This window comes from Pelodiscus sinensis, chromosome 1 (assembly GCF_049634645.1).
Source record: "Pelodiscus sinensis isolate JC-2024 chromosome 1, ASM4963464v1, whole genome shotgun sequence".
NCBI classification, from domain to species: Eukaryota; Metazoa; Chordata; order Testudines; family Trionychidae; genus Pelodiscus; species Pelodiscus sinensis.
Genome location: NC_134711.1, coordinates 34900215 through 35044393, shown reverse-complemented (window position 1 = coordinate 35044393; position 144179 = coordinate 34900215). Strand labels below are relative to the sequence as shown.

Below are 144179 nucleotides of genomic sequence, written 5' to 3'. Positions count from 1 at the left end.
GGGCTAGGGAGGGGTAAGTGGATGGAGGTGAGGGAGGAATGGGTTACGAGCCCCCAATGGGGAGGACTGGGGTGGCTCTGTGTGCTCCTCGGGGTGGAAGCTCTCCTGCTGCCCCCCCCCCCGATTGGCCCCTCCCCAATGGCAGCCTGCGACAAGTGCAGCCGGGCTGATGGCCAAGTGCTGTGATGTGCCGAGTTTGGGCACTCAGGGCACTCAAAGCCAGGACTGCTTTGCAAGCGGGGAACCCCTGAGAACTGTCTGTCTGGGGTGGGGGTCGGGTCCCTTTAAGCACAGCCCTCAGCTAGCCTGAGACAGCAGCTCCACGCTCTAAATCCTAATCTGATGCCCTGCCGGCACTGCTTCCGGTCATCCTTAACCTCAGTTCAGGGTCCACTCAATGTGGACATCCTAGTTCAAATTAGCAAAATGCGAATTCGAACTAGTTTTTAGGTCTAGATGCACTAGTTCGAATTAGCTTAGTTCAAATTAACTAATTCTAATTAAGTTAGTTCGAATTAGCGCTGTAGTGTAGACATACCCAAGTATATTTACCAAAAGGATTACAGAAATGTGAAGGAGAAGATTCACTGGCAGTCGTTGAATAAGGGAGGTGATGAAGTAATTAGTAACATTTCCAAAGCTCTCGCAGTACATTTATTTCTGTAATTGTGAGACACTGGGAAATTTAATGTTCAATTGCCCTGCAACTCATAGCAGCTACCAAGGGAGGAGAAAAAGTAATTCTTGTAGATTCACAATGACAGATAACATTTTAAACCTTCATTTCCATATTAACCATGTAATGTTTCCATACTATTCAGAGGAAAGCTCTATTTGCTGTGCAGTGTCAATCTCTCCATCCCTCAAAAGCAAACCCTATGTACTGAGAGCTGCTCAGAAGTGAAGACCACATATAAATGAACTCTCTGCCTCTCATCCCTCCTGTTTCCACCATAACACGTCAAATTAGGTGTCAAATACATCCCAAGAGTTTCTAGAAGGTGAAGGTACTATACAGCCACAGACTTTTGTTCAGGATGGAAAAGAAAGAAAATTGACTTCCGAGCCATGCCCTTGTTTTATTTTCATCATTGCAGCCAGAGGGAAAGCTCATAACCCTGATCACTAAAATTAAGGGAACTGCCTACTGTGGAGACCTCCTCTTGATCTTCAGTTGAATAGAAGTTTCTAGTCCATTTTCTCTTCTTCCTGAATGGGCTCTGTTTTTGAGCTGTCATCCATGAAACATTCATCTCTGGGCTGCCCTCCACCCTGAAGTGTGTCCCTTACTGAGCAATAGTCAGTTAGGAAAAAACCTATTTGTTCCTATGGATTGTGTTATGCAGTGAATTAATCCACAATTTTATTCATACAACCTGAGCTAGGCAGTGACTCCATTCCTTGGGAAAAGGACATGTTTAGGCGCCTATTCGGACACCCCGCAGCTTTATATGGAAGATGCACTCGGCAGGTAGACTCAACTTCTGGTTTTGCATAGCCTGAGCTTTGGCTGATCAAAGGCTGTTTTAGTCTGGATAATGTCTTTGGGTATGTCTACACTACAGCACTAATTCGAACGAACTTAATTCGAATTAGTTAATTCGAACTAAGCTAATTCGAATTAGCGCATCTAGACCCAAAAACTAATTCGAATTAGCGTTTTGCTAATTCGAACTAGCGCGTCCACACTGATTGGATGCTGGGTCGCATTTAAGGGCAGCTGAAACTGGTTCCGGCAGGTCCTCAGGTCAGTAGCTGCTTTGTGTGGCTGCTGTCTGAGGCTATCTGAGGCTCGTGCTTCAAGGGACCACCCCGGACAGCCAGTTCTCAGCTTTTCCGCTTGCTTGCCTAACTTGCCGAGGGACAGCAAAGCGTTTTTCTCTCCGCCTGCCTGTGTTGGTGGTTTCCATTGGGGACATTGCCGCAGTTGGCACCATGGAACCAGAGCTCGCCCTATTCATGCTGCTCCAGGCTTTGGATTTGCTGCTGCAAGCCTTCCAGGAATGGCTGGAGTCTGCCTTGCACCATCTGGTGCCCCCTACCTCTCCTCCTTGGGGGTCGTGGAGGAGTGGCAGCAGTGCCCAGATGCCAGCATGCCCCGCTGCATCTGGCGTCTGGACACCAGCAGCAACTGGTGGGACCGCATCGTCCTGGAGCACTGGGGAAACCAACAGTGGACACAGAACTTCAGGATGAAGAAGGACACCTTCCTGGATCTCTGCGAGTGGCTCGCCCCTGCTCTGCAGCAACAGGACACTCGCATGAGGCCCCCATCCCCCTCGAGAAGCGTGTGGCCATCGCCCTGTAGAAGATCTCCGTGCCGGACAGCTACCAATCCATCAGGAACCACTTCGGCATGGGGAAATCCACCGTTGGAGCAGTGCTCATGCAGGTACGGCACCCACCGGCCACTGGGCCGTGGGAGAGGGGGGCTGCAAGGATGGGATGGGCCGCCCCAGGGAAAACGGGGGGGAGGCGAAAGTGCCCCACATGGGAGGGTTCGGTCTGTCCCGGCCGTACTACACGCCACCCACGGGGGTTGCTTCTGGGAGTGGGGCACGGGGCAGTGCCAGGGAACGAACGCTCCCAGCCACCCGGGCGCCCCAGTGATTTGCGGTTTGCTGTGTCTCTCTGCAGGTGATCAAGGCCATCAACCAGGTGCTGCTCCGCACGATGGTCCGCCACGCCGACCCGGACGTGGTCATCCAGGGGTTCGGCACCCTCAGCTTCCCCAACTGCAGGGGGGGGCCATCGACAGGACGCACATCCCCATCCGTGCCCCGGAAGACCAGGCCTCCCAGTACATCAACCGCAAGGGGTACTTCTCCGTCCTCCTGTAGGCCGTGTGTGACCACCAAGGCCAGTTCACGGACATTAATACAGGCTGGTCCAGCAAGGCACATGACGCCAGGGTGTTCCGGAACTCCTCCGTGTGTCAGAGGCTGCATGCCGGGACCTTCTTCCCCGACCGCCACATCAGGGCCAGGGATGTGGACATGCCCGTCTGCCTGGTGGGGGATGCAGCCTACCCCTACAGCCCTGGCTGATGAAGCCATACACGGGGAACCTCAACCCCTCCTGGCAGGCCTTCGATGCCAGGCTCACCAGGGCCCGCATCATGGTCGAGGGGGCCTTCGGACACCTGAAAGCCCAATTTAGATGCCTCCCCACTTGCCTTAACCTCGCCGAGCACAATATCCCTCCCGTGGTGGCAGCATGTTGTTTGCTGCACAATTTATGTGAACGGAAGGGGGAGGCTTTCCTGCCAGCCTGGATGGCTGAGGCTGAGCGCATGGCTGTCCAGTATGTGCAGCCCTGCACCGCTGCCATCTGGGAGGCCCAGCGGGGGGGCCGTCCAGATCCAGGAAGCTCTGCGGGAGTGCTTCCAGGTGGAGGAGGACTGAACTCTCCCTGCATGACCCACTGGGGCCTTCTTCCACCCTCCCCTCCTTCCCTTTTCCCCTCCCTAACCTCCCTTCCTAATGTCAAATAAACACACCTGTTTTGCCAACAAAAATCTCTCTTTATTGTACATAACTGGGGTGGGGGGAGGGAGGAGTGAGGGTGGGAAAGGGGAGGAGGAAACCTGGGAGGAGGGAGCTGGAAGGGGGAGGGAGGGAAGGAAGGGAAGGGAAAGCTCAGGGTTGGGGGTCCTGCTGGCTCTCCCATCTCTCAGCACTGCAGGTGCGGGTTTGTCGGGGGGGGAGTGGATGTGGAGGGTGGGGCAGGAGGGACAGGTGGTGTGGAGGAAGTGGGATGAGGAGCAGGGGTGGGAGGAGGAGTGAGAGCTGGGGCGGCTGCAGGGGCTGGAGCAGGAGGAGGCAGGAACCTGTCTACCAGGGTCTGGAGGTGACCTCTGAGGACACGGCTCTGCTCCTCCAGCACCTCCAAGCTCCTCTGCCACAGCCGCAGGTCTTCCCGGACCCAGTGGTCCTGGATACGGAGCTGGTGCTCCAGTAGCTGCTGGTGCCGCCCCTGGTAGTCCTCCAGGTTGCGGGTGCACCTGCTGGCCTGGGTGCGGGTGGCTGTTGCAGGCGGGGTGTTGCACCTTGCAGTCCCAGGTGCTGTGGCTGTGGTGAAACAAGAGCAGTGGTCAGTTCTCCTTGGGGACAAGGTGGGTGAAACCCAGCCCCCCTCTGCAGGGCGAGGTCGGCGTGTTGGGAATGGTCCAGGGCCCCTGCATGACACCCAGCTGCTGCTCCATGGTGGGCAAGGCCCAGGCACATGGTCCCTGGGCTCCCTCTCCCCCCACACCCTCCATACCCATAAGGGGAGCATGATGGGACTCACATGTGGAGTCCTCCCCAGCCTCGGACGACACAGCCGATGTGCTCTGTGGGATGCCTTGGGGGTCCTGGGTCCTGGGCAGGCTACCTGCAGGCTCCTGGCTCTCGGTGTCCTCCTCCTCCTCTGTGTCAGGGACTGGTCCCTCTGCCCCGGGGTCAATCACCACCCAGGGGGCATGGACTGCGTGAGCCCCCAGGATGCGGTCCAGGGCCTCAAAGTGAGGGCAGGCCTCCGGGTCGGCCCCTGGCTGGGATGCCCTGGAGTAGGACTGCCACAGGTCCTTTATTTTGCAGCGGATCTGCTCGCAGGTCCGCATGTGGCCTCTGGTGGCCAGGCTGTCAGCCATGCGGTTGTAGACGGCCGCGTTCCTGTGGCTAGTGTGGTGATTGTGGACGTTGGAGGCTTCCCCCCAAATCTCGATGAGGTCCACAGTCTCCGCACTAGACCATGCGGGTGCCTGCCTCTTGCGGCCCCGGGCAGGGTCCTGGGAGCCGCCAGCCTGGTCCTGGGAAGAGGCGGAGGGCTGGGTGGCAGCGGGTGGCTGGCTCGTGCCGTGCCAGGTGTAGGGTCTGCTGGCTGGGTGCTGGCAGGCTTGCAACTGGCACAGGCACCGTAGCCAGACCATGGCCCTTTAAGGGCTCTAGGGCTGGGAGGGGGGCAGACGAGTTTCCCTGGTTTGGCCCAGAGTGGCCACCAGGACAAGCTGGGAAGGGCTAGCTTCCTCCTAGTTCGAATTAAGTGGCTACACAGCCCTTAATTCGAACTACTTAATTCAAACTTGGCGTTAGTCCTCGTAGAATGAGGTTTACCTAGTTCGAATTAAGTGCTCCGCTAGTTCGAATGAAATTTGAACTAGCGGTTTGCATGTATAGCCGCTATTAAAGTTAATTTGAACTAACAGCTGTTAGTTCGAATTAACTTTGTAGTGTAGACATACCCTTCTATATTAAATTCCTGTTTTGCTTTTAATACAGCTATTCCTTTAACTCAACAATTCCCAGATTGTGACCCAAGAAGCTCTTCAAGGTGGCAATGGAGCTGTTCCTATCAATGTGGTGAACAGCCATCTTCTTTCATGTTGTGATGCGTGGAACGAACTGCAGCCTATTCCAAGATTTTTCTAGAGACTTTCTGATCAATTAAAGAACACGACTTGTCATCAACTACAACCCCCAACTTAAACCTGTCCAACACATTATCAATAAACTACAGCCTATACTGGAACAGGATACCATACTCCAAGAGGCTCTGGGAGACAGACCCATAGTCTCCTATAGACAACCACCTAACCTCAAGATGATTCTTACCAGCAACCACAGGACATACCACACTAATACCAACCCTGGTACCTTCCCCTGCAACAAATGCCGTTACCAGCTTTGTCCACATATTCATTCTGCTGATACCATTATTGGACCTAACCAAGTGAGTTATAAGATCAAGAACACATATTCCTGCGCATCCAGAAATATAAGTTATACTATCATGTGCCGAAAGTGTCCGTCTGCTATGTACATTGGACAAACGTCTCAGACACTTCGCCAAAGGATTAATGCCCACAAAACAGATATCAGACAGGATCACAAAGAAAAAACAATTTCTTTCCATTTCAACCAGAAAGGACACTGTCTCAATGACTTAACTACCTGCATTCTGCTACAAAGACCTTTTACATCTGCACTTGAAAGAGAATCCTCTGAACTGTCATTCATGCTAAAATTCGATACTCTCCGGGGGGGATTGAACAAAGACCCCAACTACCTTACCCATTACAAAGATAGCTTCCCCAATTATCACCTCTAATACCATTAGCTCACAGACATCTACCTTTCCCCACCTCTAATATCATTAACTCACAGACTCTTACCTTCCTCTCCTCCCCCTCGCCCCCCGCATCCCCCTTCTGTTCTGAAATGTGATTTGTCCTATTCATATGTGTTCATTTTTTTTAATTGTATCCTTTGGTATATATGGTTGTGACTATTTTCTTCCACTATTTGATCTGAGGAAGTGGGTCTGGCCCACGAAAGCTCATCATCTAATAAACCATCTTGTTAGTCTTTAAAGTGCTACATAGTCCTGCATTTTGCTTGATCAATTAAACACAGCGTGAAAAAAAGAAACATGCAAGCAATCTAGCATGTCTCTGTAATTCTTATTATTTGTATTACCATAGAATCTAGACCCCCCTCCTCATGGATCCAGACCCCTTTGTGTGAGATGTTATACCAATAATCAAAAGCTGCTTCTGCTGAGAGTTCCTTTAGTGCAAAGTCAACTGCAAACTAACTTGTGAACATCATCACATCTAGTAAGGAAGCAATCACATAGGGGGATGGAACCAAACCTCAGGATGTCCAGGGAGTCAAAAAAGCAGTGAGTGCTGCAGGAAAGTATAGAAAAATAATATGCACAGAAGAACAAATCCTGCTTTTAGTAATATCACTTCAAACCAACTGAAATCAATGGTTGTATTACTCTAACCGAACAGAATTTGGCCCTTGGTGATTTAGCTCTTGCCACAGTATGTAGTATATCAATGCGTGTTCCATTACCCTACCCAGACACTTACCAGGAAGTTGGATGAATTTCTGAAGTTAAAGCCTAGTAGACTGTTAGTAACCCTCCCTGAGGCCTGTTTCCTTTCCAATAAGAATGCCTACTTTTGTAAACTATACTCCAAACCACAATGAGTGTTTCTTCTCTAAACAGTTCCCAGAGAGAGGAACAGAGATTATTTCATTGACATAACCAAGCATGACACTCTAGTCGCTACAAGCACACTATGTAATTAGAATGGGCAGGTTAGTAGAGGAAGTAGAACCTCTTTACATTGGTTTAAATCAGGACTAGCTCAGCTGAAGTCGATGTCCTGACTTCAAGTTACAAAGTGTAAGAGAGGAGACTACGACCCTAGATCTACTTTAACATGTGGTCTTCCCAAAATGATGCACTTCGGGATTCTTTGCTCTAACTCCCTTGTCCATAATTAATTGTTAATACTAAAAATGTACATTACATTAAGGATTCTTGTATATGCAATTATAAAATTTTAAAGAGTTTTGTTAGCAGCTGTTGCAAATAGGTATCAGCTACTCTGGGCAATTACATTTCAAAGCTCAAACATGATAGAAGAAGCATTATCCATTAACAAAAGCAGTAGGGAATCAGATACCATCTGAGCTAGGAAATTATTCTCTATAAAGTGAAAATGGAAAGGCCATTGCCACTTATCGAATGAAATTATTAGTCTTAAAATGAATGCTAATTCATATTATATATTAAAGGGAAGGGGCAAAAGCCTGAGTTGCTGGTTATATGATGCATTATGTATGTGTTATTTGCACGGGGCTACTGCACAGAAACCCTAATCAGTATTGTGTCCCCATTGTATTAGGAGCTATACCAACTCATAGGAAATGTCATTCCTACCCAAGTTATAGCAGTGTTAAATTACAAACTAATCAGTTTGAGAATTTAAGAAACATTATAGCACAAACACAGTCGAACACAATCCTCCTATGCCCTCACCTATTTCATCTACCTGTTGGATCATATCATAAATCTAGACTGAACTTCCTTGAGCAAAGACTGTCTTGTTCTTTGTTTGTACAGTGGGCCTTGACTTGGGCCTCCAGGCCTTACTATAATATAGACAGCTACTGCTGCCTATATAATAAGTATAAGGTAAGTGAAACTACTACATCTCTTCTTTCTAGAGTTTTCACAGCAAAACTGGGAGTTTTACTAAGCTAGACCCTTGCAACCTTTTACCTAGAATCTCAGGTTGTTATAGTAAGTTAAGTATCATTGAAAAAAATCTTAAAATTTGGTTGATCAGGAAAAAAGCACATTTTCAACATCCTGATCTTCAGCAGATAAGAGATACACCACTATTACAGTGGACAGAATTCTCCAGACATCCATGTGAGGATTTTATTGTAATTAACAACAAAGCAAGAGAGAGACTGTTGGAAATGTTAAAGCATTCATTTCTCCATGAAAAGACATACTGGTTAAAAAAAATAAAATAAAAAAGTCACTCTACAATTGCAGATAAACTAATAGTACCAACTCATGCCTCAGAACAGTGTAATCACGCTAAGCAAAAGGTGCTAGATAGATACATTAGGCGATAGAAGATCCTATAACAAAAGCAAAAGCCAACTGAAAAAACTGTACTGAGAAAGGTAGAGCCACATCATGGAGATATAAGAGGCAGAACAGCGCTACAACAGAGCAACTCAAACTAGGTGACTCTGTTAACAGGTAGCTCATTAAATGGGGGAAGCAGTAACACAGAACAAATGAGTGAAGAGATATTAGAAGCACATGTTGGCACAGATACAGAATGCTCCAACAAATACATCCTCACACAGACAGTTCACAAGAATGTTGTCTGATGGGACCAGGGATGCAAAAAATATTGTCTTTATCCCTCTGGATGTTTGTAATATGCCCATCAGTCGTGTCTTTACACTAAAATATTTCCTGCTGTACCTAGAATGGAATATAGACCAGATGATGTTCTTCATCTCTCAACTTCCTTGTTATTGTGCATGGTTCCTTGGCTCCCAGAAGTCTGGTGTATAATTTAAAGATCCTTATGAGTGTTTTAGTTTGTTCTTCCCTGGGTTACATGTGAGTAGCTGAGAGCAATGCAGCCTACAGATAAAATGGCTATGTACTCATTGTTTCCACTCTTCCTAGTTCAACACCCCCATGTTCTATCACATCTTCACTACACTTCTAGCACATCTTCACTACATCTTCACTACAGTCCAACAAGTGCTATCTGTCTGGACCTGACAGCAGCATAGAGACAATCACTCTCTTGTGCATTGTTCTGCATCATGGTATGGGGTTTTTTTCAGCTGCAATGCTCTGGGCAGGAAGCTCCATCCAAGGATGTTCTATTTCATATGCAAGAGGCTAATGTTTCTGTTTAACTCTATATCTAATAGTGATTTTGAAAATTTACAAGTGTAGTCTCCTCTAGATATCTGAAGATTTATACACAACTCTTATCATCGCTAATGGGGCCTACGAAGGATGTGCCTAAATCCCTGCATAAAAGAGAGGAAGTAATAGCAGTCTAAGCAGGGGCGGCCCTAGACTTCTGCCAGCAACTGGTACCCTAGGTGAACCATGCAATCAGCGCCCCCACCTCCAAACCCCTCAATGATATTGCGCCACCATTTGGTGCCCCATTTAACTTGACGCCCTAGGCAACCGCCTAGTTCACTTATATGGGCGGGCCGCCCCTGAGTCTAAGATGTATTTATTCCAGACTGGAAATCATGTAAATTGCATTGCAATAATTATTACAATTCTGATTTAGTATGTGCAAAAAACAGGTGACCCAGAGGTTGCCTGGTAACTGCTTTTCATGAGTACTGTAAAAGTCTAGACAATTCCCATTGTCTACATTTTATCACTTGTTTCAAATACCGGTACTTCTAATACACAATAAGAAGTACTTTCTCTGACCATAAACACTCCCCTTTCTATATACATATAGCATTTCTCTTTTGTATTAATTTTAAATTGAGGCTAGATACAGTATGTACCATTTTAAGTTAATAAAATTAAACTTTTGCAATTATTCATCGCAGAAGCCAGTAATAGTATTAATCATTCCTTCAAATTGTTCTTCACACAATGGAATGTTCTCTCAGTAAAATGTACAAAGTGTTCTTATTGAACATTACATCAATTCACCTTGTGCTTTTGGGAGAATGTATACTATGACAACTGTGTATATGTACAATGTTTAGTGGTTCATTTGAAATTCTTTATAACCTGACCTGGTTATATAGCTTGTTTCTCCTTCTCCCCTGTTGTAATAGTTTATGTATGTAAAAGGTCATTCTGTGGGCATATAACCCATTTTCATGTTCATACTCTGCAGCTGTACTTCCCTTTATGGGTGAGGAGCTGAAAAATGTGGGTCAAAGGTAAATCGTAGCAGAGTGTCAGGCAACAGCGAATACTGAACCTAGCTGATTTTGTAGATGTTAAATCATGTGAGCACAAAGTGCTATGGATCAGGTGTCAGCTCTGCTTGACTATTTGGAGGATCAGCAAAGAGAACTAGTGGGTGGCTGATAAGCATCTTACTAACTAGAGTGGCTACTTTTTAACTTGAGGGGAGAAAAGTCAGAGCAAGTAATTAAAACGTTTTTTGAAGCAGAACTCTTTTCAAGTTAGCAGTTGATGACTATAAATCAATACCTTGGGGTATGTCTATATATTCATGGGTTCTCCAAATACATGGTCTTTAATTTTAGCTTAACTTTATTTAATAGGGTTAAAATATCAAAGATGGCTATTAATTTTACACTCATAATTTACTTGTGTTTTTCCTTAAAATTTTTATTTCAACTAATATATTCAGTGTGTGAAAAGTTTCATACGTCTATTTTTCTACTATAAAATAAATTGTCAGAAATAAAGTGTTCCACTTCTGTGGCTAAAGAACACTATCTTGAAACATTAAAACTGACTACTGCATTATACAAAAATCACACATAAATCAAATCTCAGCATTTTTTAAAAAAATAAGAACTTACAAATATTCCACATTCTATCAATGTAATTATTAAAGTTTTGGGCAAATAGTGAAGCAATATACCTAGTGAAGTAGAATGTACTGTAGATGACTTTTCACTAATCCCTGAAGTCACTGAAGTCAATAGCAAATTCTTATCAACTTTAGTGATGCACGAGCTGACCTTTAGTGAGCACAGTTTGCAGTGCTAATGTGCATTGATGCATCACTTTGGTAAATCTTCACTGAGAGATTTAGATTTGACACAGGAGTTCAGTCTACTTTGATTGATCCTGGTTCTTGTTTAACTGAGATCCACTGGAACAGACAAGGCCCAAGATTTTCAAATGTTAAGCATCTAAAAAAGTGGCCTAATATTTGGAGGCAGTGAGCACCTACAATGCCTTTGGACATCAGTATTTTGTTTGTGAACTTCTGTGCATCATCAGACCATTGACTCAAATATACAGAATTTACACCCATTCTCTATCTTCTTTGCTATAATACACAGAAACATACACAGCAAGAACCACTTCCATAGAAACCTCCTGAAACCTCTATCTTAATTTCAAAGGCCTGATCTTGAGAGTTTGTTAAGAGTCTTCTACTCTTATTGCCTTCCAAAATATCTACTTTACTAGAAGTCACAGAATGCTATTTCTCACCATGTATTTGGAGTGGGGGGGGGGGGGAGGAGGAGAAGAGATTGGTTTGAACATAGAAGAAATAAATACAGTAAACTTCTGATAATCTGGCACCTTTAGGACCCAGGGGGTGCCAGATTATCAGATATACCGGACTATCAGAAGGGGAAGCTATGAGGGGTCTGAGGTGGGGGGAAGGAGAGCAGCGCAGTGGGACCAACCCAGCAGCACCCCAGCTGCTCTGCCCCAGACTTCCCCAAGTCAGCTGCTGTTCCAATTGTCCGGCTGCCTGGAGCACTTCTGGGTTCCAAGTGGTGCTGGCTAGCAGGAGTGCCGGACCACTGGATGCCGGACAACTGGAGTTTTACTGTATGTGACACAAAGACCCCTTGGCAAAGGGCCCCATGTGCTTTGCAAAAAGCTCTCATCTCAGCCCAAACAAACCTACTGTACCAAACATGTCTTACAGGCTATATATTTCTATAGACTACAGCAGGGGTCGGCAACCTTTTCAAACCAAAGAGCCAAACTACTGTACATCAAAATTCAGAACAAGTGGTCAACAGAGAGCCAGTGTAAGTATTTGCATGACTGAAAATACACAGATTAATGTAATTGATAATTGACATGATGATTAATAATAGCATAAATGAAACGTACTTTCAGACTTTATTTAATGGGACTTCTGCTGCTGCATTATTTCACACATTTATTTGAAGTTTACATCATAACTGGTCAAATTCAGTTTCATGCACACATTCAAGCTGTCGTTTGTCAGTCTTGAGCACAAGTGATTTTTGACGTGATTCAAATGAGAGAAAGCCTGCTTATTCCTATAGGTGGAGCCAAACGTGGAAAGTAAAGCCAAGCTGACATTCTGCATAGTGCTGTATGTGACAGAAAGCTTTTTCCAAGTTTTCAGAATCAGATTATCATTGTGCTCCAATTTCTTCATGTCAGCCCATTTGTGCAGATTCGCCAATTCTGCACATTGTGGGGCAAAGTTTTCTAAATCAGAATTCAGCTTGATGAATTTTTCCACCCAGATATCCAATGCCTTGAAATCTGCTATTTCCATTTCCAAATCAATGACTGGAATAACTGTCAAATCTTGTTCTTCAATGGACGCTTTAGGTGGATGAATCATAAACTTAAACAGAGCACTGTGTTTTCAAAAGTCAAGAAAACAAGACTTGAATGCCATCAAGAGCTCAGAAACAAACCTGGCAAGCTGCTGCAAATCAAGGCTTATTTGGATTATCTGATACGAATCACAAAACATTTGTAATCTTTCAAAATGTGCCAGTCTGTCCATCACAGTATCTTTGAAGACAGTCAATTTTTAAGCAAATCCAAACACTGCCTGCAGCAGAGTCAGGACTGTATTTCCTTGCCCTTGTAGCTTAAGGTTCAACTCATTCAAATGATCAGTAATGTTGACAAGATAGTAAAACTTGAGCAACCAGTCAGTCTGAAAGCTCGGTGTTTTTGACACCCTTCATGACCAAAAATGACTTACTCTCATTAATGCAGGTGGCAAAATGAGACAAAACTTTGCCACGAGATAACCAGTGAACATTGCCGTGCATTCATCAGGGTATTTGGAATCTATGTCTTCAAGCAGGGACTGAAATTGACAGTGATCACGAGCTCAGGCAAGAATCCAACTGACAATGCGAATGACCAGTCCCATTACATTTCTGAGCTTGGTTATACAAGATTGTGCACAAAGTGCCTCCTGATGCACAATGCAATAAAAGTTCAAAAGTGGGCAGTTCAACTGTTCTGAAAAGAGTAAAGAATCCCCTGTATTTGCCGACCATGCTAGGTGCATTGTCCATACACACAGACACAAGATTTTCCAACTGTATTTCTTTCTTGTTTACAAAATTCACCACATTTTTAAGGATTCCTTCACCCCTTGTTTGATTTTTCATTAGTAATATCTCAGAATCATTTCTTTGGGCACAGCATTTCCACAAATATATCATCCCAGAATACACAACTGATTAACGTGACATATGTGAGTTGTCTCATCCAAAGCAAACGAAAAATTAGTAGTTGTACTCAAATTTTGCATTTGTTCTTTGTTGATTTGATGGACCATTTTCATAGCTCTGTCATGAACTGTTTTTGCTGATAATGGCATATCTTGAATTTTCTGTAAGATTTTGTCCTTATTGTGAAACTCGTCATGTAGCTCATGATCAATTTTTAGCATGCATCTCTTACATAATCCCCATCACGACAGGCTTCCTCTCTAGAATAATTCTGTATGAGACCACAAAACTTACAGAGTTTCAGCTCCCACCTTTTTTTGCCCGTGCCAGCAGGCTATTTTGTCCAATGTTGATTTTTCACTGCAGCTCCTCATGTTACCCTCAGGGTATTTTGTAGTAAACGCTGCATGTTTTGTCATGAAATGATGTTCTAAATTCCATTTTTTTTTGTTTGAGGACAGTCTCTCAATACAAATGAGAGACTATGGAGGTCCAGACCTATCCACAAATGCATACAAATCTGTCCACTCCTTCTGAAAATTTCAGTACTTGTCATCTCTCTTTCCCATTTTTACTATTAGGGAGTCACAGATTTCACCATCACATATGATGATGGAAAGATTTCTCGACCAATCAAATAAAAAGAGAATATGCATGACCCGCAATAAATGGAGAGGATGGATGGTTGTTAAAATGATCAGCTAAAGGTGAAATAGACAAAAGAGACCATCTTGATATGAGTAATTACTTGTTTTTAAAATTTTGAATTAATTTTTCATTTTAATTTAAAAAGTCGTGTGTTTTGGGAATAACAAAAGAGCCATGTTTGGTTCCATACTGAGCCATATTTGGCCCTAGAGACATAGGTTGCAGACCCCTAGACTACAGTAATGTATCTATAAAAATCTCAGAACTTGTCAAGGCTCAAATCCATGTGATACATATATATGGATCAAATATAAGGAATATTACATTTATATTGAAAGGAGGCTTTATGTACTTGGAGTAGAAATTAGTCACCAGGTAATGTGTCTCAGGCCAGGTCTATGCTAAGGGGTGAGTTCAAATTAAGATATGCAACTCCATCTACATTAATTGTGTAGCTGGAATCAAGTTACATTAATTTCAACTTTGGTGTCATTCCCATAGCAGGTCAACAGGAAAAATGCTCCCTTCAACTTGCAAGGAGTAGAAGTACCAGCGTTAATGGGAGCACCCTCAACATTTGATTTAGTTGATCCTTACTAGATCTGCTAAATCGAATGCCAGAAGATCGACTTCTGGAACATCGATCAGTGGGGTATTGTAGATGTGGTGTCGGTAATGACCCACTCAAGCATGAGGGTATCAGCTGGTAAGGTTGTACAAGATTCTATTATCTACCTTTACACATCCTATAACAGTGAATGGAAAACTATCAGAGACAATATAAAGCAATCAGAACCACTTAAAAGTAGCAAAGAAATGCTACAATAACTCTTGGGTTTGCCCTAACTGTGAGCAAAACCAAAAGACTGTTTTCAATATAACAGAATGGAGGGGAATGTATTCTGTATCCATATACTGTTTCCGTTCACTTTCATGAATGTTTAGATCCTGATTCTCGAGGAGCCAGCCAGCTCTAGAATCATAGAATCATAGAATACTAGAATACTAGGACTGGAAGGGACCTCGAGAGGTCATCGAGTCCAGTCCCCTGCCCTCATGGCAGGACCAAATACTGTCTAGACCATCCCTGATAGACATTTATCTAACCTACTCTTAAATATTTCCAGAGATGGAGATTCTACAACCACCCTAGGCAATTTATTCCAGTGTTTAACCACCCTGACAGTTATGAACTTTTTCCTAATGTCCAGCCTAAACCTCCCTTGCTGCAGTTTAAGCCCATTGCTTCTTGTTCTATCCCCAGAAGCCAAGATGAACAAGTTTTCTCCCTCCTCCTTATGACACCCCTTTAGATATCTGAAAACTACTATCATGTCTCCCCTCAATCTTCTCTTTCCTAAACTAAACAAATCCAATTCCTTCAGCCTTCCCTCATAGGTCATGTTCTCTAGACCAGTGGTCCCCAACCATTTGACGTTTCCGGGCGCCAGGGGGTGTGGCCGTTCGCCTGCCGGGCACCAGAGGGCGGGGCCGCGCATATGCCACACCCCCATGAGCCACGTGCCTGGGGCCGGCGCCCCCCATAGCCGCACACCAGGGGCCGGCGCTCCCCGTCCTGCCACACGCCCGGAGCACGGACGGCCGCTTCGCCGCGTGCCCAGGGACGGCGCCTCTCCCCCCACATAGCCACGCGTCCAGGGCCGGCGCTCCCCATGCACTGCGTGCCCGGAGCGTGGGCAGATACTTCGCCGCATGCCTGGGGCTGGTGCCCCACCTTCCATAGCCACACACCCGGGGCCAGTGTGCCCCCCCTCCCCCAAAGCCACGCATACAGAGCGCGGGCGGCCACTTTGCCATGCTCCCAGGGCCGGTGCTCACCGTGCACCATCTGCCCGAGGCCGGCTCCGGCACAGTGCATGCTCCACTTGTCCGGGGCCAGGCCAGCCCCGAGCACTTGGTGGGCCTCCGCGGGAGCCATGGTGCCTGCGGGCACCGTGTTGGGGACCACTGCTCTAGACCTTTAATCATTCTTGTTGCTCTTCTCTGGACCCTCTCCAATTTTTCCACATCTTTCTTGAAATGCGGTACCCAGAACTGAACACAATACTCCAGTTGAGGCCTAACCAGCGCAGAGTAGAGCGGAAGAATGACTTCTCAGCTGTGTCTAGATTGCACCCCTTTTCCGTAAAAGGGATGCAAATTAGACACATTGCAAGTGCAAATGAAGAGGGGATTTAAATCTTCCCTGCTTCATTTGCATAAACGTGGCTGACGCTTTTTTCCAGCTCGGGGCTTTTCTGTCAAAAAGCGCCAGTCTAGACGGGGATCTTTCAGAAAATAAAGCCTTTTCCGAAAGATCCCTTATTCCTCTTAAAATCAGGAATAAGGGATCTTTCGGAAAAGGCTTTATTTTCCGAAAGATCCCCGTCTAGACTGGCGCTTTTTGCCGGAAAAGCCCCGAGCCGGAAAAAAGCTGCAGCCATGTTTATGCAAATGAAGCAGGGAAGATTTAAATCCCTGCTTCATTTGCAATTGCAATGTGTCTAATTTGCATCCCTTTTATGGAAAAGGGGTGCAATCTAGACACAGCCCTTGTGTCTTGCTCACAACACACCTGTTAATGCATCCCAAAATCATGTTTGCTTTCTTTGCAACAGCATCACACTGCTGACTCATATTTAGCTTGTGGTCCACTTTAACCCCTAGATCCCTTTCTGCCACACTCCTTCCCAGACAGTCGCTTCCCATTCTGTATGTATGAAACTGATTGTTCTTTCCTAAGTGGAGCACTTTGCATTTGTCTTTATTAAACTTCATCCTATTTATCTCAGACCATTTCTCCAATTTGTCCAGGTCATTTTGAATTATGGCCCTATCCTCCAGATTAGTCGCAACCCCTCCCAGCTTGGTATCATCTGCAAACTTAATAAGTGTACTTTCTATACCAATATCTAAATTGTTGATGAAGATATTGAACAGAGCCGATCCCAGAACAGACCCCTGCGGAACCCCACATGTTATGCCTTTCCAGCAGGATTGTGAACCATTAATAACTTCTCTCTGAATACGGTTATGCACCCACCTTATAGTATCCCCATCTAAGTTGTATTTACCTAGTTTATTGATATCATGTGAGACCGTATCAAATGCTTTACTAAAGACTAGGTATACCACATCCACCACTTCTCCCTTATCCACAAGACTCGTTATCCTATTAAAGAAAGCTATCAGATTGGTTTGACATGATTTGTTCTTTACAAATCCATGCTGGCTGTTCCCTATCACCTTGCCACTTTCCAAGTGTGTACAGATGATTTCCTTAATTACTTGCTCCATTATCTTCCCTGGCACAGAAGTTAAATAGACTGAACAGACAACAGACTGAACTCTTGAAAAAAAATCTATGTTATTAGATAGGAAAGGAAACTATTGAGAAGTGTAGACCTAGGTTCACATTTTATTATTTGTTATTGTAAGCACTTCTTTCTACCTCTCTTAGGTGCTCAAACATACTATGTGGTTTATAAGAGTGGTGGCTTAAGGTAAATCTGGCAAATAGGTGTATGCTGCACCATTGGATGCATTTGTGTGACTAGACAGAGTCTGGGCCTGGATATGACAGGGGAGTGACTCAAAGGGTTTTTGGTTCAGAGTACACATATTTCCAATCTACAATGCTTGAGTGGCTGAAGGAGTGTGAGGGAACTGACACAAGCAAGGTTCTCAGTTCTGGCTGCCCCGAGAACCGATTTATACTCATTATGGCTACATCTAGACTACATCCCTTTTTCATAAAAGGGATCTAAATTAGATGTATCGCAATTGCTAATGAAGTGGGGATTTAAATAGATTTTATAGAGGGATAAGGGATCTTTTGGAAAAGGCTTTATTTTCCACAAGGTCAGTGTCTAGACTGGCGCTTTTTTCCAACAAAGCTCCGTGCGGAAAAAAAGCAGCAGCCATTTTTATGCTAATGAAGCGGGGGAGATTTAAATACCCGCTTCATTAGCAATTGCGATACGTCTAATTTACATCCCTTTTATGAAAAAGGGATGTAGTCTAGACGTACCCTATATGTTTTAGTTAAACAGAATATGTAAGTCCATTTACTGGCACACACACACCCAGGTGGATCCAGATTTCCATCAGATCTTCTGAATTTCTTGCTCCTAATAAACACATACTGCCCTACCAACACAAATTTCTGGCTATTGCTGTTTCAGTTCTAGGGTCTTAGCAATTGCAATCCTGGCTAAACCCAAAATTAGGCAGTCAGATCACATCACTTTTCTCTATCTTTACACAGGAGTCAGCTAAACAAAAGCTCTCCATAAGCTCTATGTGTAAAAGAGCACTCAAATATCAATAGTATATAACAAGCTATTTTAAACCATCTGGTGAGTAAATAGAATTCTGTTCAAGTCTGTGTTATGGGATCTTTTCTTGGTTGTGGGAAAAAAACATTTCATTCAAGTCCATTGTGTATCTGCATTTATTGTTTAAGTGTTTATATTCATTAGAAATCTGCAGGGATTTCATGGGAACTAGGTAATATAATATAGGGTGTAGTAGAGGGTCCCATCCTGTGAGGCATTAAGAGACTACTGTAAAGTGCTGAACACCCTCAATTCTCACTGGCTGAAGTGCAAGCTTGTTGGCATGCACTATCTTACAATATCATGGCTTTAAATGGTTATGAAACACCTACGCATGGATTACATTTACATGAGAACTGCCTGGGAGCTTTTGAGGGAGTATTTGCTACTCTAGGGCTTTGGCAGAACAGTGAGACAAAGCTTTTATTTCTTCTAATTTTCACATCCCGGTTCAGGAGGTTGCATTTTATCACATTGTGTTACACCTGCTATGACATACAACACCATGTGACCAAAATAACCTAAAGAAATATGATGCCTCTTATTGTAAATTATAACAAAAAATTACAGCAGCCATGAATAATTTTCTTAACCAATCCACTGCCCAATCCTTTATACCAATACAAAAATGCATATACTATCCTTGAACTTGTGAGCAGATAAGAGCATTTTTAATGTATCCCTTCATTTCCCTTTCACATATTTTCTTCAGCCTATAAATATAAGGGTCATCTTAAGGTCACATTCAGGCACCTGGAGTTAAGGTGGACTGTCCTGTTATCCAATACAAAGGCTTTCACAATATTTCCAGACTGTGCTCACTCATTACTCTAATGAGATGCCACTCTCAATAGATTTTCCACCCCCTCATAATCTGATCCTTTTCCATTCTGGTCAGCAGTGAAACAGTTGCCAATTTAAATGTTAACATTGTTATTCATTAGGCATCTTAAAAGAACTCCCTGGAGAGGAAAGATCATTTCACACCCTTCAGAACTATTGTCACAGTTTGTCTGCAGACTCAGGAAAATGTCACTGCATCAGTGATACTCAATTCATGTTTGGAAGGCTTTCTTTGCAAACACACACATGCATACACATGTGGCAAGATTTTTTAAAGTATCAATGTTGGTTGTCTTAATGCCAAGCTTAAAAAGGCCTGTTTTCCAACAGTAATGAGCACCTACCTTTTTTTAAGACCTTTTAAAGATGTCTTAGACACTTTTGAAAGTCTTAGCCTATGGCTTGTAATTTATTAATAGAACTATTCCCTCTTGGGTTAATAAAAATTACCTCGTATGGGTAATAATGCCCTCTACTAGTAGCTTCAGGCCTCATCTCCCACAGACAGCCACTCTTTCAATTCAAAGGACAAGAGTTTTTCATAATTACCCTCTACTCCAGTTAATATATAACATGACATATGTATAATGAGAGGCTGATGTATGAAGGGGAAGAGGTTAGTTTTACTTGGGAAAAGCTTTGACAGTGCCGTTCTTATTATCAATTCTATTGCCTCGGATGTACGCACACAAATTTAATTTTAGACACCAATTCCAATAATGCTTTATTAGAAGTGACTATGAATAAGTTTTAATTACCAAGGTCAAAAGGGAAGCATCAGCCTTAGTGGTTTGTCTAGACAGAAGAATGTTTTATATACAGCATTAAATCCCTGAGGAGATCTCCAATTGTATCAAAAACACTGTCACATGATTAAAAATAATCTTTTGTTAAGGCTTGCATTTAGTTGTCGGACCAAGCCAAAAGCTATTTAATATCTGTTCAAAGATGGATTTACAATAGCTGAAAATCACAATCTATTTTCGCTAGAGAAATACCTATAATAAGCTGATCCTGCGTGATGCTTATCCCATACTCCTGCCTTGACTCAGATCTAGAGATCATGGAAATCAGTGGTAGTTATAGGCAATTTTTCATAGGTGTACCCACTGCAATACACCAGATGAGTAGATTTTTTCATTGTTCCCATCTATTTGTTGTATCCCCCTGTTGTCTCTAGTCTTATATTTAAACTACAGGCAGTCCCCGGGTTACGTACAAGATAGGGACTGTAGGTTTGTTCTTAAGTTGAATTTGTATGTAAGTCAGAACTGGTACATATTGTAGGGGAAACTCTAGCCAAACATTTCTCCAGAGCTCAGTTTTATTCTCCCACACCTCACTTCCCTCAGTCCTTTATTCACAAGCTGAGGTGTCTGCTGAGAAAAGCCGCTCCACGTCTCCCTGATCTGCTGGGGGGGGTGCTAGCTTCGCGTCTCCCTGGTCTGCTGGGGGGAAGCAGCTAGTGCGGGGTTGCCTCACCCCGTTTGTAAGTAGGGATCCAATGTAAGTCGGATCCATGTAACCCGGGGACTGCCTGTATAAGCTCTTTAAGGCAGAAACCATCTGATCATTATGTCTATCTAGTACCTAGCACAATGAGGCTCTGGCTGGTAAGTGCTACCACAAAACAATAATATATAATTGTTCATAGGTTAAAAAATGTGACACGGATACATTTTAGAGTATTAAATCCCACTATTATAGGACATTTTAAGAACAACTATCTCATAAGGTTCACAAGGGAGAAGATCTTTAGACTGCTTACTGCTCCTCAAATTACTATAGTAAACTCATTGATATTAGCCCTCACACTAGTATTTCTTTTTTGAAAAGTCTTTCCTGAAACAGTTCTGGTGAACTGTTTGTTGGATGTTTCCAATATTAGTCAGAGTGCTGATCTCAGATTATGAGAACTTTAACCAGGAGCACAGGTGACCTTCTGTATGAGCACTCGGACCATGACTAACACGGGAAGAGCTGCAACATGCATGGCTTGTGCCTGGAGTGGCAAGGTGACCCAACACTACCAGGTCACACTAGAATCAGGTGACAGTATGCTCATGTCACTTCCTTTTTATAAGCAGCCTGACACCTTCACTCTGCACTACAGCAAGTGAGTTCTGGCTTTTTGCCAGTACAGTTTTGCAAGTTTCTACTGTAAGCTCAAAAGCAGTTTCCACCAGCAAAAACTGCCTTTTACTTAGAAAGAAAGAAACCTGTGTCTCACAGAGAAGCGGAATGAAGGTGAAAGGGTAAATTCCACTGGTTGCAATTTGTTTTTATATTTTGAAAATCCTACGATCAACAAAAACCAGACTCACAACAGAGTCTGGAGGGTCCCAGCTACTACATGAGGAAACCACAGAGAAATCCCCACTCAAAGACAATTTTCTGTTAATTTGAAAAATATCTTGAGGGAACAAACTAGATAAAACAAATTGACAACCTAACAATCATGAATACTACAAATAGCAGGACTATTTGACAACCCTGCATAACTCTCTTAAATATTTCCAGACAGATAAAACATTTGTGATTTCTTTTAAGTGAAGAAGAAGAAAAAGAAGAAGAAAGAAGAAGAATGGAAACATTGAACAAGGTTCAATCAGTAGCAGGCTGTATGGGCAACCTTAATTCTAGTATTTACTAGCTTCTAAGTGCTTCACTTTGCGACTTCAACTCTCAATAGATTTTTGGACACAATATATTTATGGTGAGAGAATTCACTGAAGGCCAAATAAATGATAGGCATAAGTCTAGCATCAAGATTTGAGTGCCAGAACTGTATTAATAGTTAATGCATCTATGCGTCATCTGTAGAACAGAGATGCCTCAAGCCCTTTCTGATGCTAACATAATTACAGAGCCACAGAATCCAAGGACTGAAAGGAACGTTGAGAGGTCATTAAGACCAGACCACTGCACTCATAGCAGGACCAAGCATAGCTGTGGGCAAATAGCAGCGTGTGGGCAGGATCCAGTTCACCAGGGTTAGCTCCTGGTGGGCGGCCACCACCAAGTTGAAAAGAGAAGATTTTAGATCCTAACAACTACAAAATTCAAGCATTCTCAGATCTAGAATGCCTGTTTGATACCCACTTCTGATATACCTGGAGTACAAGATGAGTGATTTAATGCCAGTAGCTTTCCATCTAAGTGCACTTTCAGTTATGTCTACACTAGAAGATTCACCTGGTGCATCTAGCACCCGTTGCTAGTTGGGTCCTTTACTCAAATAAGTTTTGTTTTTCTTCATTTAAATAATTGTTCTGGGGTGGGGCTGGAGATGAGGGGTTTCACTGTGCAGACTGCCCTGAGGAGAGAGGACAATCCTAGCCCTCTCTCACTTCAGTAGCTCAGAGCCAGGTAAGAAGCCAGGGGAAGTGTGCAGGTGGGAAACAGACAGACACACAGACAAAGAGACACACCAGCAGACAAACTCTCTGAGACCTATAGGAGATAGCTGTCCCTTTTGCCACCTCTATCCCCTGCTGGCCCAATGGGGTTATAGCTGTCCTGATCCCCCCTATGGTCATTCTACAGTATAACTGTCCCTCCCACCAGACCTTTTCTTTTCCATTTTATGAGAAATAATTGAATTCTCGGCACATCCCATTGTCCTGGCACAACCAAACCATTACCTTGCTTAAAGTTATGATAAGAGGAAGTTGCGTAGCAAATTAGGTGCTCCTAGCTCAGACTGTTTAGGAGAAGTTCTTGAATAAATGGACTCACAGACAGACAGAAGGACACACAGGCAGACACACATTTCTAAAATGCATAGTAAGATGAGAAAACCAAAATCTCCAGATTAAAACGTGAAAGATAATTATGACAAAACCCTAGCAGAGTTTCTGAAGAGCAGCGATATTTCCTCAAGTGTTGTTGATGAGTCTAGAAACAGCAATATAGTGTCATTCCCCGTCTTTAAGCTTACATTCTCTCTCGATGCATGAGTCTTTAAAAACATGGTGCTCCAAACCAGGGCAGAGAATGTAGAGTGAAGGGAACTAGTCCCACTTCCTCCACTGTGATACCATGGGAACATCTCCTGATTTAATCACAAACAGTTGAGAGTTGATTTCTGAGCAGCGGCTGAAGCACTTAATTATAGAGATGCATGATGGAGCAATAAGCGCCCACCACATTTATTATAAATCTCAAAACCATGCAAATATTAAAAGCTATCCATACAACTGTTTGACAATCTATCTGAAAATGAAAAGCTCAGATATCTGCAGGCAATCCAGCAATTAGATTGAGCGAACAAAATAAAAAGCACATATTCTTTCCCTATTAGCTTGCCATTTCAAAGTGACTCCACTGATGCCAAAAAAAAAATGTTTTGGGGGGCAGTCAGACAATTAGCCATTTTGATTTTCAGAAAGTTCACTACATGAGAACAAAGCTGATCTGAAATAGCCTTAATGATGCCGTAGCAGTGCTGAGATAATGACATACTATGATTAATTGAATGAAATGCAGAGCAGAGATACCCCAAAAAACCACACAGAGTTGAAAGTGCTCTGAGCCATAAGGTGGCATTTCTAACACATCTCCAGATTCATTTTAAAAATGGAGACTTCATAGCAGGGGTGGACCATACGTGGCTCATGGGCCAGATGTGGTTTACCGGAGTAAGCCCCAATGAGCTGCCAGGTGCTTTATTTACTTGAGTGTCCACAGGTAGAGCTTCTTGCAGCTCCCGTTAACCATTTGCCATTCCTGGCCAATGGGAGCTATGGAAAGTAGGAAGTTCCAGGCCACTGCTTCCTGCAGCTTCCAATTGGCCAGGAACGGTGAATTGTAACCAATGGGAGTTGCAAGCTGCTGTACCTGTGGATGCTCAGGTAAACAAACTGTCAGGAGCTAACTATCGCAAATCATTTCCAGCTTGCAGGCTGCTTTTTACCTACCCTTGCTTGGGATATACCCAGTTTTAATGCAAACTGTTCCCATGTAAAACCACAGCATTTCGAGGTGCTTTCTTCCTACTATTTAAATGATGTGAGCATTGTATCTTTTTAGATTTAAAAAAAAATTCCCTCCTTACTTCCTATGTTCTTAGCATAAGCAATCTACTAATTATGCAATAGGTCAATCTGCTTCTAAGACATTTGAACCTAACACATCAAGTGACACCTCTCTGATCATAAGATTAAACCAAATCACAGGATGTGTGCCTTAAGGATATGTGTTGAACTATTCTAGAGCTGAGTGAATTAGACTGGCACCCTGCATTTCTCTTTGAAGTGTACTAAGCCAAAAAGGTCAACAGCATTTCAAGGCGATTGTTAATAAAAGACACCCAAATGAGACAACTCTGCTCCTGAAAACTTTGCCCCACACTAGTTCACACTTGCAGTGATACATTGCAGGACTGACATTTTGCCATTTTCACTCATCTTGTGCTCCTGTTCAGTTTGTTTGGCAAAGCACCAGATATTATAGGACAGATATTATAGGACCAGATCTTCATTTGATATAAATCAACAAACCTCCATTGACTTCAGTGGAACTATGCCAATTTACAGTCACTAAAGATCTAGCCCTGAATGGCCTCATTCTTACTCAGGAAAAAAAAGTGAATTTCCTTACAATGTAAAAATCCTTCCTTAAATTAAAATCCAAGTTTGCAACAATGTCAAATTGTGTTTTGATCCTGTCATTTCTCATAAACTAAGCTGGATTGGGGTGGATCAATAGTTGGATTGGCACTTCCCAAGGAGTAACTAGCTATTACTAGTTTTTTCAGTTTGTGGTCTTTATGGTGAAGGAGAAACAGAAGAGGTATTTTTCAGCTGACCTATAAAATGGAGGTCCTAGCCACTTGTGGTCTATAAATCTCCCATGGCACAGTTTTATAAGAAGGAAGATGTTAACCCACATTTCCTGGAAAAATGCCAGCTCAGAAAGTTTCAATCTGTTGACCTGGATTTCGCTGGCAGAATCAGTTGGATATAAGAGTCTTCTACACTTCTGAAATGGCTGTGTGGCATTTCTGAGCCCTCTTGATACCTGGGCCTGCTTTGGTATGAAGTCAGTGGCAACAGTCCCATTGTCGTCACTGGAGCAGGATTCAGCGTTTTCCCAGTTGCCACATTCCATCATAGCAGTGGCTACATTTCAGACTTGGGTGAAGTGATCTTTCCCTTACCGAATGACAGTGCTATTGAGTGTCTTAGTCCATTAATTTTTATAAAGTGCTTTGAAAATCATTGAATGAAAGTTTCATAGTAGCCCCGTTTGCATGTTCTTTAATCTGGATATTTAAATGGCTAATTATTTTCCCATGAGGACCACATTAGTCAAAACAATATAAAGCCAACCGAAACCATTCAGCAAATGCACACTTGACCATTGTGCATGCAATAGAATTACAGCCCCTTTTATTTGCAGGACTTTCATTACAGACCAACACAAGGAAAAAGAAGCAGGATTTCCTTATATCAGTTACTCGGCCCTTAGATTTGGGTGCACAGGATCAAGAGGGCTTTGCTCTTCTGTTTATACTTCTGAGGATAGAGGCAGTGAATAAGATGCATCCCCTTTTGCCCCACCATACACATGCACGCTCATTAGCTTTCACACCCAAAGTGTGCATGCGCTGTCATCATTTCATGCTGATTTCTCAAGTTACCGCTACTAGTTCAGAGCTGTGCCAAATGCCCTAATCTGGCCCCATGAGTTTTTGGGGAGCAAATGAAGAAGCAATTCAAAACTGGGAATTAAGAATTAAAGATCTGCTAGAATCAAAATTATTTGTTATAAATACACTGTGCAATTTAATCACAAACTCATACAATACATGCAGAGCTTTTCAGTTTTAATTTGGCCATTTTCTTGACCAATCTGTTTTTTACTAGATACCACTTTATTACTTTGTTTGGACAAATACCTGAAATATGTTTATTGTGATGGGGAGTCGACCCCACACTGACCCTTTAAGGCTAAAACCCAGCCCTGGGAGAGGTCTGAGAGCAAAGCCCGCAGCTGAGGCAGACAGCCAATTAGGTCCCAACTGGGGGCTGTATAAATAAGGGATCCTGGAGGGAGGAAGAGAGACACCCTTGCTCTAGCTGGAGAGCAAGAGGGACCTGGCTGCTAAGGAATCTGGAGGCTTCCCAAGACAGAGCAGTGCTGGGGAAAGGCAGGCAGGACTGGGGAGCTCTGGCCTGCCCTCACTCCCAGGCTGCAAGGCTTGAGAGTACTCGGGCTGCAGGGGAGCAGCTAGGATAGGAAAAGGCAGCAGGTCCACACCCCCTTGCCAATGATCAGTGGCCACCTCAGACTGCAGTTTTTCCCCTGTGGCAGAGGCTAGATGAAGACTGTCCATGGGTCACTGAGGCAAGGTAGATACAGGGGAATTGGGGGTTCCCGGGGAGGGGAGAAAACCAGAGTGCAGAGACCGATAACTATCCCCTGACCCTGCCAGAAGTGGGATGAGAGATAACAATTGTGGACACCAGCCAGAGGGAGGAGTCCGGCGGGCAGATACGAGCCTATTCCCAGTGCTACCAGCAGGAGGTGTCATGGTGGTGAGTCTGCCCCATGACACTTATCCATTCAAATTAAAATACTACCATTAAAGGTCAGATTCTGATACTCCCTTACTACTAGTAAGGCCTTTGACTGTCAATCATGAAGCCCTGTGGAAGGTGCTGGTCAGATTTGACTGTCCTCCAAAACGTATTAAGTTCCTAAGGCTTCTCCATGATCAAATGACTGCCATGATTCTCTGTCAAGGCCTTGAGATGGAACCTTTCATCATCAAAACTGTGGTTAAGCAAGGATGCATTATTGCTCCAATCCTGTTTTCCATCTATGTAGCAGTTATTTTGGTCCTCGCTAAAGATCACCTTCCCAGTGGAGTCAATATCCAGTGGATGGGCAGCTCTTTAATCTTCAATGTCTCCACTCAAAGTCTAAAGTATTCAGGGCATCCATTACTGATCTTTAGTATGTTGATGACTATGTCATTTTCATTCACACTGACGATGACCTTCAGTCCATACTGGATTTCCTCGCACAAGCTTACCAAAGCCTGGGACTCTCACTCAATATTCAGAGGACTAACATGCTTGATCAGTTTGCTTCAGGCCATGCATAAATCCCACCCTAAATCACCATCGAGGGATGGACTTTGGAGACAGGCAAGCACTTTTGCTACCTCAGAAGCCAACTTTCTCAAAATGCAAAAATTTACAGAAGGTCCAGCACAGGATCCATTGGGCAAGTGATTCTTCTGGGAAATTGCTCCAATATGTTTTCACAGACCATGACCTATGGCAGGACACCAAGATCCAGGTCTACGAGACAGTTGTGTTCCCACACTTCTTTATGGATGCGAAACCTGGGTTACCTATTGACAGCACCTCAAGAGTCTCTGAAGAGGTCAAGTGGCAGGATTGCTGCACTGATACAATTGAAGTCTATGTCACCAGCATTGAAGCAGTGAGCCTCATGCACCAATTCTGCTGGGCAGGACTTTGTGTGTGGATGCCAGGCTCTTGCCTCCCAAAACAAGTCCTCTATTCTCAGGTTGCCCATGCTCAGAGGAAATGCTACAAAGACACACTGAGAGCATATCTTAAGAAAACTGATACGGACATTACAAGATGGAAGGAGCAATCCACCAGCTGACCCCCAGGGTGCCACATCCCCCATCAGGCAGTGGTCCACTTTGAGGAGAAGCACCTTGCCCTCAAAGCTGAACAGACAGAGAAAAGGAAGGAAAAAGAAAGCACTTTCTCCAAACATGGAACTGGCTTGCCACAAAATGTCAGTACCTATTGCAGGCAGAGTTGTGGTTCCAAGATCAGACTCCTGAGTCACCTCAGGATCAATGTTCCCTCTAATCTTTTTCATCTATGCACGGAATAATTGTATGTGCACCAAGGCAAATGTGAATATGCACCACCAGTAGAAACAAAAACCTAGCTCTGCTAAACAGCTGGGTGGCAATTGAATCTCTCCTGAGTGGTCACACAAGTGCTCAGCTTACAGGGAACACTGCTCAGGACCTATATGTAAATCCATGGTAGAGATCATCCTTAAATTGAGGGACTGAAAATAAATTACTATATGAGTAGTTTCACTGAAGTCAACAGGACTCTTTGTGGGGTACCACAGAATTCATTGTAAATAAGAAGTATCAAAATCTTTCCCAGAATTTGAAAAATTTAACCATTCAGTAACCTTTCAAAGGAGGCTTAAGGTCCTTTTGCTAAAATGCATGTGAAATTACTACACTTGTTCATGCCAGCTGGGAAAGTGCATAGAAAAGGGGATATACATCCAAGTACCATGTGCATATGTCTTATTTCCACAAGCAATTGTGCTAACTGTGCATGCAAGTTTAGAAACAACATGTAAACGGATATTCTGGGTTTGTTTTGCAAAATGTCATCCTGATGTTTTCTATAAAAAGTCCATGAGGCTCATCCTGTTCTCTGTTATATACCTGCAAACACATTCAGTTCAAAGATACAGACATTAATCTCACTTACACTGGTGTTATTCCTAAGTAAGGGTATGTCTACACTACCCTGCTAGTTTGCACTAGCGGGGTAATGTATGCATACCGAATGTGCAAATGAAACCCGGGATTTGAATTTCCCGGGCTTCATTTGCATAAGCCGGCCGGCGCCATTTTTAAATGCCGGCTTGTTCGAACCCCGTGCCGCGCGGCTACACGCGGCACGGGCTAGATAGTTCGTGGAACGAGGTGTACAGATAGTTCGGAATGGCTTGCTAGTTCGAACTATCTAGCCCGTGCCGCGTGTAGCCGCGCGGCACGGGGTTCGAACAAGCCGGCATTTAAAAATGGCGCCGGCCAGCTTATGCAAATGAAGCCCGGGAAATTCAAATCCCGGGCTTCATTTGCATGTTCGGTATGCATACATTACCCCGCTAGTTCGAACTAGCGGGGTAGTGTAGACATACCCTAATGCTTTTCACCATACTGAACCATCTACTATTATTCAGAAGTTCCAATTGATTTCAGAGAGGAATTCAGTATCTACTGAATTCAATGGAGCTTCTTCATATGTACATTTTTTAAAAGTTTAAAATTATAATATTGCTCCCAACTGGCTTCTCCTGACATAGTAAAGGACATAATTTAGACTACACATTTGCATGCAGTATTCAGAAGTTCTAATTTTGTTGGTGTTGGATTACCACTAAACTGAGTGGGTCTACATGGGAGCAAGTGAAAAAAAAGTTTGACCCAATAACTTTAGCTGTCTACCCCTGCTCTTTCATAAGACTCAGCTATTCATGTAACATTAGCCACTAACGTGAACACATATGACCCCATGAATGTAATAGAAACATGCTGACATTGGCAAAATGTCAATTCACATTTTCACTACTGCCAAATGTAAAGTGCTATGCTGCTGAATGTATCTAGTGTTTCACAGATTTGTCCACTGGTTTCAGTCCCAGATGCAGGCAGGATTTGATGAAAATATGACTTTGTTGGGCTTGTTTCTTCAGCAAAAATGCTTTGATTAATTGAACCAAGTTTATTTCTGCCATCAGTAAAATTTACCATTATGCCGAAGGACAACATAAGGCCTATTCACCAGTTAAAGTTCTTGATACAAAATTCTTAAGGGAGACTGAAATGTTGCACTGGACCTTGAGCAGGCCCCATGCATCTAGGTAAAATTCACTCCCATGCAAGGTGGAAGGGGAAAAAAAGGTACAAAACAGCATGGTGAATTTAGCACCCCACCTTCCACCATCACCACCACCCCAAAAAACAAGAAAAAATCCAAAAGTCAAGCTTGTAAAGAAAGCACTGCATTTACTCACTAAACTGCAATATCTGGTTCTTAATTGCAAGGAAGTTTTCAGTTCAGATAGTTAAAACAGGGCACCTACATTATGATTGGACTGTAAGTTATAACACTAGTCTAACGAGCTATTTTGAAGCTGTATATGCATGGATTTCATAATGTATTTGCAGAGCTACGGAATATAACAACTTCAATCCAGGCTACAGTTCCAATATTTACAATAGCCATGCTATCCATAAAGTCAGTCCTGTAAGGCCGATGCTCTTTTACTATAACCACTTTACATTGTCATCTTGATGGTCTCTTCTATCATGTTCCTCAGTAGCAAGTGGCACTTCCTATAATTTGCCTACTTGCCATCTGCATACATATACAGTAACTACACATAATATTGTTGCTTGGACACCAGAAATCTGGTCTATATCCTACTAATGTAACATTTTTTGCACAAGATTAATTTTACATTTTGAACTTTTCATGTGTGTAATGGTACTGGGGCACCTGCATTCTAGCTTTCCTCAGCATTTCAGCTCCAGACATGTTTGTTTTTAGGTCCCCCTTCATATGCCCCAGCACAGAGAGAAGCTTTTGTTAGCATGACCTGCTAGAAGGATAATATGGAAACATGTGTTTGGCTGCTGGGCAGGCACCCAGCTATTTTATGTGTGGTATCTTCATGACAGAAAGCCCATAACCTAATCCCCACTTCTGACATCTAGTGATACCTTTGACTGTGGAGGCTAATGTTTTCTTTGGTGTGTATATTTGTATAGTCCAATTTCTTCTATGTCAAATTTTCTAAGACAAATCCATATGATCTGCCTCAACTTGCTTTTACTTCTGATTTTCAGAAGTTCGCTGGGATTTTGAACTGTTGTTGAAATGTCAATAGAGTTCTACCTTTTTAAAAACCTTTTGTGTTTGTTGAAAAAAAATTTAGAATAATGGCTGGCACATTTTAAATATTAACATTCTTCATATGTTCCAATGAGGGACAAAATTAATGTTCTTCAATAATTACTAGTACTGGAGTTGCCACTAGCAAGGTGGGTCTGTACCATACATAAATGTGGGTAGATATTTCACAGTAGCTGAAGAGAGAAAACATCCTTTCTACAGGTTGACGGACAGCTTAGATTTAAGTGTCATTGAGAAAATGCCAAAACTGTTGCTTTAATGGCTCTTTTCTGCTCTCTTTCATGAACACCCCAACCAGTCTGAATAGAGCGGGTCAGACTAACAAACACAAATTGAGAGTCACAAAGAAGGATCTAGTTAGGAGACTCTCTTCTGTTCCTATAACTTAAGAGAGAAGCCTGTTCAAATAAGCTTGTAAGGAAGTGTAAGATGAGACCGAGCACTTACCTCCACTACGGAATGGATCCATATGGTAGCGATCAACCAACCAGCAATAGATTTAGTGAATCTAGAAAAGACTGTCAATCACTCTCTTAGGGTACATCTACACTACAACGTTAATTCGAACTAACTTAGTTCGAATTAGTTAATCTAGACTAAAAAACTAGTTTGAATTAGCGTTTTGCTAATTCAAATTAGCATGTCCACACAGAGTGGACCCTGAACCATGCTTAAGGCTGGCCGGAAGCAGTGCCGGCAGGGCATCAGAGAAGGACTTAGAGCGTGGAGATGCTGTCTCAGGCTAGCCGAGGGCTGCGCTTAAAGGGTCCCAACCCCCACCCCGGACAGACAGTTCTCAGGGGTGCCCCGCTTGCAAAGCAGTCCTGGCTTGGAGTGCCCGGACTACCCACACTGGGCACATCACAGCACTCGGACATCAGCCCGGCTGCACTTGCCGCAGGCTGCCATCTGGGGAGAGGAGGCAATTGGGGGGCTGCAGGACAGCTTCCACCCCCAGAAGCCCGCAGAGCCAGTACAGTCCTCCCCATCAGGGGCTCGTACCCCATTCCTCCCTCACCTCCTTCCACTTACCCTTCCCTAGCCCCCCTTCCTGATGTACAAAATAAAGGACAATTGTGTTCAAAAATAGAATCTCTCTTTATTGAACAAAACTGGGGGAGACTGGGAAAAGGAGATGGGAGAGGGGAAGAGAGAGGGTGGGAGAGGGGAGGGCAACTACAATGATCAGGGGTTGGGAACAGGTCCCATATGAAGAGAGGCTAAAGAGACTGGGACTTCTCAGCTTAGAAAAGAGGAGACGGAGGGGGGACAGGATAGAGGTCTCTAAAAGCAGGAGTTGGGTGGAGAGGGTGCATACAGAAAAGTTCTTCATTACTTCCCATAAAGAAGGACTAGAGGACACCAAAGGAAAGGAATGGGTAGCAGGCTTCAAACTAGTAAGAGAAAGTTGTTCTTCACAAAGCAAATAGTCAACCTGTGGAACTCCTTGCTGCAGGAGGCTGTGAAGGCTAGAACTAGAACAGAGTTTAAAGGGAAGTGAGATCAAGTCATGGAGGTTGGGTCCATGGAGTGCTATTAGCCGGGGGTAGGAGTGGTGTCCCTGCCCAAGGTTTGTGGAAGGCTGGAGAGGGATGGCACAAGACAAATGGCTTGGTCACTGTCTTCGGTCCATCCCCTCCAGAGTCTCTAGGGTTGGCCACTGTCGGCAGACAGGCTACTGGGCTAGATGGACCTTTGGTCTGACCCAGGACGGCCATTGTAAGCTCAGGGCTCAGGGTCGGGGGTCTCACTGGATCCCCTTGATTTTCATGCACACCTGCTCCTGGGTGGCCAGGCTGGCAGCTCTCCTGCTCTAGCCGGCCACCTTCCTGTGCCTAGTGTGGAGGTCGTGGACGAGGTCCACAATGTCTGCACTAGCCCAGGCGGGTGCCCGCCTCTTGCGGTCCCGGTCAAGCTCCCGGGAGCCGCCAGCCTGGTCCCGGGAAGAGGGGGAGGGCTGGGGGGCATCGGGTGGGTGGCTCGAGCCGTGCCAGGTGCAGGGTCTGCTAGCTGGGTGCTGGCAGGCTTGCACCTGGCACGGGCGCCGTAGCCAGCCCGTGCCCCTTTAAGGGGTCCGGGGCCGGGAGGGGGGCAGACGAGTTTCCCTGGTGTTGGCCAGAGTGGCCACCAGGGAAACCTGAGGAGGGCTAGCCTCCCACTAGTTCGAATTAAGGGTCTACACAGCCCTTAATTCGAACTAGTAAGTTCAAACTAGGCTTAATCCTCGTGGAATGAGGATTACCTAGTTCGAACTAAGTGCTCCGTTAGTTCGAATTTAATTCGAACTAGCGGAGTGCTAGTGTAGCGCCTATGAAAGTTAGTTCGAACTAACGTCCGTTAGTTTAAACTAACTTTGTAGTGTAGACATACCCTTATTGATCCCAGTATTCCATCAGAATAAGATGAGTAAGGGGAGTTTCTTCTGTTGAGCCCCTGTGATGTGGACCCAGTGGTAAGTAGCTCTAAGCTATGTTGGTTTGTTAGTCTACTAACATAACTCAAATTGCATAGCTTAGAACAAACTGTCCTGGAAGGTAGACCTACCCTAAATGTGTATAGGCTGGTGGTTGTTTTCAAATCCTTTTTCTTTAAAACTTTGATCCAACTAATAAAAATACTTAGTTGTAGGAAGGCTGGTGGTCCCTACATCACAGATTCCAAAAGGAGGGTAATTCAGGTAATGAAAACTTGTCAGAGCCGTAGGGAGGGAAATGATAGATATATATGGAATACTGAGCCCAAGTCTAGGTCTAAAGGCTTGTCTACATGGGGAAGATGACCAGTGTAGGTACAGCAAAATAATTCCATGACAGCTAGATTAGTAAAAAAAAACCTCCCTGTGTGGCCACTATTTCAGAAGACAAAGGACTTTTTTTCAGAATAATTATTCTTATTAAGTAATTATATTCTTAAACTTATGCCAGTCTGTCTTGCCCCAAAAGTCAGCCCTTAGAATGGAAGAACTGTTAGATTCCATCCTAAGGGATTAAGGGCAGAATGTGAAACACCTAAAGGGGTACACTCAGTGAGACTAGGTAAGATGTGGGGATGCAGTTAGCTCCATAACTCTGACACAAGGGCTATTCAGTTTTCCAGGGTTTAAGTCATTATCTTCTTAAAAGAGTTTACAGTCAAACAAAGCACCTTGTTATATTGTCATCATGAGACAGCTCTCTTCTAGGCTGGCGTTCATTCAAAAGTTATGTGTATCTGCATGTGACACTCTCTGAACTACCATACCCTCAAAGATTCCTGGTTTAAACTGCTTTCAGGCCTTCTGCCACTAGCTTTTGCAGGCCTGACCTTAGCAGGCCTCACTTTGCATCACATGTTCCTCACTGCAGTCTTCGGAGTAATTTTTTTCCCTCCAGAGTAGAAGTTGGAATGAATTCAAGTCTCATGTGATTATGTCCTGTTCATTCTATGCTTCATTTACTTTAACACAGACACACTGTACTTGCCACAAATATTTTGTAAATACCATCAACAACGTAATTCAGTTTTGGTCAAATGATGGTTGAAGAGTTTCTTATATGTTTATGTTACTTTTAAATTATCTTATTTCACCTAGGTACAAGACTCTCTCTATAATTTCTCAGGAACACAATGAGCCTCATTAAAAAATACTGCACACAACACATGAAGGTTACAGTGTTAAAGAATCAGAACATCATCATTATTGTAAGTAGTATTTCAGCATATGTAATTAACTTCAAATCACTAGGTAGAAGTAAATCCTCCCACTTTCGTAATGAAAGTGTGTTTTCAAATTATCAAAGACAAGTACATCATGCTACCAGGTCTTCAGTCTCATTAACTCCCACTCAGTCAGGAAAAAATTCTCCTATTGCCTGTAGTTTTCCCAATCGGACATTTTCCTAATTTTAATCAAAATAAGCACATTTATCTCATTCCAATATTTGCAATAGAAATATCATCTTGCTATCTAAAAGGCAAACAAAGAATTAATAAGAGTTACAAAGGGATCTCACTAAACTGGATGACTGGGCAAAAAATGGCAGATGAAATCAATAATGCAAAGTAATGGACATTGGAAAACATAACCCCACCTATGCATATCAAATAATGGGATATAAATTAGCTATGACCACTCTAGAAAGATCTTGGAGTCATCATGTATAGTTCACTGAAAACAACCGATCAATGAGCAGCTGCAGCCAAAAAAGTTCATAAAATGTTAAGATCCATTAGAAAAGGTCTAGATCAGGGATGGGGGATCTAAGGCCCAGGGGCTGGATTCAGCCCCAACAGCTTGGGGTTCAGCCCCCCACCGTCTCCCCAAGGGGCTGAAGCCCACAAAATCTACTAGCCTGGGTCCTCCAAGACTCTGGTGTTGCTTCTCACTTGTGTGCACTCCCTGACTATTTTTCTGAGAGTCAGTGGCCACCAACCCAAACAATTTTCTATTTTACTACCTAGACCCCCCCTGGCAGAAGGAGAGATTAAAAAGACTGGACCTTCTCAGTTTGAAGAGAGATGACTAAGGCCTGGCTTCACTATACAATTATGTTGATGTAAGCTGCCTTACCTTGACAAAATTATGTCAGTGTACACACAACAGCCTTGTCCCAGTAAATACCCTGCTACACTGACATCATAACTCCACATCCATGGGCACATCTACACAGCAAGGCAAAAGTAGAATTAAGTTACGCAACTTCAGCTCCATCAATTGCATAGCTGAAGTTGAAAGAGCTGAATTCGGCTTTTGGTGCGGTCTACACAGCAGGAAGTCGAAGGTAGAACACTCTTCCTTCGACTTCCCTTATTCCTCGTAAAATGAGGGTTATGGGAGTCAGAATAAGAAGTCCTCCAGCTCACCATTATTCCAAAACAACACCGCTGTGTAGACATGCCCCATGAGAGTCTCAGATCTTAAGTCAGTATAGTCAGGGTACTGCAGTGTCTGTGTAGACACTGACTGCACTATTTACATTGGCCATTGGCTGGTTTGTCAATGTCTAGGCTCCAGCAAGCCAGGCAGCTAGAGCCTTTCTGCCCCCCAGCTCATCCCTTCCTACTCAGGAAGCTGAGAAGCCCAGAAGGCTGGCCCCCACACCTGGTTGGAAATGGAGATGGGCAAGAAACCTGGGTGGCTGCCCCTTACTTCTGGCTGGGACCAGGGAACAAGCTGGGCTCCTGGTAGGGAGCTGCACAGGGCTGAGATCCCCAGGTTCCCAGTGAGGATGTACACCATTGATAGAAGAAGGGTGGTATAGACATCAGGCACCACAGTGATTACTGAAGGGTCTATTTGAGTCTGTAGTGTAGATATTCTCTAAGGGGGGATGTGATTGAGATCTATAACATTATAACAGGTGGGGAGAAATTGAAGGAGGAAGTGTTATTGACTTCTTCACATAAAACAGGAAATAGGGGTTACTCAAAGAAATTAATAGGCAGCAGGTTTCAAACAAATAAAAAGAAGTACTACTTCACACTACATAATGTCAACCTGTGGAGCTCATTGGCAGGGGATTTTGTAAAGGCCAAAATTAAAACTGGGTTAAAAAAAAGAACTAGATAAGTTCATGGAATACAGACCCATAAATAGCTGAGAGCCCACATTCATGAGACGCAACCCACGCTTTGGGCATCCCCAGCTTCTGACTGCAGGAGCTAGGCGTGCATGACAAAGGATGGATCACTCAATTATTGTCTTTTCTGTTCATTCTCTTTAAAGCACCTGGCATTGGCCACTATCAGAAGCCAGGATACTGGGATAGATGAACCATTAGTCTAACAGAGTATTGCCATTTTTATGTTCTTATCCAAACTGTAAGGCACTTGAGAAATGTCTTGTTGAACAGCTCTACCTGTTCACAAGGGTAGTGTAACCAAGTATTTAATTAGTCATCAATCCATTAAAAATAATCTATGCACAGGGAGGCACTGGAAGAGTTCACTATATAAACTAAAAAGAAAAGAAAATGGAAAATTACTAGGGTACAAATAAAATCCCAACGTATAAATAAGCCTAGATATATAGTAGTTTTTTACTCACATGCACAAAGTTAACTGATTGCCAAGTCTGTGGCCAAGAAAGAATTTTCCCTCAGGACATGTTGCCTTCCTCGAGTGCACTGAGTCAGGAACCATCTGCTTAGATCAGGTGGGCATGCCCACATGATCCATAGCTTGTGATTTCAGGACAGGTTTGGCATTATTGAATATTTTTATTCCTGCTGCTTTCTTCCTAGGTTCTAAACCTTTATTGCCAGGGATTGCCTTAAACATGAGCCAGTTAAAAAATGTTTTTAGACTTTTTTTTAAGCTTGCCACTCTTAAAAAGGGCACACTGCTTCCTGTTGTAGCATAGGCAAAGTATGAGGAAGTTACATGAATGTCTTTGGTTCATAACTTTAATTAAGCCACAATCATGCCAATTTTTCAGACTAATTGGGAATGATGAGGTGTTGGCAGGCCATTATATATTCCATCTCTAGATTTGTAACCCTTTGCAGTCCTAAGGCATTGTGATAAATAATCACTTTCCCGTCAATTTACACTTTTCACTATAGCAAGAAAGAAAACCAAAAATGCATATTTACTTAGTTTAAAAATACATACAACATATGTACACACAACAACAACAGGGCTGCAGTTAGGCACGAGGCAGTGGGAGGAGGAGTTTGGCTGCCAGTAGATGCTGACCATCAGTTAATTTTTCTTTGTGGGTGCTCCAGCCCTGCAGCATCCACAGAGCTGTCACCTACGGTAGTTGAATTTGAACATAACTTTTAGAAAGACGTCTAGACCTCCCTTAATGACTTAGAACTGAATTTGAGAATTTACCACATTCCTAGATAAATTGTCCCCAAAGGTTACTAAGCATCTCCATTTTAAAAGAATAGTTTTCATGTGAGTTGCTAGAAGGAAAACTAATTATTTGGTTTGCACATATGGTCTGCACTAGAAATGCTTCTGGATCCCTGTTGGTGAAAAATATATCTTTGTTGCTTCTCCCGTTTGAGAATATCACTTTATAGACATTTGATTTGCAAGCCTTCAGCTCTGTCTCGAGGCTAGATCATGGCAGGCACACTCTGCCTAGGTTTTTTCTGGGATAGCACCTCCCAAAAGTTCAATTCCGCCTGAACTTCATGATACATGAGATATAAGCAGAAACAGTACCAGAGCACAGGATTATTTGGCATGAAAGTAGTTTTTCCTGGTGATAATAATGTAAATTGCATCCACCTATTGCTTACAAGTACATGAGCTCATTCACTATGTAAAAGAAAAGCTGTTTTAATGGCATCAGTAAGGCGTGTGCATGCCATAACTGGGCAATTATCATTTTATAACGGTAACTTTTCTGTTTTTTTCATCTCATGATTTCTTGTTTGTGTTACTTACACTTGTTGCATCATCTCAAAAGTTAGATCAGGGATTCTTTGGGGACAAGGACCAAGTAAAGCAGTAGCTGTACTGTAATGAAGTAGTTCTGAAGCAGGGCTATGCAGAGGTCTTCCAGTGAGCATGGGCAGCGTGTTGTATGTGCTTGTGGTGCCCATGCTCCACCAATATTTGGAGCTGGGTCTCTCCAGCCCTGCTTGGAGCGGGCCCCGGCCCCCACACGCGTCCTTCCACCCCAGCCCCAGAGCGTTTCTCCTCCGGCCCCAGCCCAGCCCTGTCGTGTGAAACCTTCACTGAGCTCCCCCTTACCAGCTGTTGCTACCATGCGCAGTGTGCTCAAACAGGTGGGCCTGGAGATGCCCGGGAGTGACATAACATCACGGCCCAGGATTTTAAAACTGCTGGGCACTGGGTTGTGGGTTTGGAGTCCAGGGACAGAGTGCAGACTCCGGCCCCACAAAGTGGAAGGCAGAAGGTAGGGGAAGGGGAAGGGCTGGGAGAGGAAGGGGCTGGTGTGGAGGGGGAGAGGAGAGGAGGAAGAAAGGGGAAGGTACCAAAGATACAGGGTACAGGAGAGACAAATGCCAGGGGGCCAAGTGCAGACAATGAGGAAAAGGGCAGGAGGGGAGGTGTCAGTGGGAGGGGGACAGGGTGATGCTGGGAGAGGAGAGGGTAAGGGCATTGTGGGCTGGAGGAGGCGGTGCTGGGAGAAGGCTTGAAAGAAGAGGTTGGCATGAGGAAGGCCGGCATATGTGAGGGCACAGAGGCATGAGGGGAACAGGGGTAGAGGGTGGTGAGGGGGTGGGCATCAGGGAAAAAGAGGGCAAAGAGGGCAGGGACAGTGAGGGAAGGGGGAGGCACCAAGAGGGTGAAGGAGTAAGGGAAGGTGCAGGTGCCAGGGGATTCTGGGGGTGAAGCAGAAGGGCAGACACCTGCAGGAGAGGGACCAGAACCAGAGGAGAGAGGCAGGGCATGTGTGTAGAGGTGTTAGAAGAGGGGATGAGGAGAGGTAGCTCAAATGATCAGAGTGGGGCTACTGGAGGAGTGGGCACAAGGGGGAGAGAAGGGCTGGTGGAGGGAGGCAGGTTGCAGGAGGGCTGAGGGTAGTGAGAAGGGCAGGAGTCAGGACAGCAGAGGAGGATGAGGGGTGGAGGGCAGCAGGTACCAGGGGAGCTGATGGAACAAGGGGAGGAGACATGGCAGCAGAGAGAAAAAGTAGAGATTTATAAAATATTTATTAATAACTTGGGTGCCACAGTGGCACATCCAAACAAGCCACATGAACTCAGTACTGGTGCACAATAGAAAATCCATTCTGCTCATGGGAAGAAGATCTTAGGCTATGTCTACACTTGTGCAAGAAGTCTTGCGGGAGAACACGTCCACACTGCCATATGCGAGCTGTGCTTTTGCATAAAAGCATCCATGGCAGTGTGGACACTCTCTTGCCCAAGATAGCTCCAATGGCCATTTTAACCATAGGGGTTTCTTGTGCAAGAAATCCCTGCCGAGCATCCACACTGCCCTCTTGCACAAGAGAGCTTACACCTGTTAGAAAAGAGCATAGCTCTTGCGCAAGACACCCTCTCCTACCACGCCATACTGTAAATTTCCTTGTGCAAGAGCAGGCGGACAGTGTGGATGCTCTGTGGGTTCTTGCGCAAGAACGGCTGTACTTGCGCAAGAAGCTGTAAGAGTAGACATAGCCTTAGAGAGAACACTTTCCCCAGCCTCTTTGCCCCCGAGCTAATGTCACACACTTTGGGTTAATGCAACTGCAGGATAGTTGCATGGGGGGATATGGTTGGGGGTGGCAAACTAATCCCTGTTGGTAGGAGGATGGTGGGAAAAGCCCTTTGAGAGGAGTGACATGACACCTTTTACTTCTGGTCATGTGTCCATCTTACCCTGAGTGTGTTACTAGCAGAGGCGTGGCTAACAGGGGAGGGGAGAGTCAGGGGGCATGGCTAAGAAGGTCCAGGGGGCGTGGCTAATGGGGGCACCACCAAAAATTATACAAACCTGCCGCCCATGCCAGTGAGTACATCAATTCATTGAGATACTTGTCCAGTTTTATAACAGGCTGCATAAAAAGCCAGCGAAGTCAGTACAAACTAACATTTCATAAGACAATGACTTGTTCATACTGTTCTATAAACTATACACGGAGGCTGTGTCTACATTGGCACCCTTTTCCGGGAAAGGGATGCTAATGAGACACTTCGGAATTGCAAATGCCGTGGGGATTTAAATTTTCCCCGCGGCATTTGCATGAACATGGCTGCCGCTTTTTTCCGGCTCGGGACTTTGCCGGAAAAAAGCACCAGTCTAGACAGGGATCTTTCAGAAAATAAAGCCTTTTCCGGAAGATCCCTTATTCCTGATTTTAAAAGGACCAGCACCTGGAGGCCTGTGAGCCCTGCACCACACTGTCCATGCCTGGATGCTGAAGGATCTGCAGCTCTGCCAGGAGCAGCTTGCTGAGGACCGAGCCATGAACTCTAACCTGCAGGCCCTGCTGCAGAGCATGCTGCCCCGTGCTGGTCCTGCGCCTGCTGCCCCCCAACTACTGTTCCTCCTCCCACTCCTGCCCCCCCGCCACCTCTTCCTCCTCAACCTCCACACTTTCCTCCTCCTCAATGTCCACACCCCCCACCTCAACCTCTGCACCCTCCTCCCCATCCCCCCAGGGACGCCGAAGCCCCCTCCCCTGCAGTGCTGGGAGGTGTTTGGCCCGGCGAGACCCCCAGCCCTGAGTGCTGAGCTTCCCCTCCTCCTTCTTCCCCCTGCTTTCCCCTTCCAGCTCCCTCCTCCCAGTTTTCCCCCTCTCCTCTCTCACCCTCTCTCCTACCCTCTCCCTCCTCCTTTCCCTCGTCTTCCCAGAGATTCATTCCCCCTCCCCAGTTGTGTTAAATAAAGACAGGTTATATTTTTTAAAATACGTGTCTTTTATTTGACATCAGGAAGGGAAGGCTCCGAAAGGGTAAGTGGAAGGATGAGAGGGAGGAATGGGGCACAAGCCCCCAGTGGGGCAGAGCAGGGAGACTGTTAGCGCTCCTCAGGGTGGAAGCTCTCCCGCAGGGCCCTCTGGATCCTGACAGCCCCTTGATGGTCCTCCCGGATGGCAGCCTGCAGACAGTGCAGCCAGGCTGCTGGCAACGTGTCCACGAGACACAGCAGAGTCCCTGGGGGCAGGTCTGGTTCCGTGTTGCAGAGTGCAGTGGTGTCCTGAGTGAGGGCAAGCAGAGCACTCTGAGACACAAATGTTTTGCTGTCCTTCAGTGAGGTAGACCAGCAAGCAGAGAAACCTGAGAACTGTCTGTCCCGGATGGGGGTAGGGTCCCTTTAAGCACAGACCTCGGCTAGCCTGAGGCAGCAGCCCCACACACTAAGTCCGACCCTCATGCACTTTTGGCACTGGTTCTGGCCAGCCTTACCTTCCATTCAGGGTCCACTCAATATGAGCGCGCTGTTTCGATTTAGAAAAATGCTATTTCGAAATAGTTTTTGAGTCTAGATGCATTTTTTCAAATTAGCTTATTTTGAATTAACTAATTCAAAATAAGTTCATTCGAAATAGCGCTGTAGTGTAGACATACCCACAGTGAGGTGAAATCTTGTAGGTACCCAAGACAAATCTGACTCATGAAAGGGGTGCAGTAATCTGGAAAGGTTGAGAGCCCCTGATGTAAACCATTTACACATGAGCAGCAGGCTGTGCCTCACCAAGCCCCCACGTAAGCATGCCTGCTGCAGAGACTAGGGTGGTTGGTGCTGGGCAATGATGCCTGATGAGCAGCCTGGGGCTGGGGTGCAACAACTGCACTGCCTGGCTGCTCAAAGCCAGGGGATGGGGTCAGGGTCATTGTAACTATGCTGCCCAGCTGCCCAAGCACTCAGACTGAAGTCTGTCCAGGACCCCGGGGAGCGGGGCGCTGTGACCACACCACCTGACTGCCTGACTGAGAACCAGGGCTGGGGTGGTGGTGACCACACTGCTCAGGGACTGAGGGCACTGATGCTGTGGTACACCATTGGGGCTGGAGCCTCGCCCCTTCAACTGGGGCTGAGGCTAGAGGTCAGGGTAGGGCTACTTTAGTTTCCTGCAGGGAAAGGAGAGCAAAAGGGAGGAGGGTAGAAGGGCAGGAGTGGGGCCTCGGGCACAAGGGGAGAGACTGGGGGGCCAGGATCCCTGGGCAGCTGGATCACCAGCTGCAGCTGCAGCTGCCCATGCATTTATCACACTTTCAGTGATGATATGAATAAAATCATCTTAGCATAGGACTTGCAAACACACTAAACATTGGCGTAACTCTGTTGTTCCAACTGAAGTCAATAGGCATTTCCAAGTTTCACACAATGCGAGCGAAAGTAGGCAAAAGCAAATGCTTCGAAAAATCCCAACCGACACGTGTGGGTTCTAATAAGACCAGGTTAGTAGATATTTATACCTAAGCACTTTTCCTTATTCAGTGGACTTTAATCACAGACTCATTTTACATGCAGTGGGAAAGGCACTTTCACAGTCTAGTTTGCTCACTACTACTTTGCTCCCGTGCTCCTGCAGTTGATCATTTCTAGGTAATAGAGCTTTTGCAAACCAAGAGGGTTTTTAGAGTTCATTAAGCTGCTTGTATCTCATTGCTCACTCTCATGTTGTTTTCAGGCGGTGGTGTGGTCGGGTGGCATCCACAAGGGACTTGGCAGCAGAAGGTCAAAGTTTGAAGAGAGGAGAGCAATTGAATCACTCCCTGTTCCACTGTGGATAAATGCTTACTAGCAATTAGGCTTGAGACCAAGTGAGAACAAATCTATAGGTTAGAGCACCCATCAGAGAGGTAGGAGACCTACAGTTCAGTCCTCCTGCTCCAGTCCCTTGAATTATTTATCCATAGTGAAACAACTTCACCAGGACTATGTGCAGTAAGCGAAGGCAAGCCCTCAGCCCCACCCCCAACCCCGACTCTTCTGCTGAGGCCCTTCCACTAAAGGAGCCAAGACGCCTTCCCACCCCTCCCACCATGCGGAGGCAAGGAAGCACGCAACTTGTGTGCATCCCTCACCACCACGGGGAGGGGAAGTGTTGGGAAGGGAGGAGGGCGGGCAGGTGCACAGCTCCATCCTCCCTAGCCTTGGAGCATGGGGAGGGCAGGTGCTGGGGGCAGCGACATGCCACCCCCAGAATGCCTACAGCAGGCATTCTGGGGGTGGAGTGTGGGCGGGGCCCGGCTGACAGTTTGGAAAGGCAGAGCCTTCCCACAGCTAGCATACTGGCTGCCCGTGAGCAGGAATGAATGAGGGAGCCCCAATACCATAGCTCAGTGGTTACTGCACTTTCCTGAGAGGTGCAGAAACCCCATTCAAATCTTCTCCCTCCCCCACCTCTGGCTATCCTAAAATCCAAGTGACCACTAGACTTAAAGTGACAAGGAGGACACCACCACTCCTCTTCCTCCAGTCATATTGTAAGAAGCACTTAATTCATTCCCACAAGAAACCTCTGAGGCGCCTGAGCTGGCTGGCTCTGGTTTATGGATCATCAGGCAGAGACATGCTCTCCCTTCACAAGTAGGACTCAGGTACCTACCTTATGTTCCTATTGCAACATTGAGCATCATGGCACTTAGAAAATCAGAAGAACAACACTGCGACCCACAAAGCCTAAGTTCGGGGAGAGACAGGCCTTTTTAAAATGGGCCCCAGAAAAAGCAAGCATGGTAGGAAGGCAATCACCTAAACTAGCCAGTGGGACATGCCATCTACTGGGTTGTGTGCTAAGTCGCAACTCCAGTGTGTTCCAGAAGCTGCACACTGGAACTTTTTTCCCCGACTGCACCATCAGGATTGGGAATGTGGACATGCCCATGTGCATGGTGGGGGATGCAGCCCACCCTCTCTTGCTCATTAAGCCCTGCGCCAGCCACCTTAACCACTCTAGTGAACAGTTCAGTGCCAGCATACTTGTCAAGGGTGCCTTCAGGCATCTTCTGAAGGCACGGCTCAGATGCCTCCTCACCCAGCTGGATGTCAGAGAGCAAAACATCCCACACATGGTGGCTATGTGTTGTGTGCTCCACAATATTTGTAAGCAGAAGGGGAGGGGGCATTCCTGCCAGGGTGGGGGCAAAGGCTGACTGCATTAGCAGGGCCTTCAAACAGCTGTGCACAACTGCCATCCAGCAGGCCCATCAAGGGGCCATGCACATCCAGGAGGCCTGAAGGAGAATTTTTCACAAGAACCCCAGTGATACTCTCCCCAGGGCCTCCCCACTAAGGGCCTGTGCATCTCTCCTCACTGCCTTTCCTCTCACACCTGTCCCTTTCCCCCTTCCCCTGTAGAGACAATACAACAGATATTTTATTGAAAAAATAAACTCTTTTTTTATTTGGGGTCAATTGCTCCCTGGGAGCAGTGGAGGGTTGGCTGGGAGCAGCAGACTGGAACATTTTGGGCAATATGCATGGCAGTAGCAGCTGCTGGTTGGCTCAGGGCTGTTAAGGCCTCTTGCATGTCGCAAACCCTTTCCCCTGAGGCTGCAGTTTTGAGGGTTCCAGGGGAAAAGGAGACTGTAGAGTATGGCTGGGTATGTCTACACTACCCCGCTAGTTCGAACTAGGGGGGTAATGTAGGCATACCGAACTTGCTAATGAAGCCCGGGATTTGAATTTCCCGGGCTTCATTAGCATAAAGCCGGCGCCGCCATTTTTAAAAGCCGGCTAGTGCGAACCCCGTGCCGCACGGCTACACGCGGCACGGGCTAGATAGTTCGAACTACGTAGCCATTCCAAACTATCTGTACTCCTCGTGGAACGATAGTTCGGAATGGCTATGTAGTTCGAACTATCTAGCCCGTGCTGCGTGTAGCCGCGCGGCACGGGGTTCGCACTAGCCGGCTTTTAAAAATGGCGGCGCCGGCTTTATTCTAATGAAGCCCGGGAAATTCAAATCCCAGGCTTCATTAGCAAGTGCGGTATGCATACATTACCCCGCTAGTTCGAACTAGGGGGGTAGTGTAGACATACCCGCTGAGTGTAGACAGAGCGGTCAGCAGGGCACCTTAGGAAGGGCTGGAGACCCCCTATTTTGAAATAACTGCAGCTGCCCTGTCTACACAGCCCCTATTTCAAAATAGCTATTGCAAAGGCAGTATTCCTCGTACAATGAGGTTTACAAATGCCGAAATAAGCCACCCGTTATTTCAAAATTATTTCAAAATAACACAATTGCTGTGTAGATGCTCGCATAGTTATTTTGGAATAATAGCCATTATTCTGAATTAATGTTGCTATATAGACACACCCTTGGAGTTCTGTTTTCTGTCTTATGACCAGTATTTGTGGTTTCATAGAGAGTCAGCAGGGAACGCACAAGAAATTGCTCCTCTTGGGCAATAGCTGGGATGGCACTGCAAAGGGACCAGGAGGAGGCAGGGCTGTAGTATATTCTGCTTTCCATGTCAACATGCAAAAAAGGCTAAGTACCCAAAGGAGCAGGCTGCACAGTCTTGCTGTGTCCTGTTTTTCACAGGGTCAGTTGTAAACAAATGCAGGACAGTAGCTATTTGCCATGATTTGGCGCTTAGACTTGCTTGTTATTAATTTTTCTTCTTTCTCATTTTATGACGAGAAGTTAAATGTAGAATTCTTCTATTCTGCAAAAGATGAACAAATACAAATGAACATCATAGTATTATTTGTTTTCTGTTCTTGAATTTTGGCTTCTGTTTTATTTCTTTTCAAAGCTGGCAAGTCATGCACCGAAGATGGTGAGAACCATCTTTAAAACTGTCACCCTCTCGCAATTTTCCTTCTGTTGTTAAACCCATCATTTTTAGGATTATTTTTCATAACAAGGCTAAACTATGGATCTTTTTGGCGATATTTTGGAAATAAAATACATTCAGAAATGCACAAGACATAAAGTTTCATAATAATAAAAATGTCCTGATAGAAATTAAGCTGAGGACTCTGGTTTTATTGTCTATTGCCCTTTTAATATAGCCTCAATTATCTCACCTACTACTGAATTAATCTCTTATCCTATCCTTGTGCAACACATAATTTTTTTTACCTGTCACTCAGCAATCCAGAGTGGAGGCTTACATGTCTAGCACACACTACATTGTGCCTTGTTAACACCACTTGATTGCAATTCATTAGAAAACACTGGGTCAGAGCCTCATCTGGTAAAAATCAACGTAGTTCTATGGAGGTTGGTGGAAGCACTACTGCTTACTCATGCTGGAGATCTGGCTCTTGGATTCTTATTTTACCTTTGGATAACTAGTGAAAAAACACTGGGCTTTGTGGTAGATACTGTGAAGTGCCAAGCACCTCTCAAGAGCTCTCTTAACACAAAGTGGAGGCACTTAGCAACTCTAGAGGAGGAGGACTGGGAATTGAAGTATTGTACATCTTTGTTAAAAGTTTAGTAAAATGAAGGCATGTTCCATGGTGCATTTAATTGTGTATTGGGAGGGCTGGGGAAGGAGGAAAGAATCAGCGTGCAGTGAAAGCACAGAGAAAACAGGTCACCCAGATTCTGCCTGGAAAAAAAAGGAGCAACTCACCAGGTCTTCCATGACCTACATAAAGAAAGGGCATATGAGAAGTGGCCCAGGGATGCTGTGTGTTAGAGATCACATGACTTTTGCAGCCCACTTCGAAAAAACTGAATGAAAAATAAGAAACTACAAGATAGTCTACTATATACAAAAAAACCTGTGTTAATGTAAGACCAATCTGAACTCTTCCTTTTTGCTTTCATGCATTAAAGCAGGGATAGGGACCTGTTTTTGGGTCGGAGACTGCTGACCCACAGAAAAATCAGTTGGGTGATAAGCAACAAAACAAAACAAAACAAAACAAAATCCTTCACTGACATGGCTCCCAACTGAGAAGAAGAGAAACTCTCCCCACATTCCCCTCACATTCCAGAGCCTTGGGGGACCCAGACTAGTAGATTTTGTGTGCTCCAGCCCTGTGGGGAGATGGCAGAGATGAGGAAGGGGGCGAGTACCAGCACAGACTCCAAAATCCTGAGGAAGAGCGCTGAACCTCAAGGGCCAGATCCAGGGAAGCCAGGGGCCACATTCGGCCCCTGGGCTTTAGGTTCCCCACCCCTGCATTAAAGCATTGTATTGTTCATAAAACATATATGGAGCAAAACAAGATGTTATGTTCATACGCTTGTGCTTCTCATTCCTGTATATACACTGATCTTACATGGACACCTGTGACTTGATAACTGTCATTATGCTGTACAATTATTCCAAAGAACTTTATGGGGCACTAAGGATAAGACTTGGCTCTCTTATAAGGATAAGACTATGTCTACACTGCAGCGCCATTTCGGGATACCATAATAGCTATCCTGCGTCTTAATAGTAAGCCCATTTGTTATTTCAGGCTCACTATTCCGACATCCCTGTAAACTTCATTCCATGAGGAGTAAGGGACGTTTCGGAATAGTGGATTATTTTGAAATAAGATCAAAATGAGACATGCAATTTGCATAGCTCAAATTGCGTATCTTCTTTTGAGCTACAATGCAGTGTAGACGCACCTTGACTACAAAAGCAAAGAGACTACAGAGCTATATTTAAAGTGCTTCTTCGTGTATGTTTCTTTACAGAACTCTACTGGCAGTAGCTACTGGCTCTGGTCAATCAGAGGAAACTAGAGCCCTCATCCTGCAAGCTGCTCTGCATGGGCAAATTCTTACGTGCCACTCAAATCCATAGGATGGGAATAGGAGCCTAATCTCATGGACCAGGTAGTAGAAATAGGGCTGAAACTTGGTTCTTGGCTCAACATTTCCAAACAGGAGTTTCCATTTTCTGATCTAACTATCCACTTCTTCATGGGGTAGAGGGAGATGGAGCCCCCATTTGGGGAGACTAGCCCCAAGTTCTGCCCCTTCCACCTGCACCCTCCTGAAGCCAGAGCCCTGAGCCTTCCCCTGCAGCCAGAGAAATGACTCCCCTACACACACAGCCCCGAGGACCCTTGAGTACTCCCTTATGCTGCAGGAGCCCCGGACTGGCTGGAGCATTGAATCCTCAACAGCCAGAGAAGCTCTGGGCCAGTAGCAGCTGCACCATGCTTCACTCCCAGACCCTAAGTCACACCACAGGAAGAGCATCTCTTCCCAGAGAAATACCTGAGCTTTGATACACTCCATGCAGGTTCTGAGGCTGTTGAGGAGATGGAGGTATCTCCAAGGAGATTACTGATGAACCCAGTATGCTGAATAGCACATATCACCTCCCCAGCTGCCCCAGAACCTGCACAGAGCATAATGAAGCAAAAACTTCTGATACCAAACCTGCAACTGGACATGCAGTGGCTGCAGCTGCAACAGGGTAGCCAGCCAATTACACCTGCCACCCATGTATGTCTTGTTTTATTCACGGCTATTGACAGCATGCTCTTTAGGTCACTTATTCTCACAAAAGGGGTTCAAGTAGGGTTCACTTTTAAAGGATTAAAAGTGAAAGCCCCAGACTTTACCCGGTGGTCTCAGGCATTTAGTCATGGGAGAGTCCCCTCCAGCTCTAAAGGTTTTTCTGCTTTCTGATGGAAAGACTAATTCCTTTCAAGAGATTGGTTTCTCACGAGTAAGAATCCTTTATTGTTTGATATTTATTCACCCACTCATGCATGTTACACTGCAACAGATACTGTGGCCTACCATTTCGTAAATAATGTATAAATTGGTGTGTGTGCAGTATTGCCAGCCCAAGGGTTCCAATGCCCTGAGTTGTAGTACCATAGGAGCCCTAGAGTTCAGACATATTCTGGAAGAGTAAGTCTAATTTTTCAAGGCCTACAAAGACCCCTGCAAGAACTAAAAGAGAGATTATTGAGTGAATGGGAATGGCATGAGGGGAAATCAAGATGCCCACTGGGAATTTACCTGGAAACAAAAAAGGTGGGGGGTTAATTAAGTTAGATCACTCAAGTGAGCCAATATAATCTGAAAATCCATTTGTGCCTAAGGTTTTATCTAGCATAGGAATTTAAGAGTTATGCTAACAAACTTTAACTAACATTTTAAAATTCTAGCATAGACAAGGAACACTACCTGTAGCATCTGTTAAACTGTTCAAATAAGGCCCAAAGAACTCATAAGTCAAAATAAATAAACTTCTTCGTAGAAGACTTATTATGGAAGCAGTCAACAATATTTCTTCCTTAATACGAGAAGATGGGGGTGCCATCCTTGAGCCAATAGATACAATCAATTTAAGCAATTCTATCAAGCTTTCATAATAATCAGAAAATCAGTTTGATTAATGAATTTGATCATTTTGTTGAAGGCCTATCTTTTAATCCTCCAACTTCAGAACAAGTTCAGTGAAAGCTTGCTCCATAAACACTGCAAGAGATTAGACAGATTATACAAGGCCCATTGGATGGATGCTTTTCTAGCAGATTTCTACACAACATTTCGTAATGAACTATCTTCTACTCTTTCAAAGGTCTTCACTAAAACACCGCAAAAAGAACCAGTCTCATACTATAAGAACTTCTTTAATTACTTTATTATTAAAGAACAAAGATGGATGCAACTGAGGCAACTTTTGTCTCATATTTCTATTAAACACAGATTGCAAAATAATTGTAAACATTAATATGACTGACTGCCATCCTCCCATCAATTATACATGCAGATCAGTTTGGTTTCATTAAAGGAAGATTAGCTGCTGATAATATGAGAAAAATCACTCACTTAATCCAGCAAGCTCAGATATCTGATGTTCCCTCTATAGTTTATCTCTCGATGCAGAGAGTCTTTGATAGGGCTGAAAGGCATTATCTGATGATTGTCCTAAAAAAAACTGGATTTGGACCAATATTCCTGAATTGGGTCAATGTATTATACAACTCTCTCCTCACTTCAGTATCAACTAATGAAATTATTTCTCCCACATTTCAACTAGAAACAGGGACATAACAGGGCTCTCCCCTCTTGCTCCTCCCTTTTTAATACGGCTCTAGAACAGTGGTCACCAACCAGTAGATTGGAATCTACTAGTAGATCGTGGAGCCTCTGACAGGAGATCCTGACTGGTTTGGGCAGGAAGCTATCAAGTGCCTCTTCAGTTGCCCCTCCACCCACTGTCATGCTGCTCCTGCCCTCTACCTAGGAGCTGCCCCCCGGGAGCCTCCTGCTGCTGTGCACGGTATGGGAGAGAGAAGGGGGGACATTGATGTCAGGGTGTTCGTCCTTCCCCCACTTCTGTATCCTATCATCACACAGAGAGAAGGGGATGGAGAGAGCTTGGCAAAGCAAATCTCTGTCCTCTCACACACTGTGTGTGTGTCTGTCATACTCACAAGTACACACTGTTCTTTACTCTCATCTCCTGACCCAACACACATGTGGAGGGTTGTTGTTACCTCTGTTACTGCTTGCAAAATGGATTATTTTTGGTTTCTGACTGGTTTGTGCATTTCATAATTTTCATTTCTCTCTTACGCTTAAATTTAATTCTTTGAGTAGTGAGTTCTGAAACCCTAACCTGTCATGGCTGGAATACTTATCCCTGTGGTAATTGCTGCTCCTGGAAGTGGACCCACTGCTCCACCACCTGATAGCTATCTCAGTTAAACGGTGCCCAGACAGATCCTGCTTCCTGAATCCCTGTGTCAGCCCTGAACCCCTCCTACATCCAACTTCATGTCCCAGACATGAGTCCCCCTGCACCCAAATTCCTTCCCAGAGCTTGCACCCTGAAACTCCTCCTAGACACCAATCCCTTGCCCTGGGCTAAGCCTGGAGCCCCTCCCACACTCCAAACTCCTTGGCCCAAGACCAGAGCCTGCACCCCAACTCCCTACCCCAGTCTGGTGAAAGTGAGTGAGGATGGGGGAAGAAGGGAGATGGAGTGAGCAGACCGAGGCCTTGGAGAAGGGATGGAGCAGGGGCAGGGCCTCAAAGAAGGGGTAGGAAGGAAGTGGGGTAGGGGTATTTGGGTTTGAGATGGAAACTTCTGTTTAATAGCATCTTGAGATACTAGCATTGGTGAACTGGCTGTTGGAACAGGCTAACCACTGGTCCCTTCCCTTCTGCCCAAGATCCTGTCCCTCCTACTCCCCTTTGACCCCCTTCTCCTGCCTATAGCACCCCACCACTGCTATTGACCTTCCTGTCCCAGGGCCTCCAACCCCAGTCCCCTCAACCCCAGCCCTGCATCATGGGATTATCAGTACTGCTGCAGCCCCCCAGATCCCAGTCCTACAGCATGTCCCCACAAGGCCCCTGACCCCAGCCCTAAAACAGACACCAGCTAGCTCAGGCCTCTCCACTCCCAGGCTGCAGGCCATCTTGTCCCAGCCATGATGGGAACTCACCCTTGGGGTGGAGCATGGGTGGGACCATGCCAGGCCATTTAGAACATAAAAATATTAGAGCAGCTGTACTGGGTCAGACCAAAGGTCCATCTCGCCCAGTAAACAACTGCTCCGGGGCCAGCCATTCAAAAGGTGTGTGCTCCAGGCAGTGCTGAGGGCTGAGGGGATGTGCTTCCAGCCGGGCGGCACTGAGGCCTGGCTGCCCCCAGCCCTGCTCCTTCCTTCCGGCAAGGAGTTCCACAGGTTGACTGTGCGCTGTGTGAAGAAAAACTTCCTTTTGTTTGTTTTAAACCTTCTGCCCATTAATTTCATTTGGTGATCCCTAGTTCTTTTATTGTGGGAATAAGTAAATAACTTTTCCTCATTCACCTTTTCCAGACCAGTCATGATTTTACAGACTTCTATCATATCCCCCCTTAATCTCCTCTTCTTTAAACTGAAAAGTCCAAGTCTTTTTAATCTGTCTTCATATGGGACCCATTCAAAACCTCTAATCATTGTTGCCCTCTTCTCAACCTTTTCTGAACCTTTTCCAATGCCAATATATCTTTTTTGAGATGAGGCGATCATATCTTTACACAGCATTCAAGATGTGGGCCTACCATGGTTTTATATAGAGGCAATAATCATAGAATCATAGAATCATATAATAATAGGACTGGAAGGGACCTCAAGAGGTCATCGAGTCTAGCCCCCCGCCCTCAAGGCAGGACCAAGCTCCGTCTACACCATCCCTGACAGATGTCTATCTAACCTGTTCTTAAATATCTCCAGAGAGGGAGATTCCACCACCTCCCTTGGCAATTTATTCCAATATTTGACCACCCTGACAGTTAGGAATTTTTTCCTAATGTCCAATCTAAACCTCCCCTGCTGCACTTGAAGCCCATTACTCCTTGTCCTGTCCTCAGAAACCAAGAGGAACAAATTTTCTCCTTCCTCCTTGTGACACCCTTTTAGATATTTGAAAACCACTATCATGTCCCCCCTTAATCTTCTTTTTTCCAAACTAAACAAGCCCAGTTCATGAAGCCTGGCTTCATAGGTCATGTTCTCTAGACCTTTAATCATTCTTGTCGCTCTTCTCTGTACCCTTTCCAATTTCTCCACATCTTTCTTGAAATGTGGTGCCCAGAACTGGACACAGTACTCCAGCTGAGGCCTAACTAGTGCAGAGTAGAGCGGCAGAATGACTTCACGAGTTTTGCTTACAACACACCTGTTGATACAACCTAGAATCATATTTGCTTTTTTTGCAACAGCGTCACACTGTTGACTCATATTCAACTTGTGGTCCACTATGACCCCTAGATCCCTTTCCGCCATGGTCCTTCCTAGACAGTCGCTTCCCATCTTGTATGTATGGAACTGATTGTTCCTTCCTAAGTGGAGCACTTTGCATTTGTCTTTATTAAACCTCATCCTGTTTACCTCTGACCATTTCTCTAACTTGCTAAGGTCATTTTGAATTATGTCCCTATCCTCCAAAGAAGTTGCAACCCCACCCAGTTTGGTATCATCTGCAAACTTAATAAGCGTACTCTCTATCCCAATATCTACATCATTGATGAAGATATTGAACAGTACGGGTCCCAAAACAGACCCTTGAGGAACTCCACTTGTTATCCCTTTTCAGCAGGATTTAGAACCATTAACAACAACTCTCTGACTATGGTTATCCAGCCAATTATGCACCCACCTTATCGTGGCCCTATCTAAGTTATATTTGCCTAGTTTATCAATAAGAATATCATGCGAGACCGTATCAAATGCCTTACTAAAGTCTAGGTATATGACATCCACCGCTTCTCCCTTATCCACAAGGCTCGTTATCCTATCAAAGAAAGCTATCAGATTAGTTTGGCATGACTTGTTCTTCACAAATCCATGCTGGCTATTCCCTATCACTTTATTACCTTCCAAGTGTTTGCATATGATTTCCTTAATTACCTGCTCCATTATCTTCCCTGGGACAGACGTTAAACTGACCGGTCTGTAGTTTCCTGGGTTGCTCTTATTCCCCTTTTTATAGATGGGCACAATATTTGCCCTTTTCCAGTCTTCTGGAATCTCCCCTGTCTGCCATGATTTTTCAAAAATCATAGCTAAAGGCTCAGATACCTCCTCTATCAGCTCCTTGATATTTTCTGTCTTATTCTCTATCCCTTTTTTAATGACTCCTAACATTCCATTTGTTTTTTGTCTGCCACTGAGTGAATGTTTTCAGAGAACTAGCCACGGTGACTCCAAGATCTCTCTCCTGAGTAGTTGTAGCTAAATTAGTCCCCATCATATTGTATATATAGTTGGGATTGCACTGGCTCCCACTGCTGTGGAGTGTCAGGGGTGGGGGGAACCCCTGCTGCTGTGCTGCTGCCCTGTGCCAGGCCCCTCGGATAATGCCCAGGCTTATATTGCTCAGGGGGAAAGGGGCTTCAGGCAAGGGGTGCAATGGCGGTGGAAGGGGGGAGAGCAGGGGTGAGATTGGGGAAAAGCTGGAGGTGGGGGCAGGGTGGGGGGCAGAGCAGAGTCAGGGCAGGGCCTTCAGTGGTGGGAGAGGGTTGCCCCGGGTCCTATGTCTGAGGCATTGGGGGGAGGTTACTCCAAGCCCTGCGCTCAGCCTAGGGACAGCCCTGTTGGGAGGGACAGAGTGACCAATTGGGGCTGCCCCAGGACAGGCACCAGGAGGAGCATTGGGCCACGGAGAAAGTTATTGGCATGGAACATGAGCAGGAGCATCCAAGACTCACCACTGGACTGAAAGTTTGCCCAGGACTCCTGAACTCTGCTTGGTGTCTTCCCCTCTAGACTGTGGTGATACCGAGGGCCCTTGTGTTGCATGCAACCCTGCTTTACTATTCCTCCTGTTGTTTTTCTCCTTTTATACCTCTGTAAATATAATATTTCCATTCCCCATATTCATTGTACTCTGTCAATGTGGCTGTGACCATTTAACCAAGGTCTATACTATCCCCAGAAGTTTGGCTTAAGCAACTCCAGCTATGTAAATAATGTAGCTGGAGTTAATGTACCTTAAGCTGGACTTGGTCCCATCTCCACAGTAGGAGGTCGACGGGAGTGGTGTGACCTGAGAGTGCCCTGAGCATTCGATTTAGTGGATCCTTACTAGACCTGCTAAATTAAATACCAGAAGATCGATTTAGTATAAGTATAAATATGGCCTTAGTGGGTTTGGAAAAATTGCTTCTGTGTAGCATTGCAGAAAACAGGGGTTCTGAAACTGTAGGGACTTTCCCTGCTGCATTCTTGTGCATGCCTTTTCTTGGACAGAGCTACCTACAGAGCATACTCCATCTTGGCCAAGAAGGCACTAAAATTACAGTGTAACAATCATATGATGAGACTATGTTATTTCTGTTTTCCCCTCACACAGACAAAAATGGTTTTTGATCACCTCTGTCTTTTCTGTAGTTTTACTAATAATTCTATCAGTTCCATCTAGCAATGGACTAGTTAATATTGTCAGGTATTAGTCTTGCTCCTAATATATTTTTAAAACTTCCTTCTTATTGTCCCTAACTCTGTGGGCCATAGATTTCTCTTTGTGTCCCATTGCTTCCCTTACAGGGTTGCCAAGTGTCTGGTTTTGAACCAGACAGTCCAGGATTTGAGCCTTCTGTTCGGGAAATAAATTGAGAAAATATAAATGAGAAAATATAAATGAACGATATTTTCTAAATAAGATGTAATGTAGATTGTGACGTAATGTCAAGTGTGTCCAGTATTTTTGTTGAAACCATCTGGCAACCCTATTCCCTTAACAATTTTCTATAATTCCTAACTTACTTATAGTCATTACTATCAAATTCTCCTTTCTTTCATTTTTATATATTATTTTTATAGCTGCATTCACCTGCCATCTAAACCAATACAAGTCATTGTATTGACTAGCAGCGCTTTAGCCCTCAGTTATGAGATAGCTAGAGATAGTAGCTAGGTTGACAGAAGCATATTTCCATCATCCTATTTGCAGCTACACTGGAGGTTAGGTTGGCATAGCTGCAGCACTCAGAAGTGGGGATTTTTTCAACCCTGAGTGCTGTAGCTATGTTGTCCTAAATTGTAGGTACAGATTAGGCCTGAGACTAATTAAACTGGTTGCTCATAAGCAGTGTTCCCTCTATTTTTTTTCACCTCTGAGCAGAATGAATTTTCTTATGTGCACTAATGTGGAGGTGATGCGAGGCACATCACCTTCGTATTGGTTGTACATAACAAAATACATGTGGTGGGCGTGGGGCCAAGGGAGTTGGAGTGTGGGAGGGGGTTCAGGAGTGGGGCAGAGTGTTGGGATGCAGGAGTGTGAGGGCTCAGGCTGGGGATGTAGACTCTAGGGGGGGCCTGGGGTTGAAGGGCTCAGGGCAGTACAAGGGTTGGGGCTGGGAGTTCAGGCTCTGGGGTGAGGCTGAAGGTGAATGGTTTGAGGTGCAGGGGGAGCTCCAGGTTTGGGGAGGAGCTCAGGACTGGGGGTTAGAGTGCAAGGGGGGATGGTTCAGCATTGGGGTGCAGCCAAGGCTGAGGGCTTTGGGAGGCAGAAGGGAGCTCGGGGTGGGGTGGGAGCTCAAGGTGGGGCAGAGTGTTGGGGCTTGGGCTTACCTGTGCAGCTCCTTGCTGGAGATGGCAAGGGAGGAGCTTCTCCCCTGGCTATGGCAGCTCCATGCTGCGGACAGCAGGGAGGGGCTCCCCTCTGCCAGCAGTGGCAGCTCTGTGCTGGGGCCAGCTGCTTCAGGACTTGGGAAGAGATATCTCTTCCTGCTGCTGCCCTGAGCTCCTCCATCAGGCTTACTGGGAAGCTATGCGGCTGCTCAGCTTTGGGGAACCTAGCTTCCAACAACAAATTAGCTGAGAAACAAAGATCACAAATTTAAATGGGCATCTCCATTAGTTGATCTTAGCAGGTAGATTATGTGGCCATAGAAATTCTTCTCCAAATATGAGTGTACGTCATTTCAAAGTATCAAAATATTTGGAAATTATTTTGGGGTCATTATAATCTCTAGCTACATTGTTTCTGTTATCCAGATGACTAAATCATAAATGCATGCTAAATCCCAATTTAGTCTTGGCTTTGTCTTCTCTGTACATGCTGTATGTGTCACAGTTAGCTACTGTTGATGATTTAATATCAATATGACAAATGAATCATCCACTGAATCACTTCAGAGTTTGTCTCTGAACTGTTTTAAGAATCATTACAATGCTGTTACTCTGCAAGTCAGTTCCCAGTAAACTGAAATTTCTAAACTATAATCTGTTAAATTATGTTCAAATGCCACTGGATATGTACTGTATGCTAATTTGATACTCCAATATCCTTACTCCTCTTGTTTTCTCCTTCCTCTATGATATGATTTCAACTATGGTTCCTGTATAAATTAAGACTGAAAACTCCTCAAGGCTGGGGCCTTGTCTTGTTGTATCTGTGAAGCATTATCCAGACCTGTGGTCCTACATGTATAATAATCAAATATAGGTGTTTCAGTCATAATTTTTGGCAACAAAACTGAAAGATGAAACAAGGATAATGCCCCATCCAAATTCTCACAACTCTCTATGGTCTCCTGAAGCTGTGACTGCTTGCCCTAGGAACTATAAAAGCTAAAATTAGGATGGGTCTCTTCCTATTAGTACAAATTTAAAACGGAACAGTCCGATAATTTGAAAAAGAAAGAATAAAGAAGTCTAAAGCTCTGACTGTGTTATACTACAAGCCATGATGTCACAATCAACCTTGAATCTGGACAGGTCTTCATTCACCAATGATGGTTTTGCCTACCAAGTTTTACCAAAAGTGATGCCGAAAGGCAAATGAATGTTTCCCAATACAGACACCATGTGTAAGAGGGGGGCCATCATGATTTACAACTCACTGGGGCCTCACAAAATCCATCCATCCTGGCCTCAGTGAAAGCCTCACGTGCCTCCGGGCTTTCTCTTAGCTCCCTACCCTTGTGTGGGACAGTGGCCACAGCACCACTCTCCTGGGCCTTCCTCTTGTTCCTGAATCTCCTTCCCTCACCACTGGGACCTCTCTTTAGTCTCTCTGGGTATGTCTACACTACAGCACTATTTCGAATTAACATATTTCGAATTAGTTAGTTCGAAATAAGCTAATTCGAAATAACGCATCTAGACCCAAAAACTAATTCAAAATAGCATTTTGCTATTTTGAAATAGCGCATCCACACTGATTGGACACTGGGTCGCATTTAAGGGCAGCTGAAACCGGCTCCAGCAGGACATCAGGTCAGCCAAACTTAGTTCGAAATAGCGGTTTATATGTGTAGACAGCTATTAAAGTTAATTTGAAATAATGTCTGTTATTTCGAATTGACTCTGTAGTGTAGACATATCCTCTCCCTCTCTCTCTCCCTCAGACAGAAAAAGTCCCATATTAGTTCTCTGCGCACCTTTTGTAACCTACTCACAGGCCTCACCAAGTCTGATTCACCCAGCCCCAGCCACTCTGATCTGCTGGCTTCTCTTGAGGAGACAGGTGCCTTCTCTTAAGCCAAGAGTCAGCTAATTAGTAGCAGACACACTAGCCTCTCCATTAAAGATGCAGTTTTCCATGAAAGACGTAATCTCGCCAAAAAATCAAGGCATATCACAGGAATGTGACAATTTTGATAAGATCCAATGGGAAAAATCTAAACAAAATGTGTCCACATTGTCAAAATTAAATGCTTTACTTTGCTTTTGTTGTGACTTAAAAAAATGCTTTTAATACCTGTTATAGTTATTATGTAGATAATAAACTTGAAATGAATCAAGAGTTAAAACAAAAACAAACATTAGAGCATTATCAAAACAGAACAGTTCCAAGGTCCCAAATATAAATGTTTTGTCTTTTCTCTCCCCATTGGAACTAAAAAATTTGGGATACTAACATTTCCCTCAAAGCAGATATTCCAGTTTCCATTCAGTTCTACTAGGGGAATACTTGAGGGAATCAATATGATTTTATTCAGCACATATAGGAAACATGGTCCGTGAACAAACACCATCCATTGTGGCTCGGATATTCAAGGGAAAGTTACTATTTCCAGGCTGTATTTCTCCATATTGATTTAACTCAAAAGTCAATCTGATTAAAAAAAAAAGTACTGCATGTTGGGATCGCAGTTTTCTTGGTTACGTCTCCTTACATAGCATTAAAACATTTACATTTACAGCAGTTGGCAGTCTGAAGAAACCTTAAGGCCCACAGCTGGACAAATGTTGGTAGCTCTAATGTACAGTATTTTTTAATTCTGGCAATAACTATGAAACATGTCTCTTCAGGTGGCCAATCTCCCAAACCTCAGAGAGGAGCAATAAAGAGAACTCACCAGCTGATAATGCTTTTTATCCCATCTGTAAATCTCTCCATTCTAAACTGCTATTTCTGAGAGCTTTGCACTGCACGTGGTAAGTGGGTTTCACTGTTCCTTCCATCACTCTAAACAATTATAATAATAATGGTTAACATTTATAGAGCTCTTTATAGCTTCACAATGCTTAGCTAATATTAATCACATCACAATGGCTAGGCTGCTTATCATTCCCATTCTTTACAAAGCCATGAATAATCTGATAATTATTTCTTTAGCTCATATAAACAACTTTTGTACTTTTAGTAATGTTTTCTGTTTCACTTAAGCTATAAGAATGTGATACAACTATGAAGTTTATTAACCTCCTCCTTCTCTAAAGTATACAACTACACTTATATTCATGCAGGGAAGGGGGGGGGGGGCAGAAGAAAGCTTTACTGTAAGCCCTTTCTTCCTCTCCCACAACTATACTTTCTAAGCAAGTGTAATCATCCTTACTTAATTATGGGTGTCTGCTAAGAAATATGCTGTTCAGGGTTGATGAGATGTGAACAAATTTGTGTGAAACTCTCTGTGATGGATAGGAGGAGTGCTGTTCAGCACCTGGTGACTAACGGGTTAAACTCAGGTAGCTAGCGGGGGTGTTGGCAGAAAGCCAGGAAAGCCAATGGGAAAGACTGTTAAAATTTGAATTGTATATAGATACCTAGCTGCTTCTTCCTTTGTGTAAGTTCTAAGTTAAGGGCTGGAGGGAGCAACATGCAGTAATCAGAACTAGCATGCCTCCAAGGAATTCAGGGCATGGAAGTGGACCGGATCATGAAGGAATTGTGAGTAAATAAGGGGAAAATGTCTATTTAGACACGATCAGGGTATTTTTCTTTGTTTTGGTTGTTTGGTTAAACTGCTCTGTGTGAAATCCTTGTGCTCTTTCCCCCGCATTCACTATATAAGCTGTACCCAGAGATACTATGTTCTCTGTGTTTTAATTTGCTCTTTTCAATTGCTCTGTAACAGCTAGCAACCAAGTATGTTTCATTAAGGAAATCCTTTTTGCTTTTTGTTAATAAAATAATCTTTTTTAAGGCAATGATTTGATTCTTGGGTCCTGGAAGAGAACAGGTCTGTGTGTGTGCTTGCCTAGCCCGGGAGGTCAGCTATCAAAGACACAGTTTGTTTTCTTTCATTTCTTTTTTTAAGCTCTCTTGTGGCAGAAGTGCTTCGGGTACCTCTGGGGAAGGAATTCAAGTGTTCCTTCCTGTTTTTTCAGGGTTCTTTAAAAATCACTTGATGGTGGCAGCCTACCTTCCAGAGCCAGTACATCTGTGACTCTGGGGAGGGTTTTGTGGTTTGTTTGTTTGTTTGTTTGTTTGTTTGTTTGTTTGTTTGTTAAGCAGAGCCTATAAAGGCAAGGTATTTAAGGTCTTTTTCAGTCCCCAACCTTCTGCACTCAGAGTGCCAGAGTGGGGAGCCGCCCTGACATGGTGGCAGAGTGGTGGGATCATTTTGAACCAGGAACACAGACTACAAGGAGTGCTGGCCAGCACCCCGCCTATCCATCACACCCCCAGTTTTAATTATTAAAGGGCATCCTGCTTTTATTATTTCCACTTAAGTATCAAGTGTGTGTGTGGCATCATGTATGACATAGAAGACAGTCCCTGGCCTAAGATGCTTACAGGTATGTAAACACTGCAATTAGACACCTGCAGCTGACCCATGCTTGCTTACTCAGGCCATTCTCCCTCCAGCAAGGTCCCAGAGCTTGGGCTTCAACCCCAACCTGTAACTAAACAGTCCCTTAGCCCAAATCACCTGGTATGAGCCAACTGTGGGCTTTTTAAAATTGCAATGTAGACATGCTGTCTACTGAGGAGTACAGCTTAAAGTTCCTAGCCTCCATTAGATACATCAGCAGTGATTCTTTTCTTAATAAGGACCAATCTCCCACTTTTTTTTCTAGGGCTAAATATCTTTCCTTTATTGGGTACCAATATTAGGAAAGGTGGACTTGCAGCTAAGATATAGGCATTATAGAAGATTTATTCTCCATTTGTAGTGCTGCAACAGACTTCTCAGACAAGTGATCCACCTACAGTGGGATACCGCTACTGAACTTCCTCTTAGGTACATGATGGCTTAGTTCATTAATGTCTGCTGAATGCTTTGAGATTTTTCAGTAGACATGAGAAAGCAAAGGAATATTATTCACCTTTATATGGTTTCTATTTTAGGATCTAAGAATTTTCAGCTTTCATATTAGCTCAGGAACATTTCGCCATCAGCCTCTAGCTAGTCTAAGAGAGACATACCCCATATGGACCCTTTTGTCACAGGACAGTTACTATAATGTACAACAGAACAGGTTGTCCCTGGCCTTGCCACAGAACCTCCAAGACACACACACACCCTCTACCCATTACTTGGTACATACTGTCCCAGGAGTATGCAGGGTGCTTGATATGTAGAGGAATCACTCTTCTAAGAAATTGTACAATATAAAATAGACATGGCATGGAGGATGACATCAAGATTCACAAATTCTAAGGGCAGAAGGGACAATTGTGATCATCTAGTCTGACTTCCTGTGTAACACAGGACATAGAACTTCCCCAACATAATTTTTAGAGCATGACTTAGAGAAAACATCTACTCTTGATTTAAATAATTGTCAGTGCTGGAGAATCCACCATAACTACTGGTAAGCTATCCCATTGGTTTATCCTTACTGTCAAAAGATTGCTCCCTATTTAACACCTGAATGTGTCCAGCTTCAGCTTTCAGCCAGCAGATAATATTAATTGGGACTGTGTTTCTCTTCTAGATTGAAAAGCCCATTATTGAATATTTGTTCCCCTGATTGGATAGGCACCTATCAGGAATGATCTAGATGGTGTTTGGCCCTGCCATGAGGTCAGCAGACTGGACTCAATGACCTCTTGAGGGCCCTTCTAGTTCTAGTATTCTATGATTCTGTGATAGATGCTGATTGTAATCAAGTCACCTTTTCTTAGTTAAATTAAATAGATTGAGCCCCTTGAGACTGTCACTATGAGGCATGTTTTCTGATCGTTCTCATGACTCTTCTCTGAACTTTTGCCTCTTTATCATCATCCTTATTGAATTGTGGGCACCACAACTGCATGCGGTATTCCAACAACTGTCACACCATTGCCAAATCCAGAGAGGTAATAGAACATCTCTACTCGTATTTCATACTCAGGATGCCACTGTTTATGAATCCCAGGATCACATTTCCTCTTTTTGGCCACATTGTCACACGGAAAGCTCATGTTCAGCTGATTATTCTCCACAACCACCACAAAATCTTGTTCACAGTCGCTGCTTCCCAGGATAGAAGACCCTTATTCTAAAAGTATGGCCTGCATGCTTTATTCCTAGATATATGTTTTTATATATCAGATGAGGAAATACAAGCAAGTGAATGTTACAGCAATGAAATATCTAAAGATACAAATATAATAAACTGTCATTTAGTTCAAAAGGTTAAAATTTAAAAAAACAAACAAAACAAAACAAAATCAAGGATTGGAAGGTGCACCAGGATTAGTGCAAATCAGCTGCTTGATAAGAGTGAATTGCAGCTCACCAACAGTACTGTGGTCAATATGAAATTTGTTTTAAGGACAACACTCTGCTTTGCCAATATATATACATATGGTCATCAAAAGCAATATTTATTTATTGCCACACGTACCCAATTCTACTCCTCATCCTGAAGGACGATAGTGGACACTTTCCCCAAACATTTTTTTCTACAGGTTGCCCAAGTATGCCCATGAACTTCCTCCAGTAGCCCTGTGTGTATTTGTGCAATGATGCCCTTGCTCACATTAGTGTGGCACAACTATGTTATGGAACTCACTGGCATCGAATTCCTACAGTGTCAGTGAAATTGAAGGGGAGAGGGAGTGGGGAATCCCAGCAAACATGATGTAGTGCAGCTCCACATTTCTCTCCACAAGCCTGTGCAGCTTTGCAAACTGCACATATTTGAGATCAAGCATACACCAAATATACAAAGCTAATTCTGTGCCTCTGCAGTATGCTGAAAGAGACATCAAGGTATATTAGCACCATCTAGTGGTACAAGTAACCATGCAAGAATGCAGACTTGTTAGTCTCTGTAAGAATGCAAAGAATTATTTCATGAAATCTGTCCTCATTTTAGCTATTATAAATACACATTCTCAAAAGGATGAATACATGTGTGCATAATCCAGATATGGAGTTGCCCCTTCAGATATTTTTACTACACTTCAGATATTTTCAGAAAACTCAGAATTCAGATCTATTTTAATCCCTCATTGTCCCTGGTCATGATTAGCACAGTTGTCCATAAAAATATTTTGTAGGAAAGAAATATTAGGTGTACATAAATACAGTTAAGAACAGGACAAAGTTATTATTGGAAATGAGGAGGTTTAATCTTGTTTATCATGGCTATAGTCCTCTTTGATTAAAGGAGAGAAACTTAACTATGACTGGAGGAAGATAAAAGGGAGTAAGAAAGGATCATGGCACTCTAGGATGTTCTGGTTCACACAGCACAGTGCTTTTCTTGTAAATAAACAAGTACTTTACAACTCCCTGCAACTTTATTAGTTCAGGGGCATACAGTTGTAACCAAAGATGGAAAGGCCTGCCAGAGCAGAAAAGTTTAGTAGCGAAGACACAGGAACAACACCCAACAAGAAAGACATGAGACAGCCTTTTGTATTTTCTCTAGCAGACCTGAACTAAATTCAGTCAACAATGAACATGGTTGAAGTGAAAATAAGCACAGTATATTTCTCCCCCGGTGGATAAGAATCAATATACTAGGCAGTCTTTAAGCAGAGTGGGGGGGAGGGGTTTCAGGACCACCCTGTCTGTTTAGAATAGCACTCACACAACTCTGAGGAAGTGGGTCTGGCCCACGAAAGCTCATCATCTAATAAACCATCTTGTTAGTCTTTAAAGTGCTGCATTGTCCTGCATTTTGCTTCAGCTACCCCAGACTAACACAGCTACATTTCTATCACTATTCTGAACCAGAAAGTTACTGTAAAAAGCAAAGAGAATGCTGTGACTCTTTCAGGAAAGGTTGGTTTCTCTGAAGTATAGGAAGCACTAGATAATGGGCAATGTGGTTATTTTGTGTACTTACATTGCCACCCTCTGACAAGCTAGTGGATTAAAATATTACCAGTCAGTGAAGGACAACTGACATTTTGGAAAAAATGTGCTATGCAGTACCAGACTGGATACACCATAATTTAAAAACTCTTAAGCAATAAATAAATTGACATATTTTTTATTCGATTTTAATCTCTTTTCATACCTTTACATATTGCATATGCCCTTTAATGAAGCCCTGCACCTTGCCCCTCTGCTACAGCACCAGATATATAGTAAGCCTGGCTTTTGAAAGGCTTCTCTGAGGATATATAGCAAGGGTGGAATTCATCCTACTCGAAGCCCTGGTCTACACTGCAACAGAGGGTAGAATTAAGATACACAAGTCTAGCTATGTTAATTATGTGGCTGGAGTCAACTTATCTCAAACTGAGTTTCTGCACAGTCTTCTTTCGGCATCATTTGTATCTTGGGAATGCAGTCCCATTTTCTCTTATTGGGTAATTGTCCATCTGTTATCACTATATTTTGAGTACTGTTCTATGTCATTAAGATGACATTAGGTGAAGGTCAAAACGATTCCTTCAAGGGATACTTAACCTCCCATCCAGTATATTTGACCTTACCCTCTAATTATGATGGTATTTTTACTTGGTATCTTCTGATCTGCCCTTTGACCATGCAGATTATGGTTCTACAAATCCAGTCAGACTTTCCACTAGTCCTTGGCAAATTGGACTTGGTGACTATGATTCAGGAGGAGCAAAGGAATCATTTTTCGGTTATGAACGCAGAGTGCACTTACTGTCAAGGAATCTCAGCAAGATATGTGGGCTTCTAGGGAAAGATTGTCAAGCCATTGCTTTCCAGCTGGAACGGATCTCACAGCATGGCTGTGGGCAAAGTCAAAGGCAAGAAATAACAATCCCCTGCAGCAATGAAGTTTCTAATTGTGATGAGAAATAAAGATAGGAGACAGCAATGCTACTGTTGCTTCTGAACTGGATTCCATCTTCGCTTAGGTAACTAGAGCCACAGAGTTTAACATGCTAGTCAGAGAGGACTCCTTTGCCAGAGTACAGATGCTCAAGTATTAATATTCCCCAAAACAGTCCTGTTTGCTGAATAATTTGGTGTCATTTCAAAGCTCCTCTTACAGTGTCAACTACCCCAGTGGACACTAGATAAAATGAATTCCTCCTGTTGGGTATATATCTTACTCCACTTTTAGTTTATCATAGATTAATACAATCCAAAGACTGTTTTTGAAGACCCGAGAATACATATTGAAACCAACCTTTTCAAAGGAAGATTCCTAACAGACATCCTCTTTGTAACCAATCTGCAATCTGTACAGTCTAACAAGGACCTGGATTCAATAGGTACTTACACATCTGTAGGTGTCCTAGTACTGAGCCCAGACCTGAGGTACAGCTGCTTCTACTGCAGTGTCACAGAGTAATGAGTCTTCCCCAAGGAGAGTGAGGACCCAGTCTGCCCATCACTGCCTTCTGAAGGCCCACCTGAGAGTATCTGACTGCCTGAGCTGGTGGATTAATAGTGGTTAACAAATGAGCACCTAGGCTTAATAAATGTTACCAAGATCAGTCAACAAAAAAAAAAAAAAAAAGACTTGCAAGGAGATAGGAGGCACCTGTGGAAAAGAGCTCACAGGAAGGCTGAGCAGGAAGCCTAGAAGCAATGATCCTGTAGTCAGAAAGCTAATGGGGAGCCTGGAAGGGGTGGTCTTAGACAGAGAGCTGAAGTGGGCAGGCATCCAGAAGAGCCTCATCTCAACACAGGGGTCTCCCAAACACCAGCAAGAAGCCCAGCCTGAAAGGAACCATGTGTTGCCCCTAGAGAAGAATTGCTGTGGGTGGACTCCCAAAGACCTCTGACTCCAGAGAAGGATCCTACACTGAAAGTGACAAGAGGGCTAACTCAAGGGATAGAGACCTGAGCTGAGAGAACTCATGATGAAGAGTCTGAATGGAACTCAGCCCTGGACATAGATCGCAGGACAGACAGAATAAGAATTACCTGGTCACCCAGCTAAAATGAAGATTTTGTTTATGTTCTGCATTGACTTTTCTATTAAAAATAAGACACTCCAAAGGGGGATGTATCTACATATATGTCTGGGCTTGTTGATATTCTGGGTCTTGAAAGAAAAGGCCTCCAGGAAAAAGCACAGATGCGCTGGTGGCCACTCCATCTATAGTAATCACAACTGAAATGTGAGATAGTGTCCAATCAACGTGCCTGGATGTGGACGCTATCTTTCAAAAAAGCAGATCGCTTTTTCGATGCACTTTTGCTGTGTGGATGCTCTCTTTCAGAAGTTTTTCCAGAAGATCTCTTCCAGAAAAGCTTCTTCCAAAAGAAGCTTGCAGTTTAGATGTAGCCTCAGTGGTAGAACTAGTCCTAGAGTTCCCAACTTTCCAAAATAGTGGATCTCCTCTCCCCTGCTGTCATACCTGTACAGTTACAATTGGAGGCCTCTCATCTTGATTTCCCATATTTCAGATGGAAGCAGTCTAGAGGTAGATGTTCTCCATAAAGCCTTTTTCCCTTGAACTGCTCTGCTCCCATTTGCACCTCCCCCAAACTTCTGCAGTAGTGTTGATCTGATGATCTATGAGAGACAGTGGTGGTGTAGCGTGCTTCTGCTTTTTGCTGTGTTGGGATTGGCTCTGCAGGGGGCTGGACTTGATGACCTCCTGAGGTCTCTTCCAGCTCTATGATTCCTATGTGTTTTTTTTAAGTCTGTAAAAAACCTGCAGCTTTCAGTGAGCATCTAGTGATATGAATTTGTAAGAGACCACAATCTGAATTAATGGAGACCCTTAGATAAGGTCAAGCATATAAAATGCCTTCTGATAGTCTAGAAAGAAGCACATCCTAGCAGTAACAAATAAAATGTGGCACTATTCTGAAAAAAAGATTTTATTTCTTTGATTGTCAGAATAAACATTTGTTTATTTGAGGGGGAAAAGGACTTCAGATTTTTATACTGTGCTCATTACTAGAGTAACCCGGGGGTATGTCTACACTACCCTCCTAGTTCGAACTAGGAGGGTAATGTATGCATACCGCACTTGCTAATGAAGCCCGGGATTTGAATTTCCCGGGCTTCATTAGCATAAGCGGGGAGCCGCCATTTTTAAATCCCCGCTGCTTCGAACCCCGTGCAGTGCGGCTACACGGAGCTCGAACTAGGTAGTTCGGACTAGGGTGCCTATTCCGAACTACCGGTACACCTCGTTTCACGAGGAGTAATGGTAGTTTGGAATAGGAACCTAGTCCGAACTACCTAGTTCGAGCCCCGTGTAGCTGCGCTGCACGGGGTTCGAAGCAGCGGGGATTTAAAAATGGCGGCTCCCCGCTTATGCTAATGAAGCCCGGGAAATTCAAATCCCGGGCTTCATTAGCAAGTGCGGTATGCATACATTACCCCGCTAGTTCGAACTAGCGGGGTAGTGTAGACATATCCCCAGCTACTAGAGCTGCATAAGTTGGAAATACTCAAATATTTTTGTGAATTCTACATCATATTTTTATTTGCCCAGTCAGACAAGGTAACTATTTGGTCTTACAGGTGTGTAAAACCTTCCTCTGCCCCAAATTTTGAAGCCATTGAAATAAATGTCATCTTCTGACCAAAATAAATTGATTACAATAACCAAAACAATAATCAGGAAGCAGGGGTAATATCTTGTGTTTTAGGTGACCACTGACAGTTTGAACTTGCTCAAAATAAATAAACAAATCCCCATTCTGAACAGCATGTGACCCATCCATAGGTAAAAATTATACGCAGACTTTGAGGAACAATTTAAAAACAAATCACAGTCTGATTGTGGATGCAGCAGGCACATCTCTAGTTAAAATCTGATAACAATATAATCAAAGTTAGAGTTGGACTCCCATCACTCTTCAGACAGAAAGTATATTGTTCAGAGGAGCAAACTATTATGATACTCATAATCAGAACAAGGGGGGAAAGTACAATGTAGCTGTGGGAAATGTCTGCATTTTTAATTACTAGCTGTGCAAATTTAATATTGTATTCACAAAATTTAAAATCCCTATTGTCAGAAAGGTGTTGGGAAGGGTAACATAGGGATGGGGGCAGAGAGGAGGGGAAAAGGCCGATGACTAAGAACTTTCTCCTTACAGTTCAGGATTGCTTATATATGTATCTGGTTTACCTCATCACCGTCGGATGTAACAAGTACTTCAGTCTCCCTCGCACATGTTGGTTTTGTTTAGCCATCTGAATTAAGACTCCACTCCTTCCAGGATAACAAAGACCAAAACTCAGAAAGGAAAAAAAACAGTCCTTCCCCCTCCACCAACCACAGACTTCTTCAAAAAATAGTCCCAATCAGCTACTCTTCACCTTTTCTAGGCCACAGTCCTCCTTTGAGGGCCTGAGCTATCATCTTCTCTCAGTAGTGCTGGAACAATTTTTAATTTGGGGGTGAATTTATGGGAGCCTATGCAATTGAGACTGCCCCCCCTCCACGTGGCTTCTACCTAGGCTTGAAGAGCCCCTTGTGACTTCTGCGAGGACCTGGGGCTTCCATCCCCCACCCCATGTAGCTTCTGCTGCGGGGCTGGGGCTTCCCTTCTCTCCAGGCACAACAGTTAGCCTCAGTTAGCAGCACAGGAGGGAGAGGGAAAAGGGAGAAGGCCTGCCACCCGCAGGAGAGATCAGCTTGGAGGAAGGGCTGGAGAGCAACCAAGCAGTGGAGATAACACAGAACAGTCCTGAGGAATACAAACACACATGGCAGTGTAGGGACACCCCAAAATTTGGTGTATGCATAGGGACAGCCCTGGTGGGGGTGCCAAGCTGCACCCCCCCCCCCACACACACACACTTACCCCAGACTGAACCGCTCACCATCCCAAGCTGGTGCCACAGCTGGGGGCAGCTGCGGAGCCCCAGGCTGGGGCCAGGAACAGAGCCGTAAGGCAAGGAATGGAGCCCCAGGGTCAGCAGCTTATATTGTGGAAATCCCTCTGTACAGCACAAGATAACATGACATTTGGGTTTATTCCTCCACAGGGGACATGCACATGAGTGCTAGCTGAATCCTTTCACACAGCTAAAAATCATTGTTTTATCTAAATGTGTGTATCTTTAGTGCATATGAAATTATGCTAGTGTGTTGTATGGTGGTCACTAAAATGTGCTATATATTGAGGAATATTAGCTCCCCAGAGATGACAGCAAGGAAAGTAACAAGCGCCCAGGCTAGAGTCAAAACAACAAACAACAGCCATTTTCCAGCAAAGGAGTTACAATTCAACAACTCCCATTGCTGTGGTCTTATGCAGTAATTGCCAAGCCTTGCCTATAGACTCAGCAATGCCAACAGACATACCTGGACCTGCATGCTCCTAGCACATAGGACTAAGGGTATAAAAGGACCGTGGGGTCCCATGTTTCACCTTTGTCCTGCTCCCATCTACATTACAAATAATAAGGACACTGAAAAGAAGACTGATGATGCCAACAGAGGATACTGAGCACTGCATTATTCAAGGCGGGTGAGAAAAGTTGCTTCATCTAGCTGTTGCACAATCTAATAAAGTTGAAAGTTTAGACTGATTGCTTATTTTGTATTTTATTTTATTTTATTTTAGTAACTACTCTGACCTTTTGCCAATCACTTCTAGTCCCTTTCAGTCTTACCTTTGGTCGTCAACAAACTTGTTTTATTGTTTTCCTTACCAGTGAGTTTGCCTGACGTGGTCGGTAAATTGGGTCAGGGGTTTTACAAAGGCTGGCATATATCCACTTTCCATTGATGAAATAGTGGATCAATTAATAAATTAGACAGTATGCTCCTGCAATACAGTTCTGGGAGCTGAAGGTGAATTTGGCATGTGCCTTGCTCTGAGGGATTCATGAGTGGCTCTGGGAGCATTCATGCAACCAACAGCTGAGCGTGGTGCTCCATATTATGCTGTGCTGAGTGATAACTGGGCCTGGAGGGCTTTGCTGCTTGACAAACAATGCAGGATGGTGAGTTAAAGGAGTCACAGAGGTTGCACAGTCCCAGGATGTACATTGGGGAACCCTTCACATTTCCCTTCCCACGGTATTTTCTTCATTTCTTGCTGTGACATCTTTAGTCACTTCCCATATGCCTTTCTAGCTCCCTCCATAGAGATTCACCCATCATTCTGTCCTCTCCAGGTTTGGTCAAGATCAGGTCATATTTGCTCTTACTCTTCCTTTCTTCAGGGAGACCCATAATAGTTCTAACCCCTTCCTCAGTCTCTCTCCTTTTATTAAGTTCGAACTAGCGGAGCGCTAGTGTAGCGCCTATGAAAGTTAGTTCGAACTAACGGATGTTAGTTCGAACTAACTCTGTAGTGTAGACATACCCAGAGAGACTCATCTCGGCAAACACATCCACAATCCTCAAGTTTTATAAATCTCCAAGCATGAAAACAAAGGGATGTATTAATGTTTTACAACACAGTGGTCATAGCTTATGTGTGCTCCAATATACAGGTGTTCCCTACAAGTACTTCTAATGCAGCAGTATCGTACTAACACCACATGTAACTCATCTGAATGCTCGTTATGCTTTCATTTCAATCTTTCTACAGTTCCAATAATAGCTGTAAGATGGGCAAAAATGGATTCCACTTGTATACAAATGTATTGTAGCAGTTTCCAGTGTAGGGGTGGCATTGACTGATGTTAATTTTAACACTATGGGTTTTTTAATTCTGAAGTTTCCAAAACCCATAATTAAGAAGAGGGCTAAATGGTTGATTTTAATTAAGTTAAAAGCTAAACTATGTGCCAACTATCAAATCATTTGTAAAAGCTTCAACTTTATCCTCCTTTTCCAGAATGGGCACTCTTCCAACCTCTGAATCGAGAGCCAGAAAAACCGACCTAGAAAGCCATCTCAAATCAGGTCATGTTCACCTGCCCCTGCACCAACTTTCCCAGCCAATTTGTAGTCCCAGTCATTCCTACACAGTAATCATCTAAATATATTTGTAACGGTAATGTTGTGAAAGTGCTTACAGGACTCTGATCAGGAATGAGAATGTTGGAGAGAGAGGTGTTTTTTCCATCCCACGCATATCTGAGTTTGGAAGTTTTTCCTCTGTTCCGCTCTAGGATGAAACTAGGATCTTTCAAAGGCTTTTTATTGTTGTTTTAAAACAACAGAAACACCACAAAGAGCCAGTTGCTCCATAACAGTTCTGGGTTTAGGACACAGGAGATCTGGCTTTAAGTGGCTCATCTAAATCAGACAGCACAAGGACATGAACTCAGATCTCTAACACATCAGCGGAATACCCTACACACCAAGGCTATGTCTACAATACAGTGTTCTTCTGGAAAAAGCAATGCAAATTGTGAACTGAAATTTACGTGGCTTTTTCCCTTTCTTTTTTCAGAAGAGGCTTTTCCAACATTTGGCCCATCTATACTGGGCCAAATGTCAGAAATAACCCCTTTTTCAGAACATTCCTTCTTCTTTGCAAAATGAGGTTTACAGGGATGATGAAAAAACGTGTCTGCTCTTCCAAAAAAAATTTCGGAAGAGCAGACACGTTCCCTGGACACAGCAGAGTTTTTCCGGGTTACCTCTGGTATCCCGGAAAAACTCTGTAGTGTAGACATAGAGCAGATGACTAGCTATGCTAGACCCTTTTGACAAAGCTTTCAGAGGAGCCGGGATAGCCCTGTAAAATAATTAATGATAAAAGGTTTCTTCAAAAAATTCCTAAAAAGCGCTGATCATAGCATCATTGTGGCAATCAGGCTACAAACAACAAACAGAGACAATGCCTGCCTCAAATAGCTGCAGTCCAAGTATGACATGAGTCTGATACCCCTTGAAAATATCACAGAAACCTTATCCAAAGCAGGAACTCTAGGTAGACCGGGAGAGCAGTCACCTAGGCTCATTCCTTTGTTGCTTCCAACACTGAGAAGGTAGGCGTCAAGTCTCCTTATATTCACTGGACAAAGATAAGAGCTTCCTGTTGCTGCCAAATAGATATCTGTGCTTTTTTTTTTTAATCTGAAGATCCTGAATTGAGGCCCTGCTGATAACCCATACCGGTTTATTTGTTTTTCTCCTCACCTCAGCAGCCTCCAAGTCATACCAAAAACATGTGAGAACAGCCAGACTAATTGTCCTTATAACCTAATATCCTATCTCTGACAGAGGCCTGCAACAAAGCTTCCAGGGGCATGAACAGGCCAATTTTGGAGACATCCACCCCTGCATCCTCCTCTGAGCTTCTGGCAGTCAGAGGTTTAGGGTCACCCCTTACATGGGGTTGAATCCCTGATTTTCTTGACTAATAGCCATTGATGACTTGTCCTTCATGATTTATCTACTACTTCTTTTAAACCCAGTTTACTTTTGACCAGTATAACAGTCTATGGTAATGAGTTCCATATATTAATTGTGTTCTGTATGAACAAAAAGTATTTCCTACTGTTTTTATTAAACCAATTGCCTATTAATTTCATTGGGTGAACCTTGTTTATTGTATTGTGGGAAGGAGTAAATAACACTTCCTCAATTCCATACTGTACCTCTGACACCCCCACTGACACACACAAATCACACATATACCTACTACACAACCACCCTTTATGTGCAACCCCCAGTGGAGGTATGTCACCAAATTGCCCTTTCATTTTTCATACCTGTTCAAGAATATGAACTTCTGAAATGGTGCATGTAACCCAATCTACTATCAGCTTTAAACTAGGGCATCATGTGTGAAGAAAACACATGCCTTTTTTATAATATTATAATGGCCACAAAAGAACATTAAAGTATTCAAATCACTTGAGAAAGAGATTTTGGTCAGCAGTTTATTTTGTCTAAAATGTACTCTTGTACAAATCCCATAGTCTGTTTGGAAATACTGGATGTGTGTGCCATGAGATGTTTCAAAATAAAGGCCTTCCACAGCACTTTACCACAGAATGCAGTTAAGTATAGTGCTCTAAAGAGTTTAGAATAACAATGAATTTTGTCATAAGTTAAGAGCAAGTTACACTGCAACAAATTGGGGAAAAAATAGCAAAATTTGATATAGTCAGACAACATACCATAATTTTAATATACAGCCCCTATTACCACTGGGTATAATAGCATCTCTTTTCTGTGGAAAGAATATGGGCTTCATTGCTACGCTTTTATTTCTATGCGAATTTCTATGCAAAAGAAATTCAGCTTTGAGTTTGAAGACGTTCCAGTAGAGAGGTTTCCCCACCCATCTTTTCTTGTGACAGCTTTGTTCTGAAAGAACATAATTTAAAACTTTTCAGTTAGGCCATCAGATAAGCAGTGCTTCTCTGAGATTCTCTGGCTAATTTATACACAAGAGATGCTTAAATTGGCTCTCTTGTGTAAGTTAATATGCCTTCAAAATTCTATCACTGGGAAAAATGTCAATCAAGTCAAGAAGATCTGCACAGAAAGTAAGCATAGACGCTAGGTGAGTACTGCCGAATTTGGAAAATGGGGAAAGAAAGCAATAAAATAGCTTTATGCTCAGAGCAAGCAAATCCTAGTACCATTTGATCTCCAAGTATTTCTTCCTTTCAATGTGTGTGATTATAATGAAAATACAGAAAATGGCTGCCCAAATAAATGAGAATTTTATGTATTCTGGGCTCAGTTGACTCCAGAATTTCTGCCAACAAGAGCTAGGAGAACAAAGTCTACCCAGAGGGAGAATGTCAGGAGTGTTTGCCACCTAGAGCTATCCAGCTGGCCACTAGACCCAGCTGGGACTTACCTAAAAAACTTGGCCAAACATACCGACTCAGCACATTTTCCCAAGATCCATGCAGGACAGCTCCTCAGGAGCATGGAGACAAGCTGAAGCTGTCCCTGCAGGATAGCAACAGTGCAAATATTGTCACAGACTTCCCAAGAGACTGAGTCTCCTTTTGAGTGCAGCCTCTAGGATGCTTTAAGGAGCAACTTCTGTTCCAGCATGATAAAGGAAGCATTTTGCTCATTATCTTCTCTGAGAGTCCCCTTTGAAAGTCTAGTTCAACTACCACGTTATGTGTCATCTTAGGGTTTCACATAACACATTAGCTGCTTTCTTCAACACAGTCCTCACCTAACATACACAGATCCTGTGGCTACAACATGAAAATGATTACTAGAGAAGGTATGTCTGAAGCCAGGTAATACATGAAATAACAAATTAGGGTAATATTGTTCTACTAGCTTTTGAAAGTAATAGTGCCAGGTGGGCACATAAGCACAGTTTCAAAGATCCCATACTCACATTCATCAAAACTTCTCAGAAATCATCTCCAACTAAAATGTTTTCATATAGGTATTCTTTGAAGTCTTTAGGGTTAACTATTTGGGAGGAGGACCGTTGCACAGATCACGTAAAGAGAAGTAGAGAGGCCTTGTTCTCTTGGTTCTCTCCCATCCATGCCCATCTACACAACAGCCAATCACACTCTGCCCTCAGTTATTTTGGTAAGGAGCTGAAAAAATGTTCTTTCTGACCTTTAAGAATCCACTTAAACAAGGGACAGCATCAGAATTATTTTTGTGGCACTGTAAAGGGGTATCATCAGTTTGTCATGTAATCCTCTCCAAAGACTGAGGCAGAAGTAAGCCAGGTGTGAAAACCAGCTTGTAGGGCTCTGGTCAGTCTTTGTGGATAGACAGTTACATTTTCCTTTTTATTTGTTTGACTTCCCTCCTCCTCCAACCTTTGCTATGTGATGGACCCATTCACAAGACCTGGAGAAATTGACCACATCGCTGAAACAGTGAAGCTGGCTCTATAAAAAGTCCTATAAAACATGCTATAAAAGAAATGTACCTCATCCAGCATCAGATCCTGCTTCTGCCTCAGGGTGAGGCTACTCTGTGGGGGTATGTCTACACTACCCCCCTAGTTCGAACTAGGGGGGTGATGTATGCATACCGAACTTGCTAATGAAGCCTGGGATTTGAATTTCCCGGGCTTCATTAGCATAAAGCCGGCGCCGCCATTTTTAAAAGCCGGCTTGTTCGAACCCCGTGCCGCGCGGCTACACGCGGCACGGGCTAGATAGTTCGAACTATGTAGCCATTCTGATCTATCTGTACACCTCGTTCCTGTACAGATAGATCAGAATGGCTACATAGTTCGAACTATCTAGCCCGTGCCGCGTGTAGCCGCGCGGCACGGGGTTCGAACAAGCCGGCTTTTAAAAATGGCGGCGCCGGCTTTATGCTAATGAAGCCCGGGAAATTCAAATCCCAGGCTTCATTAGCAAGTTCGGTATGCATACATCACCCCCCTAGTTCAAACTAGGGGGGTAGTGTAGACATACCCTGGCTTCTATTTCGAAGAAGGTATGCAAATTGCGCTCACATTTGCATATCTTCTTCCAGTTTTTTTTCCGGAAGAGGATTTTCCAATATTTGGCCCATCTACACAGGGCCAAATGTCAGAAAAAAATCCTCTTTCGGAAGCCCCCTGTACACCTCATTTTACAAGGAATAAGGGGGCTTCCAAAAGAGGGTTTTTTCTAACATTTGGCCCCGTGTAGATGGGCCAAATATCAGAAAATCCTCTTCCAGAAAATAAATGGAAGAAGACATGCAAATGTGAATGCAATTTACATACCTTCTTCAACAAACCCCCCCCCACACACACACACACACAGTGTAGCCGTACCCATAGGCTACGTCTACACTGGCATGATTTTCCGGAAATGCTTTTAACAGAAAAGTTTTCCGTTAAAAGCATTTTCGGAAAAGTGCGTCTAGATTGGCAGGACGCTTTTCCGCGAAAGCACTTTTTGTGGTAAAGCGTCCGTGGCCAATGTAGATGCGCTTTTCCGCAAAAAAGTCCCGATCACCATTTTCACAATTGGAGCTTTTTTGCAGAAAACAAATCTCTGCTGTCTACACTGGCCCTTTTGCGCAAAAGTTTTTCGGAAAAAGACTTGCCCGAACGGGAGCAGCATAGTATTTCCGCAAAAGCATTGACAAGCTTACATGAGATCGTCAGTGCTTTTGCGGAAATTCAAGCGGCCAGTGTAGACAGCTGGCAAGTTTTTCCTCAAAAGCAGATGATTTTGCGGAAAAACTTGCCAGTCTAGACACAGCCATAGTGTCCTTTCTCCAGCATCCAAGTGAGCAGCAGCATTTGGGGCTTTGTTGTTACTTTCCCCTTCTGGGGAAGGATTCTTAATATACATTAAACATTTTCGTTCCAAATTAGAAATTCATAATCACCTTCTATGGGCTTGGCAGCTCTTTGCATCTTTCAGGGGCTCAACAGCACATCTGGTCCTAGTAGTGACTTAATTCCCCTGAACAGATTTTTTTTCCTGCTGCTCAGTACAGGTGGGTCCTGCCAGGGCCAGCCCTAGGCACCAGCAAATCAGGCAGGTGCTTAGGGGGGCACTTTGCCACGGGCAGCATTTCAGGTAAGCAGCCGGTGCCACCCCTGGCAACGCCTAGCCCCGCCCCGCTAATTTAAAGGGCTGCTGCCCAGGAAACGCCGGGGCTGCACTCAGCCAGCTGGCAGCACCAATGTGCCCTGGAGCCTGCTGGCTGCCCCTGTCTCCTCTTCTGCTCCTCCCCTCCCCTGTCAACACCTAGCCCCACCCCGCCCCGCCCCGCCGATTTAAAGGGCCGTGGCCCAATGCGCTCTGGAGCCTGCTGGACGCCCCGTCTCCTCTCTGTCCTGCTCCTCCCCGTCCCCAGCAACGCCTAGCCCCTCCCCGCTGATTTAAAGGGCCGCGGCCCAATGCGCCCCAGAGCCTGCTGACCACCCCTGTCTCCTCTCCTGCTCCTCCCCTCCCCTGGCAACACCTAGTCCCGCCCTGCCCCGCCCTGCCGATTTAAAGGGCCGCGGGAGATGCTGCGGCTGCGCAGGCAGCACTGGCACCATGTGCGCCTGGCCCTGGAGTTTGACCTCCTCCGAGAGCCTCTCCACTCCAAGCCATCAGCCACCCCTCCACCTACATCGTATGGAAATCCCAGTTAAGATGCCCCCTTTCCACTTAGGGTTGCCAGGTGTCTGGTATTTTCGCCTACTGTCCGGTAAAAAAAATCAGAAAATACCGGACACCTGGCAAACCTACAAACACTCAGCCTGCTGGCCCAGCTCCCGGCCTTTCCCCCCAGACCCCAGACCCCGACACCCTCAGCCCCACAGACCTTTTGAAGTCTGTTCCTGGTATATTTCTCTTGTTCATGTTTGTAGTAGAAGTAGAACTAAACAAGAATCCAGCACGCGCGCGCACACACACACATACACAGAATATTAACTGTTCAACACTCTTCAAAGAACCACACATGCTGTTTCATAGATATTTCTTTAAAGAATTAAACTTTGTTGATCTGGGTAAACTTTTGTGTTTGATGTCTCTAAGGCAAGCTTGAATTATAGTTGTATTGGGCACATACAACTCTCCACTACCTCTAACACCTCAAAAACTTGAATATATAATGGCTACTAACAAGATAGACACACAAAAATAATGTACACATGCACACTCACTGATCTCAGTTTATCTGATAACGTAGATGTGTTAGAGCCACATAAGGAGCCACTGCATTCCAGAACAAATCTAGTTTAACAATACAAATATTTATTGATTTAGTTTAGCTGTCTTATGTGCTATACTTACCATAATTGGTTGACAAGTTTGTTAAAACTGAGTGGTATTGTTAGCTGATTCTAATTGGTTTGAAGATTGATTAAGTACAGCCATAAACTACTTGAGTTTTAGATGTGGCACAAGTTCTCCCTTCTATTTTTGGTACTTAGTTTATATTTCCTTAACTATTTGTGTTAATAGTTTTTCATGCATTCAAACCACAATTAAAAAGTAGCCTATTTCTATAAGAACAATAGAGATTTAAGGTACATTTCCAACTCTTGAAAAAGAGCTTTGTGTGAGCTGGAAATCTTGTCTCTGTCACCAAAACCAAACAAAAAAAAATTGCAAAGTGCAAATGTGCAAAAGCCAAGAAAAAGGGCAGCGAGGCAGCCAAAAATGTTTTTGCTTGGGACAGCAAAAAACCTAGAGCCATTCCTGGGTCCTGCCAGGCCTTTCTTGTTTGCTGGTAGGCAAAACATTTTACCTTGACTCTGGGTCACCTTCAAGAGCCTCCATTCTGATGTCTCTCATCTTTAATCTTCCACCAAGACATCAGATCCCCAGTTCTTTAAGTTTCTCTGCCAGGCCCTTTGCACCCAATTTCCCTTGTTCTTCCCTAGCCTCTGGCCTTCTTCCCTCTTCTCTGATGCTTGATGCCTCAGCCAAATGCATCACCTGGAAAGCAGATAATTCGGTACAGACAGAGCTGAGACTAACTCCCTTAAAAGAAAGAGCCAGCCTTCTATACACAAAGTAAACTCATTAGAAACTGGAGAAAAAACCACAGAGAATAATATTTTCTTTCTCTAATCTCCTTCACCTATAATAATTCAAGTGTTACATGCATCAATATTATGTCAAAATTCAAACACGTGTGATTTTTAATTCAACAGTGTCCCGTTTTTATTTCCCTAACGTGGTAATGACTTTGATTTGTATTGTATACAGGTAAAGCTATAACCATGTCCGATTCAGATTAAAGGGTGGCAGGAAAACTCCTGATGTGAAACTGGTTGCCTTGTCCTGCCTACTCACTTTGTATCTTCAGGAGTAGGTCACTATGGATACAAGATCATAAAACTATCAATCCGGTAGCCAATCACTGCCTGTGTTAAAGGGGTGTTGGTGTCATGCGCTGAAGAGCATGTACAAGTTTATAGCAACTAAGTAACGCTTCTCCAATTACTACAATAAGGTGCTTGTTTAAAGTGAGTTGCTCCATGTGTGGCATTTTGCTCAACATCTGTTTCTAGTTAGTTCTTTTTCTGAGTGTGTGTGTGTGTGTGTGTGTGTGTGTGTGTGTGTGTGTGTGTGTGTACTGAATCCATATTTAATTTCAAAACAAGACAGAGTTTAAGGTAGAAGTTCATATGACTTGTAACAAGGAAAAGGCCACAACTCAAACCTGATATTGATCAGTTTGTGTATGGGTATTCAGGTGATGTCACTGGAGTTTCTCCGCCCCCTCCCTCTCCAATCTGTTGCTTTGATTCCTGTCAGAAAATACTCACCAAGCCACTTAATTATAACTATATTACAGGGTAGGCAGAGGTTAGCTTTCTATGACTTTGTCTACACTTAACAGTTTAAAGCGCAGCCCCTGCAACACTTTAAACTGAAAGGCTATGTCTACATTGGTGCGATCTTGTGCAAAAGCAGTTGCCTTTGCGCCAAAACTTGCTGCCTGTCTACACTGGCCACGAGTTCTTGTGCACGTACACTGACGTTCTAATGTATGAAATCAGTGCTTCTTGCGCAAGAACTCTAATGCTCTCGCTCGGGAATAAGCCCTCTTGCACAACTGTTCTTGCACAAGAGGCCAGTGTAGACAGGCAACATGAATTTCTTGTGCAAGAAAGCCCTATGGTTAAAATCGCCATCAGAGCTTTCTTGCGCAAGAGAGCATTTACACTGGCATAGATGCTCTTGCGCAAAAGCACATGCCAATGTAGACACTCTCTTCTGGAAGAGTTTTTGCACAAGAACTCTTCCGCAGAAGAAGCCAAAGTGTGGCCATGGCACGAGTGCTGAGTGATCTCCCAGGGCTCCATGTAAACCACCTTTGCAAGGGGAGTAGCTACCAGTAGTGGGAGCATGGCTCCCAGCACTATAACCTGGTTCACACTGGTGTTTTACAGTGCTGTAATTTGCTGCACTTGGGGAGGGGAGTGTTTTTTCACACCCCAGAGCCAGAAAGTTACAGCGTTGTAATGTGTCACTGTTGACTTGGCCTATGAAATCTTTTGTTCACCATGTTTCATAAAGTAGGTTTTCTTGGAGCGAGATTACATGCAACCTTTGTAACTTACATAGTTTATTAACCGAAGGATCAGACCAACATTTAAAATAAACCATTATCACATTTTATTGACAAAGCACACTACAAATGACTGGTTGGCATGTGAAATAATCTACTCAAGATGTGCTCATGTAGAAATAATGTAAAAACATCCACACATACTTTAGCTGATTAAGGTATTTGCACATTCAGTGTAAGCAAATTCTTGTTTACAGTCATAGACCCTGTTCCATATCCAAACTCAGTCTCTTGTCAGCAACTCAAGTTCTATCCATTTTTCAAGAATACACACAGAGCCAGAATCAGTCCCATTGAAGTCAACAGGAAAACTCCCTTTCATTTTAATGTGATAGGATTGGATCCTTAATTTAGCAGAATAATTCTACCTTACACTCTACTTGAATAATCTCTTCTGAAGAATGGTTTGCTAACATGCAGTTTACCAAATACTCTTGTTAATTTCACAAACACAACCTAAACACATTGTTTAGCCTTTATCTTATTTTATTTCAAGTTATAATATATCTTTATTATTTCCCACACAGTTTCCTCACTGAATTAATTGGACACACTTACTGTAACACACCATAACCCGTGATGGCTAAAATTGTGTGCTAGAATTGCACTGTTGTTCTAATTGTGTTGGTCCCAGGATACTAGAAAAAACTATGTGGGTGAATTAATATATTTTACTAGACTAAGGTTAGTGAAAGAGGCAATCTTTCAAACTTACACAGATCTGAAGAAGAGCTCTGTGTGAACTGAAGCTTGTCATTTTCACAATGTGCTTCAATTAGCAGTCCTGGTGACAGAACACGCTAGCACATTGTAGTTAGATTCCACTCTCATGTATACTACTATTGTCAGACCAGACATGCCAGCTTTTGCATTAATCGCAAGAGCTTCAATTTCCAATTAAAGTTAAGTCTGACTCATGATTTTGTTATAAATCTCTCAAATGCCATGATTTTGGAACCAACTTCATGATTTTTAGGGGTCTGACTCATGATTTTTGATCTTTCGAAACTGTAATTCTGGAGTTACTCCACTGAAGTCAACATTACTCTTTCCCTGGCTTCTCCTTCCCATTGAATACTGTGTTTTGAGCATGTTTCTTCACATTCAATCTCAGCTTTTAATCTGTCTGCACATGGGTAATTTCTCTGCTGTAAATTATTTTATATTATTTCTCTGTCCTTACAAAGATTTGCAAATCTTCCAACACCACAATCATCACTCAGTGCTTCCTCTAATCTTTTCCATCCATGTGAGGAATAAATATTTTATATGCCCTGAGGCATGTGCAAATATGCATCACTAGTACAAACCATTTTTACTATAATCTGCCCTGAGTCCCTTTGTGGCTCTGCAGCCTGAAAAACTTAATTTCCTTTGCTAGACACTTACACCTCCCAAACCTTTAGGCTCTGATTCAGCAAGCTATTTTAAGCATATGCCTAACTTCCCAACTCTGAGTTGTCTCATAATGAAATGACTCATGCTTAAAGCTGGGCAAGTGCTTAAGTAAGTTCTTTGAAGCAGGATTGTCTTTTGTGCATTATATATTTGTACAGTGTTTAGCACAACTGAACTCTGGCCTCTAGATGCTATTGTAAATTAAATAAAGACATACCTCACTGAAATAGTAGAAGTACTTTTATCCAGAGGTGCCTCTTAAAAGCTTCATGAAATCTTGGGACAGATTTCTCCTATAGGCCAGCGTTCCAGCATGATAGACTGATGTGTCTTTGTTCAGCACTGTTAAAAAGGTGACCAGAGAAACTTGTGAATAATAGCATTTGTTTAAGTATTAGGCAATCTTTGAAATATTTATGTCCGAATAGGATTTATATAAATATTTCCACCAAAAAAGAATGTTTTTAGAATGGCTCATTGTTACTTTGAGTTATTTTATTGCTGAATGATGTTTAATTCATAAAACACAGGAATAGCTACATCCATGCTTTAAGCCTAAATTTCAGCCTAAAAGGAGACGGATACATACCATGGGATACATTTGCAGACAATCAGCAACATGTTTTATAACAAATGCTATTTCAGCTATACTCAGATTATAATTTTTCTTAAGGAATAGGAAAGAAAATGTTCACATTCAGTAATAGATAAAGGCCCACATTCAACAAAGCACTTAAGTGCAAGCTTATGAGTATGTTCCATGCTTCAGTGCTTTGCTGAATCAGGATCAGAATGAAAATCTTGCAACTCTTACTGAAGAATCGCCTTTAGTTATCCCGATTAGCACACTGAAATCAGCAAGACACCAGTAACAACCTACAGCAACAGGTCCTTCTCTGAAAAAAAAAACCCACTCTTAAAATCTCACAAAGAAAATATTTAGGACAACTTCTATGTGACTGTATTCAATTGTATTTGTTATGGTAAAATACTGAATTAGAGAATGGATGGGTTTGTGGTCTCTACGCAAACTAGGGGAAGAGACATGCAATAAATCACATTTCACTATGGGAGAGAGTCTTCGAGCAAAGACAAGCAATAAACACAACATTAATTAGAAGTATAAAAATGGCAGCCTTTGGTGTCCTCCTCCCCCTAACTTGGCTTGGCTTGGAACTTTTAGCCTCAGGAGGCCTTGAGGAAAACTGGGGAGCTTGAGTTCCACATTGGGTGGGACTTTCAAAGAGGAAGCTGATGGGGATTGGGGTGGAGTAGCCGGGCCTGGGAATGGCTCTGAGATTCCAGTCCCCACAGACTTGGGTAGTGCCACTAGAAACATCCTCATCCTCCACCACCAAAGAGTTTCTCCTTTAAGCGAGGCTAGAGCTCAGGATTGAGTGAGTTTCCAAGTATATTCCCCACTCATAATTCTCAAGCCAGGTCTACTCTACAGACTTCAGCCAGCATAGTGACATTGGTTTTGGCTGTGATTTTTGATTGATAAATCAGTGCCAGGAGAGCCTTAGTGAAGACACAGTTATACGGGCAAAACTGTGTATTGGCCTACTCAGAGCTTGTTTTGCTTGGAATGAGGCGAGTTTTACTGAACCAGTACAAAGTGCAACACTGGGAGCACTTTGCTAGTATGGTACACTGGTGTTCCTATACCAGTATGCTACTCCTTCTGTAGACAAACCTCAGGCTACGAGGGACAAACTGATAGGGCAGACTGTATGGGAATAGCTTAGAAATGTCTTATTGAACCATAAACAGCCAAACCTTGTCCATTACAACTTTCAGCACATGAGTCTTCCCAAAGTACAAGGGATCTCTTCCTGATTGTGACTCAAGGCAGTGGAGTGTGTCTGTATCATTAGTGAAGTTAACATGTCTCTCTTCTTGGATCTCCCTGGTTTTGGTTTAGCTGAGACAGCACATTTTGCCCCAGGCTGTCTGGTTTGTCATTCTACTTCCTTTAGAAGCTGCTAGACTTTCTAATACTAGAGAGCACCTTCAATTCTCAGCAAATACTTTAAAATCATAAACATAAGTGTTTATCTTCAATTTATATTCATATTTCAATTTCACTAGGACTTAAGAGCCACATAAAAGTCCCATATTTTATATATTTATAGCATGCCTACCACTGTAACAGAGCAGCTAATACTGTGGTGAGAGCTGGTAGCAATAGAAAATGAAAACAACTATTCCTAAAAAAGACAAAAATAGGTAAATGAGGACTTGTATAATCATCAAACATACAAGCCAGGATATTACAACTTTTATAAAAGAGTGCCACATTTCTGAATTATCAGCCTTTAATAAATATTCCAATAAATGCTAGAAAAAAAAAAACCCTTGAACACATGAGATTTTCAGCCTATTTTCCAGGTAAAAAAAATCTAGATAATATTTGATTTATTTCAGAATATCAGTCTTTGATGTTCACCCATCACTAACTATGAAATCTATGGGAGTGAATCCCACTGAAACAAGTAACACAAGTAATTGAAAGGAGCATTATGTTGTAGCTGAATATGTAAATCTGCAGAACCTAGAGTACATTTTCTGATATATAGACAGACTCTAACTAACAACATTAAGGACCACCAAGAGGCAGGAGGATAGAAAGAAAACTTCCCAGAAAATTCCCTGAGAGAGATGACTGATAATCTGGATACATAGATCAAAAGGTTTCAAAATTTTGTTAAATGTAGAAATTACAGAACAGACAAAACTTTCTATTTAAAGGAGTATGTTAATTGAGAAACAAAAAGCACAAAAACGTGATTTAAAGGAAAAGATATTGCTGTGTTTTGAAACTTGATTGAAAAGAATTTTAAAGAGGTAGGGAGAATATAATCTGAAGGACTGGGAAGAATTTGCATTGATCTTGCACAAAAACCCAAAATGGCCAAGCAATACATGTCCCATTTCAGAAATGCGCCCAAGTGAAACCTACATCATTATTAATAGAATCAATGAAATGTGTGGACGACAATACCACCTGCTAAAAGAGAAAATGTCACAAGGGGAGACACCAACACCCCTCTCTCCTTCTGTCAAAAGAAGAGACACTGCCAGTCCACATCAGAACCAGATACTCAGGCCTTGGCTAGACTAGAAGTGCTACAGTGGCACAAGCTGCACCGATGCAACATGTCTAGTCAAAAGCTCTTTCCCATCAGTATAATAAAACCACTTCCATAAAAGGCAGGAAAAGTTCTCCTGATGATATAGCTCAGTCAACACCACCACCTAGCTTGGTGTAATTTACATTGTTCAGGGGAGTCACTTATTCACACCCCCTGAGCAACATAAATTATACTAACAAAAGCAGTAGTGTGTACAAGCCCTTATATACATTTTTGTAGGCTTTCACTGGTTGGCTCTGAGGCTATGTCTAGACTACAGGCTTTTTGCACAAGAAGCTTTTTTCGGAGATCTTCCAAAAAAACTTCTTGCACAAGAGAGTGTCCACTCTGCAAAAGCGCATCGAAAAAGCAATGCACTTTTTCGAAAGATAGAGTCCAGACTGCCTGGACACTCTCTTGCATGTAAGCAGTGATTGCTATGGGCAGAATAGCCACCAGGGTACCTGTGCTTTTTCCTCTTCCCTCTTCTTCCGAAAAAACATTCTCTTCCCTGTCCACACACGCCTTTTTGTGAAAGAGCTCTTTAGCAAAAAGGCTTCTTCCTTGTAGAATGAGGATTACCAATTGCACAAAAAGCGTTCCATTCTTTCGGTTTACTGTCAAAATAATGTGCTTGCAGTATGGACGTAACTCAAGTTTTGTCAGAAAAACAGCCGTTTTTCCACCAAAGCTCTGTAGTCTAGACATAGACTGATTTTGACCTTTGAGAATGGTAAACTGGACATACATGAACAACCAAGGAAAGTAGGGGATGAGAGATAAGAAAGACTTTGATAACACTAGCTATCATGGGGGAGGGTTATTTTTTTTAAAATAAACAAAACCTAACAAGAAGCATAAATAATTCCTTCTTGATTACTTTGCTTATTATTACTTATACTTTCCTTTTCCCCTTATCGAATCTGTTTATTGCCAGTTTAGAAATAAACACGTCAAGACAGGGATGGCATCTTCTTTGATGTCTATATCCTGGCCTCTCTTTATGAAGTTTATATAGTTTTCTGCACAGCAATATGAAACAATGTTGATTTCTTTTTGTGTGTCAGGTGCATAATCTCTTTAATCATGTCCATTAGTTTCATTTTTAGAAATCTATCACTTCATCAATTTTTGGATAGATATTTTTTCAAGATTTGCTGAATCAATTGGGGTTTGATCCCACAGACACTTATTACACAAGCAGGATTTATTCAGGGGGAGGTAAAACAGCATGGTGCATAGAGCCAGAACCAAACCTAAACTCCACTTAAGTCCCATCTTTGCACAGGGATGAATTTCACCTGTGAGTAAGTTCCACTGACTTCAGTTGGATTACTAGTTTGAGAAAGTCTTTGCATGGTACACCCTTACCTAGAAGGCTTTATTTTATCTAGTGATTCATTACAGTGCTAGTACAGCTCTTTTTATTCATAAATTACATTTATGATCATCTAGTTTGAAAAATGCACTGTTATTCTATCAAGCATCACATGTTCACTATTATTTGAAACAGTCCTTCTTACATCAAAGCACTATGCAAACATTGGCTACCAGAGGCTATGTCTAGACTGCAGGCTTTCAGAAGAACCTTTTTTTGGCAGAGACCTTCCAAAAAAAGTCTTCCAAAAGACAGCATCCACACAAAAAAGCACATCGAAAAAGCGATGCACTTTTTCAAAAGAGACGTCCAGACTGATTGGACACTCTCTCGCATAAAAGGCCACCCGGAATCACTTCAGGTGGGGCTTTAGATCACCAGTTGCTTCTGAGTGCTGGTGACAGAGCCTTGCAGACACGCACTTAAAGGGACCCCCCTGGACAACCGTTTCTCTGCTTCTACTGCATGTTTGCTACCTCTTCAAGGGACAGCAAAGATCTCTCAGTGCCTGCTGTGGTTGCTCAGCTTTTTTGGATGCCACAGCTTTTCTCTTCGTGCCACGGAGCCAGAGCTGCCCCTCGGCATACAATGGCCCCACACAGCCATGCTGCAGTTTCTGCAGCACTTTGTGCCAGCTGCCTTCCTGGTCCTGACTGAGATCAACCCCGAGCTCATTCTAGGGACCCTCCCCTTGGGTGTGAGAGCTACAGTCTGGAAACCACAACACACTGTGGAGACGTGTTTCTGGAGGCTCAACCCCAGTTTGGACTGGTGGGACCGGCTGGTCATGGAGTGATGGGTTGACTAGCAGTGGCTCCAAAACCTCCGCATGTGAAAGGCCACCTGGCTTGCCCCCACCCTCCAGAGATGTGACACCCATCTGTGACCTGCCATCCCCCTGGAGAAGTGGGTCACAATCATCCTCTGGAAGCTCTCTACGCCTGAACTCTATCAGTTGGTGGGCAACCAGTTTGGTGTGGAGAAGTCCACCGTGGAGTGGGGGTGGGGAAAAACCCTGTCCCCAGGGGGTTGTGCCTTTTTGCCCTCACAGATCCCTGCTGCTGGGGGGGTGGCCTCATAGGGGGTGGTTCCTGGAATGCTTGAGGGGGAGAAGGGGAGGAGAGGGGGGAGGCCAACTCCCAAGGGCGCAGGCACTCCCTCTTTCATTCTCTGTTTTTTGTGTTTGTCTTCTTCTGCAGCGGTGAGGGCCATCAACTCAATCCTGCTGCAGAGTATCATCCGCCTGGGAGATCTGGACCCAATCGTGGCCAGATTTGCCACCCTGCAGTTCCCAAACTGTGCTGGAGCCATAGATGGAACCCACATCTCAATCCGAGCACCAGAACATCGAGCGGCCCAGTATATTAATAGGAAGGGCTACTATTCTATGGTACTGCAGGCCCTGGTCAACCACCGTGGACTGTTCACAGACATTTTTGTTGGGTGGTCAGCCAGGGCACATGATGCCCGTGTCTTTAGAAACTCGAGCCTCTACGGCAAGCTGGAGGCGGGCACATTCTTCCCCTACCATAAACTTGTCATTGGGGACGTGCAGATGCCACTGTGCATCATGGGGGATGCAGCCTACCCCCTCATGCCATGGCTTAGGAAACCCTATACCAGCTACTTAGACCCCAGAAGGGACCAATTTAATGCCTGCCTGAACCAGACTCGGATCCAGGTGGAATCAGCCTTTGGCCACCTCAAGGTGCAGTTCAGGTGCCTGCTGACCCGCCTCGATGCAGGGGAGTACAACATCCCTGAGGTGGTCACGGCATGTTGTGTCCTCCACAACATTGTGGAGAGGAAGGGGGAGGCCTTCCTCTTGGAGAGGCATAAGGATCTTGTGCAAAAGGTGTTTTTTGCTCAAAACAGAAGAGGCTAGACTGCTTCTTTTTGTGCAAAAACCCTTTGTGCAAAAAGAATCAGCAGAAAATATGCTAATGACATCACAACTCATGCTAATGAGTCCTTCATTAGCATATTTTCTGCTGCAAAAAGGTGCAGTGTAGAGATAGCCTAAGAAAACAGAACAGAAACTGAATAAAAATAGTGACAAAAGTTGCAGACAGAAGGAACAAAGCAACAAGAGTGCAGGATCTGATAAAAATACCACTCTTCAACCCTGAGAAATCTTAAGCTTTGACAGACTTTCAAAATGGACAGACTAGAAACAGTATTTTGCAAGATTTTGCACTGTTACCAAGCTATACAAAGAAATTTGAGTATACAGGTATTGTCTTTAATTTATGCTATCAGGAAACTAGCAGAGCTTATCTTTATATTCTTTGACTTTACAGAAGACAATCTTAAAAATGATTATGAAAGAGTTTTTGCTATCTTTGAAGCATACCTTATACCTCAAAGAAATACATGCGGTTTATGAAAAAGTATGTTTCCACCAAAGAATTCAAGACCCAGGGGAAGATGTTGAATTTTATAAGAACTCTACACTGGCTGAAAACTGATTTGGGGAATGCAAAACATGAACATATCAGAAACAGGCTGGTTACTGGGTTAGCAGATAAAAAATCAAAATGAGTAACCAGTTAAACAACAGTGCTTAACTGAGTTAACAGCAACTACAACAGAAGAGACATTTAACTCTAGCCACAGGCATACAGATATCAAAACAGTCCAAGCTAGTCAAATAACCCCTCCCACACACAGCCCATACACATTCATGGCATATCCCATACTCTGACACACACACAGTCCATGAGGCTTACTGGTCAACTGTTTAACTAACCCTTGCCATTTAAATATGGCACTAGCCAGTCATGCTGGACTTGAGCAACCCAGCCAAGGTAAAGCCAGCAGTTTGGGCATCGGAACCCCAGGTCTGTGGAGGGGCCAGTGTCAGGACCCCACAGCCTACACAACAGGCTTGGCAGTGTGACCTAGGCTAAAACAGTTAATCAGTGAAGCACTATCATTTAACCGGTTAATCATTTTAACATCTCTACTACACCCTTTATATATCTCCACACACCCTCACACGCACACCCATTGGATACCACACTTCCTCTCATACACACTTCCCATCATCAGGGGCAGCCCATGGCTATAGGCCAACTTGGCCATCTCCTAGGGCATCGCCATCAATGGCGCCCGATGATGTCACGGGGCTCCCGGGGCACCCGATGATGATGTCACCCCATTGATGGCAGGCGGGGGCGCCAATCACGCATTCCGCCTCGGGCATCAGCTGCCACAGCCCACCTCAGGCCGCTTCTGCCCCTCATACACACAGCTCATTCACACACTCCTTGTACACCTTCACACATACAGCCCTTATGCATATACCCCTTATACTCCCTCACTTTCGTCATCCACGGCTCTTATATATCCTCTCACGTATGCATTTCTTACCCACACACCTTATACATGGCCCACAACCCCACACATAAATAGCTTGTATTTACATAGACACGTACACACTGGTATACACATACAATCCTTTCACACATGTTCAAGTAGATACGCACAACCCTTATACATTGACCATGGACCTCACACACACAGATATTGATATATACTTTACACACACATGTATACACACACACACAACCCTAAATACTTTCCCACACTTTAAACACGTACACAAGTATACACACAACTTCTGACCTGAGGAAGAGCTCTTTAAGCGCAAAAGCTTGCCTCTTTCACCAACAGAAATTGCTCCAATAAAAGGTATTATCTCAATGACCTTGTCTCTCTCATGCCCTGGGACCAACACTGTTACAAAAATACTGCATGCAATATTAAAAAATATAAACAGAAACTTGATTGTTAAAAATCATCATCATGCCTGTGAGGCAAGGAGCAAGAATTCCCAGCATAAGAGGAATAAATTCCTGCCTACGTGCACAAGGTATAGAGTTTATGCATGTCCAGCCAGAGGCTCGTGGTATGCTCAAAATATGCATATTTTGAGGTTAGACAATTGAGCACATTCCTTCATGCTGGGTTTCTACATTAGTAATGCACTGATTTTCTGCATTTATTTAGTTTGATTCTAGCCTCAATCTCTCCAACCATTTGGAACAGACTATAAAGTGGCCGGGTGAGTCTTCATGTTGCTACTACAGAGCATCAGCTATGTTATGCCAGTAACCCAGACAATTTGGCATTCTTGTCAAATATTTTACAACAAAACCTGAATGCATTGTCAGTTGATTTTGAGTAAACTCAGCAAAGCCAATCCAGTTTCTCACTGTTCTCAAGCACTCTTTCACAGTGTGATTTTGAGAAGTGTCACTTCTTCCCATTTATGGGAAATGGATTTTTGCCCAACCTGTTCAAAAAATTGTACAATCAATATTTGCAAAGTTTGGGATCGCCATCCATAAAGCAGGATCATATGTATTAATTTGTAGGGTGCATTTTTTCTCTCCTTTTCATGCACACCAGAGGTCTACAAAATCATGACATGTATGGAGAAAGTGAATAAGGAAAAATTATTTACTTGTTCCTGTTCCCATAACATAAAAACTAGGGGTCACCAAATGAAATTAAGAAATAGCAGGTTTAAAACAAACAAAAGGAAGGTTTTTTTATGTAGCACATGGTCAAACTATGGAATTCCTTGCCAGAGGATGTTGTGAAGACCAGGACTTGAACAGGGTTCAAAAAAGAACTAGATAAATTCATAAAGGTTAGGTCCATCAATACTTATTAGCAGGGCTCAACAAATAATGTAATCTACTCGCCCGTGGCAAGTAGATTATGACCCGGAAGAGCCAGCGCTGACCCATGTATGAGGCCCGGGGCCATCTGGGGCACAGATATTGCTGGGTTGTCAGAGGGGTTTTGCTCGTGAGACTTCAGGCAAGCTGCTGAAGCGCTCTGTGGGACTGGTTTGTGGCTTGTTTGGAGAGCTCACCAGTCTGGGGACTGTAAGGAGCCCCGAAGTTGAGCAATTCGCCCTGAGCAGATGCCCTCAGCTGTGCCCAGACACGGCCCGGTCCGTCACACATCTCATTAAATATGTTCTTTATTAGTTGCTATTTACACTCTCTTCAAGTCTTAAAATACAAGTACACTTTCACAATTGCACAACAAACCATGATTCACAATATCGCAGCTGGGCTCTCACTTCACTTCATTCTTATATCTCACTGCCCCTGCCCCTTATATGCTCACAAGAGCATGAATCATAACATTCTAGGGGTATGTCTACACTACCCCGCTAGTTCGAACTAGCGGGGTAATGTAGTCATCCACAGTTGCAAATGAAGCCCGGGATTTGAATTTCCCGGGCTTCATTTGCATGAAGCCGGCCAGCGCCATTTTTAAATGCTGGCTAGTTCAAACCCCGTGCCGCGCAGCTACACGCGGCATGGAGTAGCTAGTTCGGATTAGGCTTCCTAATCCGAACTAGCTGTACACCTCGTTCCACAGCTAGTGGAAGCCTAATCCGAACTAGCTACTCCGTGCCGCGTGTAGCTGCGCGGCACAGGGTTCAAACTAGCTGGCATTTAAAAATGGCGCCGGCCGGCTTCATGCAAATGAAGCTCGGGAAATTCAAATCCCGGGCTTCATTTGCAACTGTGGATGACTACATTATCCCCGCTGGTTCGAACTAGAGGGGTAGTGTAGACATACCCTAGGAGATTAGTGAAAGGTGAATCCACATATGGAATAAATGGAACATTTTGCTTCAAACATTTTATTTCCACTTTTGTCACTAACAACAAAATCAGTGCCCCAAACCCAGCACCCGCAAGCTCAACACCCCAGCCAAGTGCCTGACCCTAAATCCATCTCTGTCTGAGTGCGAGAGAAAAAATGAAGGGAGGGAAAGTTTTATGTTCTGAAACTGAAAGCCCTGTGCAGTATAATGGCAAAATATGTCTCAGCTTTTCCCACAGTTATGCAGGGTCACTCAGGAGACAAGGAGCATATTTACCCTTTATTAGACTAAAATAGGTTGTTGGCCAGTCTTGGAAAGTGGTGAACAAGCCCCAGGAAGTCATAACTTAGGGAATCTGGCTTGAAGCTTTCCATTCACATAATACCATCGAATAAAACATATTTCAACTAGTTTTCCACAACTTTTTTTCTGAAAAATAGCACCCGGCTGTGAGCTCCAGAAGTTCTGCAGGTGTAGTAAGTGTCAGGTCATCTTGTTCTGAAGTGTGTCTCCAATGACTCAGATATCTGAGTGCGTTTTGCAAATGGAAATAATTGTAGACATTCAGTGCTAACAAAATAGTCTCTTTTTAATTACCCTCCCTCCTCCACAGACCTCAGAAAATATTGTATTTTGAGGTCTTGGTGAGGCCTCCCAAGGAGAAGAAAGCAGCAGGTATGCAATTTCACTGCTTCTAAGCAAATGGTTTAAAGAATTATTGAGGTCATATTGTACCCTAATGAAAAGAGGTTGAGTCATCAAAGAAAAATGTGCAGTATTTTGTTGGCTGGGACTGCCGAGTTATAAAAATATGAAGTGTGGTTGTAGCCATGTCTGTCCCAGGATAATAGAGAGACAAGATGGGTGAGGGAATATTTCTGCTGCCCTTCAAATAACCCCTCAACCACCTCATCAGAATCAAACTCCCCACAAATCAAAACAAATCAATGAGTCAACAGACCCTGCCAAAACAACAGACGCAAAACCTGCAGCCATATCTTCATTGCTGCAACACTCAACACTTCCCACAACACACCTTTCAAGATCCATGGTTCCTACACGTGCCTATCCCAATGGGTGTTGTATCTCATTCAGTGCCCTAAATTGCCCAATAACAATTGTGTGAATGAAACCAATCACTGTGGCTGCGCTCTCAATTGAATTCACACAGGAAAATGATAAAAAAGAAAAAAACTATGGGTGAGCACTTTTCACAGAGCAAGCAGGCAGTATCTGACCTATTAGTCCACATCCTTAGAGGAAACCTGCACAACACTTTCAAAAGATCAGCCTTGGATTCATAAATTGGAGACATCTAATAAATACACTGGCTCTGTGGTTTATTACAACAATTAATAACTCATTAATCCCCACACACACTTTTTTATCCTATGGCTACAGAGGTGTTAACTGGTCATTTGACCTTGAATGGTCCCTTAGACTATGTGTTATCTACTTATGTTGAACTATCTGTTTCTAATGAAGCTGCTCTAAACTAATCCGAGAGAATTCTCCTGTCAGGATTGCTAATCCAGCCCCCCTGGAGGCAGTAGCTGTGTTGGCAGAAAAGGTTCTCTCATCAATGTACCACTGTCTACATGGGGAATTAAGAGATTTTTCACACCTCTGCATGACATAGTTATACCCATATAAGTTGATAGTGTTGATCAGACCTCAATATCCTTCGCAGACCTGGAGAAGAATTCTGTGTAATTCAAACTTGTCTCTCTCACCAGCAGAAGTTGATCCATTCAAAGATATTACCTCATTCAACTTAAACAAGGCGCTTTCCATATGAAATAAAATAGCAGACACCTGCTGCATTGGATTCCACAAATGACTAATCAGGACGATGCCTAGTTTAAAGATCCTGTTAAAAGATGGATTTTCAGTCCCGGGGTGAAGCCTACAAGCCACTGGAATCACTGTGCCCCCCTAACTGTTCAGCAAGGCCCAACAGCAGAAAACTAGGAATTTTAAAAGCGCCTACAAGGTCAGTTAGCGCTCAGTGGGACAGGTGTCTAAAATGGCAGATAGGCTCCTATCTCGGGGCTGTGGATTCCACTAAGGGACAAGGCACCTAAATGCTAGACACTGCGATGGTGAGGCTAAGGCCTTGCCTACACTACACAGTTAGGGTACGTCTAAACTACATTTTTTTTTCAAAAGAGGATATGCAAATTCCTGTGGAATTTGCATATCTTCTTCCAATCGCTTTTTCGAAAGCGGGTCTTTTGAAAGTGAAAGTACTCTGGACGTGGGTTTTTTTCGGAAAAAAACCCTTTTTCAAAAAACCATGTAAACCTCCTTTTTTTTAGGAAGAGTGGGTTTTTTGAAAAAAGGGTTTTTTTGTTGTTGTTTTTTTAAAATGTGTCCAGACTACTTTCACTTTCAAAAGACCCACTTTCGAAAAAGTGATCGGAAGATATGCAAATTCCCGTGGGAATTTGCACATCCTCTTTCGGAAAAAAAACGTAGTTTAGACATACCCTTAGGCTACGTCTACACTGGCCCCTTTTCCGAAAGGGGCATGCTAATTTTCCAGGTCGTAATAGGGAAATCCGCGGGGGATTTAAATATCCCCCGCGGCATTTAAATAAAAATGTCCGCCGCTTTTTTCCGGCTTTTAGAAAAGCCGGAAAAGAGCGTCTACACTGGCCCCGATCCTCCGGAAAAAAAGCCCTTTTCCGGAGGATCTTATTCCTACTTCGAAGTGTAGACGCTCTTTTCCGGCTTTTCTTTTTTTAGAAAAGCCGGAAAAAAGCGGCGGACATTTTTATTTAAATGCCGCGGGGGATATTTAAATCCCCCGCGGATTTCCCTATTACGACCTGTGAAATTAACATGCCCCTTTCGGAAAAGGGCCAGTGTAGACGAGCCCTTAGAGTGATGTAAGCTGACTTACATTGACCTAATTATGTCAGTGTACACACTACTCCTATTACACAGATATAAAAAGTCTTCCTTCACTAGTGCATAGGGCTTATGTCAGTATAGTAAAGGTGATGCAGAGTCTGTGTCAGGGCTGGGCAAAACATGATCTGTGGGCCACATCTGGCCTGCCAACCTGCTGGAGCCAACCCAGCAAGAACCTCAGCCATCTCCCTGCCTGCCCTTCCCCTCCCCAGCTTGGCACTCAGGAAACCAGGCTGCGGAGCCATGTGTGTGTTTCTGAATGCTGAGAGCCTGGAGAGAGGGGAAAGAGGCTTCTCATGCTCTCCCCACCCTCAGTAGCTCCCATTAGCTGGTTTCCAGCCAATAGCAGCCGCCTGTTTGCAGGACAGGCAGCATGTGAAGTGCCCCTGCTCCCTCATCCCCCAGCCTTACAGCATTCAGCTCAGAGCAGCAAACATGGCTCCTGCAGTACAGGGCTGGAGGGCAGGACCCTGGCTAAGGAACCTGCAGGGCTCCTGGCTGAGAGCCAGGTAAGGTCTCCCAGCCAGAGTCTGTGCACCCCAGCCTCCCCCCCCCCACCCCATGTAACCCAAATCTTCTGCACCCCTGCTCCAGCCCCCATACACCTTCCCAGACACTGCATCCCTTCCTACACCCCTCCTCAGGTCACAACCCCCTCTCAGACCTTGCACCCAATCTGCTGTCCCTGGCACAACACAAATCCCTGAGCCCCCTCCTCCACTCCTGCCCCAGGTCAGAACCTCCTCCCAGCCCCTGCACTCCCTCCTCCTACACCCCACCCCCGGGCCAGAATCCTCTCCTGCACCCATACCCCTCCCTGACCCTGCACCCCTCTCCAGCCACAATATAAACTCCTGCACCCCTACCTAAGATCACACTCCCCTCCCAGACCCTGCACCTCCTTCTCACCCTAGTCCATAGCTTCAGGTCACACTCCCCTCCTTCACCCAAACTTTCTCCCAGATCCTACACCCCAATCCCTTATCCCAAGCTTCCTTCTGACCCAACCTCCATCCCAAACCCCCACACTTCCTCCATTAGTATAATGGAAGAGTGAGGCCCTTGACCACTTATCCAATTCTTGGAGTAGCCCCCTCATTAAAAATTATTGTCCACCCCTGGTCTGTGCACACATTGCATCACTTACATCAACTCTTGGCTGTCTTGTCAATGTCAGGGCTCTGTGCTGGCACCCTGAAATTGACAAGACAGCCGAAAGCAAGGTAAGTAATGCAATGCAAGCAATGTTCCATGCTGAGCCCTGCAATTAATAAGAAACCAGGCAGCTAGAGCACAGCTGACTCCAGCCCCACTCCCCACCAGGTCGCATACCTGATTCCCTGCCCAGGAAGGTAAGAACCTGGTAGCTGCATGTGGCTCTCGGCAGAGAATGGGAAGGCAAAAGTCCAGAGAACAACACTCTGGACTGACCCTCTGCACTGACCCTCTTCAGCTGGTGGAAGTGCTCTTGGTGAGGATACATCCCACCAACAGAAGGATGGGAGTGTGGACATGAACTACTGCAGTGACTGCTATAGTCAACTTAATATCGGTCTACCCTCATTTTGTGGGTCTAGCCAGCACTTCCTCCCAGCACCCCAGCATGGCACAGCTGTCCATTCCGCATTCAATGCACATTCTTACTCTAACTGACAGTCCTGTAAGATTTCAAGACTGGGGTTTGGAGAGGCTTGAGGTCCATTGGAGGTTAAATTACACATAGTTTCATGTGAAATAGGGTATTTCTACACTGAATGCTTCTTATGATTCCATGTAGAGTACATATGTTGCACAAACCCCTAGCATGGGTATACCCACTGGTGTTGAGGGGGAGGTACTTCTTAGGTGAGTAAAGCAAAGACATGCCAGAATCTTAGTGTATACATGGCTGGCCACATGTCTGAGCAGCATCTCCCTTTTTACTCTGCTATTTTCAGCAATGTAGTGTCCCGCTGCCTCTCTCTCTGCCAGAGCATTTCATTGACATGTATAGCTACATGCTGCAGTGTGGACAGAGCTTGCTTTTCACTGCTTTGTGTAGCTACACATACTCTACATGCTGCCACCTGTGGTGTGCAGTGTAGACGTACCCATACGTGTAGACATCTTGATCTTTGGTTAATTGGTAAGGGGGTTAAAGAAAAGGTAGGAACCATGGCCTTAATCTTTCACAGCAGTGCAACCAGGGTGGTATGGTCCACTACACTGTACCAGCAAGATATTTATAGCTGGTATGGAGTACTGGAAAGACACAGGTTTGCAGAACCTCAGGTCTCTGGGCAGCCCCATGCTGGCAGCTCCTCTGACATGGTTCACCTGCATGGCTTCCTCTGTCTGCACAGCAGCCCTGCCAGAGGACAGGACAGGGGCAGGGCTTGGTGCGGTAGAGCCATGTTGGAGGAGCAGAACAATAGCAGTTTCTCCATCATGGCTGTACCAACCCCAGCCCTGTCCTCTGTCGGGGCTGCTGTACAGACCCCAGAAAGATGCAGCTACCCGGGTGGGCTGGGGCAGTAGAGGCACTCTGCAGAGTATTACACTTCCCTTGCTTTTGAGGGAACTATTTTCTATCAGTATTTATCCAGACTCTATCATGTTCTCATAGATTATCCATATATCAACCATCTACACCTGCACAGCAAATGCAGACATTGTATCATAAGAGCCTCATTGCAGTAGAACTCATACAGCTAATAAACCACATTCTGTTTTCATTAAACCTATAATTCCTTAAGGGATCAAACCCCACTTAAGTAGTAAATAAGTTTTACTTTCTCCTTTAATCCAATGTTATATTATATAATAATCGTTTGTGCCCATGTTCACACAATACAGAAGACTTGAAAAAGTACCGTGTAAAGGTTTGATTTCTAGTTGTCTTACAGGAAATCAATAGGGTATAGCTGTTTCAAAAAACTATACAGGGGAAACAATACTGATCCAGCCAGTGAAAGAAATACCCTGCTCATTCCATGATCTTGTTTGATAAATTCATTGAAACATGGCTTTCCAAACATTTTTTTAAATGTAGACTTTGGCATCCAGTCCGGTTGTGCAAAGCGGTTTTTTTTTTCTGAAAGGGAAGTAGGAAAAACCTCTCATGCTTGCCTGTTAAATATTCTAAAAAGACAGCTTTTTCACACTATAGGTTGCTTTGCCTAATTGCACCATTTTAAACTTAGAGGTTGTACCAAATATTTTTTAAGCCAGCTAAGAAAATGAAATAGGTACAAAAGGTAAGATATCACATTATTGCAAATCCCCTTTTTAATGCAATGATGGAAAGAACCCCATTGACTCCAATGAGCATTGGATCATGCCTTTCATTGCCTTTCAGCAGGTGTTAAGTTATCTGAAATATCTGAAGAAGTTACAGCTCGTTCCCCATGGGGACATGACGTATAGCTGCTCTTTTTATAATTTCTTGTTTCTTTAGCGATGGACTGCCTTTTCTTGTTTACTCTGTAGTAAATATTCAGTGGCTCATGTGATTAAATTGAAAGGCTAGTACTTGTGCTAACTGAAACATGATCCAAATACATCTTTTAAAAAATTAATTTATTTGCACTGGGTGGCTTGGCTTGTGCACATAACACTTTTAAAAGTCAACAGGAAATTCAAACAGGCCAAGCAGCTTATTAAATTAAAATAGGTTTTCCAACGCAGGGATTCAAAGTTAGTACTAGGAGGCAAATCACATGGCTTCATTAGGTTCTTGCTGTTGAAATATACAATGAAAAAGCCTAAATACTTTCTATACTCTTCTCTCGACCCCTTAGCAAACTTCATTTAATCTTTGGAGGGAGGACTACACACTTAGCCTTGATCCTGCACATGAAAGACTGCAAATGAATAGGTCCAATGAAGTAAATGAGACTTTACGGCTACGTCTACACTGGCACCCTTTTCCGGAAATGCTTAAAACGGAACAGTTTTCCATTATAAGTATTTCCGGAAAAAGCACGTCTACATTGGCAGGATGCTTTTCCGGCAGTTGCAACGTGGAATTATAGACTAATCCATCTGGGACTGGTCGGGCAGAAAGACTAAACCATAGGACTTGTAAGGATTATTGGTGAAGGGAGGTGGGTGCAGGCTACGGTGTGGGCCTTCCGAGAGGGTTGTGACATGAAAACAGGCCACTCAGGGACCCGAGGTATTGGCCCCGGGAGGACTAAGGGGAAAGGCTTGTTGGGTGGCCCCAGGGAAGCAACACCTGGCTGAGCCATTGGTTGCCTGTGCCAGGCGGCTCCCCCAGTTGGGGGCCAGAGTAACACAGGTGCTGACCCCATGGATGGGGTGTGCCCCAACACACGGAGTTCCAACAGGCGGCAGGCTGACACACAGCAATAGCATCCCCAAATCATATGTCTACAGGTAGGCTAAGAATGTGTACTCATGACAATGGACAGAGCTCAGTTAACAACAGGTTTCTCCATTGCCCCCTAGGCTGGACAAAGAGGTAAGTCCAGGTACCTCAACATTTATAGACTGAGACAAACAATCTGGGTATGTCTACACTACCCTCCTAGTTCGAACTAGGAGGGTAATATAGGCATACCGCACTTGCAAATGAAGCCCGGGATTTGAATTTCCCGGGCTTCATTTGCATAAGCGGGGAGCCACCATTTTTAAATCCCCACTGGTTGGAACCCCGTGCAGCGCGGCTACACGGGGCACGAACTAGGTAGTTCGAACTAGGCTTCCTAGTTCGAACTACCGTTACTCCTCATTTCACGAAGAGTAATGGTAGTTCGAACTAGGAAGCCTAGTTCGAACTACCTAGTTCATGCCCCATGTAGCCGCGCTGCACGGGGTTCGAACCAGCGGGGTTTTAAAAATGGCGGCTCCCCGCTTATGCAAATGAAGCCCGGGAAATTCAAATCCCGGGCTTCATTTGCAAGTGCGGTATGCCTACATTACCCTCCTAGTTCGAACTAGCGGGGTAGTGTAGACATACCCTCTGTGACTACATACCTTACATATCATCTTACACGTTAAGGACTTGTTTGTTACTTCCCCTTGTACTTTCCTCCTGATATTTCAGATAGAGCATTCCTATTCACCACCTGTTATTGTGCTTCCACTCCTGACGTTTCATACAAAATAACACTTTTCATTACTTTGGTCAGACTGTTTTATTGTGTGCTAGGTTGGAGTGTCCTTGTACTGTCCTGGTGGAATGTATTTACCCGTTCCATGTTTTTAGCAATGCTAGTGCTGAGTTTATGTCCCAGACACTGACTTGCAGGCAAACGTCTGTTTGACAAGGTCTATCTGTTATTCACAGTATAATTCTTGCTTTCTTCAGTTCAGGCCGCAGGCCTTGCACCAGGTCGATGCTTCAGGCTCTTCCTCCTACACACGGAAGTGCCTTTTCTTTTGCTTCTGAAATTCCATTCAAGTTTGGCTGAGATACAAAGTTTGGAAAATTGTCGTTCCCTCCCTGTTTCCTGTGTTGTCAGCAAAAACATTGGTAGCGAGCAAAAATAATAACTGAACATAAACATTCTAAGCTAAAGCCTGGACCAAACTGCCATCAAAGCAGCAGCAGTGCACTCTACACTCAACCCAGGCAAGTGGCTGTGGAAGACAAAGTTAGGCTGCAATTCTCCTGGCAAGCTCCCCACTCAGACATAGCATCTGGCCCAGTAGCTCAATCCTCCCCAGTAGTGGGGGCACTACCTGGGAAAGGAGTTCCCACACCACCTCAAGGAACGAGAGAGAGAGAGAGAGAGAGCACCAGGCCAGGCCCTCACTGAACACATCCAAGAACCAGTACAAATCCCTAGCACCCTATTTCTCCCTTGGAATAACACCATTCTCCTCCCACCGGCTAGTATAGTTCTGTAGTTCTCAAGGGGCATGTCTACACTAGGAAATAATTTCAAAATAGGTAAAATCAACTTAATAACTCCCGAAATAACAAAATTGAATTAGCGCATCCCCACTATAGGGAAGCATCAAAATTAGTCGGAATTACTTGGAAGTAGCGCATCCACAATGACTGGAGCCTGCCTTGGACTTAGAGCCCCCGGAAGCACTCCAGCGAGAGCACCTGGAGGGTGGATTCTTTCTGTGGCTGCTTATAGTCAGGCAAGCTGTGATATGTACGTTCAGGGGCTCCTCTCTGTGGCCACGTCTCACAAGTCACTCCTCCACTGCCTCCCCCCTCGTGGCACACCAAACATGTGCCATGTGCTCTGGTTTCCCACAGAACTCACAGCATGGAGCCGGAGCTACTACAAAGCAATGCCAGGCTCAAGGGCCTTGTGCTGCGCCTCGTGGCACAGTTCGTCCAGACTACCCACATGCTGTTCCAGCAGGATGACAACCAGCCCCGACCAGAGGCCCACAACACTCACGTCCTTGTGCTCCTGCTGCTGCAAATGCCCCTCAATCCCCTGGACACCGTGAAACACCACTTCTGACAGAGAGAGATCAGATCAGACTGGCGGGACCACATCTTCCTGCAACAATGAGATGACCAGCAGTGGCTCCAGAACTTCCACATGTGGAAGGTCACAGTCCTCTAGCTCTGCGAGTGTCTCACCACTGCCCTCGGGTGACAGGACACACACAGGTGTATTGTAAGCAAAACTCGTGAAGTCATTCTGCCGCTCTACTCTGCACTAGTTAGGCCTCAGCTGGAGTACTGTGTCCAGTTCTGGGCGCCACATTTCAAGAAAGATGTGGAGAAATTGGAAAGGGTACAGAGAAGAGCGACAAGAATGATTAAAGGTTTAGAGAACATGACCTATGAAGCCAGGCTTCATGAACTGGGCTTGTTTAGTTTGGAAAAAAGAAGATTAAGGGGGGACATGATAGCAGTTTTCAAATATCTAAAAGGGTGTCACAAGGAGGAAGGAGAAAATTTGTTCCTCTTGGTTTCTGAGGACAGGACAAGGAGTAATGGGCTTAAAGTGCAGCAGGGGAGGTTTAGATTGGACATTAGGAAAAAATTCCTAACTGTCAGGGTGGTCAAATATTGGAATAAATTGCCAAGGGAGGTGGTGGAATCTCCCTCTCTGGAGATATTTAAGAACAGGTTAGATAGACATCTGTCAGGGATGGTGTAGACGGAGCTTGGTCCTGACTTGAGGGCGGGGGGCTGGACTCGATGACCTCTTGAGGTCCCTTCCAGTCCTATTATTCTATGAGACACACCATCCCTGTGCAGAAATGTGTCACCATCGCCCTGTGGAAGCTCACCTAGCTGGACAGCTACCGTCAGGAATCAGTTCGGCATGAAGAAATCCACAGTTGGGAGCATGCTCGTGCAAGTAGCCAAGACCATAAACCACATGCTGCTACGGAGCGTCATCACTCTGGGGAATGTGGACAGCATTGTTGATGGCTTTGCCACCATGGGCTTCCCCATCTGCAGGGTGGGGAGGCCATAGTGGGCACTCACCTCTCCATCCTACTCCCCAACCACCATGCCTCAGACTACATAAACAGAGAGGGATATTTCTCCGTGGTACTGCAGGTCCTCATGGATTACAAAGGATGCTTCACCAACATCAGTGTCAGACTGTTTCTTTGGGGGATATAGAACAGGGGAGGGACTGGGGAAAGAACCTGGAATGGGGGGGAAGGAGGATGAGATGGGATTGGGGGCTCAGGGATGGGGCTGGGACTGGCCCCTGCCTCAGTTAGCATGGGAGGCTTTGGCTGCCTGAGAGGTCCCACTGCCACATGTTCTGGGGTCCCAGGAGGGAAGGTGGCTGGTAGCCTGCTCCACGCATGATACCATGAGCTTCATCACCAAGGTAAGAGAGAAGAACATGGCCTCGTGCTGGCACACCAGCTGGTCCCAGGTAGCCTTCTGCTGCTCCCAGTCACTCCTCCTCCGACCCCTGGACAAGGGACTGCAGGCAGGCTGTCTGCTCCCTCACTAGGTCCACCCGGGTGTGTTTTCTCCTGCAGATCACCCGGAGTCAGGAAGATGGTGTGGGAGGTAGGGAGTGAGCCATGCTTGCAGCTGGCCCACCTGTAAAGAAAAGTTAAAATGGCAGTTATCCTGTGAGACACTGCGAATGAAGCCTAGTGCCAACACTGAATGTCTCGGATCAGACGAAGGTGATGTGCTTCAAGCAAAGCCATAGGTTGTCTAGACAGTGGGCATTTTTCAGCAGGGCATGGATGTTCCAGGGGAGCATTGCTACACCATGGCCCGGGGACAAGCAAGCATAGGAAGCCTGCGACTGGAAGAGGGAGATGAGGCACTCACCTTCCTTCCATGTCCCACACATGCTGAGTCTGGTACTGGCGGTGTCCCACAGAGAGAGAACTTCTATGCCTACCCTCTGGAGGATAGGGGGAGTTGGGGAGTTGGCAAGGAGTTCTACACCACTTTTTCTACACCAGTTTTGATTTTACAGACCTCTATCATAGGTGTGTGAGTAGCACATTTGAAAAAACAAGGAAGACCATCTCTTTTGCAAGAGGGGTTTTTTGCACAAAAAGTAGTTGTGTAGAAGGCAAAAGCCTATTGCGCAAAAACGGCCCCTACTTAATTATGCAAATGAAGTATCGCAATATGCTAATCCATGCTTAATTTGCATAGGCTTTTGCGCAAGAGGGATGCAATGTAGACGTAGCCTGACTGTTTCCCTTTCTCTAGATCATTTATAAATAGGTTGAATAGGGCTAGTTCCAGTACAGCTCTTTGGGGGACACTACTAGTTACCTCTTTCCATTCTGAAAACTCACCATTTATTCCTACCCTTTGATTCCTGTCTTTTAACCTGTTATCAATCCATGAAAGGACCTTCCCTCTCATCCCATGACAATTTACTTTACTTAAGAGCCTTGGTAAGAGACCTCATCAAAGGCTTTCTGGAAATCTAAGTACACTATATCCAATGGATGCCCCTTTTCCACATGCTTGTTGACCGCCCTCAAAAAAGTCTAGTAGATTAGTAAGGCATGATTTCCCTTTACAGAAACCATGTTGACTTTTCCTCAACAAATTATACTCATATACGTGTCTGATAATTTTATTCTTTACTATAGTTTCAACTATTTTGCCCGGTACTGACATTAAACTTACTGGTCTGTAATTGACAGGATCACCTCTAGATCCCTTTTTAAATATTGGTGTCACATTAGCTATCTTCCAGTCATTAGGTTCTGATGCTGATTTAAAGGATAGGTAACAAACCACAGTTAATATTTCCACAACTTCACATTTGAGTTCTTTCAGAACTCTTGGGTGAATGCCATCTGGTCCTGGTGACTTGTTACTATTAAGTTTATCAATTTGTTCCAAAACATCCTCTGGTGACACTTTAATCTGGGACAATTCTCAGATTTGTCACCTAAAAAAGAATGGCTTAGTTGTGGGAATCTCCCTAACATCCTCAACTATGAAGACCGAAGCAAAACATTCATTTAGCTTCTCCGCGATGACCTTATCATCTTTGAGTGCTCCTTTAGCATCTCGATCATCCAGTGGCCCCACCAGTTGTTTAGCAGACTTCCTGCTTCTGATGTACTTTAAAAAATTATGCTATTTCTTTCTGAGTTTTTGGCTAGCTCATTTTTTGAGGAGTAACATTAGTTTGGACTAAGGGCTTTAGTCCGAACTAACGCGTCCTGGCTCGCACTTCCTGGTTCGAATCAGCTGTGATTCAAACTAGCGCGCCGGCGAGATCATGTTAATGGAGCGCGGGATATTTAAATCCCCGCTTCATAAACTACTTCGGTCATCTCCATTTGCATCCCTAGTCCGAACTAGGGATGCAGTGTAGACGTACCCTTTTACCATTTCACAGTCACTATCAGAATGCTTGTCAGGTGGTCGGTAATATATCCCTACTGCTATATTCTTATTATTAGAGCATGGAATTTCTATCCATGGAGATTCTATGGAACATTTTGGTTCATTTAAGATTTTTATTTAATTTGATTCTACATTTTCTTTAGTGTATAGTACCACTCCCCCACAAGCACGACCTATTTTGTATCCTGGTATGACTGTGTCCCATTGATTGTCCTCATTCCACCAAGTTTCTGTGATGCCAAGAGAAAGTTACACCCAAGAGAAAGTTCTAGCAGATGGTGTACTCAACAAGCCAACTTTTGGCTTTCCTTGTTCCATGCATTTATTGTATTTATTCATTCATTCATTCAGTGGTAGCTTTCATTGTTTTGTTGCTATACCTGTAATTTTTCTTGTGTTTCTTCTCTGCTGATTTTAGTGGAGCTGTGCCAGTTTATACCAGCTGAGAATCTAGCTTATTTTGGGGAAATGCCCTAATTTATAGAAGAAAGCTATAAACAATCTATAAAAGGGAGAACGTACTCTGTATTTCTGAGAGATCTCCGCAGAGAACATTTGCCATAGGAATTGTCATACTGAATTAGCAAGTGGATCCATCCCATCTATTATCCTATCCCTCTGTGGGTGGTTCCAAACAATTCAGAGAAAGGTACAAAAAAGCCAGCCATAGGAAGTTATGAAATAATCTGCACATAGGGAATGTTTATTCCTACCCTTCATTACTAAGAGATGGCTTATGTCTTGAAGAATGTGGGTTTTATCCCTTCCAAAATGTCTTGTTTTCTTGTTTGTTTGTTGCACTTGTATTTATTTACTGTGGATTACAGTTCTGATGACTGTAGCTCTGGGTATTCTTGTTATCCATAAAGAGTTCAAGCTTTTTTGTTCCCTCTGAGCTCTTAGCCTTGCTAATACCTTATTGCAGTGAGTTCTCCAGCACTGGGTATGCCCCATTGTTTCACTCATAATAGTACATTTTATAAAATCATGAATCCTTGCTTCACAACCTAGCTTTTGTATTCATACTTTATGCAATAATAGTGTCTGTTTCTCAAGTTGCATGAACCAGCTGCTCCAACAATGCCCATGTAAAGAAAGAAAAAGGACTGATACAACTTTGCTACAAAATGCTAGCCATCAGCAGCTCTGTGACAGCTTTATATTTAGCTGTTTATGTCTCAGTCATTTCTAGTAAACACAGAATTAGCATTCTTTCAATTACTTATCTGTGTAATAAGATTTAACATTCTTTCCAGGATCATTAGTTCTTAAGGCACTTTATCTCAGCAGGTTTCTGTTGTAAACATGCTCTTTCTTGTTAGGAATGATGCTAATTTTCCAGTGAGCAATCAAAACAAACTATTCCTAAATTTATAGCACAGTCTGCCATAGATGTGCAGAATTAAAACATAAATCTATATCACTTCCTTTAAAAATATGGAATTATGCATGTGTTTGCCTCAGTCACAGCATGTCACCAGATGGGCTAGTTTTCCTAAGCAACAGATAACATTTTCCATTATATACACTGTGTGACATCTAATTAAGGGATAAAACTTATTTCTGAACCCCCAGAACTGAGAATCTAAAGAAGCAGGTCCACATTAATGAAAAAAGAGGCTGTAACTAGATTAATCCCAGAGTTGTTTTTAGTATTTTCATTAATGTTACAATGAAAATTTTAGTGATGGCATACAGGGTGTGTCTAAACTACATGGCTCCATCAATGGAGCCATGTAGATTAGGCTGATCGGCAAAGGGAAATGAAGCGGTGATTTAAATAATCGCGGCTTCATTTAAATTTAAATGGCTGCCGCGCTGAGCCGACAAACAGCTGATCAGCTGTTTGTCGGCTCAGCGCGCTAGTCTGGACGCTCCCACGCCGACCTGAAAGCCCTTTATCAACCTCCCCGTTATGCCTCGTAGGATGCGGTTTACCGGGGAGGTCGATAAAAGGCTTTCATGTCAGCAGGAGAGTGTCCAGACTAGCGCGCTGAGCTGACAAACAGCTGATCAGCTGTTTGTCGGCTCAGCCCGGCAGCCATTTAAATTTAAATGAAGCCGCAATTATTTAAATCGCGGCTTCGTTTCCCTTTGCCAAACAAACAAATCTACATGGTTCCGTTGACGGAGCCATGTAGTTTAGACGTACCCACAGTGTTTGATAGTCTGGCATCAGGTCATTTGTACCTCAGTTTCACCTCTGACTGGACAGTTGATTTGGGATTCGTTGATGATTTAGTGCTTTGGCACTCTGGTCAACACAAGAAAAGTCCTCAGCTTCCAGAGTACAACAAAATAACTGAAATAGAACAAGTCTTCAGCCCTTCCTGAGGTTCCACCATCCTTTGTCTCCTCAAGGCAGGGGGCTCTACACTACTTATTTAGGTGTCACCATATGGCAAACCTTTCCCTCCCTCAACCATACATCCCAGTTCTGGAACTCTAAACTATAGACAGAAGTCTGCCCTAATTAAAACCCACCAGGCTCCAATGTCTCCCAAAGTCATTTCGTACGGTGCCTGCTGCTGGTCGGACCTTCTCTTCTTACTCTTCCAGTACCCAAACGTTTCACCAGATAGCTTCTATAGTTCACCTCCAGGCATTTTGGCTTGACATATATTTCTCAGGAGGTTCCTTTCGTTAGCAAACTCTCAGCCAAGTTCTTTCCCCATTTCTGGAAAGCCTCCTACTGAGTATTTGCCCTATCTGAACTTTCCCTGGTAAGGGACAGACAGTAGAGCTGACTGAAAATTTGTGACTGAAATTTTCCCACTGAAAAATTGAGTTTTGTCAACAATTGTTTTCCATCAGAAAATCCTCATGTTTTATGCAGTTTTTTCAATGGGAAATTTTGAAACATTTCCCTCTTCTCACACTCCTTCACTGAAAGTAGTCAAATGAATGATCACTAGGCCTTTGGGAGGTAATTTTATTTATTTATTTATTTTAATTTTTTCCATCCTGTAACATTGCAAAACTTCTCCAACTTTAGAAAAGCTACAAAGTGGAAAAGCTACAGTACTTAATAGTCCTTTTGCATCTCTGTAACTTTTCCAAAGTTGGAAAAGTTTTGAAAAGATATTTAGTGGAAAAAGAAACAAGTAAAAAAGAAAACATCATGAATAATAATCATTTTATTGCACGCATTGGCAAAAGAACAAACAAAGGTAGAAAAGTGAAAATGATGGAGGGTACGGATTCAAATTCTGAAAAGTAAAAAAATATTTCATAAATGTTTTAAATGAAAACTGTTCTATTAGAAAGAGCTGCACAGTTTTTAATTGTTTTTATTTTTTTTATTTTTTTTGCCAAGTTTTTCCCTCCGCTTTTTGACCAGCTCTGTCAGGGAGCACTTATACGTCTCAGCAGACCTGCATTCAGTTACCTATTCTGTCACATGATGTAAGTGGTTAGACCGGGCCAGGTTCAGACAGAAATGGGGAACTTAAATCCCTTAAAAATTGAGCGCACTGTGTGACAGAGGGAAATACAGTGAACAAAAGATACTTGGATCATGAACTATATTATATGTAATTTACATAAATTTTCACTTTCTACAGCAGATTCTCTATAGCGGCCCCAGTAACTGGTCTTTGTGTAGTGGAATTATGAAGATTGTGATGTATAGGGCAGAAGACGTTTTTGTTCTTATCTCACAGCATCAGAGGAGGGGCAGAGCTGTTCCATGCCCACCCCAGTGATAGTCACTCTCACTTACTGAGTCATGTCTGAAATTTAGCTTGTGACATTCTTTCCCACAGAGACCAAGCATAGGTGCCAGAACTAGGGGTCTGGAGGTGGTGACATGCTCCTGCCTTGAGTGATTTCCATAACACACAGGGTTTGTAGTTCAATGGCTCTCAGCAACCCCACTAAAAAAATTGTTCCAGCACCTTTGGGACCAAGTCTTTCCATGTTTTCTTTGAAGTGCCTATCACACTTCTAGGTGCCATAATAGTAATGTAAAAGTAATTAAACATAATTCATAGTAAAATAATGAGCATACATAAATAGAGGGTGTGAGCTGAAATTGTTCTGCAATCCAACTACAGATACAGTTCACAGAGGTGAAAGTAAGAAGGATGCTTTGGTAGATGGGAGGAAATCAAAATTTTGGAAGGAACCAGAACTTAAATTCAAAGATCTATAGAAAGGTCCACACTTCTCTAAAATATCAGTTTTCCATTTTGCTGCTATCCAGGCCTATGTAAATTCTAAACAAGACTGACTAGAGAATTAATCTGTGATCTGGAGAAGCTCAAGTGATAGCCATTCTGTTTAGTAATTTTTTGTGTGTGTCTATACTGGCCAGTTTTTCCGGAAAATCAGCCACTTTTCCGGAAAAACTTGCCAGCTGTCTACACTGGCCGCTTGAATTTCTGCAAAAGCACTGACTTCCTACTGTAAGAAATCAGTGCTTTTTGCGGAAATACTATGCTGCTCCCGTTCGGGCAAAAGTCTCTTTTGTGCAAAACTTTTGCGCAAAAAGGCCAGTGTAGACAGCTGAGATTTGTTTTCCGCAAAAAAGCGTCTAGATTGGCCACGGATGCTTTTCCGCAAAAAGTGCTTTTGCGGAAAAGCGTCCGTGCCAATCTAGACGTGCTTTTCCGAAAATGCTTTTAACGGAAAACTTTTCTGTTAAAAGCATATCCCGAAAATCATGCCAGTCTAGAAGTAGCCAATGATGTGTGCATTGATACCTTAATGATCTATTCAAAGATAAAAAAGCAAACATCACAAAGAAATACTACTGCATTCACTTATGTAATAATTTGCTAATCCTTGAAACATTACAGTTTCAGAGAGCCAGCAAAGACTGTAGCATAATCTAAATAAAAACATAAGAACATAAGAAGGGCCATAGTGGGTCAGACCAAAGGTCCATCAAGTCTAGTATCTTGTCTTCCACCCACTAGCCAGATGCCCCAGAGGGAGTGAATAGAAATAGGTAATTATCAAGTAATCCCTCTCCTGTCATCCATTTCCAGCATCTGACAAACAGAGGTGAGGCACACCATTCCTACCCACTCTGCTAATAGCCATTGATGGACCATGAATTCATCTAGTTCTTTTTGAACCCTGTTAAAATCCTGGTCTACACAACATCCAGGAGTTCCACAGGCTGACTGTGCGCTGAATGAAGAAAAACTGCCTTTTGTTTGTTTTAAATCTGCTACCTATTAATTTCATTTGGTGGCCCCTAGTTCTTACGGTATGAGAACAAGTAAATAACTTTTCCTTATTCACTTTTTCCACACCAGTTATGATTTTACAGACCTCTATCATATCGCCTCTTAGTTTCCTCTTTTCTAAGCTGAAAAGTCCCAGGCTTTTTAATTTCTCTTCATATGGGACCTGTTTAAAACTGCTACTGCACATTGAGTGGATATTTTCAGAGAACTATCAACAATGATGCCAAGATCGCTTGCTTGAGTAGTTATAGCTAAATTAGCCCCCATCATTTTGTATATATACAGGTAGTCCCCGAGTTACGCGGCTCCGACTTATGTCGGATCCGTAGTTACGAACGGGGATTTCTCGCCCCGGAGAACTAGAGCAGCGGGACGCCTGGTCCCGCCGCCCGCCTTCTCCGGGGCGAGAAAAGCTGCTCCCCGTCTCCCTGGTCTGCTGGCGGAGCCAGCAGACCAGGGAGATGGGAGCAAAGCGGCGGAGCACCGGCTTTGCTCCACGTCTCCCTGGTCTGCTGGGGGGGGGACGCAGCTAGTGCCCCCCCAGCAGACCAGGGAGACATGGAGCAAAGCCAGGGGCCTGTGATAGAGCAGGTGGGGCACTGCCGGTTGGTCCCGCAGCACCGCTTCTTGGCGCTACTGGACCAACCCAGCAGCACCCCAGCTGCTCTGCCCCAGGCGTCCTGATTCAGCTGCTGATCAGTTTCAGCAGTGGCTGAATCAGGATGCCTGGGACAGAGCAGCTGGGGTGCTGCTGGGTTGGTCCAGTAGCTCCGAGGAGCAGCCGCGCTACTGGACCAAGCCAGCAGCACCCGAGCTGCTCTGCCCCAGGCATCCCAAAGTCAGCCGCTGCTGAAACTGACCAGCAGCTGACTACAGGAAGCCCGAGGCAGAGTTGCTCTGCCCTGGGCTTCCTGGAATCAGCTGCTGATCAGTTTCAGCAGCAGCTGACTTGGGGACGCCTGGTGTTCTTATCTTGAATCTGTATGTAAGTGGAACTGGTGTCCAGATTCAGCGGCTGTTGAAACTGATCAGTTTCAGCAGCAGCTGATGCCAGTTCCGACTTACATACAGATTCAACTTAAGAACAAACCTACAGTCCCTATCTTGTACATAACCCGGGGACTGCCTGTATTGGGATTATTTTTTCCTATGCCCATTACTCTTCATTTATCAATATTAAATTTAATTTACCATTTTGTTGCCCAATCACTTAATTTTGTGAGATCTTTTTGAAGCTCTTCACATTCTGCTTTGGTTTTAACTATCTTGAGCAGTTTAGTATCATCCACAAATTTTGCCACGTCCCTGTTTACCCCTTTCTGCAGATCATTTATAAATTGGTTCAATAGGACTAGTCCCAGTAAGGACCTTTGAGAGACACCAGTAGTTATCTTTGTTTCCTGTCTTTTAGTCCATGAGAGAACCTTCCCTTTTATCCCATGACACCTTATTCTACGTAAGAGCCTTTGGTGAGGGACCTGTCAAAAGCTTTCTAGAAATCTCAGTACACTCTATCCACTGGATCCCCCTTGTCCACATGCTTGTTGACCTGTCAATGTAATGTAATACCCTATCTTTGCAGGGGAGACAGTTCATCTCTTAGGTTGGATCTATACTGCAAGCCTCTTCCGCAAGAGGAAATGCAAATGGAGCACTCATTTGCATAGGTCATGCTCTCATTTGCATTTCCTCTTCGGATCCCTTTTGCACAAGAGGTTTTTGCACCAAAAAGAGCTGAATTGACGGCTCCTTTTTGCGCAAAAATCCCCTTTTGCAGAAGAGCCATTCTTCCTCATTTTTTGAGGAAGAACGGCTCTTTTTGCACAAAAAGGAGCCGTCTATACAGCTCTTTTTTGTGCAAATACCTCTTGTGCAAAAGGGATCGTAAGAGGAAATGTAAATGAGAGCGTGACCTATGCAAATGAGCGTTCCATTTGCATTTCCTCTTGCAGAAGAAGCTTGCCGTATAGACGCAGCCTTACTAAGACATGTGTTATCATATGTAAGTATTCAAACCAAATTTCTGATATACTTTGATTTGACTTGTAATCACCAATTCTGGACATATGGACGTCATAGGTTTCTATACTTTACTATCTTTCACTGAAAGCGAAATTATTCTTACTCTTTTTCTTTATGTATGCTTTGAAATTTGTAATTGAGTAATAGTTTCATTCTTCTAAAATAGGAACCTTTTCACAGTACATTTTAAATACTTTATAATGGAAGGGCTGGCAAGAACTCCATTGTTAAAGTTACCATGTGAAATTATTTCATACTGATGCATTAATTCCTGAGTTTCTTTATGTGTAGGTGGCTTTTAAGTGTGAACAGTCACATGTTAGTTTTTGTAACTATTGAGTTTTCTGTGCAGCTTGTGTTATTAAAATGTATGAAAAGAAATAAGTATATGAAATTGGTTCCTGTTAAATTGTCTGTAGCAGTCAAATTTCTTTTCTTGATAGGCATCTTTTACAAAATATTGCCTGCTTACACAACTATGTGTAGTAGAAGTGCGGTAAAACTTCAGTAGCTCTGGTCTGACAAAGTTTTTAAAAATAAAGATTTAGAATTTTTGACATTATTCTTAAGTGAAAATTTGTGGCCAAGGGCCTGTGAATAATTTCAGAGAAACACAAGAATTGCCCTCTTTCAAAATGGATGTTATCTCCCTTTGTTATCAATTGGAGAGCAGCCACAAGCTGGCTTTGATTAAAATATTATGTGAGTAGCAACCTAACCTCAACATATTTTTTGCATTAGTTTATGTATGTTTGAAGTGGCCGCAAAGAATGAAAGAAATCAAATCTGGAAGTTTACATGAGAGACTGAGGTAATCACCACAATTACTCCAGGTATCCTGGAGTAATTAAAAATTATTCCCTTACTTATGTTACTGATAGTTCACATACTGTGCATTAGAGAGAGAAAAAAAAACATTTGTTTGCCTGAGAGCAACACATTTAGAAACAGCACTATGCTATGCATAACCCAAATTCTTGCACCCAAGTACTCTGAAGAAATTGGTGGTGTAACAATGGCTATCATGTTTCATGAAATCCATATAGACAAAAAAAAAGTAGATTTACTACAGCATATCTCTTGTAAGTCCTTCTCCTACGGTGCATCTGTTTCTAAAGATAAGCATAAACATTGCCTTTTGATATGATCATGAGCAATACAAACCTTTCCCCCAAAGGGTTTAATGTCATAGCACTATCTTCAAGAAATAGCAATTTTTGCTGGATTTTTTTCTAATCCAGCACTTAAAATTTAAATAGAGCCTTATGAAGGATTTTTTACAATAAACTTTCATAGTCAATGCTAATAAATTAAGGAAATAATTACAGCTGACACTGTGGCAGAGTCTGACCCACAGTAGCCTCTAAAGCTATGAGACACATGGTGGAGCAAGTGAATTCAGACTTAATCCTTCTGATTATAAAAATTTAATACATTATAATCTACACAACAAGCCACAACACATGAAATTTACTGGCTCTTGTTTTTCAAACTTGAATCAACCTGTTCAAAGAAATTCACCTAACTTTAGGGTCCCTTTTAGCATAATAACAAAGCAGGAATTCCATCATGCCCGTAGAAAAATCAGATTGAGTGTCTCTGTTCTAAACATGGAAAAGCACTGTCAGGCATATTTATGCAGCTTGGGCCTGTCACTCTCACTGGTTTAGACCAGTGTAACTCCAGCTGTATCTTCAATAGGTTGAACTCCTAATTTACAAGTTGGAAAACAAGAACCCATGTGAATAGGAGAACCAGAATCCAAGAGAGAGTGGGAAACTTTCCAATCAAACCTAGCAAATCAAAATCACAGACTATTGCAGAATATTTATTTTGCACTGTTTTTCACACCACTGTTCTAGCAAACTAGGTTTATAAACAGGGATGAAAAAACTGATGCCTGACTAAAATGAAAGGACTCTGGGAGAAGTTAAAGGGTTTACTTTTTAATAGTATGCAAGGATGCTACCACTTCTAGGGCTTATCTTGATTATAAATATAGGGAATATCTGTTCAAATCTACCAATAGAAAAGGAGAACAAAGTAAATTCACCCATTGTGCCCAGTTATACTATATTTTCATTGCCTGTGCATATCCCGATGCTAAGCATATTTTCACAATAAAAAACCATTTATTTTTGTGGCAATGCACTAGAGGCTAAGAAGTAACTGAAATGCATTCTTTAAAAGTCCTGCTGTCATTTCGGCCAGCTTTTAACTCAACAGAAGCATGTGCCTCTGTGGCAGAGATGGGAATAAATTAATTGTGAAACGTTGAACACATGTCACTAATATTCGGTGTACAAAAGACCAGCATTCATAATGCTGACACTCCCATGCCTTTGATTTTTGTCTTCACTTCTAACAGTATTTGTCATACTAAATACTTAGTCACAAGCCTGTTGGTTTGCAGCTGGTAAACATGGAGCAAATTCAACTTGGTGCAGCAATGCCTTGAACAAATATTTTGTAATTATAAAAAGAATGTTTTGACTAATGAGATGAAAAATGGGGACATTTCAGTTGTCCTGAAAGAAATTCCCAGGGTATTAGGGCATCAGATAAAATACAGGACTGTCCCAGTTTGGTGTCTTTTCATGTATCTGAAAATTGACATGTTTTCATGAGTGATGCAATTTGGTGAGATTCACCCCAGGCTAAAAGCCAATATAAAGTCAATGCACTTTTTAAAATAGTGCATAGGTCTTGTTCTGGCCTTTGATAAAAAGGTAGATTTCACCTTTTGCCCACTAAGGCAACCCACAAACATAAAAGAGGTGTGTTTACTTTACCTTAACTTGATTGATATTTGCCCACTGCTCTGCTAGAGTTATCAGAATAACAGTGACCCTGTTTATACTGAAAAGAGTGACCTGCATGTTTAACAACTAAGTACAAACATAGGTCAAACATGGCTCCAACTAATCTTTTTCCTAACACAGTATAGCTGACCAGTTTAGATGGGTTCATAGCATCTGAATGTGTCAGAATATTGTTCCGAAAATATTTGGGATTGTGGACTTGTCCTGCCTCAGGCAAAATGCTCTTAGATCGATATTCATCACTGCCACAGAAGTCAGAATGTTACTCAACAATTTGCAGCCTGCAGAAGTGAAAGAGAGAGAAAACACATGTGGGGGAGAGGGGGAGGGAACTGATCCTGTGCAGTAGGTAGCTTGTAAATCCTTCAGTATGGAGGGAGAGCTTTGTGCTCTCAGGTACATAGCACACAGGGCCCAGTTTTTCCCTGGTGGAAACCCCATTGTCTTCTCTGAGTTTCCTGAAGACAGAATTGGGCTGTAAGAGTATTTAGGGGTGCTAAAGATGTTGAATTCTTTGCAACTCAAAGGCTGCATCTACACTGCACAGTTATTTCAAAATAGCACATCTACACTGCAGGGAAGCATCAAAATTAGTCCAAAGCAGGCTTCCCTAATGTAGATGTGCTATCTCGATTTAGAGCCCCAGGAGGAACAACTTAGAATGGCCCTGGTGAGGGGCTATTTCGAAACAGCAGCAGTGCAATGTCTACACAGCCCCTATTCTGAAATAACTATTTTGGAATAGGCATTACTCTTCATAGAATGAGGTTTTCAGAAGTCAGAATAAGCCTCCCATTATTTTGAAATTATTTCAAAATCATGCTATTGCTGTGTAGACGCTCGCATTGTTATTTCAGAATAACAGCCGTTATTCTGAAATAACTTTGCTGTGTAGACACACCCAAAATGTATTCCTAGTCTGCTTGTCTAGTGGTGACTGGACTTGGGGAGTGGCATACAAATCCCACCATTAACACTGTCAGCATAGGCATTTTCTATGGGGGTACAGTAGCAGAGAGAAAGCATCGTGAAATGCAGCTTCTGCTCCTTCCCAGCATGGGGATCCCGTATGCCCTCTTCCTATCTTTTTACTGGTTCTGCTCTGAGAGTTAATTATCCTTCTTTGTACAACTAACTTTTTATATAGCTCCCATACATCCCTCCACCCTGCCTTAAGGTAGATGAACTTGGTGAAAGGAATTCTTCTGGTTTAGGGCCATCTCCTTTGCCACATGTTTTCCCAAACAGTGCAGATGGAAATGATGTATATTATAACACCCATGAGAACCTTGGGAATCATATTTAGTTTGAAGGAAAAACAATCTATTCAGTTGCCGTATTAGTGCTCATCAATGTCTAAAACATTGATCTAAGTAACAAAAAATGCTGAGCTAAAGTTATTGACTAAAGAAATCCATTGTATTTCAAATAATATATGAATTCTGCAGGCTCCTCCTTCTATGTCTTTCTCTCCTGTTATATTGACAATTTATTATCTTCCTAATTCTTATATTCCCCCTCCCACTCCCCACTCCTATTTCAGGCCTAATAGTACTTTGTTTGCAATGGAACAAGTGCTAGCTTGGATTATCGCACTACACAAACCCACTCAGGTCAGACTGACAATTTAGATGATTGTCAGTTCCTAGGCACCAGCCTGATAGGGGAGTTATGTACCATCATTGTCCAGGGGAGTTCAGGGAGAGATAGTTTTACAGACCTAGGTGCTGGAACTAGGGATTCTGGGGGTGCTGCCATACCCTCTGGCTTGAAGTGAATTCCATTAACGGGGTTTACAATTTCATTCAATGGCTTTCTGCACGCCCACTGTAAAAATTATTCCAGAACACTCTGCTAATTTATGCTCCACTTCCTTTCATATGTCACAGTCTGCCTCTCCAGGTGAGCCTGGCCTACCATTCCATGGCCCCACCATGTCCCCTCCCTAATTCCTTTGGGGCAATGTGTGACTTCAGGGGCATGCAAAAATAGTCTCTGCACTTGTTCATATTCTGTATGCAGAGGTGTACAAGCAGAGACAGAATGCTTTTTCTCTTCCTCACCTGTACACCGGTCCCAGAGTCCCTCACAAGCTGATACTTTCTTTTCAAAGATATCAGCACAATGCTTAATCAGAATACTGTATGTTCTTGTTTGATTGATTGACATTGATTTCCTTTATGAACATACTATTAAGGAAATGATTTTGTGGAAGAACTGGATGGTGTATGCCATGATATTTAATGATGTTACTTACTTTCAAGAAGTGAATTTATCACCGCTGAGTCCACATCAGCAGACTGACGGGTGGATTTATAGGTGATTGAGCTTCAGCTCAGTTTACTTTGTTTTATCATGCACCTCAACATAGGAAAATATAATATGCAAACAATAGAGTGAGAAGAAAAATAAATGAAACTGAAGATGACAATTTCCTAATTTAATTATCTCAAATGTTTTATAGTTTAGATATCTGCATTATTAACCAAACTATTTCACTTTATACTGTAGTCACTAATCTTGGAAAAAATGAGATAACAACATATACATTAAATTTGTACATTTTCTTGTGAAATAGCTAAGAAAAGCACAAAATAACTTCCAACTCTAGCTTTTTCATACTAAGCAGTGGCAGTATGCCTCTCACCAATATATAATAGATCCGATTCTAATCTCTCTAATGGTATGTCTACACAGAAGTGTTATTTCGACATAACAGTGCATGTCTACGCTACAAGCCTTTATTTCGAAATAATGTCAAGCTGGAGGACTTCTCACTCTAAGGGTACGTCTACACTAGCTCGTTAGTTCGAGCTAGGTAGGCAAATGAGGGCAACTGGTTTCATTTGCATGTTCCTGGGCACCGCCATTTTTAAATCCCCCTTAGTCTGAACTCCTCGTGGAATGAGGAGTAACGGAAGTTCGAATTAGGATCTCTAATTCGAACTACCTACTCCGTGCCGCGTGTAGCCGCGGACACGGAGTTCGGAATAAGGGGGATTTAAAAATGGCGGCACCCAGGAACATTCAGATGAAGCCCAGGATATTTAAATCCCGGGCTTCATTTGCAGCTCCGGTTGCCCTCATTTGCCTACCTAGCTCGAACTAATGAGCTAGTGCAGACATACCCTAACTCTCATTTCATGAGGAGTAAGGGAATTCAAAGGAAGAGTGTTCTTCCGTCGGCTGCCTGCTATGTAGACAGTGCCAAAAACCAAATTAAGGGTATGTCTACACTACCCTCCTAGTTCGAACTAGGAGGGTAATGTAGGCATACCGCACTTGCAAATGAAGCCCGGGATTTGAATTTCCCGGGCTTCATTTGCATAAGCGGGGAGCCGCCATTTTTAAAACCCCGCTGGTTCGAACCCCGTAATTCACCAAGCCAGTAACCAAACAGCTTCTGTAATACTGCACTGGTTACCAAGAAGACAAAGTGCAATTCCTTTTAAGAAACCCTTTGGCTCACCAAAGGCAGCAAAGTCTGTGTAGTGAGGGTTAGTAAAAACATCATTCATCATTATGCCTCAGGTAGCCCCCACTGAAATGTCTAAGTTAGGGCAGTCTGCAAAAAGGAGAGCAGATTCTCCTGAAACTGAAGGTTAACACTGAAATTAGACTCACCAATCAGTCACAAACTGTGCTTCTGATCCTCCACACTAGGAATCAAGAATCTGAAAAAAGAAATCACAAAACCCCTCTCCCCCTTTATTGCATTCCAGGTCTTTGACTCCCAATTAGCAGAGAGGTCCATTAAGGAGAGGAGTTAATTAAAAACTCTGCTCATTATATAGAATGTTCTTCTGAACCCCATATTACCAATTCAACATTAGTTTGGAACTTACCCAAAATGCCATGCTGCCAGCCAATCTTTTAGTATCTAAAACTAAAGGCTTATAAAAGAAAAGAACAAGAAGAGATTTGTTAAATGGTAAATCAACCAGATACATACATAAAACTTCAGAGTCCATATATCAGGTTCTTAGCAGCACTGGTGAGTTTGCTGGCTTATACCCTCTCTGGAACACATCCAAAGCTTGGATGGATCTGTCAGTCTTTTGTTCAATACTTCAGTTTGTAGAGAAGTTTCTCCAAAGTAAGAAGCAGGATTGAAGACAAAATGGAGAAGATACAGCTGCCTTTTTACATACTTTGCCATGTGGCTTCTATTTTCTTTCTCCCAAACACATTCTATAGCACATGGAAGTCCTTTGTCCACCAGATTTCCCTACATGTCTTGCTCACTATTAGGTGAAGCCTTGGCTTTTCTCAATAGATTCATTGTATAGCTGATCACCCTTGATGGGCCATTGAATCAGCTAGAAAGTGTTGATGCTCATCCGTTTGGGGCTATATCTAGATTGCAAGCTTCTTTTGGAAGAGATCTTCCCGAAAAACTTTCGAAAGAGAGCATCTTCACAGCAAAAGTGCAACCAAAACGTGATCTGCTTTCTCAAAAGATAACACCCACATTGATTGGACACTATCTCTCATTTCAGTTGTGTGATTACTGTGGATAAAGTGGCCACCAGGGCACCTGTGCTTTTTTCTGGAGGCCTCTTCTTTCGAAAAAACACTCTCTTTCACATCCACACACGCCTTTTTCCGAAAAAGCTTTTTTGGGAAAAGGCTTCTTCCTCATAGAAAAAGGTTTATCGCTATCAGAAAAACCCGTCAATTCCTTTGACTTTCTGTCAAAAGAACACAATAGGAGTGTGGACATAAGGCTCCCATTGGCCAGGAACAGTGAACCATGGTCACTGAGTGCTGTGGAGGGAAGGGGAGAGGAGGAGGGAGGTGCGTGCAGATGGTCAATGTCAGCAAAATGTCTCATGGCCCAAAATCAGATTACCCTGAGGGGCTGGATGTGGCCGATGGCCTAAAGGTTGCCCATCACTGCTCTAAGGTTTGAGGTAGGAAGGTTACAGTGTTACATTGTTTTGGGTTTGAGTGCAGTTATGTAACAAAAACCATAACTTTTGTCGGTTACACTTTCATGATAATGAGATTGCACTATAGTATTTATAGGAGGTGCATTGAAAAATATGATTTCACTGCAATGAATTATGATTAATTTTTGAATCTCAATTAATTGTTAGAGTTAATCATGTCAGTTAATCAATAGACCTAATAAAAATGTCAAGACCAGGTCTTAGAAATAGACCCATTCAGTGATGACTGACTATTTACAACAGGGGTCTCAAACTCATAGCCCGTCTGTGGCCCAAGAAGTTCTACAATCCAGCCCGCACATGGCTGCTGACAGGTAAATCCCTACAGCTCTGGGGGGAACCCCGCTCTGCCTCTCGCCCCTCATTGCATTCCTTTCCTCAGGCCTCCTAAAAGAACTTAAAACAATCATAGTGTATTGACATGACACAAAAGCATCACCTTTAGACATAAGCTAAATCACGATGAAAGAATGCTGATTTTTAGCAACATCAAGTTCAAAGGTTTTTGGGTCTTGTGTAAAAATCTAAAAATAAATACATAAGAGCAACGTCTATTGCTATTCTGAAACTTTGGATTTTAAACTGAAAGGGCAAGTCAACCTTACTCTATAAACAACTTTATCCTTATGTAATTAGAAACAGCCTCCAGATCAAGGTTTTTAAATTTAGTGTTTAGTTAGCTGCTGGGCTGTTCCAAGGTTCAATGCTACTATTAACAGAACATAGTCCCTTGTCTGATTTGTACCTAGAAACACCATGCTAATTGGGCATTGGGGAAGACCTTTAAGCAGAGTGCAATGCTTATAAAGTTTTCTCATATAGCCATAATCCAAACTATTAGCAAACTGAGTAATACAGATACTATACTTTAAAAGAAAATAAATACACAAACCTTTTATACTATACATTTTGTTATACTGCCCTTAAAAGTAACTCTGATCCTTTTCTCTCCTAGGGTGTGTCTAGACTACATGGCTCCATCGATGGAGCCATGTAAATTAGTTTATTTGGCATAGTCAAAGAAGCAGGGATTTAAATAATCCCCGCTTCATTAAAATAAACATGGCTGCCACGCTGTGTGGACGACCAACTGATCCGGCACAGCATAGCAGTGAAACGAGGTTTACCGGAGCGGTCGACAAAGGCTTCCTTTGTCGACCACACCATGGCTAGACTGCCCTGCTGTGTTGGATCAGCTGACTGTTGGCACAGTGCGGCGGCCATGTTTATTTTAATGAAGCGGGGATTATTTAAATCCCTGCTTCTTTGACTATGCCAAATAAACTAATTTACATGGCTCCATCAACAGAGCCATGTAGTCTAGACATAGCCCTACAGTCTTTGTCTGTAGTCACTGGTAATATGGAGTGCTATTGAATGTGTTTGCTAAGTCCTTGTCCTGAGTTCTGGGTAGTTGTTTTCAGAACTATTGTTGGTTTAAGATTTCTGTTGTCTATGAAGAATGAGTTTGGATTTCAAAGAATACAGATGCAAAAAAGAGGGGGGCTAAAATTGAAAAACAGTTCTCTGTGTATATTTTTAAAATGACTTTACAATCAGCAAGACATTTTCCATTTAAAAATAGATGTTATAAACATTGTTCATTATAGCTCTTCAGTGTGACTGGACCTCTCCTATGGAATCTGCTTCTCCAAAGCTAGGTTTCAACCCATTACCAGTCACAGAGATTTCATTGTATGAAGCAGCTACGATGATCCAGTTTTACAATGTGCTGAGCTGCTTCTGTAAACTGACACAACATATGAGATGTCCATTGCTCAATGTGTTCCTGCTCTTATGGCTCTTGCCATTGCTTTATAAGGTTTGAACAATTCTTGGCAAGAATCTGGGACTATTTCCCAGGGCCCATCCCCAGCCTATAAGACTTCACATAGCTTTGGGATATTTGTAATCCTCTTGGAGGGGGTTGATATATCTTTTCTAAATATTTTCTCTCTTTATTAAATAAAGTACCTCCATTCTGATATGGGGAGGCCAGATCTAGAGCTGCCAGGTTAGTTCAAATCAACCTTGGCTTCTCTACTGCTGCCAACAAAAGAAAATTAGTTAGTGGAGCTGTGAAAATAGCTTTGTTTATCATGGTAGTCTTCAATGGATACAAAGATAGTTCTCATGTGTAACTGAGGGCAAAATGTAGCCTTTCGTTTGGAATTTTGTTTTACAAATCTGTAGTTAAAGCCCCTTTTCAACCATTGATAAACTATTGTATATACGTATACACCCTCTATTGAAGACAATGGAGTTCTACAGGTTTACATCAGCTGAGGAGCTGTTACTACTAATAATATGGGCAACAGAAATCCTTGTGTGAATAGCAGGTGACTGCATTTTGGTTTATAAATCAGTCTCTTAGTTGCGGTGAACATGTTCTTTATAGAACTGGCCTACATTAATAAATCTCAACCTCTGTAGTCTCCAGCCCCAGAGAATGATGGGATAATGAAAAACTAATCTAAACCAATCAATTGTAAACTGGGGGGGGGGGGGGCGGGAGGAATGTAAGTATGGGTTGGGTTTAAAAATAGTTGAGTACTAGTTTATGAGAACACAAACAGATCATGCTCTCTGCTGTGTTTTCATTTTGCTAAGGAAAGCAAACTTTGTAACTACTTTAGAAATGGAAAACATGGTATAGATGTTGAAACAACAATATGCAGCTGTTGCCTCTGCCCGACACCTGCCTCTTACTCATGGAGAGTTACATCTTAGAAGGGCTGGCTGACAGCTGATAGAACAGGTCAAGCAGGAAGGGGGACAAGGAAAACTCCTTATGGAAAAGTCTTGAAGGGGATAAAAACTATATAAGAGGCAAACAGAAAAAGATCATCATACCTTATACATTAACTCCTTTTCTTACATTGCATGCCAGCTGTGCTTCAATCCATGTATCTCAATAACTCAATAGTACACAGAGCTGGAAAGAGTAAAACTTAGATTATTATAGTTTATTAGAAAATATTGCACCATAGCAAGTGTGTTTTAATTGCTTTCATCACCATATGAAAAGTCTTGCACAAACAGGTTCATGCAGTGCATAATAAAGCAAGCAATTGGTCCCAAAAGTAGCTTCCATCCCACAGTGTACAAACTAGACTGGCCTAATCATCAAATATTATGATGCCCTGGGAACGGTTTTTGGAAGACACAACATAGTTTTTTGCCCAAATAGCTGAAGCTGCTGGCTGTGGCAGTGCTCTAGATCAAGTCCCACAGGAAAATCATTCTGCTTCCTGACAGTCATGCCTCTCTGTAGCTATAAAAGGGCCAAAACAAGCAAAAGGAAGTGGGAAAATGTCATGATTATGCAATCTACTATTTTATTATTTGTTCTGTTTTTCTGTTGCAAAACATAGCAAAATTATACACTCCATGTAAGTGACGAGACAATAGCTAACTTTTTTCTCCTAATAGTACTAATTTGACTGTGTCTCACTAATGTGGGATTTAGCATTCCATAGTCAATCATTGATCAATCAGGTCTACAACCTTGCTCCATTAGGGACCTCTGGCTAGTACTTCAAAAGAAAGAGAAAAACAATATCCTTGATTATTTGTGCAATGATGAAAAAGGGGAAACATTCTCTCCCTGATCTCTGCCCTAATGAGCTTATGAGCATGAAGCATGAGAGTGGATTACCCAATCTCAGCGGCTTCAGCTAACAACATTTGTTATTGTTCAGAAAATTAGCCTCCTTTTCTATCCTAAATGTCTGACTTCCTGCAGCAGAGAATTCCACTGACTGACTACATCCTGTGTGAGGTTATATTGTTTCTTTTGCATGTACCTAGCCTTTTCACTCTTACACAGATCTTGCCACAGTTATCCATGTCTTCTTCTTCTCCGAATCTGATCGCTGTGCTCTACATCGGGCCCGTTCAGAAACTTAAGCTAATGTAGAGTGGTAAGCAGAGTGGTATATTGGGAGCAAGTTAGGCCAGTACACTGAGATCTGCACTGGTTTCCAGTAAGCTTTTGGATGGAATTCAAGGTGTTGGTTTTAACCTAGACAGCGGTTAATTGATGTATGGCTATCTGGGAGATTCTCTCTCTCTCGATATACTTCTGCTGTTCAGATTAGCAGAGGCACTTGGACTCAAGCTCTTGTAATATAAACAAGAGAAAGCTGCGGGTAGGGTGCTCACTGTGAGGGGATTTCACAGATCTTGCTCCCCCCAGAGCTCAGATTTATTAGTTGTCCAGTCATGCTGTGATGTCTCTATTTCCTCCCTTGTAGTTAAGGATTCTGAGAAGGGTGTGGGTCAGTGTGGATCTATTTATGGACAGTTCTTTGTCTCAGTTAATAGTGCCATTTTAAAAATATGGTGTGGACATTCAGAGCACTGGATTGGGATCTACAGGTGTATTTTAAAAATCCAAATGAATAAAGGAGCACCATACAATGGTGAATTGATCTGTTTTTACTGCAATCTGTCAGGGTATCTCTATGCTGCAGTTGTGAGCAAGTCTCCTAGGCTGGGTAGACAGACTCAAGCTAGAAAGCAAAACACAACAGTGTGACTTTGCTCTATGAGGCTCAAGCAGGCCACTGGGATTGGGTGGATTTCAGGCTCATGTGGCTGCCCTGAGCCCTTGCCAGTGCCACAGTGTCCATGCAGCAATTCTTGGCAGAAGCCCCGCTAGCACAAATCTATCTATGCAGATGGATAGTCCCAAAACTAGCAGCATGAACTCCTGATTTTCATTCAAGGTAGTTAAGACCAAAGCAGACTGTGAAGAACTTCAAAAAGATCTCACAAAACGAAGTGATTGGGCAACAAAATGGAAATTAAATTTAATGTAGGTAAATGTAAAGTAATGCACATTGGAAAAAATAACCCCAACTGTACATATACTATGATGGAGGCTAACTTAGCTACAACTAATCAGGAAAGAGATCTTGGAGTCATCGTGGATAGTTCTCTGAAGACGTCCACACAGTGTGCAGCGGCAGTCAAAAAAGCAAACAGGATGTTAGGAATCATTAAAAAGGGGATAGAGAATAAGACAGAGAATATCTTATTGACCTTATATAAATCCATGGTACGCACACATCTTGAATACTGCAGACAGATGTGGTCTCCTCATCTCAAAAAAGATATACTAGCATTAGAAAAGGGTCAGAGAAGGGCAACTAAAATGATTTGGGGTGGGGAACAGGTCCCATATGAGGAGAGATTACAGAGACTAGGACTTTTCAGCTTGGAAAAGAGGAGACTAAGGGGAATATGATAGAGGTCTATAAAATCATGAGTGGTGTGGAGAAAGTGAATAAGGAAAAGTTACTTACTTGTTCCTATAATATAAGAACTAGGGGCCACCAAATGAAATTAATGGGCAGCAGGTTTAAAACTAATAAAAGGCAGGTCGTCACACAGCACACAGTCAACATCTCTTAATGTGGCGCCCTGAACGTCATAAATCATTTGAATGTTTAGTAGATCAGATGTGACTCCACATAGAGCCCTTACATTATGTATTATAGCAGGAGTTATTGTATAGGTGATCTTCACTCTGGCATTTCTTAACTTTTGACTGTATAACCGTAATTTTCTTTCAATTAAGTTTTTTAGTATGGAATAAAATACCTGCTATAATCACCACACAAAAATCGATATGAGGACATGGAAAAAATAAAGCTGAAAATAAACAAACTTTTTAATTTATAAAAGTGATGGGACTGTATGCACCACACATAATAATTACAGGATGGTTACAGAAAAGGTCACTAATTACTCTACAAGAGGGGCAGTATATAATTAGTAAATACCATATATTTGCATTTTGTGGTTCACTCTGACTTTTAAAAAAGCTTCCCATGCACGTAATGCTTAATTATATATTTATTCCTAGAAATTAGTCTTTAATTGTATACTTCAATCATTTAGCACCATCAGATTCATGTTAAGTTCATACAACAGCTTAATTATAGTGATTTTCCTTATTTATGTGGGAGTAGTTATATTGTAATCAAAATTGGCACTATTTAATGTAAATGAAAGAGTTTTTTTACTTATAAAACAAGCAGTGAGGGCCAAATACTGCAGCCCCACTAATCATGGAAATAAAAAGAAATGAGAAAGAAACATGTATCAATCCAGAACATGTTTCCCTAGAGCCAAACTGAAGTCCTGAGTTTTATTTTAAATCCAGAACCAGTCATTCATGACTGGGTTCTAAATTTGGTAAAATGACTTTTATTCCCATCCTTTGTTTTCACTAGTCCATTAGCTCCCTCATGACAATAAGCCTTTACTAGGACCAAACACCGATCCAAAGTCACAGCCCTAGCTTGAATAATCTTTACTCCAGTTTAAAGGCTGCTTATTGGGACAATACTGACATTAGCTAATTTAGCATTCTGGAACAAAAAGAGATGTTTACACTGCACAGTTATTTTGGAATAAGCTATTCCAGAATAGTTATTCCAAAATAGATTATTTCGAAATAGCACATCTACACTGCAGGGAAATCTCAAAATTAATCTGAGGCAGGCTTCCTTCATGTAGACATGCTATCTTGATTTAGAGCCCCAGGAGGAATAACTTAGAATGGACCTAGTGAGGGGCTATTTCAAAATAGCAGAAGTGGAATATCTACGCATGCTTTATTTCAAAATAGCTATTTCGGAATGGGCGTAATTCTTTGTAGAATGAAGTTTACAGAAGTCAGAATAAGATGTACGTTATTTCAAAATTATTTCAAAATAACAGAATTGCTGTGTAGACACTTGCATAGTTATTTTGGAATAACAGCCGTTATTCTGAAATAACTTTGCTATGTAGACACACCTCTATGGTGGTGGAGCTGGGTGCAGGAGAGGTATGTCAGTATTGAGGCTGCAGCGATTCCAGGCAGTGTTGCACCCTTGCAGCAGCTTGAGGAGTGAAGAGCTATGCCTCAAACAAGAATTATCAGAGGATCTTTTCCAGCCCTGCAGCAGCCCAAGGTCAGGAAGGTGGTGTAGCCCCACCTGCAAAGGGCACAGCGCAGACTCAGCTCATGGGTAGGTTGGGAAAGGCAGAGTAGCGTCATCCATTTAAAATTTTGATAAGGAAGCACATTATTTTCCTATTGTCGCTTCAGCTGAGGCACTGGTAATCATTTGCCCCTCCACAAAATAAAAAGCCATTTAAAAGTCTCTACATGCATGCACCTATGTGCGCATGCAAAGACTAAGCTCTTCGTAACAGATATCAGACATTACAGTCTTGCAATCACAGCCCTTTATTGTAAAAGCACTTATTAGCACCAGCATAATAATTTAACATTCCTTTTAAATGAGGAAACTTTCATAATTAGGCACTTTATTCAGAATAGCAGGTTTAGAAACACATTTATAAAGAGTTTGTTCATCTGAATCCCCTTCCTGTCAAACTCCCTGCAACGCTTTGAAACTGTAATCAGTGCTTCTATGTTTTCACAGGATGAATGCAGGAATTCAATTGCATGGATTCTATTGATTTTAATGAGAATCAGGCATCCAAAACCTTCCACATGGCTTTAGAGATTTTGTGATTATTATGTAAAACTACTGTACCTGTTCAAATCGAGAAATTAGGAGTTAGGGACATGGAAATCCTCCAACTTCATTATGGAATTTACTTGTAACCAATTATGTTGATTTTACAGTTGCATGTGTAGCCAATTAGTATTATTGCTTAATTTTTTAGTCCAAATGTTTTATGCAGAAGTGTATATTTTTCATAAAATAACGGCTAGGGGGGAAATTATTTTAAAAACAAAACAAAAAACAAGAAAATCAAGCAATGAAAGCTTCAGATGGTGTAAATCAATATAGCTGTTGAAACAAATTAACTACATCAGTTTATACCAGTTGAGAATCTGGGGCTGTTTTCGCCAGTGTCACTTTAATAAGGCGCTACTTGGACTGTCTCTCAATTAACTCTGCATCACCAGAGATGAGCAGCAATCCAATTGCTCTTGTTCTTGGACTATATTTTGCTTGGGAGGAGGATGTAATTTATTTCAGAAAGTGTTTGTGAGATCAGCTTGTTTTCTAATTGTCTTTCTATCTAGCATAGCTTTCTTCAGGCTATGTGCATGCCTTTGTTGGCCAGAGAAGTCAAAAGCAATAAAGGGAAATAACTTATTTAGTTGTTCCCTCAAAAATATCTCCTGATTCCCTTTTCAGTAACTAAATTTACACTGGTGTAATTCCATCAACTTCAGCTGAGTTACTCCCAATTTCCACCAATGTGAGAGGTGAATCAAACCTTAAGGATATTAAATGTTGTTAAAGATGAGCCTGATCTTTTCAGTTTTGGTGCAGGGCCATTTTTTCCTGTATTTGATTAAGTTTGGATTTGATACAGGGATAAGCAAGCTACAAAGTTTGGATCTGCCTCTGAACTCACCCAAAATGTGGCAACATTCAGATTTGCAGATCCTTTTCTAGTTCCACTTCCCTCCATTCTTATTTTCAGATTATTAACCCTTTTCTTTTCTAAAACTATGTATCATTCACACCTTCTAGCTGGCTGGTTTCTCTTATTTATTTATTAAGATTTACAAAATATTTAAATAGGTCTCCCATCTATTTGACAAAAACTGGAAAATACATTGTACTGCTCATAGAGACTAGAGATAGGATAGCACCAGGAAGTAACTGAAAAATTCAAACCCCTCTCCTCTTCAGGCTTTCATTGGTTTTATTAGTGTTGATGTGGGCCCTGCAACTTGCAGAAAATGGGTTTTAAAAGGCTACTAAATTATTGTTTCCTACAATTCCCCCAATCCCAAACCTTAGTAATAACAAACCTCATTCCACTCTTCCTTCTATTCTGTGGCTAATCAACAAAAAAGGGAATGTAGCATGTATGCATTGTGACAGACCCAGACCAGCTGTCTGCCGCTCACTGGTGGAAGGAATACATGCTGTAGCTTGGATGAATAGCTTTCTCTTTCTCCAGTGAAAAAAGGCCAAGCCTAAGTCCAGAATAACCAGGCAGGCACCTGTGGTCAATTAGCGCTTGCAAGAAGCTACAGGCTGTTTAGACACCGGCAGCCAATTAAGGTCTGTAGTGCTGCTTTAAAAGAGCTTCCCCGGCAAGGAAGGGGGCAAGAATAGAGCAAAGGATAGTAAGTGCTGTGTAGGTGTGGGTAGAGCTGCCAGATGGTTTCCCCAAAAATACTGAACACACGTGCTAAAAATTTGTCAAGCAAAAAAAAAAAAATCCCACGGAATGGGAACTTTATTATAAACAATCAACAGTCTACATCATATATTTTGACTACATGAACCTCCCAGCACTGATCGCAGCCCCGTCTCCCCAGCCACTCCTCCTACCCCCGCCAGGCTTCCACACGCAACCAGCTGAGCTGAGGGTTCCCAGCGCTGATTGCGGCCCCGCCTCCCCAGCCACTCCCCCCACCCCCGCCAGGCTTCCGTCAGGCGCCCAGACAGAAAAGCAGAAAATACTGGACATTGCACTTGTCTGGTATTTTCTGAATTTTTTTAGTGGACAGAGGGTGCAAAAAATAGACTGTCCGGCTGAATACTGGACACCTGGCAATGCTAGGTGTGGGTGTGGTGCGGGGAGCAGGTACCAAAGGAAAGGTACTCGGAAGAATTGTTTGGGAAAGTGGCCCAGGGAAAAGCTGCCAGATTGAGAGTGGCAGTAACCAGTGTTCCCTTTTAGAGGTGGGGTGGCACAGCTTTACAGGCGACTAATCAGCCCTCTAAAACAGTTTGGCTAAATATGTCAGCTGGCCCTGGTGAGGGTGTCTGGGACTTGGGGGCCCTTCAGTCTATGCCATGGAAGAAGTGGTATGCCCATGAGTTCTGATTTGTAAAAAAGTTGTAATTTTTGAAGCCTTCAGTAATAAAGACCTAAGTACCTTAATGGGACCTTCATGGAACATATAGAGTCATTTCCCCACAAACAATCAAATGCATCCCCCTTATAATGTCTGTTGAACTAGGCCAATATCAACCTTCACTAAAAAGGGACACTAAATAAAAGCCAGAGCTTATCTGAATATCATGTCCTTAAATTTACCATTTGATATTAATGTACACACATAGAAATGGAGCCATTAAAACCATTAAAAAAGCAAGAGATTCAGAATAAAAGATGCTCTGTGGTGATTCAGCTGACTTTAACAGAAGGTTCCAAGGCTCATCTGGGAAGTTTGCAGCTCTTGAATCATGCAGGTTACTTTGCTCCCAGACATACATTTAAGAGGGACAGTGACACAAACGAACACACACACACACACACACACACACCGGTGAATCCAACAATCCCAAGAGGATGCCTTTCTAAAAATGAATAAATAAATATAAAGATGCTGATTTGTTAGGTCATTAGCTACAAAAGCATGCTGTGCTTTCACACATTCGAGAGGTATCTCGAAATCTGCTAATGGAAGACTTGAAGCTCTATCAGCACTCAAAGCAACTGAGGGGAGGGGCAGTCAGAGAGAGGAAAGGGAAGATGCACACAAGCTGTTTCCAGTTCCCTACTTCTGGGACTGATCTATGCTGTCTCCATCCCTGGCATAGTTTGGAACAGCATCAGGGTTGCTTTAACTACATTAGCTAGCTATATTCCCCAAGGCTGGAATATAGTCAAGTTGTGGTTTTTTATTTAAAATTACTTTTGTGAGGTGGTATTACACCATCATGGGTTTGCCTCTGGCAGTTACAGTTTCAAGCTCAATAGAGAGAAAGTCACCTCCACTACTTGCTTTAGACTGAAAGTCACTAGGAACACATAAAGACCCAAGGATAGTGACAAAAAAGCCTCTTTCGAAAGAGAGCGTCTAGACTGCACACGGAACTTTCGAAAAAGCAAGCCGCTTTTTTGAAAGAAAGCAGCAAGTGAGTCTGGATGCTCTCTTTCTAAAAAGCCTATTTGCTTTCAAGAACGCCTTTTTTCGAAAGAGCACTTTCGAAAAAGGGCGTTCTTCCTCGTGGAATTAGGTTTACCGCCGTCGAAAGAAAAGCTGCATTCTTTCGATTGAATTTCGAAAGAACGCGGCTGCAGTCTAGACGCAGGTGAAGTTTTTTCGAAAAAAGGCTACTTTTTTCGAAAAAAACCCATGAGTCTGGACACAGCCTTGTTGGTCTGTGTCCCCTGATTTTTTTTTTTCTATTTTCTCTTGGTTGTGTAAGTTCCCTTTATTCTTATTAGCATTGAACCACAACCTGTATCCTGTTGCTAAGACACCTGTAGGAGACAGATGAAACTTTACAGTACTTTTATTATCTATTATTAATATTATGGGTAATTCTGCACAATATCACCGCTTGGTACCTTTTTCCCTATAATGTTATTGGTTTATTTTCTGGTCTCTTACTTATGTCATCATTTCTTATCTGCAAGGCCTAAAATAGCCAAGCTAAACTCTTGCAAGGTTCAGCCTATGGGTTCTTGCATTTCAGCTTCTCTTACTTATCTCCACTATATGGCTCCACTAAATAATGATCAATTTTATAGTTTTATAATCCTACAAATTAACTCTAACATGCAATGAATATATAGTATAACGTTGATAAATCAGAACATCACACCATAAATGAACAATAAACTACAATAATTGGCTACAGTGCACTGCCAGAGCACAGACGCAATCCAACCACCAAAAGGTCTGTGAAGAGGGTGATATGTAGGGTTATGCCCGCTTTTTAGCACTTTTTATCTGCCACGTCAGCACAAAGGAATCAAAGTGGAGCTGAAGTTTTGGCTTATAGATTTTCCAGAAATTATGTGGACAACAGGACTCTGAATAGCTTTGCATGATTAGAGAGCTTTCTTATTTGGTTTACAAATTTGGCACAGGCTGCCATCATGCATTAGCCATGTGTCAGTATCAAACAGTGAGCTTGGGTAAACATGAAAATACCACAGATAAGCTTATTCCAACTTTGGGAGACTAGAGTGGGCCAAAACTGAATGGGATGTAACAAGGATTGAATGCAGGGATGACATGTGATAAGGTGTTTGTTCTAGGAAGGTCCGTTGACTCAAAAGGCTTAGATTATTTACATTTCCTTTCTAGCCAATACTGACAGGTAATGGGTCTTTATCTCTAATTTACACAGGGTTTGAGGTGGTTATTTTTAATGCATTGTGGAATAGCTGATTCATACTCTTACAAGATGTGGATGGCTTGGATACCCTGAGTGCTAGCCAACTCTCTCCTACTGTTCCAATGTTTTCTATGATGCTGCCTGTATTTCCAGCTAAAGCAACCCGTAGTCTGAACCAGCATTGTCACCATGGGACATATGACAATGAAAAGGAAATTAAATTGGAAGGGAGCTGGCTCGGTCTGACAATACAATGAGCTCATTAATACCAAAGATGCTAAACCAATGTCTAAATCAGCTGTTTAACCAACCTCTCAGTATGGGCTACATTTTTTAGGCCAAATTCTTTCCCAATTTTATATCAGTGTAAAGCCAGGCTAATTCCAATAAAGATAATGGAATTACTCTGGATTTATACCAGTACAAATCAGAGCTGAATTTGGCCATTTCTTCTCTGCATGGTTTCAAAGCTAAGGGTATGTCTAGACTACATGCCTCTGCTGACAGAGGCATGTAAATTAGACATACCGACATAGTCAATGAAGCGGGGTTTTAAATATCCTCTACTTCATTAGAATAAAAATGGCCACCATGTTGTGCCGGCTCAGCTGATTGTCAGCACAAACTGGCAGTCAAGTCTGGGATTGGTCGGCAAGGAAAGCCTTTGTGCTGACAAGCAGCTGAGACGGCACAACGTGGTAGCCATTTTTATTCTAATGAAGCGGGGGATATTTAAATCCATGCTTTATTGACTATGTCGGTATGTCTAATTTACATGCCTCTGTCAGCAGAGGAATATAGTCTAGACATACACTAAGAGTATTTCCTCACAAAGGAGGAGTGGCTACAGGTGGCTTAAGAAGATTTATTTTGTTTTGAGGACTAACATGATTTTACCAGAAAAGGTAATTTTAGAGAAATATCCAGAACATATCCATTTCCCACCCAGGAGATATAAAATCCCACATCCTTCATCTAGCTTTCATTCTGCATACTGGACATAGATTGTATTTTAGCACTTTATAAAGTGTAACTTGCCTGGTGAGCTCATAACTCCAGTAGCCAGGGCCTTTTTTGTGTTTGCACGACACCTGGCACTATGGGATCCCAGTCCTGAGCATGACAATGAGGTCTTAGCAGTCAGGATGGGATCCTATTTTGTACCATAGTGTGAGTGTTTCCATGGAGGTTTAAGCTGTGGCAGAGAATGGGGTCTGAAGGGGACTCCAAAATCTTCAAGATCCTTGACCTGTTCAATCTAGATCCAATGCTGGCTGTGAGTATACCTCCTGAGACAAGTACAGGAAGTAGAGAGAACCCTAAGCTCAGTCCAAATAGGGAGTCAGATCTCAGTTGGAACTATCCCATGTGTAGAGTTGTTTGGATCCAAAGTTTTGATTTAGCTCATACTGGCCTATTGCATCAGGTAGGCAGAGCCACAGGTACAGGACATTGCATCATTCAATTCTGAGGGGGGATTGAGTGCACCATGTGCTCCTCCCCATGTGCACATCTGACTCCAATGGCCAGGCTTATTAGATCCTATAAAATATTTCCATCGCTGGCTCAGTCTGGGGAGAAGGGTGCTACAGCTACAGCAGCAGTCATGTACAGCAGCATGATTAAAATAACAGCTTCATGCATTTGAATAAGTCTGTAACTCCTGGAGGGATGACTCATTAAATTTTTCCTTACAAATCTCTATCTGTTGCTGCTGTCTATGCACTTTTGTGACTTTTTAATGCTCAGCATTAGGGACAACATGGAGAGTTAATGCATGGCCCACTGGAGCACTGTCAATTTACACCCTAGCTTGTTTTGCAGTAAATGTTCATTTAGACAAGCTCTTAGATACATTCTTAGCTACATGTCGCAGAGTCTCATGGCCTCTACTACATTATTGTGAAGCAGACAAGAAGGGTGAGGATGTTCTCCTCCTTTCTATTTATTCTCAACCACCATGACAGCTGCCCTCCTCTAGGCCAATGCAGTCAGAAATCCCTAGATGAAGGACATGAGAGCTGGGGACAAGAGGTTCCATCTTCAGAATGAATTTCCAGAGATGATCAGGTAAACCTAGAGTCAGGGCTGGCCCAAGGGGTTATGGTGACTTAGGCAAACTCTGACTTTGGTGCCCCCCATATCCCACACACATTCAGTATAGAAAAAATGAGATGTCTAGAATGAAATTTTACCTTTATTTACTTGGCATTTGAAATGAACCATGTAAAAATAAATAATGTTATTGATTTTTTCTACTTTTCATTAATACTAACATTATTATCCTTGTTGCACTTCCTCAGACCTGCTGAGGAACAAACCCAGACAAAGGGTGGGCTGGAGCAGTATTGCTTTTGGGGTTGTTTATTGGTACAGATTCTTAAGGGTAAGGTGATACTCACACACATATCATTCATGCTGGCAGTTTGGAGGCAGGCTGCAAGTGCGGTGTAGATTACTTCCAATTTCACAGCTGGCTATAGTGCTGTCCAGTCTCAGCTTCCCAGAGACTTGGCAATGAGGTTCCCTGGGAGATCCCTTCAGATCTGCAGGAGGCTTTACTTTCTCTGGGCCGGTCCCAGGTTTCTGCTGTGCTGTTACATTGTGTCCAAGAGAGAGAGAGATTTTCCTGACCACTCGTTAGTTGATTTAAATACTTTGCAGGATCCTTGTTTGCCTTAAAAGGTTACAGATCCTAAACTGCCTTTGATTGGGCATTCCTCATTCACACTTCACACTCATTCTTTAGGCTATATGCATATTCATAAGCATCTATTAAGCAATATGGTTTCTAAGCAAAGTCTGGCCTTATGGCCTTGACGTAACAACAAAAAAACTAACATAAATCATGGGTAACCATAACAAAAAGACATACCAAAAAGCTAACATAAATCATGTTGCTTGATACCTAACATAAATTGTAGCTAAGAGAGCCAGGGTCAAGGGAAGGGGGAAAGCAGACGGATATGTTCAGTCAGCTAGATGGCAATGGAGGGGAGGGTCGTGTCCAGCTGGCTACAAGACTGTGTAGTGTAAACAGACTAGTGCTAACAATTTAAAGTTTTAACCTTTTTGAATTGTACACAGTGTTTCTGGTCAGCACCATAAACAGTTGTATTTCAAGTTTCAACAGTCTTCCTTCCAAATTAACTGAATTTTTGGGGAGCTATGAAAATCTTTATTCCTTGTAACAATCGATTTGTATAAACACTTAGAACTTTGCTTTTTGTGCTTTTGCTTTTGCAAATTGGGCAACTATTTACATTAAACTGAAAGATAAAAGACTCAAAAAATGATTAGTAGGAGTGATTAAATGTGGAGTAAATAATGCATGGAAACAGAAAAAAATATGAATTTGCAATGTCATGGGAAAATAGAACATGAAGCTCTCTGCCTATTGAAACCTTCGTGAGTTACTGTGCATGTAACACCATCATAACATAAATACGGTAAAATTTAATTTATTTTATCATTTCAGTATTCAATAAAAATTAAATAGCCAGAATTTCTATTATTATTGAACATTACTGTAATTAGGACAGAAAGTAATGTATATGTTAAGTGGTATTTGTTAATATTAACAGTCAGGTGTTTGAAATCCAGAGCTTTAGTATACATAATCTTAATCTTACAAGTACTTTTACTATCTTGTTAAAAACCTCTTACTAAATTTTTAAAGTTTAACACGATACACCTTTTTCATGGGCACCACGTCTTCCGGATCATTGCTCATAACATAGCAGAACAGCTGTAGCATGTTATGACCGGCCTGGCAAGCAATACTGACTCAACTGTATGACTGGCCACACTGGGATACTGAGAGTGACTGGACTGTCAAACCCTGCCCCCAGGCTGCAAACTCTTTTGAAGCTGGTACATATTTTAATTGTATTTACATATACAGCCATGCTCCGCAATGTGAAATAAATAGTATAACTCAACTTCTGACATGGCAGTGATGCACTGTTTGACAAGTACAATATTTGATACTTTTGTTTAGAAGACATAACATACGAGCAGGGCTTGACAAACAGCGGTGAAACCTACTCGCCAGCCCCACATTGCACATGTGCATGCCGCCGGTGAATGGGGCGACTGGCTGAAATCTACTAGCCATGGGTGATTAGATTCAGTGGTTTTTTTGAGCTCGGCATATGAGTATATTTTTAAATAGAGAAAAAAACAACACTTCCATCTAATTTGGCGCCCCTTAAAGCCTGATGTCTGAAACAACCACCTAGTTTGCCTGTGTGGTCAGGCCAGCCCTGCCTAGAATACAAACACCATAGGGTGCGTCTGCACTGCAGGGTTTAACTCTAAATAAGCTACGCAAACTGAGCTATGTCAAATGTTTAACTTATTTTTAAATAGCTTATTTTGAATTAAGAAGCATCTACACAGGACTTATTTTGAAATAGAGCAGTCTTCCTCTGACTTCCCTTATTCCTCATACAATGAGGGTTACAGGAGTCGGAGTAAGAAGTCCTCCAGCTTGACAGTATTTTGATATTATTTCGAAATAACTGCCTGCTGTGTAGACACAAACTAAGTTATTTTGGAATAGCGCTAGTTATTTCAAAATAGAGTTGCCGCGTAGACGTATCTCTAGTTTCCTGCATTTCTGTGCCATACAGGCGCTATTCCTCAAGAGCAATGGCTATGGACATTACAGAGCACTTTCTTTCCAACATCCCAAAGCATTATCACAAACTAGATGCTGGTACTAACAGAAATCCCTTTACCCAATGTAGAAACCCTGCTCAGAAAAGCATCCGTTCTGAAAACATAGCAACACTACACTTATAATATGGGACAAGGAGTAAATAGTAATGTTTCAAGCTAAGTTACATGGAAATGTTAAGTGAGCAAAATGTAGTCACCCAAATGGAATTTGGACAGTGCCTTTGTGCCAGCACCCCTTACTCTCATCGGGTATGTCTACACTACCCCGCTAGTTCGAACTAGGGTGGTAATGTAGGCATACCGCACTTGCAAATGAAGCTCGGGATTTGAATTTCCCGGGCTTCATTTGCATAAGCCGGCCGGCGCCATTTTTAAATGCCGGCTTGTTCGAACCCCGCACCTCATGGAATGAGGTGTACAGATAGTGCGGAATGGCTTGCTAGTTCGAACTATCTAGCCCGTGCCGCGTGTAGCCGCACGGCGCGGGGTTCGAACAAGCCGGCATTTAAAAATGGCGCCGGCCGGCTTATGCAAATGAAGCCCGGGAAATTCAAATCCCGGGCTTCATTTGCAAGTGCGGTATGCCTACATTACCCCGCTAGTTCGAACTAGCGGGGTAGTGTAGACATACCCATCTAGAGTGCCATGACATTCCTGAAGAATTAAATGGTCAGGAAATTGGTTTTACAGATGATCTAAAAAACCCATAATGTTTCTATTAGCTAATGGATGATTACTGATTACCATAATGTTTCAGCATACTGTTTCATCCTTGCATGTGTGCTATTTTTAATTGTAATAATGCATGCCTTAAAAGCGTCTGTGTTTACCAAGTTTTCAAATTCTGACTTTTTAATCCATTTCATTTCCTGCCTACACTCTTTATTTTTGTCAGGACTTTGTGCCAAACATTTCTGCCACCATCAGTCATTGTGACAATGAATTCTATCCAGACAGCTTGGTGATGTTTTAGAGATGTCCTTCTAGCTAAGTATCAGAGAGGTAGCTGTGTTAGTCTGAATCTGCAAAAGTGGCGAGGAGTCTTGTGGCACCTTATAGACTAACCGAAGTGCATCTGACGAAGTGGGTCTTTGCCCACGAAAGCTGATGCTCCAACACTTCGGTTAGTCTATAAGGTGCCACAGGACTCATCACCACTTCTAGCTAAGGTGTAGGGAAACTTATTTTGGTAGGGGGGCCACTGAGCAGTAGAAAAGTCAGTTGGGGGCTGCACACAAGTAAGAAGCAAAAACCAAATAAAAAAAAAAACAACCCTCACTGAGGCGACCCTCTATTGAGAAGGAAAAAGTCATTCTCCACATTCCCTTCCTTGCACACCACAGCTTTGTGGAGTCAGGCTAATAGATTTTGTGTGTTCCAGCACTTCAGGCAGACAGCCGGGAAGGGGGGGGTAGTGGGGAGGGGAGGGAGGAGAAGGCTGGAGTACCAGTGTGGGCTCCCAATGGTTGTGGGGGGACCTGAGCCTTGGGGGCTGGATCCAGGAAAACCAAGGGCTGTATCTGGCCCCTGACCTTAGGTTTCCCACCCCTGTTCTAGAGCTAAGAAAATGCAGAAATCACACTCCTGTCTGCAAAGCCCACTGCAATCCAAGGGCACTCTAGGACCTGCTCTCAGCAGTTTTGGAAAATCACTTTTTTTTTTTTGGCAAGTACAAGTGGAAAATGTTAGTAGTAGATTTTATTATACTCTGTTGAGCACCTTAGCAATAGTAACTAAAGAGAGTCAGTACAAGACTGACACCACCTGGCTAATCTAGAACCTGCAAGTATTACTAAGTGAAATACTGCTTGTAATTATACTGGACATAATGAAATCTGGAAGGAGAGCAAATGGGGGAAGATAAACTTGGATTCACACTGAACTTGAACAGGCTGTGTTCCTAAGTGTTATTTTTCCAAGTTATAGCATGAACAGTTTAAAAAGAACATTTTATTTCAGGTATTTAAATAAATGAGGATTGTATTGTGAAGTCCTTCTTCAGTTCAATGGCAATTTTGCATGAGTAAGAACTGAGGGACAGATTATTATATCCATACCTAAAGGCCTTATTCACACAGCTTTTGTACCAGAAAGACAATTAACAGTGTAATTATACTAATATAATTATTGGAGTTGTACCAGTATAACTGTATTGGTAAAAAAAAAAGGTGCCTTATACAAGTATAATTCATTTCAATTTCTGTACAACTATAAACACATTTATACAGTCTACTAATATATTTGCACCACCCTATGGAGTCTGTACTTCTTTAATTATACCAAGATGATTAAGTGATATAAGTTTTCTGCTTAGATAAGGCTTTAGCACCTTTTAATTCCACAAATAAATATGCTACATTTATATTGCCAGAGCTATTTGTGGTTTAAGACATTACTCAACATGAGTAAGGGCATCAGAATTTAGCCTTGAGTGAGGAGAGATTTCAGGATTAGATCCCTATGCTGGGTAAAATATATGAAATAATGTCTCCTAATGTTTATTTTTTTTTCTGTCTCAAAAATGATTTACTGGAAAACCCTTCATTGGTGAAAGTGTGGACTCTCTCTTAAAAGGTCTAAGGCTAGGAAATTTTTCTTAACGTGTCTTATAGTTAACAAAAAGAATCCTCCGCATGTTAGAGGCAAGAACATCCATTTAAAAATATTTCTCCTGTTTTAATTTGGCCACGGGCACAATGATCCTTTTGTGTACTTTTACCTTGGAAAGGCATAGTATTGCACTCTAGTTTTATAAAGCTGATGTAATGGTACATGCTGCCTCATTGTGGGCTGATACAAAAACCACCACACTGTCTGTTTGCTCTACTGAACTCAGAAATGCCAGACATCTTAACACTTTCCACCACTGCTGGTTTGGTCGGTGTGAATGCAGCTCTAGTTATTTCCTAGCCCTAAATCATTTTCCTTGATGATCCCAACTAAAACTGTGCATAGATTGCAAGGGATTTCCTGCAAATATTGATTGAATTTGTATATTAATTGGTTTGAAGTGTGTTTGTCATTTTTGTGTTATCTTCCCAGGAATAGTCAAACAATCAAGTTTAGCTTCCAGAATGTTTACTGAAATACTCTTTTTCAGCAAGGATATATCTACACTGAAGAATATTTTCGGAAAAACAGCTGTTTTTCCGAAAAACTTCAATTACTTCCACACTGCAAGTGCGTTCGTCTGAAAGAAAATCAAAAGAACAGATGGGTTTTTCCGACATTGGTAATCCTCATTCTGCGAGGAAGAAGCCTTTTTCTGAAAGAGCTCTTTTGGAAAAAGGTGTGTATTGTCAAGGAAGAGGGAGTTCTTTCGAAAGAAAAGGAAAGAGGAAAAAGCACAGGTGCCTGGTGGCCACTCTGTTCATAGTAATCACATCTTACGTGCAAGATAGCATCTATTCAGTGTGGATGCAATCTGCTTTTTTGATGCACTTTTGCAATGTGGATGCTCTCTTTCAGAAGAAGTTTTTTCAGAAGATCTCTTCCAGTAAAGCTTCTTCTGAAAGAAGCCTGCAGCCTAGACATAGTCTAAGATGACTAAACAGGTGCTTAACCTAAATCACTTGAATCCTGCTGCCATTGAATTCAATGGAATTAGTCATAATCTTGAACTTAAACTTAAACATTGCAAAATATTCACCAAAAGTAAATTTTTAATTTGGTTTTGTGACTATTTGCACCAGAAATCTCAATCCCGGAGTAATATTCCTCCAATCAGTAAAGAGAAGCCTAGCATATGACTTGCATATTCAATCAATACTGTGAAAATTTTGAATGTTGCACTTCAATCACTTCTGGAACTGGTAACATTATAATCAGGACAAGTGGCTTATTTGTCAAATTCTTTCTTTTCACAATTTTTTCACATACAGGTCAGGATATTTACAAGTTTCTGTCACCTGAAATTGCTTGAAAAATGTTGTGTGAATATATTACAGTTCATGAATTATTCCCAACCCTTCTGCACTGTATTCCTTTGAGAATTCAGTATTCACCGTTCAAAATTAAAGTATTTGTCTATGCACTTATAACCTTTAACACCTAAGTATCTGAGCTCCAGCTAATTGGCTATAAACGGAAATAAAAATAACTAGGTCTATGTCGAGACTACACGGCTCCGTCGACGGAGCCATGTAAAATAGTTTATTCAGCATAGGCAAAGAAGTGGGGATTTAAATAATCCCCGCTTCATTAAAATAAACATGGCTGCCGCACTGAGCCGATGATCAGCTGATCCGGCACAGCGGGGCAGTCTAGATGCGCCGCGGTCGAAAGGGAAGCCTTTGTCAACCGTGCTGGTATGCCTCATGAAACGAGGCTTACCGGAGCAGTTGACACAGGCTTCCCTTGTCGACCGCGGCATGTCTAGATTGCCCCACTGTGCCGGATCAGCTGATCGTCAGCACAGCGTGGCGGCCATTTTTATTTTAATGAAGTGGAGATTATTTAAATCCCTGCTTCTTTGCCTATGCTGAATAAACTATTTTACATGGCTCCATCGACGGAGCCATGTAGTCTAGACATAGCCTAGGTGTATGGTTCTGGATGTCAGTAGAAGGGGGAAGGATTCTAGACTTGTCTAGTATTAGGTTCTGTGAGCATGAAGGTTCATAGAATCATAGGGCTGAAAGTGACCTCAAGAGGTCATCGAGTCCAGGCCCCTGCCTAAAGCAGACCAACCCCAACTAAGTCAACCTAGCCAGGGCTTTGTCAAGACGAGACTTAAAAATGTCTAGGGACAGAGATTCCACCACCTCCCTAGGTAACCCTTTCCAGTACTTTACCACCCTCCTAGTGAAATAGTTTTTCCTAATATTCAACCTAACCTCCCCAATGTAACTTGAGACCATTGCTCCTTGTTCTGCCATCCATCCTCTTGCGGTCCCGGGCAAGCTCCCCGGAGCCGCCAGCCTGGTCCCGGGAAGAGGGGGAGAGCTGGGGGACATCGGGTGGGTGGCTCTGTGCCGTGCCAGGTGCAGGGTCTGCTGGCTGGGTGCTGGCAGGCTTGCACCTGGCACGGGCACCATAGCCAGCCCGTGCCCCTTTAAGGGGTCCGGGGCCGGGAGGGGGGCAATAGAGTTTCCCTGGTGTTGGCCAGAGTGGCCACCAGGGAAACCTGGGGAGGGCTAGCCTCCCACTAGTTCGAATTAAGGGGGTACACACCCCTTAATTCGAACTAGTAAGTTCGAACTAGGCTTAATCCTTGTAAAATGAGGTTTTCCTAGTTCGAACTAAGCGCTCCGCTAGTTCGATTTAAATTCAAACTAGCGGAGCGCTAGTGTAGCGCCTATGAATGTTAGTTTGAACTAACGTCCGTTAGTTCGAACTAACATTGTAGTGTAGACATACCCTTACTTTCACAGAGCTTTGGCATTGGAGCCCCTTGGCTTAACAAGGTCTTTTCAATCGAGGGTGGCCCCCTTTTTAGAGGTAGTCTGACTTCCCTGTATTCATTCAATAATAACAACAACATTGAAACAGCATTTCACACTCCTGCATTTGGTCCTAAAGTGATTTGTAATCCAACACTAGCCAAAGCTTATCACTTGGGCTACACCTAGACTGCAAGCCTCTTTCGAAAGAGGCTTTTTCGAAAGATACTTTCGAAAAAGCTTCTTTCGAAAAGAGCATCTAGACTACAATCAGCAGGGCTCGACAAAGTATTGAATCTACTCGCCCGGGGCGAGTAGATTTCAGCCGGGCACCATGTTCATTTGTGGCGCACACATGCACAATGCCGCTCTTGCGAACTAACTCTGTAGTGTAGACATACCCTAAGTGGGGTGGAAGTAGGCGTCCCAGACAGGAGGTGTGAACTCTCCCTAAATCTGGTTTAACCTGTTCCTCCCCACTGTTCAAAGAACAAGCTAAATAGGCTTTGTTAGGAGCCTTTTGTAATGTTACATGCTCAATCAGAACTAAAATCAATTGCAGTGGGACTGTGTTTCTGCCCTGCTTACTAACAGCCAAAAATCATTAAGAGACGGACCTGCAGAGGGGCAAGTGAGCAGGCAGCTAGGAGCAGTGGCTGGCCAGACAGTCAAGAGGTGAGGAGCAGAGTGGCTGGCAGAGTAAACAAGGTGCCTTCTTCCCTACACAGAGAACTCACACAGATGCTCCTTTGATCCCTATGTCTCCTCTGACCAAAGACAACCACTGTGAGTGGGGGCATATGATATGGGGACAGAGAAGGAATTTTTGGTTGTAGAACTCAAGAACATGAAGTGGAAGGCACTGATGCACACATTCTAGGGCAGGTATCCTGCAAGCCTTGTCGGTTAATTGTGTAGTGGACTGCATGTTGACATCCCTAGTCTGTACAAGCCTAACTGGTGCATCTTGGCCATTACCTCTTAACAGAGCTTAAAATCACAGCAGAGCACATACGGACATTGCAGAAGGTATAAAAGCAAAGAAAACCCAAACAGCTTGCTACTTTTAACTCAGAGCCCCCGTCCTACAAGGCGCTGAGAGTCTCTTTATGGCCCCCATTACCTAGTACAGGCAGTCCCCGGGTTACGTACAAGATAGGGACTGTAGGTTTGTTCTTAAGTTGAATCTGTATGTAAGTCAGAACTGGCATCAGCCGCTGCTGAAACTGATCAGTTTCAACAGCCGCTGAATCTGGACACCAGTTCCACTTACATACAGATTCAAGGTAAGAACACCAGGCGTCCCCAAGTCAGCTGCTGCTGAAACTGATCAGCAGCTGATTCCAGGAAGCCCAGGGCAGAGCAACTCTGCCTCAGGCTTCCTGTAGTCAGCCGCTGGTCAGTTTCAGCAGCGGCTGACTTTGGGACGCCTGGGGCAGAGCAGCTCGGGTGCTGCTGGCTTGGTCCAGTAGCGCGGCCGCTCCTCGGAGCTACTGGACCAACCCAGCAGCACCCCAGCTGCTCTGCCCCAGGCATCCTGATTCAGCCACTGCTGAAACTGATCAGCAGGTGAATCAGGACGCCTGGGGCAGAGCAGCTGGGGTGCTGCCGGGTTGGTCTAGTAGCGCCAAGGAGCGGTGCTGCGGGACCAACCGGCAGTGCCCCACCTGCTCTACCACAGGCCCCCGGCTTTGCTCCACGTCTCCCTGGTCTGCTGGGGGGGCACTAGCTGCGTCCCCTCCCCCCCAGCAGACCAGGGAGACGTGGAGCAAATCTGCGGAGGGCCCGGGCCGAACCGTGGCGCTTCCAGATCAGCGCCGCGGTCCGGCCCGGGTCCTCCGCGGCTTTGCTCAGCGTCTCCCTGGTCTGCAGACCAGGGAGACGCTGAGCAAAGCCACGGAGGACCCAGGCGGACCCACGGCTTCCAGATCAGCTGAAAGCGCTGCGGGTCCGACCCGGGTCCTCCGCCGCTCTGCTCAAAATCTCCCTGGTCTGCAGAGCAGGGAGACGCTGAACAAAGCGGCGGAGCACCCGGGGCCGGACCCGCGCCGCTTCCAGCTGATCTGGAAACGGCCACGGGTCCGGCCCCGGGTGCTCCGCCGCTTTGTTCAGCATCTCCCTGGTCTGCAGATCTGGTTCCAGCTGATATGGAAGCGGCCGCGGGTCCGGCCCCGGGTGCTCCGCTGCTCTGTTCAGCGTCTCCCTGGTCTGCAGATCTGGTTCCAGCTGATCTGGAAACGGCCGCGGGTCCGGCCCCGGGTGCTCCGCCGCTTTGTTCAGCGTCTCCCTGGTCTGCAGATCTGGTTCCAGCTGATCTGGAAGCGGCCGCGGGTCCGGCCCCCGGTGCTCCGCCGCTTTGCTCCCGTCTCCCTGGTCTGCTGGCGGAGCCAGCAGACCAGGGAGACAGGGAGCAGCTTTTCCCGCCCCGGAGAAGGCGTGCGGCGGGACCAGGCGTCCCACTGCTCTAGTTCTCCGGGGCGAGAAATCCCTGTTCGTAACTGCGGATCCCACGTAAGTCAGATCCGCGTAACTCGGGGACTGCCTGTATCTTAAGATCTTGTTATTTTTAATGTTTATCCTC

The 144179-nt window shown here is 43.3% G+C and overlaps 1 long non-coding RNA gene across 2 annotated transcripts; it reads right to left on the bottom strand.

Moving 5' to 3' along the window:
• Window positions 1-45384: 45384 nt before the first annotated feature.
• Window positions 45385-134473, bottom strand: LOC142829204 (uncharacterized). Of its 2 annotated transcripts, XR_012903619.1 has the most exons (8): window positions 133937-134473; window positions 122311-122392; window positions 118130-118398; window positions 116763-116866; window positions 81834-81958; window positions 78386-78576; window positions 59127-59236; window positions 45385-46067 (listed from the first exon to the last, which is right to left on the bottom strand). It is a non-coding gene; the product is annotated as an uncharacterized LOC142829204 (long non-coding RNA). The 2 variants fall into 2 exon arrangements; XR_012903618.1 differs by lacking the exon at window positions 59127-59236.
• Between the last annotated feature and the right edge of the window lie 9706 nt (window positions 134474-144179).